At 43.6% G+C, this 144179-nt stretch overlaps 3 protein-coding genes and 1 long non-coding RNA gene across 11 annotated transcripts in view; 3 read left to right on the top strand and 1 right to left on the bottom strand.

Annotated features, from left to right (window-relative positions):
• Nucleotides 1-34808: 34808 nt before the first annotated feature.
• Nucleotides 34809-104850, top strand: LOC132001395 (uncharacterized). 3 transcript variants are annotated; one of them, XM_059375952.1, is made up of 4 exons: nucleotides 34809-35000; nucleotides 98216-98350; nucleotides 100224-100314; nucleotides 104632-104850. In XM_059375952.1, exon 4 carries the CDS (start codon nucleotides 104644-104646, stop codon nucleotides 104848-104850), a length of 207 nt encoding a protein of 68 aa, XP_059231935.1. In that variant the 5' UTR covers nucleotides 34809-35000; nucleotides 98216-98350; nucleotides 100224-100314; nucleotides 104632-104643. The 3 variants fall into 3 exon arrangements, with proteins under 3 accessions (XP_059231935.1, XP_059231937.1, XP_059231934.1); XM_059375954.1 differs by lacking the exon at nucleotides 34809-35000 and adding an exon at nucleotides 94148-94177; XM_059375951.1 differs by lacking the exon at nucleotides 34809-35000 and adding an exon at nucleotides 94458-94655.
• Nucleotides 104851-104859: 9 nt separating this feature from the next.
• On the top strand, nucleotides 104860-118765 carry BCL9 (BCL9 transcription coactivator). Of its 4 annotated transcripts, none has more exons than XM_059375947.1 (7): nucleotides 104860-104944; nucleotides 105930-106246; nucleotides 107486-107675; nucleotides 108559-108658; nucleotides 111554-113795; nucleotides 115021-115281; nucleotides 116384-118765. In XM_059375947.1, exons 1-7 carry the CDS (start codon nucleotides 104892-104894, stop codon nucleotides 117499-117501), a joined length of 4281 nt encoding a protein of 1426 aa, XP_059231930.1. In that variant the 5' UTR covers nucleotides 104860-104891; the 3' UTR covers nucleotides 117502-118765. The 4 variants fall into 4 exon arrangements, with proteins under 4 accessions (XP_059231930.1, XP_059231931.1, XP_059231932.1 ...); XM_059375948.1 differs by having other exon boundaries at nucleotides 116420-118765; XM_059375949.1 differs by having other exon boundaries at nucleotides 105930-106024.
• Nucleotides 118766-121050: 2285 nt separating this feature from the next.
• Nucleotides 121051-132652, top strand: LOC132000716 (uncharacterized). 2 transcript variants are annotated; one of them, XR_009399441.1, is made up of 3 exons: nucleotides 121051-121356; nucleotides 121943-122016; nucleotides 132058-132652. It is a non-coding gene; the product is annotated as an uncharacterized LOC132000716 (long non-coding RNA). The 2 variants fall into 2 exon arrangements; XR_009399442.1 differs by lacking the exon at nucleotides 132058-132652 and adding an exon at nucleotides 124608-125131.
• An 11144-nt stretch (nucleotides 132653-143796) lies between these two features.
• Nucleotides 143797-144179, bottom strand: part of ACP6 (acid phosphatase 6, lysophosphatidic) — a 19100-nt gene continuing 18717 nt past the window's right edge. For both annotated transcript variants that reach the window (XM_059375957.1, XM_059375956.1), the window contains exon 11: nucleotides 143797-143992. In XM_059375957.1, coding sequence (XP_059231940.1) covers nucleotides 143849-143992 — 144 coding nt within the window. In that variant the 3' untranslated portion in view covers nucleotides 143797-143848. The remainder of the gene's footprint in view (nucleotides 143993-144179) is intronic.

The raw sequence follows: 144179 nt of genomic DNA on the forward strand, positions 1-144179 counted from the left end.
AAGTCTCTGAGTTTTAAATTCAACAGAGAAGAAAAGGAGGGGGCTCATGAGGATGAAAAGGGTAGCAGACATATTTTATCACTTTTCAAGATATTAGTTCTGGAGCCTCATTTTTTTCACCCTCCAAAAAAAAAAAAAAAACAAAAAAAAAAAAACCTCCCTGCATAACAACTAGATAGAATGATGAGCAGTGACACCTTGGAAGACAGCCAGTCTAACACTAACAGTATTAGAGAGATAATATAATTTTAGAACTGGAGGGGCCTCGGACCCGATTTAGTCCAATGCTCTCGTGTTGAGATAAGGACAGCAAGGCCCAGGGAGGTGTGTGACTTGCTCAAGGTCGCATAGGGAGTTTGGTCTAGAAACAGCTCTCTGGACAGGCAAGGCCAGTCCATCCAGACTCGGGCAGGGTAAGTAGCAACAGCAGGGTCTGTGCAGAGGGCTAGAGGGAGGCGGTGAAAAAGGAAGTGGGGGAGCAGGGTGCTGGAAGAAGAGAAGCCAGAAGGGTCTCAGGGAAAGATGTTTTAGAAGCACCATTTCAATGGAATGGTCAAGCCCAAGACATCTGGGCATGAGAGGGACCAGATGGGCATGGAATAGGCAGCAATCAGGCACAGGGAAATTCACTGGGAGTCAAAGCCACCGGAAGAAGCCTTCCGAGTCAAAGAGGCTGATTTGCAAACAGCACAGGACTCTGCATACCGCAGCTGCAGCTGCAAACCCAAGGACAGAATTTAGATTTATTGAGTGTGGCTAGGACTTTTGGTCAGCATCAGTCACCTCAGCCCTGTGAATCACAGCCAAATCTAGATGAGTTGTATTATTGACCATGATAATAGTAGGATAAATGGTGGCTGTGATTGCCTGTGCCGCAATCAACCTTTAAGATGGCTAGAAATTTTGATCCAGCGGGCGCTTGGCCCAGATAACGATGTCCAGAGACCCAGCAATTGCCGTGAGCTGAAGCGGCTTCAGAGACAAAGGCCACTGTGCACCGCCCTGTGATGGAGAGGCCTGCTTGGTCATGCGTCAGAGGCCAGGTTAACACAGACCTTGGTTAGGGAGGTGTATGTAGGGGGAGAGGGGAAAGGACAGCAAACACTGGAGAATGGGACGAAGTAGATGGTCTGTTTTCATCTCACGGATTCAGAAGCCATCAGGAGGCAGTTTCCAAATACTAGTGCTACGGGTGCTCAAATGGCAAATGTCTACACAACTTCATTACCGCTATATTCAGAGGATTTTTGTCACAAGTCTCGGCTAAGTCACTTAACTTTTCTATGTGTCAGGCTGAATCAACACAATGCCGGAAAACATCTGGATGAAAATGAAATGCCTCTGTCAGTTGTCTGGGTGTTTTGTCTACCTGACATCAAACAGCTGGATTCCTGTAAACATTTGGATGACGCACTGAATTCTTCATTCTTCATTCAGATCACAAAATCATAAACTCTCCAGCTTGGCAGGACTGTAAAGGTCGCCTAATCCCTGATATTTGGCATTGCCTCCAATGACCTGTTTTGTATTATTGTGCAAATCAAACACTAAGATAGGGGTATGTGTTTTGTCTAATTATATATATTGTATCTTATTTAAACACATGTTTATTTTAACATTTTGTTCTCCTTGGCTGTTTAATTGAATTGTAAATGAATCATTTACAGAGTAAACTAGATTATTATATGTATGAAAATACAATGAAATCCTGTAATTAGCCCAGACTTGATTTAAAAAAAAAAAAAAAGCTGCAGGTGCATAAATGTGCATAAACTTTGATGTCACACTCAGCACGGAGCCAAGATGTTGTGTGCGTTACCTTCCCTCCTGAAGCTACCTGCTTAGCTGGGTAGGGAGAGAGGCTTGCAGAGAAGTTCACTTCCCCTCTTTTTCACTCCCTTACTTATGGCTGCCATTTAATGAGCTCAAACCAGGTGAAGCAGAGTTAGGGCAAAGGACTGTGAATTTCATTAACTCCACACATCTGTTTTAGCATCTGAATTTTCTTCATCCAGCTGGCCAAGGTTGCAAGCCACCCCATTCCCCCTCTGCATTCAGATAATTCCTTTAAAAACATTCACCCGGGGGCACCTGAGTAGCTCAACCAGTTAAGCATCCACTCTTGGTTTGAGCTCAGGTCGTGGTCCTGGGATAGAGCCTGGCATTGGGCTCTGTGCTCGGCAGGGGGTGGGGGAGTCTGCTTGAGAGTCTCCTTCTGCTTCTGCCCCTTCTCCCATCCCCCCATAGCACATGCTTTCACTCTCTCAATAAATAAATAAATAAATCTTTAAAAAAATAAAAAACCAGGGGTGCCTGGGTGGCTCAGTGGGTTAAAGCCTCTGACTTTGGCTCAGTTCATGATCCCAGAGTCCAGGGATCAAGCCCCGCATCAGGCTCTCTGCTTAGCAGGGAACCTGCTTCCTCCTCTCTCTCTCTCTGCCTACTTGTGATTTCCTCTGTCAAATAAATAAATAAAATCTTTTAAAAATAAATAAATAAATAAATAAAATAAGAATAAAAAACCAAAAACAGTCACCCAGATGCAGCCTCACAGAGGTGAGCTAAGGAAGATTTCTCTCCCATAGATTCGGCTTCTGGTCTCAAATATGTATTTTTATTTCCCTGACAGTCTGCATGGAGCTTTTCATTTCTCACAAGTGTTCTTTGAGCCATTGACTCATTTATCCTGGTAGGCTCCATAAAAATGGGTACAATCTAATTAAAATATAGCAGCAAATGGGAAACACATTCCAAAACTAAATAATGTGTGCCCTGAGCTGAAATGATGGTCTAGGGAGAAAAACAAAGTCAGAAGGTCCAGGAAATGGAAGAAAGAGTAAAATGAGATGGTGAGTCAATGAGGCAGGGAGGCGGAGGAAGACTGTTCTGGATGGCAGGAGATGTAGATAAGGAGGTTCTTATATTTGCAGTGATGGAAGCTTATTATGGGATGGAGGGAAGGTGGGAGTATATCAATCAGTCAGCCAGCCAGCAGCGTGTGTGGGTACTCACTGTGCACAGAGCATTCTTGGTGCGAATAACAGTGGAGAGTTAGCCAGGCTGTAAAAGACCTTCCCCAATGAGCTTAAAAACTAGTGGTGGAAACCACCCCAGCAAACAACACTTCTGTGAACTTAAGAGAAAGCAGAACCATATTGAATAATGAAGATTGCTACGATCTAAGCAGGCAGCAATACAACCCCACGCCCAAAAAATAACTCAAGTAATCTAGATATGATAGGTTTAATACATATGTATGTCAGAGTTAACATTTATTGAGTACTTACTATGCAGCCAATATTGTATTAAGCACTTTATTCACATCTTCTATACGGGAAATGTGGACTAGCCTGGGAAATCTAAGCTTCAAGTAATATGCCTGTTCATTTTGGTATGAAATGAAATAAATGAAAGGATATAGGGAAGAGGTGTAGGAGCAGACTTCGGCATTCCAGAATTTGACATAACTCACAGTGACCATCAATGAACTGCCCTTAAAGTACCTGACATGGATTAATGTGTAATGGGCTCAGATAAGAGTAACTTACGCTGGGCAACGGTTCTCTCTAAGCTTTGGGGAGAAAATTTCAGTGCCCACCATTTGTGTCTCATACAACATCAGTATTCTATATATTTCATTGAGTTTATAGTCATTCTTCTGAAAGGGTGTTCTACTGCATTTTATGGGGGAGAGTCTAAACTATTGTTTCAACTGGGAGTGTGAAGACTTGCAAAGCTCTGTGACGTACACTTCATAAAGGCAAAGACAGATGTGGAAGGCCCCTGTTGAGCATGGGTAAATTCTCCAGTGTCTGTCTGTGGTCTAGCTCTAGTGGAGTCACAAGTTCTATGAGAGCTACTGCTGTGACAGCTTTGCCCTTCTTAAGTCTCCTGGAGAGTAACGTCTCAGGATAACTCCAGGTTTGAAAATGGAGAACTGTAAAATCTATTTTGGATTGGCCAATCTTTTCTTCAAAGGATACCTGGCCTTGACCTCCTATTCCCTACTGTGCTGAGGGACAAAGCCCCAGGCTGCTCCTTGAATGAGGGTGGCCGTGTTCTCTACCACATGAGCCTGCTCTCTGCTCTCTGACTGAATGCATAGTCGGCTCCTGATAGAAAGGCAGTAGATCCAGACTTTGTCAAGCAAGCTCAACGGAAGTGACGTTTAAATAGGGCAATAAGGTTCTTGTAGGAATCTGAACTGATAAACTCCAAAATAGAATCAGTCAGTACTATGAGAAGCATCAAGAAGATGAATGTGGAAGAGCAGCTGGAGAGGACAGCCAGGTCATGTTTGTTGTGAACAATATCAGGATGAAGGACCACCTCTGAAATCAGATCCCCCCAATGTCCATAGAACTTTTCACTCACTGAGCGGCTGCTGTTGCCAGATGGCCCTGGGACGTGTCTCTCTCCTATTGCCATAGGTATGCCCCAGTAAGACCCCTGATGGAAGTAGGCCTAGGGGGCATCTGTTTCTGGAAAAAAAAATATCCCAGGACTGCCTACTAATTGGCGATCATCTCACTGGTGCTACTCCAAGTGCAGTTCAAGGGCTGGTGGACTCCACGACCGTTCCAGTGTGTGGGAACCAAACTCAGAAAGTGAGAGTAAGTGTCTGAAACTTTAATAGGAATTTGACTTTGCCCCAACATCCAATTTTATGGCTGTTGAATCTAATAATAAAATTTGGGCCTGCATTTTCTAAATCTGGGGGGTTATTTTCACTGAAATTTCCTAGTAATTTATTTTTATTGTGTTTTACAAAATTATCACCAAATGAAGGGCTGTAAATTGTAAAAGAAAAAACAAAAACAAACCCACAAAACTTAAAAACAAGTCCTCTGCAATAGTTCGAGGAGCACTGATCTAGTCCCTTGTTTTCAAGTTGTAAATCCTTGATCCATGAGTAGATATCAACAGTAACAAATAGTAAAATGGAAAAAATCAGGACATATTGATGCCATAAGGATAAGTACGGTTTTGTGAAGCTTTTGTTTTTTTGAGTGTAAGTGTGCAAACACTCATGTGTATTTGTGTTGTGTGTATATATATATACATACAGCAGGGCAAGGAACATGAAATCCCCATGTTTGTTTGTAAAATGTGCCTCTGCAAGACACCCGAGTGGCTCAGTTAGTTGAGTGTCTGCATCCGGCTCAGGTCATGATCTCAGGGTCCATGGATTCAACCCTGCCTCCTGCCTGAGAGCCGGGAGTTGGGCTCCCTGCTCAGGGAGGAAGTCTGCTTCTTCACCTCCCTCTGCCCCTCCCCCGGCCTATGCTCTCTACCTCACTCTTTGTCTCCCTCTCTTTTTCTCAAATAAATAAAATTTTTTTTAAAATGCGCTTCTGCTCTTATCATAGGTATAGGAAAAACATGCACGTTACTGGAAAACTCGGTTATTATCTGTAGAATACCTTTTGCATTATCTGATTTTGATTCTATGGGATCTACTTTACACCTCTCTAAATTGTAGATAACAGATAACATTGCAAACTAATTCCTGTCTATGGATACGCAAATTCTGTACTTCAGGGAGAGGGTCAGATGACTCCCACACCCCCACGGAAGAAGCCAGTTTTTGCCCCTTTTTGCACAAGAACTAGAAACGGGTCTGTCCTCTTTGGATTCTCTTTGAACCAGCTGTAGCATGTGTCTAGTTCCCTCACTGATTGAATTAAACAAACTCTCTAACAGGGCACCTGGCTAGCTCAGGGGGTAGAATGTGTGACTCTTGATCTCAGGGTCATGATTTTGAGCCACAAGTTGGGTGTAGAGACAACTTTAAAAACAAGAAGCCATAAGGGGCACCCGAGTGCTGCAGTTGGTTGGCGTCGGATTCGTGGTTTCTGCTCAGGTAGTGATCTCTGGGTCCTGAGATGGAGCCCCTTGTTGGGCTCCACACTCAGTACAGAGCCTGCTTGAGACCCCTCTCCCTCCCTCTCTGCCCCTCTCCCCTGCATGCTCTCTGTCTCTCTCTCTCTCTCTCAAATAAAAAAATAAATCTAAAAAGAAAATTAAAATAAAAATCAATAAAAGAAAATGTCTGAGGAAGGCATGCGCATTCTAAATCTGCTTGAGAGTCACGAGACTACCTTTTCTTGAGAATGATCATCTACCAGAGATCATAGTAAAGCTTTTGTGCCCCCATCAGGCTGTGCCTGGGTCCCCAGCAAGGCTGAGGGGCTTCTGCCTGGGTTCACTTGCTACAGCTGCCATTACAGGAACCAAAAGAGGTTTTTTTTTTTTCCCCTTAAGATTTTATTTATTTATTTTAGAGAGAGAGCATGAGGAGGGGAAGGGGCAGAGGGAGAGAGAAGCAGACTCCCCTCTGAGCTGGGAGCTTGATGCAGGGCTGGATCCCAGGTGGGATCCAGACCTGAGCCAAAGACAGACGGTTAACCGACTGAACCGCACAAGCGCCCTCGAAAGTGGTTTTGATCATGAAAGATCTTTGTGAAAGACCAGGAGCTGTCAATGATTTTGATGGCTGCCCCCATAATGTCCCTCCCATGCCTTATTCCTGTGATATTTTAAAATACACATCCCTTTTACCATAGTTCAGAAAATGTCAAGATACAATTGAATGTAGACTAGGGAAATTAAAAGTATAAGGCCCCAGAGAGAGCAAGAAGGAGCACCAGCCTGAGAATCAAACATCTAGATGCCAGCCCAGCTTGATCCCTAATTAGCTGCCTGAAATTAAGCAAGTTACTTAACCTCTCTCTCGGCCTCGGATTCTTTGGTGCTTTGATGTAAGTGAATAGCTTGGGGTTTTGGGGTGGAGGGGAGTAACCACAGTTTTTTCAAAAGAAAGCTTGCACACAGTCCCAATTTGCAAAACAATGACAGACACTCTCTCCAGTTGGGTGTCTGCTTGGTTTCAGCTTCCCACACTATGGCTGGCCCCAATTGCAGGGGCCCCTCAGGACCCCGAGGATTCCATAATAACATGGCCTCAGAGACGTGGAACTCAACTGCACTAAAGTTCTTCCTAATGCTGTGATGTTACAGTTGGTTATTTTGTCTCTGAGTTCAACATATTTAAAAAACCCTTTCCAAGTCGTTGCACCCTTTCCTTCCTACCCCCACCCATTTGGCAATCTCCAGTTTTAGTTCTGACCTTTGGAGTGGTGCTCCCCTCCTCAGTTCCTGCAACCCCTGGGATCCACCCCAGAGCTCTAGTTCAAAACATAGCCATTGTATTCTAAAAATCTGTTTAATTATCTGCTTCCCCCACCAGCCCCTGAGTTCCCTGAGAGGACAAGCCAGGTCTCCTCCACACCTCCACTCTGGGCTGCCTCCGTTCTCAGGATATACTCCTGGGTTCTCTCCTGCACCCCACCAGTGACCTCTCACCCAGAGCTCACTTTGAAACCTCAGGTTCACGCGTGCTGCTACTTGCCGGACAATTCCACTCTGGGTTCCTCATAGGCTACGTTCAAAAGCAACATGTCCAGAACTGGACAGAGCTTCCATTCAGCATCCTCACCCCATCCTAAAGCCCCATCACGATGAGAGTGCTGCAATTGACCTGCCCCCTAACAGAAATCCTAGACACCTCTCTTTATTCATTGCCACATCCAACCAGTTATGTGTCCTTCCAATTCCATCTCCTCCAACTCCTGGCCCCATCTGCCTCTCTCCATTCCCACTGAGGATGCTCTAGTATCCACGACCACAGGATAATAACAGATAATTCTGATAGAGATTTGGGGGTGTAAAGTGTTGTATGTATGTATGCATGCATATATATAAATAAGTGAATTAATTAAGTAAGTAAACCCTCTTCATACCTTAGCTCCTTCAATGTTCTTGCCTACTTGGTAGGTTAGTACTGTTAGCAGACTCATTGCATGGTTAAGGCCATGAGAAGCCCAGAGAGAATAAATAACTTGCCAGAGTTATCCAGAAGTGCTGGAGCTGGAACTTGAACCTGTTTTTCTTTAATGCTATTGACAGGTCCATGAAAACTGAAATATGGACTGGTGGTGTGTCCCTACCACCAGCCTTGCCCTTTTAAGTCCTTTCTCCATTCTTATAGCCCAGGACATTTTTGAAAATAGAAGTCTTATCATGTATTCTCCACTTAAAACCCTTCCCTGTTTTTCCTTTGCCCTGGATGCATACAAACTTGTTACTAGGTCACTGCTCCCTTTACAACCCGGACCACTTTAACCTCTCTGATCTCTTTTCTTGTCGCTGTCACCCTTGGTTTCAGTCACATTTAGTCACTTGCAATTTTGAGGTCAAACCTCATGGTGTCTCCCATCTATACCTCTCTACCTCCTTATTCTTGTGTCTGGCAAATCCTTGGCCCCACCTTTTTCCCCAGCCCGCCCCTAGACACACTCCAGTGCTCATCTCAGAAGTGTGCACTGCCAAGAATCTCTCTGTGACCCACTCTTGTTCCCAGAGCCCCATGGATTTCCTGATGCTATTGCTGTTACTTCTACATTGGAAGTACCTGTTTCTTTGTTAGTATCTGCCACCAAAACAAGCTCCCAAAAGGCGGAGACTGCTTCTCATTTATACAGTGTCATACTTTGCTATAAGTTGGGTTCCTTTGAAGGAGGTGAGGATTCTTGGCAGGTGATTTATTGAGGGAGTGCTTTCTAGTGAAACCCTTAGGAACCAGGGAAACTGAATAGGGCAAGGAGAAATCAGCCCCGGGTTCCACGATGTCCAGCCTCAAGTTGGTCCTAGAGGGGGCTCTGGGTCTTGATGACAGTACGGACTGTCCCACCTCCAGTGAGCAAGAGGGCTAAGCTTTTATCCCCACCCACAACAATTGGCCGTTGGTTGCAGGCAGCCCCCCTCCCAGGGTGAGGGTGAGGGGAGAGAGAGAGAGTGTGTGTGTTTGTGTTGGGGACATAACTTCGGGACCATGCTTCCCCACTACAGGTGGGGAAAAGGGTGCATCTCTGAGTTTTTAGTGGCTAGCAGGTGGGTACACCCTCCAGATAAGAGGATTTACTACATACCCCAGCAGCTGGAATGTAGCCTGCCACCTCACACTCAATAAATATCAGACGAATAAATGACAGAACTTTGTATTCATCTATATTTCTCGTTTATTCCTGGCTTAATGATTTTTCTAGTGAATTAAATCCCCTAATCTTTCCAACCTTGGTTTTATTTAAAGGTCTCCAGTTTTTCTCAACCTTGCCTGAACTCTAACCATTTTACAGGGTTCCCAAACTTGAGTAACTCTAGTTTCTCCATGTGTTTTCTTTCTTTTTTTTTCCTCGATGTGTTTTCTTAAGTACTAACAAAATACGTGCATGACTACTAATATTTCTTCAACTTAATTAGTTGTTAAAGGTCTGACTGGTTGTCATGCTGGCAATTGTGGGGAAATTTGATTCTTGGACTTTTTTTTTTTTTTTTTTTAAGATTTACTTATTTCTTTGAGAGAGAAAGTGAGTCGGGGGATTGGAGGAGAAGGAGTAGAGGGAAAGCAAGAGCGAAACTCAAGTGGACTCCACACTGAGCACAGAGTCCAATGCAGGGCTTAGCCCACAATCCATGAGATCACGACCTGAGCAGAAATAAAGAGTTGGCCACTTAACCAATTGGGCCACCCAGGAGCCCCTAAAAATCTGATTTTTAGACCATTTGTCTAGAATGATTTGCTCAGGAACATCTACATATGTCCTGCTTGGGGGTCTACCCAAATATATCTGTCAATTCTTCACAGTGTGTTTATGTATTATTGGGGATAGGGGCCCCTCCCTAGCAGTTAGCTGCTGCCTGTTCAGATGGCCTAAGATCAACAGCCACCTCCCTGGTTGGGAAGGCCGAAAGGCCCCTGTGGAGGGAAGGAGAGTTATTCCAACAAGAAGGTTCCCTTCTGTTCAAGAGGGCCAGGGCCCTGATTTTGTTCCTCAAAGACATCTTCTCTGTGGGAGAATTCAGCCCTGTCAGACTCAGCCAAAAGTTAAGAACCTTCAAGGTAGAGACTGGGTCTTGTTCATCTTTACATAACACTAGTAATATTTCACACTTAACTATTTAAATGTTCTTTCACATGTAGCATCTCATTTGATCCTCACAAAAATCACAGAAAACAAAGAATTATTGGTACCATTTTACCCGTGAGGAAACTGGGACATCTGACCTAATGACTGACCTAAGATCAGAAAGCTATTAAGTGGCAAAGCCATGATTCAAACCCAGGGTTTCTGATACCAAATGTAATGGTCTTTTTAGGGGACCCCCCAAGTAATGTGAGGCCAGCATGCCATATGCCCTCATTAGCTGTTTGTTAGGTTGAATTACCTATGGCTTCTATTATTCATGTCCAGTGCTCCGTTTTAGTCTAGGTAGCAAGGTATACATGATGGGCTAGTCTGTGTTAATTAAAGCATTGCGCCAATGAGGTTAAGGTCAGCGGTTCAATTCTCAAAAGATCAGTTACTACTGTCCCAAGACAGTAGCAATCTTAGGGGTGCCTGGGTGGCTCAGTCAGTTAAGCATCTGCTTTTGGCTCAGGCCGTGATCCCAGGGTCCTGAAATCAAGCCCCACATCAGGCTCCCTGCCCAGTGGGGAATCTACTTCTCTCTCTCCCTCTGGCCTCCCCACCTACACGTGTTCTCTCTCACTCTCACTCTGTACCTCAAATAAATAAAACCTTTAAAATAAATAAATAAATATATGAACAAATAAAGCAATAAATAAAACCTTTAAAAAAATAAATAAAACCTTTAAATAAATAAATAAAATTATAAATAAAAAAATAAGGAAAGAAAATCACCAGAGTTCCCCATAGAAGCCTCTGGGTCAATATTCAATGACTCGAGTGGATCTGGCCCCAAAATGTTTATGAAGGAAGGGGTGAGCCAGGCTAAAGTGGGAGCAATGGCACAGGAAGAAATGACCAGCTGGGACATCCAGTCCAGCACACATCAGGCCTTCAAAGAGGGAGTCACAGGTACATTTTCTGCTGAAGATAACCTGAAGACTTTGGGAGGTAGGAAAGTAACATGCTTCCACTGGCTAAATTTTAAATCCAGAACCCTAAATAAAATCTTCACCCAAGTTCATATCTTCCATTCCTACAACTTAGCCTATGGTGACAAGAAAGAACAAATGCTTTATAACAAATATTTGAAAACTGTAGAACCTTATTGCTAATAGCATTTATAACCATTAGATTTAATGAACACAATTGAGAGGACTGTTTTACGTCCCCCACTCTACCAGGCCCTATGAGTGGGGATGCATGAAGCCTCTGCCCTTACAGTATCATCCAAGGAGTAAAGCCATTGTAGTGTGTAGTGTGTAGCACAAATCAAGCAAAAAATAAGTGGTGATTGGGTAATGTACTCTAGGAGATTAAAGGGGAAAGTTGGCTGTGACAAGATTCCTTTGGGAAATCTTCATGGCAGAGGACTGAACTTTGAAGGATAGTTATGATCTGATTCTGAAGGCAGAGGGGAGTGGAAAGAGAATTTCTTCTAAATCCGGTGCCCCACCTACATTCTCAGCCTGCTTTGTATTTCAGCCATCACTGCAGTCACCAGCTGCCAGGCAAGCAAAATCTGACAGCACCACACCTTCTGGTGCATTGAGCAGACCTCAGTTTCCCTTCCTGGCTTCCCTGACCTTCCTGCCTGCAGGAACGTGCTCCACTGATCTGATACACGTGCAAACCTGGAAGTATGTGTGGAAGTTGACACCCCAGGAACAGCACTTGATCAACAGAGAGTGAAAGCGCTGGACTGATACTTCCTTCTTCTACCCTGCAGGCTGCTGAGTCTGAGATGCATTAGACAAGCATTCCTCAGAGGAACTAAGACTGAACTCTGGTTGCCCATAGTGATGATCAGATCCATAAAGTATGCACGGATTGGCTTTTCTTTCTTTCTTTCCTGTTTCAATCTTCACAAGACCCCTAAGCCCCCAGTCCTATTCCTTAGAATCACTTCCCCAAATTTACCACCTGTTCATGTGCTTGAAAAGAATCTGGACTAAGCTTAAGAATGAACTTGTTGCTTTTTCTCCACATCCCTGAAAAGTAGCTGTTCCAGACGCAGGAGAAAGTCATGCGACATGACACAGGGAGGGAGGTACTGAATCCTTTTACCGAACCTCCCCGACCCCTGACCTACCTCCTCTTTTGGATTTGTCTTATGGGATTTCATGAGCCAAGGTGTCTTCAGAGAGCTCCCCGAGGCCTGAGCAATGGAGAACCTTACATTTGTTGGTACAGAGGTACTTCACTTAGGGTGAAGCAGCCAAGCCCTGTGCCCTCCCTTCCCCCCAGTTGTCTCTAAAAGCTGAAAGGGCTTCTTGTATTCCCAGGCCCAGAATTGTGGAAGGAGAGAGCTGAACCTCAGCCTGGTTTTAGCACCCTTTGTGGGACTCCTGTGTATACCTTTGTCCCTAGGTCCCCAGGTCTCTGCACTTCCCAGGACCACCAGCCCATCCCCAGATTGGCACTTGCTCAGGCTACAGATAATGAGGCTCCCCAGACCACTCAGCTCCACAGTGTCCTCACCAGAAAGTGTGATAGGAAGGGCCATCAGACTGGCTTACTCTGATCTTGGAAAGAGGACTGACCCTCTCTGAATGTAGACCATGTTGAGTTTTGTGCCTCACAAGTGAAGCATGATAATAAGAACTTGGACAGGACCTCACAGGGATATGAGTTTGAGAAAAAGATCTAGACCAAATGCTGAGAAGAACAGGGTGATTTAACTCAGTGAGAAGCAAGGATGTACAAGGTTCCCATGGTCTCAGTGACTCAAGGAGACTGACCCAGACTAGATAGTGGGACATCACTGGAGAGATTGAGGTTGGACAGAACTTCTCCCTTGTAAGGACCCCAAAGGTCTTGAATTAGGTGGGGAAAGTGGGGGTGGGAAGATTGTCAGGGAGAATAAAGAGGGAAGGATTACCAACTAGGGTTTCTGGTAAGATTACCAAGAGTTAAGCTCATTTAAGGGTGAATAAAGCAATGCCCAGTCGGTGGTGGTCGGGGGGCTTGTTCTCCTCAGCAATCTCTCTGGCCCTGTGTGATGCCATCAGCCTAAATTTTACCCATGTGCACTTGAAGGAGCAGGAGAGTAACATGGAAAGGAGAGGAGAGAGGACAGTGGGAAATGCCTGCTTCTGTGTCACCAGTCATCCTTATGAGGTTTTCCAAGGCCTTTGACTGGAACCTGTTCGGGAAAGCAGTATGGCCTCCGGTTGAGGATCCTGGTCTTGGAGTCAAACCTGACAGTCCCAGTGCTGCTTCCTACAGGCCAGTCAGCCCTCACTCCATATGTAATTCCTATCCACAGTGTCCTCATCCAGAATGGAAACCCGATGAGGACCGGAGCAGAGTCTTACTCATGGTGACATCCTGGAACTGTGTAGGGCACCTGGTAATACATATTTCCTATTGGCTGAATGAATAAAGAAGCCTATGGAATGGGAATAATGTGAGCACTGCTCCATAGGCAATAAAACATCACAATAAAGAATATGGATGCTAGGGCGCCTGGGTGGCTCAATGGGTTAAGCCGCTGCCTTCGGCTCAGGTCATGATCTCAGGGTCCTGGGATCGAGTCCCACATTGGGCTCTCTGCTCAGCAGGGAGCCTGCTTCCCTTCCTCTCTCTCTGCCTGCCTCTCTGCCTACTTGTGATCTCTCTCTGTCAAATAAATAAATAAAAATCTTAAAAAAAAAAAAAAAAAGAATATGGATGCTAGAGCCAGGGCTCCTTTCTTCTGAATCCAGATTCAGCCACTTCCCCCACTGTAACATGTCAGTGAAGGTTACTGAATCTCTCTATGCCTCTCTGTGCCCCAGTTTCCTTATTTGTAAAATGGAGATAATAACTGCATCTACCTCAACTGGTTGTGCTGCTGCTTAAAATAAGTTAATACATGTGAAATGTGTAAAATAGTGTCTGATTATGTATTTGTTAGTTATTGTCATCATTACGAGGGTTAATTGATAATATGCAAAAAAAAAACGCTCTGGCATTTTGTGTTTTGTGCCTCTATGTACTCCTGAATGTTTCAACTCTCTGACAATGAAATGTAATCAGATATTGTTATTAAAAATTTTTTAATATGAAAAATTTTAAGGCAGAGAGTTTGTCATCCACCACATTGCAAGCTCTCCCTACATGTTAGGTCTTAAGATTGTTGCTTTTTGCTCTTGTTATAAGAAAATAATTCTGGAAAAAGGAGCAAGGTAGTGGAGGAATAGGAGACCTAAATATCATCAGGTCCCAGGAGTTCACCTAGATAGCTATGAAACCATTCTGAACACCTACAAACTCAACAAGAGATCAAAGAGAAGAAGAGCAACAATTCTAGGAACAGAAAAGCGACTACTTTCTGGAAGGTAGGACATGTGGAAAAGTGAATCCAAGTCGATATATGGGAAGAGAGACCATGGTGGGGAAGGACCTGCTCACAGCAAGCAGTAGAGCAGCAGAGCACAAAATCAGAACTTTTAAAAGTCTGCTTCACTGAGGGATATCGCTCCAGAGGCTAAGCGGAGTGTGGAGCCCTCACAGGGACAGTGTGGTCTCAGGACATGTGAGGTCACAGAAAGACAAGGGGTGTCTGAGTGTGGCAGAGCTCCCAGGTGTCAGAGTGGGGAAGCCAGCTACAGAGCCAGAGCTGAGGAGTGAGCTCTCAGCTTGAGGTTACCTTAAACCATTATCCAAGGCATAGTCGGGTCACTACTCTTTGAGCAGGGACCCCGCAGGTGGAAGATCCATGGAAGATCCATGGAGACTCACCTTCCTTCTCTGGGAGGAGCAGAACAAGAAGGGAGGAGCTGCTGCAAGAATCAGCTGGGTTTGGACACTCCAAATGGGGTTGTACATCAGACATAGAAATGCTCAGGCTCAGGCTGGATGAGCACAGAGCACAGTCAGAGACCAGGGAAACAGGAAAAGTTGACTGCTTTTCTCTGAGGGTGCACTGAGGTGTGGGACCTTGAGTTCTTGGCTCCTATGGGGCCAAGAGATTGGGAGGCCGCCATTTTCATTCCCATCCTCCAAAGCTATATAGAAAGCGTTCAGGGAACAAAAGCTCCCAAGTGTGAACCTGAGCAGATTACTTAGCCTGGTGCCTGGCAACGGCCATGCAATTCCTCCTTGGGCAAAGACATTTGAGAATCATGGCAACAGGCCCCTCCTCCAGAAGATCAGCAAGAACATCCAGTCAAGACCAAGTTCATCAATCAATGAGAACTGGGGAACTCCAGAGCTAGAGAAAAGCAGCACAGATTTCATCTCTTTTTTCCCATGATCCTTGAGTCTTTTAAAGTAAAATTTTATTTTATTTTATTTTTTAACATTTTCCCCCTTCTTATTTTAACATTTTTAAACTATTTTATCTTATAATACCTTTTTAAAAATCGGTATTAATTTTTATTGTTAATTGTCATATTTTATCCCTTCATTGTATTTAACCTTATTTTTTGTATACATATAGGTTTTTTTTTTCTTTAAAATCTTGGGATAAAATTTCTTCTAATAGATCAAAATATACCCTAAATCTAGTGCATGGCTTTGTTCTAGTCTATAGCCTGATCCCATTCTTTCCTTTTTTCTGTTTTTTCAACCAACTTATCTTATCAGTTCCTTTTTAGAATCTTTTAAAATTTTCATCTTTACAGTCATATTCCATCCCTTCATCATGTTTACCCATATATATATGTTTTCTTTCTTTAAGATTTTGGAAGATAGTTTCTTCTAACAGACCTAAATACACCCAAAATCAAGAGTGTGGCTCTGTTCTATTCACCAGTCAAATATATATGTATTTTTTTTTTCTTTTCTTCCTCCATTCTTCCCACAGTTTCATGTCTCTTCTGATTTGGTTAGTGTATATTTTTCTGGGGTCATTGCTACCCTTTTAGTATTTTGTTCTCTCATTCATCTAGTCTTATTGGGATAAAATGACAAGGCAGAAAAACTTGCCACAAAAAAAAGAACAAGAGGCAGTACCGACGGCTAGGGACTTAATCAATATGGACGTTAGTAAGATGTCAAAACTAGACTTCAGAATGACGATTATCAAGGTGCTAGCTGGGCTCAAAAAAAGCATGGAAGATACTAGAGAATCCTTTTCCGGAGAAATAAAATCCCTTTCTGGAGAAATAAAAGAACTAAAATCTGACCAAGTTGAAAACCAAAAAACTATTAATGAGGTGTAATAAAAAAAAAAATGGAGACTCTTACTGCTAGGATAAAGGAGGCAGAAGAGAGAATTTATGATATAGAAGACTAGATGATGGAGAATAAAGAAGCTGAGCAAAAGAGAGACAAACAACTACCGGACCGCGAGCGAAGAATTCAAGAGATGAGTGATACCATAAGACAAAACAATATTAGGATAATTGGGATCCCAGAAGAAGAAGAAAGAGAGAAGGGGGCAGAAGGTATATTGAAGCAAATTATAGCAAGAGTTTCCCTAATTTGGTGAAGAGAACAAGCATCAAGATCCAGGAGGCACAGAGAACAACCCCCTCAAAATCAATAAAAATAGGTCAACACTCTGGCATCTAATAGTAAAACTTACAAGTCTCAGTGACAAAGAGAAAATCCTGAAAGCAGCTTGGGACAAGAGGTCTGTAACATACAACTGTAGAAATATTAGATTGGTAGCAGACCTATCCACAGAGACCTGGCAGACCAAAAAGGACTGGCATGATATATTCAGAACACTAAATGAGAAAAACATGCAGCCAAGAACACTATATCCAGCTAGATTGTCATTGACAATAAAAGGAGAGATAAGCTTCCAGGATAAACAAAAACTGAAAGAATTTGCAAACACCAAACCAGCCTTATAGGAAATATCGAAAGGGGTCCTCTAAGGAAAGAGAGACCCTAAAAGTAGTAGATCAGAAAGGAACAGAAACAATATACAGTAACAGTCACCTTACAGGCAATACAATGGCACTAAATTCATATCTTTCAGTAGTTACCCTGAATGTAAATGGGCTAAATGCCCCAATCAAAAGACACAGAGTATCAAATGGATTAAAAAAAAAAAAAAAGACCCATCAATATGCTGTCTGCAAGAAACTGAATTTACAATTGCACCCAAAACCATAAGATACCTAGGAATAAACCTAACCAAAGAGGCAAAGAATCTGTACCCAGAAAACTATAAAGTACTCATGAAAGAAATTGAGAAAGACACAAAGAAATGGAAAAACATTCCATGCTCATGGATTGGAAGAACAAATATTATGAAAATGTCTATGCCACCTAAAGCAATCTACACATTTAATGCTAACCCCATCAAAATACCATCAATTTTTTTCAAAGAAAAGGAACAAATAATCCTAAAATTTATATGGAACCAGAAAAGATCCCAAATAGCCAGAACAATGCTGAAAAAGAAAACCAAAGTTGGAGGCATCAAAGCACCAGACTTTAGGCTCTATTACAAAGCTGTAATCATCAAGACAGTATGGTACTGGCACAAAAACAGACACATAGACCAATGGAAGAGAATAGAGAGTCCAGAAATGGACCCTCAACTCTATGGTCAACTAATCTTCAACAAAGCAGGAAAGAATGTCTAATGGAGAAAAGACAGTCTCTTCAACAAATGGTGTTGGGAAAATTGGACAGCCACATGCAAAAGGATGAAACTGGACCATTTCCTTACACCACACACAAAAATAGACTCAAAATGGATGGAAGACCTCATGTGAGATAGGAATCCACCCAAATCCTTGAGGAGAACATAGGCCAGCCTCTTCGACCTCAGCTGCAGCAATTTCTTCCTAGAAACATCATCAAAGACAAGGGAAGCAAGGGTAAAAACGGACTATCGGGACTTCATCAAGATCGAAAGCTTTTGCACAGCAAAAGTAAACAGTCAACAAAACCAAAAGAAAACCAACAGAATGGGAGAAGATATTTGCAAATGACATATCAGATAAAGGGCTAATATCCAAAATCTATAAAGAACTTATCAAACTCAACACCCAAAGAACAAATAATCCAATCAAGCAATGGACAGAAGACATAAACAGACATTTCTGCAAAGAAGACATCCAAATGGCCAACAGACACATGAAAAAGTGCTCATCATTACTCGGCATGAGGGAAAAACAAATCCAAACCACAATGAGATACCACATCACATCAGTCAGAATGGCTAAAATTAACCAGTCAGGAAATGACAGGTGTTGGTGAGGATCCAGAGAAAGGGGAGCCCTCCTACACTGTTGGTGGGAATGCAAGCTATTGCAGCCACTCTGGAAAACAGTATGGAGGTTCCTCAAAAAGTTGAAAATAGAGCTACCCTATGACCCAGAAATTGCACTACTGGGAATTTATCCTAAAGATACAAATGTAGGGATCCAAAGGGGCACGTGTACCTGAATGTTTATAGCAGCAATGGCCACAATAGCTAAACTATGGAAAGAGCCTAGATGTCCATCAACAGATGAATGGATAAAGAAGATGTGAGAATATATATATATATATATATATATATATATATATATATATATTCCAGCCATCAGAAAATGAAATCTTGCCATTTGCAACAAGGTGGATGGAACTAGAGGGTATTACGCCAAGCGAAATAAGAAGTCAATCAGAGAAAGACAATTATCATATGATCTTTCTGATATGAGGAATTTGACAGACAGTGTGGGGCAGTCATAGAGGGTAGGGAGGGAAAAAAATGAAACAAGATGGGATCGGGAGGGAGACAAACCATGAAAGACTCTTAATCTCACAAAACAGAGTTGCTGGGGGGGTAAGAGGGGAGGGATTGGGTGGCTGGGTTATGGACATTGGGGAGGGTATGTGCTATGGTGAGTGCTGTGAAATGTGTAAGCCTGATGATTCACAGACCTGTACCCCTGGGGCAAATAATACATTATATGTTAATTTAAAAAAGAGAGAGAAAATCATTCTGTTCTTACTGAATCTACAGGCCGATGATAAAGCCACAGTTTCATCTTCGGGATCAGTTTGGAATAGGAGCAGGCAATGGCAGTCATTAAAGGAGGAAAGATCCCCAGGAAAACTGCTATTGGCATTGAATAGGATGGAGTAGTGGGAACTGAGCTGGTTGTAATGTTTAGCCGCAGGCTAGAGAAACAGACTTGAACAAGAGCAGAACAGGAGAAAAACAGTGATGCAAAGAAGCACAGACACCGAGTAGAACTTGTTGTAATTCACCAGACCAATTTCTCCTTCTGTACAGTTTGTGACTTCCGTTACTCGTCAGAGAGGCTGGTTCTATTCCTCAAGAAGTATTTACGAAATCCGTACTATTTTTTTTTCCAGCAATGTGATCAGGGTTGCGAGAAATAGAAAAGCAGTATGAGGCAGACTTTGCTCTTGGGCTTACAATCTCTTACAGAAAGAATACAGTAGACAAAAAAAAAACTAAGATCACATATGAATACATCCATAGGTGGACAAAACAGGTACCTGCTACAATATGTTAAGACACAAGAGACACTGATTCATTTGTTCATTCTTGCAAATGCTTATTTGCTGACTCATTGTTTGATAGACATTTACTAAGCAGCCACTGTGCTGAAGAAGATCATAAAAGATAGGGAGCTCAGGAAACCATATGCCTGATTTCAAGGAGCCTATACTTTAAAACTGGTGTCATTCTGTATGAGAACCACTCCGAGACAGGGCAGAACAGGATCATGCTTTACAGGCTTCCTCAGTGTTAACATTAGCAGATGGATCTGAGTAGTTCTGAGTCTCTTTCTGAGGGTGGTGGAATCTGATTTGATTTGAAGCCTTGGTATAGTATAAATGTATGGGGGTAGGGGACGGGATGCCACGGAGGAAACTCGCAGAAGTGGAAATGAACATGGTTTGCATTTTGTTGATTCATTGTTTCATTGAACAGACTTTGTTTTTTGGAAATATCTGTTGTGTGACTTAAAGAGGAATAAGAAATCATCCCTTCTCTCAATGGGTAGTCTAATGGGTAGTCTAATGGGGGAGGCAGACGCTATTTTTTTTTTTTTTTTAAGAAGATTACAGTGTGGTAAGTGTAACAACCAAGGTATAAGTGAAGTAGTAGGCAGAAGGCTGTAATGAGGTGGGGGCTCGGTGGGTGACAAGGGAGTCAGTGCACCACAGGCACAAGGGATAGCAAGTGCAAATTCTCCTTAGGAAGCACACTGCCTAAGCCAGAATATAAGGGCAGATGAAGAGTGATGGGAAATCGGTTAGTTAAGGCAGGTAGAGATCATATCATCAGGGCACTTACCTCCTCCTGCGGAATTTGGGCTTTGTACAGAGGAAAGCGAATCAGTAAATTTTTCAGGGGAAATGACCTACCCAGCTGCATTTTGGAAAGATAATGATAACAGCGTCTTATATTATTTGGGTAGGGCCAGCTGTGGTTTACAAGCCTCAACCTCCCAATAGCCTTTATCACCTCCAGAGAAATATACAGACTTGTCCAGGTTCACTCCAGGAGTAAGGAGTAGAAGCAGCCTTTCTGTCTCACTCCTATACACTGCTACCCCTCTGACTGCAGTGCGGGAGGGATGGGAAGGAAAGAGGCAGAGCTGTAGTCAGAACTCCAGATAATAAGACCAGAACTAAAGCAGTGGGGTGGGAATATAGAGAAAAAGACAGAGTCAAAATTATTTAAGAAGTAGACTCTCCTGAGGATTGTGAGTGGCGAGAAAAGGGGGAAAGGTCTCTGCTTCCACAAATGTGTTTCTTGTGGCACCAGCTCTGGAGGGGAACGATAGCAAGTAAGGGAGGCAGGTACGATGGTAATGGGTGAGGCAGCTGTGGGACACCCAGTGAAGACCCCAGTGGGTGAGATATAGACCCAGGAGCAATCAGGAGCCAGGCAAGGCTGGAGCAAGAGACAAGCAGTCTGTGAGTCTGGCCAGATGGGCAGGGATGAGTAGACTGTAGAGAGCCCTGATGACAGGATAACATATGGATTTGAGTTTGAAGGCAGGAAGGAGTCACTTGAGGCCCTTTGGTTAGGGAAACAACATGGTCAGTAACAGCTTTTTAAATGTCAAGCCTTGAACGAAAATACCCAAGAACCAAAAGAGAACTTATTTCTAGCCTCCATTCCACTCCTTGGTGGGGAGCTCCATGCTCAGAGTGGACACCTAGGGCCCTGGGCCTCAGCAAGCACTGGGGAAGGAGCTGGCGCTCGGGCAGTGTCACCCTCCGCGTGGCACTCCTGAGACGTCATGGTTCCCAGGTCTGTAGGCAGGCTCCTCAAAGCTCCCAGCCTCGTGCAGCTCATAAGGCCTGCAAGGGCCTCCCGGTCTCTCCTGGTGAAAGGCCAGAAGAGTTCCAGCTCCTCTCTTTGTTTGTCTTGTTCCTGGGACAACCTGGTGACTGGAAGGTCAGATGTATAAGTAGAGAAGATGAAAGGAAATGTTGAGTAATGAGATGGAGTGGCGAATACTAATATCTTGAGATAATAACGTGCCACATAATAAAAATCCTATTTTAGGAAAACCGGTTCACAACACTGGGCAGGGTCTAGTGGAGTGAGGAGAGGCTAGAGGAAACAGGGAGAGCACCTGAGGTTCCCCCATGGTCATGAGCTATTGCGTGGGCCATATGTCGTTGCTCTTGAACAAGACAGGTGTGAGCCGCGTGGGTCCGCTTATATGTGATGTGGACAGTACAGAACTAAAATGTATTTTCTTTTCAGTATGATGTTCTAAATAACGTTGTCTTTCCTCTAGCTTCCTTTATTGTAAGAACACAGCGCATAATACATGTAACAAATGAAATATGTATTAATCAACCGTCTGTGGTATTAGGGGTTTCCAGCCAACTGTAGGCTTTTGGAGAAGTCAAAAGTTTTACTTGGATTTTTAACTACAGCAGACGCTTGGTGCTCCTAACTCCCATGTTGTTCAAGGCTCAGCTGTGATTTACACTGGGCTTGACCCTCTCATTGGATCCTCACAGGGACTCTCTTGGTTGACCTTAGGATCCACATTTTATAGATAAGGCCAAGAAGAGACGTTAAACAGTTTGGACAAATCACCTTGCTAGCTTAAAACCTTGGTCTTGTGTTGAAAACCTTCAAGAGAAGGGGCATCCCTTGTGCATTCACACACACACATACCCCCACCAACGCACATCCCACAGCACCAACTTCTCTCTCTGGGAGTATGATGCCTAAACATCAGAGCCTAAAGGCGCCTGTGGAGGTTCTGTCTTGAGAGAACATCCCACTGGGAAACAAGGCCGCAAGCCTGAAGGCATTCCTCTGGGCTTTGGAAGGGACTTCCCACAGAGAGCTGCTTCCAGCCGCGCTGCACAGCCTTCCGCAGGGCCCCAGTGTAACTTGCCTGTTGGGGCCCTGCGTACAGCCGGCGCGGACACCCGGCTGCTAATCCATGCTGAACGAGTCCCGGGTACACGCTCTCAGAATCGAAGAGGCAGGTATGCCCCCCGCCCCCGACGCTTTGAATAGGAACTTGTTCAAATCATGTAGCCTCTCTAGGCACAGTTTTTCCAAAGGAGTGGTTTATAATGTCTCATAGGCAGCAGGAGTGAGGGGGTGGGTTGGGAGAGGAAGGAGGAAGTACTGATGGGGGAGGCAGGGAAAGAGACACCTTCCTGGATCAGAGCAGCAAAGATCAAAGGAGAAGGGGTGATCCTCACTTCTGGAGAGGAGAGGCTGGGAGAGAATGCCCGAGTAGGTAAAGGAGAGAAAGAAATGAAATGTGGCAGGTGGAGCCCTCTCTAGAGAGAACTAGAAGCGGTTTCTATTTCCCCAAAGGAGTCTGGTATTCAGGGCTCGCTCGCCCCGCCCTCCGCAGCCACCTCCACTCCCTGGACGCCGCTGCTTCTGGTCCCCAGCCTCCTTGGCCTTCCCCCCTCCCACAGCACCCTGGCCTCCTTTCCATCTATGGTTTATGCATTCTTACCCCTATACATCCACTCACTGCGGCTGCCCTTCCTGGATGACTCTCTGTCATTGATCAGAATCAAATTTAAATGCTGAGTGGTAAGTCTGACTTGGACCTCTAGCCAGGATTCCACATTACCTACCCCATGCTTCTCTGACTCTAGCTCACATCAGAACTGCCTGGCGGGGCGGGAGGTGCGGGGGTGGGGCTTTTTAAAAACAGAGTGCTGGGATCCCCAGTTCCAAATTCAGCAGGGCTAGGATGGGACCTGAGAATTTACATTGCTAGCAAATTCTTAATTGATGCTGACAGCTGTGGTCTGAGGACCACTAATCTAGATCATTCATGTAGCCTTAATCATGCACTGCCCTGAACGGATACCTTAATCGAGTGTGTATATCCTGCCTCCCAGACGAAACTGAATTGTTCAAAGGCAGTGGTAAGTACTTGACTGTAACCTACCTCCCACCCCACCTCCACCCCCGTAGTACCTAGCTGACATATTCTGAGCAGGTACCCAGACCCACTATAATTTCTTAATTGGTGGGAGAGGTTAGTATTGATTTTAGATAACATTATGAAATAGGTTGTCCACAGGAGCCTCCCGTGTTCCTCTCCTTTCCTTGATTGATTTCTGTGCCACTCACTCTTCCTCCTCCGGGCTGAACCAGACCTCCCAAACCATATGACTGTTCTACAAATCTGGAATTCTATCATGTGTCCCTCAGAGTCTAAGAGCAATTCTTATAAGCAGTCGGGCTGAGGAGAAAAATGAGGCAAAGCAGTAGCCAGAAAGAGTATTGAAGCCCAGGAGGCCTTTTAAAATTTATTTTATTATTTTATTTTATTTTAATTTATTTTACTTTAATCTTATCTTAAGATGAGGGGTACTTGAACTAACATAAATACTGATGGAAAGAAACAGTGGAGGTGCAGGATGATGGTATAGAAAGAATATGATGGACAGAGAGGGGAGGGGAACCCAAAGTAAGAGAAGGATTGGCACAGACAGACAAGGTCTCCTCTCTCACTAGAGATGGAAGAAGGGAAGGAAGGGGTTTAGATGCGGGAACAAGGAGGCTTTGGAGTCTAGGTGACTCTTCATTCTCCCATCTTAGGATTCTATGAAATTAAATCACCGCAAAGTCAGTGGCTTTCTGTGACACCTTTCCTTGACCAAACTTTATTTACTTTTTTAAGATCTTATTTTTTTTTTTAAGATTTTACTTCTTTATTTGACAGACAGAGATCACAAGTAGGCAGAGAGGCAGGCAGAGAGAGAGGAAAGCAGGTTCCCTGCAGAGCGGAGAGCCTGATGTGGGGCTTGATCCCAGGACCCTGGGATCATGATCTGAGCCAAACGCAGAGGCTTTAACCCACTGAGCCACCCAGGTGCCCCTAAGATCTTATTTTTAAGTAATCTCTACCCTGAATGGAGGGCTTGACCTCACAACCCCAAGTTCAAGAGATACACACTCCACTGACTGAGTCAGCCAGGCCCTCCTACTTCTCCTTGGCCAAACTTTAACTCGAAGAAATGGATCTTTCATGAGAGACTCTCAGGCCATGGGAGGCCTGACAGTGGGGCAGTGGGCCCTTCCAGTGGTCTGGAACACCTATTGTCCTGTCCATAAGATGGAACTGGAAAAGTAGGGCAAATATGTCCAATGTGACAACATAAGGTCTAGATTAAGGTTGCAGTGCCAAGTGCATGTTGGAACCAGATTTAGATCTCTCTTCCACCTGATCCCAGGAGCCATCTGCTCCACCTATCTACACTCATTCATTCTCTGACCACCTACCATGGCAAGGAAGTGGGAGAAATATTAAGACAACTTTTCATAGCCCTAAGCGTGGAGACTTGGGATGCCACCTCCATTCCAGATCCACTCAGCCCCAGCACACCTCTGGGAAAAAACTGTTGGCGCAAAGAGTAATATCGGCAATAATAACAAGTTAGCAAATGCCTCCTCAACTTAATTAGCATGCCGATTGCCTGGTACATTGTAGGAAGAGGCCAATAAATGTAAATTGCCACCATCTTCTTCCTCCTTCCTACTCCTCACCACCACCACCACCATCATCGTCCTCACTGTGTGTCCAGGAACCATGTTATGTACTTATGTATTTATTTATTTTTAAAGTATATGTTTTTCCTAATTACAGAAGTAATAGATGGACAGTGTTAAAAAGTTCTAACAAGAAATGCATAACATAAGATGTGCACATGTGCTGTGCTGGGAAGAGTTTAAGCCTGGGCTCATACCGCCTTATTTACATTAGGGTTCTACTGATGCTAGCTGTGTGGTCCCGGACAGGTTCCTTGGGTCTTCTGTGCCTCAGTTTCCTGATTTGTTAAGTGAGGGCAATCATAGTTCTTATGTCATAGAATTCTTAGGAAGTTTTTTTTTTTTTTAGAGAGAGAGTGTATGTGTGAGTGGAAGTGGGAGAGGCAGAGGGAGAGACAGAGAATTCGCAAGCAGACTTCCTGCTGAGCTGGAGCCCAGCTTGGGCCTTGATCCCACAACCCTGAGATTATGACCTGAGCCAAAATCAAGGGTTGTGTGCTCAGCCAAGTGAGCCACCCAATCATCCCAGGAAATTTAAATAAGATGATATATATATATACATAAAGCACTGAGCACTATGCTTGGCACATAGTAAGCAGTCAATATAAGGTGGTTGTTATTGATGTTACTATTGTTGCTGTTCTGTAAAACTTTACAGAGTAAAATAACCAATATCGTAACTAATACTGATAGCTCTTTACATATTTTTAAGGTTTCCTTTCTCTCTCTCTCTCTCTCTCTCTCTGATATGGGGTCCAAAATATGTATACTGTTTCACATCTTTGTTCACATGACAGATATTCTAGATGATTCTCAAAACAGTCCTACAAAGTACATATTGATAACACTATTATAAATGGATATTTGATATACACTCTCTGAAAGTGGCATCATCACATCCCAATGTTCAAAGGAAACCTCTGGAGCCTGGAATATAAGGTAGAGGTCAGCAATCTTTTCCTGCAAAGAAAGCCAGATAGAAATAGTCTGGACTTTGCAGACCATGTGGTTTGTGTTGCAACTACTTAACTTCATGGTTACAGTACGAAAGCAACTGTAGACCGTATATGAAGGAATAAGGCTGATGGTGTCCCTATAAACTTTATTAGTGGAGACCAAAATTTGAACTTCATATAATTTTCGCATGCCGTGAAATATTCTTAAAGACTTTTTATTTTTTATCTGACAGACAGAAATCACAAGTAGGCAGAGAGGCAGGCAGAGAGGGAAGCAGGCTCCCCGCTGAGCAGAGAGCCCGATGTGGGGCTCCATCCCAGAACCCTGGGATCACGACCTGAGCAGAAGGCAGAAGCTTTAACCCCCTGAGCCAGCCAGGCACCCCAAATATTCTTCTTCTTCTGATTTTTTCCAACCATTATTTTTTTTGTTTGTTTTATCTTAAAGATTTTATTTATGTAGTTGTTTTAGAGAGAGAGAGAACAGGAGTCGGCGGTGGGGGTGGACAGAGGGAGAGGGAGAGAGAATCTCAAGCAGACTCTGCACTGAATATGGAGGCCAACACAGGGCTTGATCTCACAATCCTGAGGTCATAACCTGAGCCGAAACCAAGAGTTGGTCGCTTCATAGACTGTGCCACCCAAGCGTCCCCAAGCATTATTTTAAAATGTCAAAACCTTTGTTGGATTGCAGGCTGTACCATACAAAAATGCAACAGGTCGAATATGGCCGGTGGGTCATAGGGGGCACAGTCTCTTGCCTTTCTGGAGCGCGTTTGAAAATCGGAGAGCCAATGAAGTGTAGAAGTCATACCTTAACATGCCCTTCCTGCCTTTTCAGCAGGAAGCATGCTTTCCTCTGATCAAAACGCATTATCCCACCAAATCTGTTAAAATCCTTCTCGAGGTTTATATCACACACTGTATCCTCTGTGAAACCTTCCCAAAATTCTTCTGAAGACATAAATGCTTGTTTCCTCCCCAGATTCTCTTCACACTTCTTTTATAGTACTGCATATGTACTTTTCACCTACCAGCACCCCTACTAGGCCTCAAACTCCTTGTGAGTTCAATTTATCTGATGTGCATCCGGAACGAGTTCCCTGCTTGGCATTTATGAGGGTTGGACTGAGTTAGAGTTTCATCCTCTCTCGGGGGCAAGAAAGAGAAACACATTAGAGCTAGTCTAGTGGGGAGGGAGTGAAGTTGGGGGGTAACTTAGAATCAGGAACATCTTAAGGAACTGAAGTCAGGAAGCCTCCACCAGAGCTGCAGCTGTGGTTTGGAAAGCAGACAACCAAGGACTCTCTCTCTCTCTCTTCCTCTCTTTCTCTTTTTCAGGCCATGTGGACTCTCATCTGCTACTTCTCCAAGTAGGTTGATTTCATTACTTTTTTTTTTTTTTTTAAACCTCAGGAATTCTCTCAATGCTAGGGCTAAGAGAGATCAACTCGCTTCTGTTAAGTCCTAATTAAATTTCTGGGAGAGAGAATGCTGTCCAGGGGAATTGGTTGCATGGTATAAACACAAGTGTCAGAGTTTCTCTGAGCAGGTGGCTGGGCCGTTATTCTCTGTGGGTGGAGGGAATGTGTTGGGCAGGTACCTCAAATGCTTATACTACCTGGGTGCCTGGTTGGCCCTTTCAGCAGAGCATGTGATTCTTGATCTCAGGGTCATGAGTTCAAGCCCCATGTTGGGCTTGCTTAAAAAAAAAATGCCTGTGATCCCTGCTGACTTCCTTTATCTCAGGATGGCTGGTACTGTGGTTCCTTGTAATCATCTCTCTCTTTTCATCTAACTAGATGGCGCACTCCTTTAGAACAGAGACAGTCATACTGGTTTTGGTGGCACAAGTCCAAGCACAGTGTTTTGCACACAACAGGTAATAAGAAATGTTTATTGAATGGAGTTGAAAATACCACCTTCTATTCAGTCTTCACCGCATTTTTCGTCTTTATGAGAGGTACACATTCCATTGCTAGGCAAAAGACATGTGACATAAAAGATAAATTTCCTTTTCCTGGCTTCAGTGGTTTTTTTTTGTTTGTTTGTTTGTTTGTTTTTTGTTTTGTTTTTTATTAAATTGTCTTTAGCTCAGATAATTGCATTATTTCTATTCCAGGTTTTCAGAGGTCAAACAACCTCAGGTCCAGACGTACTACGAATGCAACTGTAATAGTTTCAGAGCAATTATCTCTTTCCAGCTTTGCAGGACAGAACAACTCAAACTCTGGAGCCAGGCTAGTAAGAAATCCTTTTATATGTCCCCCTCTCAGCTGAAAGGGAACTCTCGGCCTCTTGGAGCAGAGCATTATGAAGCTGTAGCTAGTGGCCCAGGAAGCTGCTGCCTGGGCTGCCTTCTAAGCAGGCCTGGAGCAGCTGAGTGCCCCAGATCATACCTGAATCCGTCTGCCCTGAACCAAGGCCAGGGAAGCGCAGCACGTGAGGGCAGTCAGGGGAGGCAGTCAGGGGAGGCAGTCCTTTCCTGGCTGTCTGTGTAACTGCTGGAGAGTTTCCCTCCAGTGTGATTACAGCTCCTCTGATCTGCTCCCTTGGGGAAGAAGTTGGCTCATTGTTTACCAAAACCGTTGCTCCCACTGGTAGTTAGTTCTGCTGCCTCTTTCTGTTCTGATGAGCTGCAAGCTTCGTATAGAAGCAGATCTCAGGGATGGGGCATTACAGATAAAGCCCTTGGCCAAAGCCTGCTGTTCCAGTTTGTGCCTTCCTTGCCTGGGCTAAGCTCAATTCCTCAGACCTTTCCCAGGGCCGTCTAAGCTCCCTTCCACATCCTGCTTAGATGACAGGGAGAAGGGACAAACTGGCTTTTCTGTCCCACTGACATGTCAATTGTATTATTACACATACACTTTGTTCCTAATGGACGTTCTACAACCTGCAGAGTTGGAATGCTTACTAATGCCAGTCTGGGCCCATCTTTCCCCCAGAGGACTGTGCATGAGGGCACTCGCATAGGTGCCTGGTCTCCCCTCGACGAGCACAGGACTTCAAGTTATCATCAGTTCATCCACTTAAATGACAATCATAAACATGAATCAAACACACAGGAACTGACTTTCCTTCATCATTTAATTAGGGTCTGCTGAAAGCATTCAGAGGTCCTTTGTAACATTTAGAGTTTTTCCAGAAATTTGCCTGGGAAAAAAAATAAGATGAAATAAATGTGCTTTGAAAATAGTGTGATAGTGTGTTAAAAAAAAAAGTGGTGTGTTAGGACCTTGGGGCATTGACTCTGGTGGCCGCTTCCAGAATGGTTATCCTCTCAACCTCCCCACATGGAGCCCATTCTTCTGATTTATTATCGCTTAGATTGAAGGAAGAAGCTGTAGTCACTCATTCCATGGGAGAGGGGATTTCTGTTCCTTGCTATGTGATGATCTGTTTCCACCTGCCACCTCTCACTGGAGCTCAGTAATGTGAATCTCTTGTTAATATATATATTCAAACTTAAGTTGGGCTCCCTGGAATATTTTTGGCCTGTAAAATGGAAGTTCTCAATTTTCTGCATGTCTCTTAAAGTCTGGGGAGACTGCCTACGGATTACCTGCGTGCTTTGTTTTTTCTCCCATACTGAACCTTTTGGGCACTTAATGCTCTTCTTTGACCTAAAGCTCAGCTGAGAAGAGACGATGAAATTTAGACTAATAATTTTTAAGTTCCAGAACACGAGTCTGCCGTAATGCTTTTCTGAGATACTTGTACTCCGGATTACTTTGAGGGATCTTTTCAAGGAGTATTTTTAAATAATAACCTCATCTCTCCAAGATGTTCTGTATGGAAAATATATTCATTGAGTGTTTATGTTTACAGACCACAGTTCACGTGGGAAGCTAATAAAGGTAAAGCAAATGATGATGCAATTAGTACGTCCTTTCAATTACCCGTGGTTCAGAAAAATCAATGGCAAGATAGACAATATAGAGCAGTAAAGAGCAGGGGTTTTGGGTCAAACAGAACCACATTCGGACGTCTTGTATTTATGAGCTGCGTGACCTTGGGCAAAGCTCTTAATCTCACCAAGCCTGTGAAATGAAAACAAATATCACATCTAATGTTTGATGATTACTTTCTGTGTGGGCACTGCGCTAATTATGTCATGTGCATTCATCATCTCATTTCATCCTCGAAATAATCCCATGAGGAAGGCACTATTAATATCCTCATTTTGCAAAGGAAGAAACTGAGACTCAGAAAGGTAGAGCAATTTGTCCAAAATCACAGAGTGATTGTAACTCACGGTAACTCAAGACCAGGCCTCTCTGGCTCTAGAGACCAAATACATAAGCACACTGTATTGTGTTGCTGTAGCGGGGACTTGTGACAATTAAATGAGATACTGGACATAAAGAGAATGCCTGACACAGAGTAGTGCTCTTATCGTCACAGATTTTTACCTACCACTGGCTAAAATTTGTATAGCCCTCTCCTCTTTATAAAGCCCATTCACATGGGAACTCATCACTTCATGATACCGTGGGAAGTATCATAAAAACGTGGCTCAAGAAAGATTAAAAGTCTTGACCAAGGTCATTCAGCTTGTAAGTACATCACATTGGGACTCATGTCTTTTCATTCCAGAACCCAGTAACTTCACCCTGTCTTTTTATCATGGGGGCGGAGGGAGGTAGCTATATTTTTATGTAATGTGATATATTTAATTTATTATTAGGAGAAGTGGCTATTTTCAGATCAGGTAAGTTCTAAGCTTGCCTGCTTCTAAATTGTTGCTTTATCTTGCTAAATCTTGAAACTTGGTTCCTGATTTTCTGCTTGATTCTCTCCTTCATGTCAGATAATTCACCTTCCAGAAATGTGGAGGAGAGAGAAACCTCTTTTGTCTGACTCCCACATTTTCCCTCACAATTAAATATGTACAGGTAGATAGATATCAAATTATGAATGGGCTGGGTTTTTTAGCGTTTATTTGTAAGTTGGGTGTTTGGTTGGCTGAACATCTTTCCCTCATGAAAACCATGTTGTAAATGGAACTAAGCCCCATATTGACCCCATAGGAAGTTACTGTGAGCACTTGCCAGATGCAGGGAAAGGGGAATGTGGAGAAAGATGAAGCCAGGGTCCTTCTTCCTTTATTTTTAAATTTTTATTATTTTTTTAAGATTTTATTTTTAAGTTATCTCTATACCCAACATGGGGCTCAAACTTACATCCTTGAGATCAAGAGTTGTGTGCTCCCCCAAGGCAGCCAGCCAGGTGCCTTTATTATGTCCCCATCTTCTAATAGTTTATGCCATCTCCTGGTGCCTGCTTATCTTCTCTTGCTCTAAGCAACCCCCACATCAGACCTGCCTGACACCAAGACTCTTCTCAATTCTAAAACTATCTACTCACTTCCCCCTTTCCACTTCACTCTCTAACCTAAATGGCCGTTCGATATGAATTAGATATTAGGAGGAAAGCAGTCTAACGAAATAATTCACACTAACGTGTGAGTGGCTAATTTTCTTTATCCTCTCTAGAGGCGTTTTCTTTTTAAAAAGATTGTTAATATAGCAAATGACATTGTTGTTGTTGGGAATTCCAGCAGTGAAACAAAATAAAGTGAAAAATAGCTATTATGTAGAATGTATTTTGGAAGAGGCCTGCCATAATTTGGGTAGACCAGTCCAACAAGGGTCTTTCTTGCTCCATCCCTTCGTTTCATGACCCTTTCCGGCACACATACGCATGTGCATACCCAAACATACATCTCATCAGCTCCCTGGGCTTTTTGTCTTTTCCTCATCAACTGGACATTTACCAGGATGACAGTGTTTTAGGGCTGGATAAGGTGCTAGATCTCATGGCATCAGCTCATTTTATAAATGGGAGAAACAAAGCTTGGCCGGAAGAGCCTGGTTCCTATCCCTATGAGTGGTAAAATAGCACTCGAACCAGGTCTGCCCAAGAATTCAGGGCATTTTCTTCCATACTCTGCAGTTAGCATTCAGAAGTCTTGTAAAATAAGCTGAGAAGCACTCGAGCAGTAATCTTGTTCACTTAACTACTTGGATTTCCTTTTCTTCGCTCTTTGGAGTTGGCAGGCGGAAACCATCAGTGCTGGAGGCAAGAGAGTCCGATCTGGTGTTCCTACCAACATGTTCTGACCCAGAGTCTGAGGATGCGCTGTCCTTGCCCAGGTGGGGCTGTGGGGGAATCAGAGAACTGGGTCTGTTTGTGGGCCTGGCACAGGCTTTCTTCTCCATTAGTTCCTCATGGAGATGCCACATGAAAACACTAGCATTGTTGTTGCCCCTCTCTGCTCTCTCTCACCAAGCATTTAGGTTTTCACTTAGAGTGAAAGCGTCAGAAGGGCTCCTCACTTCCTTCGCTACTGCATAGCATGGGCTGGAGGGCATGGGCTCTGGAGAGGCAGGCTGCCTGGGGCCACAGCTCAGTCACACTTTCTGCCTCAGTGAACTTGGCACTTCACCACACCTCTTCTGTGTCTCAGCTTCTCCATCCAGAAAATGGGAGCAATAACTGCTTATACCTTATGGGGTTGTTTAAGAGAGGAAAAAGCTTCATAAATGTCACCTGCTGTCATCATCATCAGCAGCAGCAGCAGCCACACCTTGCGGGTGTTTTTAGTTTGATTTTATTATTATTATTATTTTTTTTTAGGAAAGGAAGACTTTCTGGCCTCAGCTGCCTTTCCCCATTGCCCAGCAAATCTCCAAATCGCGTGGTCATTAAAGGTTAAGTTGACCCTTCGTGCAATTCTTCCCTAAAGGCCTCATTGTGAATAGTGAGTCATCATCGCTTAGAAGTGGACGGTGAGTCAGTAGTCTATTAAGGGGAGGTCAGAAGGTCCCCTGGCTCAAAGCGAGAAACCCAAACCCAACCTTGGGTACAGAAAGAAACAATGCGTTTGTATGGCTGAGTGGGGTGCTATGGAGAACCTGAGCTAGGCGGTCAGAGGACATGAGATGGTGGGTAAATGCTGGGGCTTTGGAATCACACAGGTCTGAGTCTGATCTGAGCTCCACTGCTACGTTGCTGTGTAACCTGAGGGAAGTTATTGAACCTCTTTGTGCTTCATTTTTTAGCATCTGGACATGGAGATGGTCTTAAGAGCAATGACTTCATAGTGTAAATGTTTAGGAATGTGCTAAAAATTAAGTAAATACTCAATCAAAAGTAGTTAATATTCTCACAATCAGCATGAATGAGAGTCAGGGTAGACAGTTGTAGGGATCAGCCGTAATGGAGAAGGAAACTAAGGTGTAAAGTCAGCAGGAACAAGGCTATGTCTTCGATACAGTTACTTTTAGTTAGTGACAAGCCATTTAGCTAGTATTAAGTGTAAAAAGTCATAATTTATTCCTTATTGCACCCCTACGAAGGAGTGAGTGATGCGTGTTCACGTAATTTGCATTTTGTAGAAGACTCTGAGAAACAGACTATAAGCCACCTGCCTGCAAGAATACAGATCTGGTTTAGCTCCCGTTAGGAGCTCAGCTTCTCTGCAGCAACTGCAGGTAGAGGGGCAACTTCCTGGCCTAGGCTGGGGAGACCTTGTCAGGTCTGTGACTCCACAACATGCTAAAAATATGAACGTCACATCATCATCCTGTCGTTCTTCTGGATCTCAATTGGCCTTCCTGATTTCATGCCATCTGCAAATTTGCGCATCCTTTGTGCTCCTTTTCACTCACATTTTCTGCCTTCCTTTGCCATCTCATTTTCCCCCTCGCATGTTTCAATCTCTGGGCTTCCATCTTTCTTCTTCCTTTTTAAATGCAGTGCCCCCCCCCCTTACACCCCCCCCTCCCTTCTCCCTCCTCACCAATCAAATTCCTGCCTCGCTTCATGCCATATTCATTATCCTACCTCATTCCCCCTCATTCCTAGAAAACAGCTCTGAGAGACTCCCCCACCCTTCCCCCGCGACTCGCAGTGCCCACCCTCCATAAATTCCAGCCGCCTGGCAATCAGTAACTTCAGCATCACACTTCACAGCTCTCAGAGTTTACACTACTTGTTACTACTCTCCTTGCTACTGCTCTCTAGGGTTTCTGGGAAAAAAAAAAATCCACTTTAAAAATATCCTGGGTACAAGTTGAACCCACAGTTCAAGTTTACTCGCACATTTACACATTTCATGGTTTTATTTTAACTAGTAGCTCAGGTCTTTGCTCAATTATGCAGGGAAGAAAGACCGGATCCTTCGGGAACCAGTTTTTCTCTACTATAGAAAAGAAAGGCACCTCAACATTCAACAGAAGTCCCGGAGCTGGGTCTACCTACTCTCTTATCTCCCCACTCCCCCAACCTCAAGCTGATGGGACCTTGCTGTTTGGTTTGTGGTGGTTTATTTCACTCTTGCTGGAGCTCAGGCTGCCTCGCAGTGTGTGTCTGTGTGCACACGTGTGTGGCCACTGCTGTTTTTCCAAAGGGCTCACCTCTCTTCTGCCATTTTTACCAGGGCACAGGAGGCTCTCCCGCTCTCCGGCTCCCTCTCTCTTTCTCTCCCTGCCCCCAACTCAGCCTAGGCTTTTTCCTGTCTCTTAACTCCACCAGTGCAGCAACTGGCTGAGCTGCTTGCGTGAGAGGGAGAGAGAGAGAGAGGAGAGTGAGAGAGAGAGAGAGAGAGAGAGAGACAGAGAGAGTGTGTGTGTGTGTGTGTGTCTGCGTGCGCAGCTAGGCCAAGCCTGCGAGCCTGCCTGTCACTGGAGAGTTTTAGTTTGCATTCAGAAGAAAGGAGGAGGGGAGACAAGGGGGGAGGAGGAAAAGGTGGAGGGGGAGGGGGGGGGGGGGGGCACCGAGAAGGGAGGGAGAATGTCTTGTTTGTGGCTTGTCAGCAATTGCTTGAGACAAGCTTCCATGTGTGAAAGCTACTTGGCATGAATGCCTGGGCCGTACCAAGTGTCACCGCAGCAAGAGGGGGAGTCAGAAGAAAAACAGATCAGACCAGAGCAGACAATAGGCCCCTAAAGTGTTCCCCCTAAGTTGCTTTGATGTTGTCCTAGTGTCTTGATACCAGGAGGCCAGGGATTGCAGGAAAAGGGTCTTTTTTGTCTTCATTCACTTTCCCCCCTCAGTTTCTGAAATGATTCTCCAGAATTTCTCCTCATAAAAAAGGTAAGAGCCCTAACAATTCCTTCTTCTGTGGCAGGCTCGTTCGCCCGTGCCTGGAAGTGGGGGTCTCATTCCTGCGCTGCTCAGGAGGAGCGCTGGGGTCCTGCCATTGGAGCTCTCGCCTTGCCCCTGGAAGTCTTGCAAGGCGCGCAGGGCTGGGGATGGCCCCTCTTTCTAGGGAACCCCAGTAACACGATCTGTGCCTCTGGGTTGGTGGGGGAAAAGGGGTGGCTGGAGAGGGGTGGGAGGAGGGTGTGAGGGTGGAGGTGCGAGGGGGAAAAAAATGAGAGAGAGGAAGAGAGAGAAGCCTGAAAGAGGGGGAGAGGAGGGCAGAGCCCTCGTTCAGAGCGGCCCCAGACTGAAGCCCAGGGAGGCCTTGCAAGCTTGGAGCTGTGGTTCTCAAGCTGAGTGAGGGCTGGCTGGGGCTCTGCCGAGTGCCCGCAGAGATTGCATCGAGCTTTGTGTGTGTGAGTGTGTGTGTGTGAGTGTGTGTGTGTGTGTGTGTGGACTTCCCCCACACTGCCCTGGCGCGCCTCTGAAGGGGAGGTACCCCAAACCTTATCACTGGAGCCCAGACTCCCGAGGCAGAGCAGCAAGGCAGGCGAGATGGGAGAGCAAGAGAACTCTGCGGCAAGACAATCCAGAAACTTTTCCAGTCTCAGGGATTTCTCTGGTGGTAGTTACTGTAAAGGAGTTGTGTGAGGGGGATTGGGAGGGGGCGGGAGGGGGGGTGCCTCAGTTTCCCCCATCTATACAATCCAGATAGCTGAATCCTGGGGATGCTGCATATCTGCCTGGGATTTGGTAAAACAGAACAGAGATTTATGTCTGAAAGGCATGGAGAAATCTTCAAGCTAGATTTACCGTGGAATCACCAAGTAGAAGTGTTATCATTATTCTTGGTCATCATCATCATCATCAAACCATCATTAAAGACACCCTGAGACAAAAAACAAAACAAAACAAAACAAGACAAAACCGGGGAACACAGATCAAGTGTCTGAGCATTTCTAAGGAAACAAAAAGCCTTTTTCCACCTGTTGGCTTCTGTCCTTTTCTCTTGTGTCTTTTCGTTAGATTTATTGGCTGATTTGTACAGAGAATGGGGTGGGAGGGGTTGGGTTTCCCCTTTCCTCCTCCCTTGTACATATTTTGTTTAAAAGAAGGTCAGTGTAAGATGCTCGAGAGAGAAAATGTGCCTCCTGTTATAGTAGTTTATTCAAGACCTTGTGTTTCCTGGTGCTGGCAGGCCTTCCAGACACATCTGTAAACTCTACCTTGGAGGTTAAAGATTTTTATTGTGGCTTTTAGAGATTAAATGAGATTTATTTACAATTGCTGTTTATCAGAGAGTAAATATCTTACTGTGTGTGTGTGAGGGTAAGAATGTGAAGGTTGTTTACTCACTGGTGGTTTTGTGGATAAAACCTTTTGCTTTTTTAAGTGTCATCTTGAGAGATGGGAATAGAAGGCAGAAATCAGTGCCTAATACTCATCTTTAAATTTTTTTTTAAGGAAAAAAAAATGTCTGCTTATTTTCTTGAGCCATGGATTTCCTTTCTTCTCTTCTTACACAGCAATTGCTTCAAGGATCTCAGTTGTGGCTCTCTCTGAATTCTCTGGGGGAATTTCACTCTCTTACCTAATTTGAGGTTTTCTGTGACTCTTTCTAGTTTTCCAAAAAAATCTGCAAAAGTCTAGGAGGCTATGCCTCCTTCCATTCTAACTGCAAGTGTTTATCAGACTGACTCTCTGTGATAGAGATTGAAGCAAAGGGCCGGCCCTGGTTGAGAATATTTTCTTCCCTTGGAAGCCTGGAGAACCCGACTTTGGGGTGTGAGAAAGGATGGAGGAAAGATATTAACTGGCCTGGATCTGGCAAGAAGCACCCTCCACACACAAATAAAATGTTTTGTTGGAATAGAACTAAACTTTGTATTTTAAAACTTAATTTATCCCCCACTTTGTAGGCAGAAGATCTTACCATGGTTTGTCTTTGGCAATATTTCAGGTTCTGGATATCTTCCTAAAATGTTAGAATTTCAGAACTACAAGGGACAAAAAAGGTTATTCATCAAGTTTTAAATGAGGACACCGAAGCCCTGGGAAGATCAGCAGTGACCTGAGGGGGGCTCAGTGCAGCCAGGTAGCATCTGGACCCTACCCTGGGGTTCAGAACGCCCAGAAGGCTGTCAAGTCAGCACCCTCACCTGGCCTCCATACTCGATCTTATACAGCCCAGCACTTGGGTCTGCCAGAAAGACAGGCAGCTTTTGGAATCTCTTTGCTGTGCTGGACGATAGCAATGCATTTAGTCCTGCTCAGGGCACATGGAGCAAACATGGCAACTGCGTGTCACGGTGTGAGTTCGCGTGAATTCATTCATGTGCTCACTTGTTGATTCAAGTAATACTCTAGGGGCATTAACTATGTACCGGGCACCTTGCTGGGTGCTGAGGACATAGGAAAGAATAAAGTAGACGCACCCTTGCTCTCAGGGAGCATGTAATCTTTGTGGTGTAATCAACATTAACCACAGGGTTAAATTAGTAATTATGATAATGATAACTTATACTGAACAGCATGCAGATACTCTAATAGGGCAGAACATAGAGTTATATAAGTAACTGTCCTAAATTTGTAACTAGACATAAGCTAGCTGTCCTTTTTTCTTGCCTGAGGTCTTGCCCCAGCCAATTCTCATTCCACTGGAGGCATTCCTACTAGTACAGCATATAGTGGGCCTGTTGTTTCCAAAGACAGTAAAAAGCACCCCCCCAACTTCTTCACACAATGCAACAGAGACCTAAGTAGTATCTATTAACTCTTTACACTTGTGTTAGTAAATAATGCCACACTCCTCGTGAGAGTCATCCCGGCGGGATTCACGTTAGCTCTAGTCTCTGCACACCATGAAACTCTGATGGGCATTGCAAAAGACCTGTGGTTAGTGAGGCTCTTGTCTCATTTCACTTACTCCTTAGTTTCCCCAGTTCATATGAAACACTTACCTGCAGGAAACTCCACTGTTATCACTGTCATCTTGAAATTCCAAAGACAGGGGCACCTGGGTGGTTCAGTGGGTTAAAGCCTCTGCCTTCAGATCAGGTCATGATCCCAGGGTCCTGGGATCGAGCCCCACGTCTGGCTCTCTGCTCAGCAGGGAGCCTGCTTCCCCATCCCTCTCTCTCTGCCTGCCTCTCTGCCTACTTGTGATCTCTGTCAAATAAATAAATAAAATATTTAAAAAAAAAAAAAGAAAAGAAAGAAATTCCAAAGACAATAGTGTAATGAAATGGCTTTTCCCATTCCTCCTAACAAGGGCATATATCTTTAAAGGTGAAAAAAATTTACAGCCTCTTCATCTTACCATAGTCCCATTTCGGTTGGGTTGTTAAAATCTCACTGGTTGAATCTCCCAGAGTAGGAGCATGCCCAATTCCATTTTGGTCTTGGGTGGAGAGAAGGAATGGTGACAATGCCAGTCGTTTCCGTGCAGGCCGACTTGGGGTCTCGCTTGTATCACCATTTTCTACATTGTGTGTTTCTCTAGTACTTAGAGGAATGTTGTCTTCAGTGGTGTCAATCTATTTTTTTTTCCCCCTAGACTAATTTAGTAGTTTAAAAGGAAGGCAGGCATGCCCACCCACACAGAAATCATAGGTTTGGTGCCTGTACTTTGGGAACCTACAGAGGTCGTGTGATGAGCAAAATGAGAGTCATTTCTGTGCCTCCGCCGTTGTTTCACAGTGAAGTACAGGCCTACATGGTAGCTACATTGTAGTCACAGCCCTACCCAGAGCTTGCAGCTATCATCTGCATTTGGCACCTGTGGCCCCTGCCTTCTCCTGTGAGCTGTATGACTTCATTTGCAAGTATTTGATCACTTCTGCCCGCCCCCCAATGTGTTACTCACTGGGGCGCTGCCTCTGGGGGAGGCAATCTGAGTAATCTGAAGAGAGGAGTGAGCCAAGTGGGGAGCTGAGATGTGGTGAAAACAAGGATCTGGTTGAGGAAGAAATTTAACAGAACTGGGGAGCTAGACAGCAGTGATCAGGCCATTCTTAACTCTAGGGGAGTAAAAATGGAGATTGATCGCATTTTAAAAGGTGCATGTGTGGGTTCTGCGTGTAAATAAAAGTGTGAGAGCCCCTAGTCCTGCTGGAGGTTTAAAACCAACACAACATCCGGGACATTCCCCCACACTTCTTGGTTACAAATATTGCTTTTGCCTGTAGCTCAGGTGAAGGGAATTGTGTGTGTGTGTGTGTGTGTGTGTGTGTTTCCCAAGAGACACAAATATAAGATGTAAAATGGAAATTTTCTCCATTTCTTTTAAACCTTGACATTTTAATGCACTTTAAAATATCTGCTCAGTCCTCTCTTATAATAGCCCTGTGAATTAAGTAATACCGTTATCCTTCTGTTATATTTAAGTAAGGTTATGTGACTCACCCAAGGACTCACAGGAAAATAAGGGACAGGATGGCTTGCTGATTAAATCTCCTGGTTAGGCCAAATCTCTACAAGAGAAGAAAAGCAAAGAGGTGAGGCAGTCACCATTGATATCCCAGCCAAATGTACTCCTTTAAAGACTTAAGATTTAGATTGTTGCTCAAAAAAGAAGAGTCCCCCATTCTAACTGAATCATTACATGTTTTTTACAAGTGCATTGGACCAGTTTCTGGATTTGGTTTTGCCATTCTATGACCTAAGACTCCCCACTCTGCTCCTCCAGACTCCTTTTAAGAATGGGGCTGGGCTACATCACTTCTGTTTCCTTCCTGTTATTCCGTATTTCTCTAATTCTGCAAATAGAAAATTCTGTGGATCTGGTCTCTTGGTCACATTTTACAAAGCCCAGTTCTAGACCCGTGGCTCCCAAGGGGGAAATGTTGTGAGTTTTGTGGGTATAATGGGATTCATTCCTATATATCCCAACTATGTTGACATTTTGAAGTGAAAAGCACAATAGGCAAAAGTGGGGTTTTAATTTATGGATTTGAAGAGAATTGGCCAGTCAGCATGTAGGCACATGTGCGAGGACACTAAAGAACGATTTTCAAAAGAATAGGCTGTTTTGAATGCATATCTTCCTGTATAATAAGTATGAATTGAAAATGGATGGGCCCTGCTTACATCTCTTAGCTTCACTGCTCTTACTGCTTTCTCATAGAAATTGTGCTCTTCCTTTTTGTGCTGTGCTTACATATTGTTTTGAGGGTGCAAGGGACCAGATGAAGTGACCGTAGTGTGGATAATACATGCTATGTGTTAAACACCGTGCTTTGGGGGATGATAGGGCTACTGACGATCTTTATGATATGCAACTCCTGAAGGATATTGCTGAAGACTTGCTGATATGATGTGTGCTATATATAAATGTTATATGCCTTCAGGATGTGAGTGATAAACGGCTTCTGAGACATGGCCAAGAGTGAGACAGACAGGTTGGGCAGTGAAGGATGTTTTTATTAATCATGTTTCATATGAGTAATTCCAAGCACTATTCACTTGAAATTGGTTAAATCTTTGGAAAGATATAATTTAAAAATTTCACGTGCTAGCTCTTAATGTAATTTTCAGAATCCAGAATAAGATCTTCTACCATGTTTTACAAATATCCTCTTGCTTGTAGCAAGGGAGACTAGTTCAAGGCTACTTTGAGGATTAGTAAACCACTGACTCTCTTTGAATTGGTCTTATTTCTGTCTGGAAAAAAAAAAGTATGTAAGATATGATTACTTTATAACTGGAGGAAGGAATTTGGAAGACCATATATAACAATTTTTTTTTAAATTTATACTATTCCTTTATTCTCAGTTCCTTAAAATTCCTATCATTGGGTAGCTTGCTTAACTTCATAAAATCCCAAGAAGTAACTACTTAAGAGCAATATGTTATTGACTTTATAGTTGGGAAAACATGAACGGGTTTGTGAAATGATATACCAGCAAGCTTTTTTTGAACATAAGAACATACTCTATAGAAATATGTGAAATGTGGTTATTGATGAGTACCAAACGTACAGGAAAAGAAAAGCATATTTTATATATCATTGTTGCTAATCTAACTTTTAATGGTCTAAGTAGTTATCAAAAATATTTTTATGTTGTGTGCTAACTATACTAGAATTAAAATTAAAGTGAGAAAACTTTTAAAAAAGTATTTTTATGTTATTCACTTAAAGATTCAAAATGACTCTAATTAAAAGCTTTGGAGAGCTTTAGTAATTTCCATGAAAATCATAATCATTCTTTTCCTTGAAAAATAAAGACACAAACTAAAAATTAACAGTAATGGCAGTTGAAAGAAGCCAAGCCATCATTTTTGCTCGAAGAGAAACTTGGGAAATTTGCGGTCCTTCATTTTGTCTAATACTAGATACATTGGATTTTCTGTTATCCCTGTGCCTTGTGTAGTTAGTGTCTGGTTGAGGAAAAAAATTTTACTCAAGGTGTGTGAGTAAGGAAATTTTTGAATGTGGGTCAAAGGCATACTTCTCTTTTCTAAAGATGCTTGGACTGATAGTTTATTGTATAGAAGTCCAGGATATACCAGGGTGTTTAAGTCAACAATAGTCTTTTTTTTTTTTTTAATTTTTAAAAAATTTATTTGACAGAGATCACAAGTAGGCAGAGGCAGGCAGAGAGAGAGGAGGAAGAAGGCTCCCCTCTGAGCAGGGAGCCGATTTGGGGTTTGATCCCAGAAGCCCAGGATCATGACCTGAGCCAAAGGCAGAGGCTTTAATCCTCTGAGCCATCCAGGTGCCCCCACAGTCTTTTTTTTTTTTTTTTTTAATAAAGATTTTATTTTTATTTCTTTATTTGACACACAGAGAAAGAGAGAGATCACAAGGGGGCAGAGCAGCAGGCAGAAGGAGAGGGAGAAGCAGGCTCCCGGCTGAGCAGAGAGCCCGATGCAGGGCTCTATCTCAGGACCTGAGCCAAAGGCAGACACTTAACCAACTGAGCCACCCAGGTGCCCCTAAGTCAACCATAGTCAAAAGAATGCAGGGTTTTAGAATCTGTGCTAATGGCCAGGTTTCTACCTTTGCCTGGACATCTTTTCCAAGCCAGCTCCTACTGTTCCTTCAAGACTTAAATTAAGCTGGACTCTCCTACTGTTCCTTCAAGACTTAAATTAAGCTGGACATTTCTTCTGGGAATCTTCTTAGACCCTATCTCTGTTGCTTATGTGTCCCTTACCACACGGTGCTGCCTATAGGCCACCTCCTGCTCTGGACTGTAGCTTCTTCAAGGTTTGGGACTGTCTTTAGTTTTTGTACCCCCACTGCCCAGCACAGGGTGAGGCACAGCAGCTGGTCAATAACTGCTGTCCAGAGAGTAAACAGTTCACATTGAAATGTAGCTTATTAAGAAATTTAACTAAATACAAAAAAAGAAAGACAGGTAAAAATCTTAAATTATACAACCACATGTTCCACGGTAAAAAAGGAAATTTTTCATATTAAGATATTCACCCTTCTCCTCCTTTGCAAAGAGTAAATTCTACATTCATAACAAAGTATTTTGAATATCTCTGAGTCTCTCCTTTACTTATGCTTGACTTTTCTCCCCTAAAACTTGTAAGCCATGTTTCTCCTTCTTGGGCCTTGTGGTTCCCATTTCTGAGAGTTTATTCTTTATGTTTGAGGATCATGGGTGATAAATGAGTGGTGAAGTTTGAGTTGTTATTTAGGTAGTGGCTGAATAGGAGAGGTTTCTTCCATCTCAGAAACAGGGAAAATAGAGAGACCTTTGAGGAAGTCAGGACAATCGCAAGGTAGGAAGGTGATGCCTGTCTTCCAGGAATCTGCAGCTGCGACCCATCTGATACAAAGGGGACAATGCAATTTAATCTTCATTTCATAAAAAAGGTTTTAAATGCTGAACCCTCCAGAAAAGGCCTTCTGGTTGCAAAGAACTGACTTGTTGTGGTTTCCTCGAGGAAAGCAGCATTCACTGTGAGGATGCTCACAGATGGAACCTGAAATTAGAGCTGTAAGTCTTTCAGGTCCTGAGGTAGCTCTAGGAGCAACCTCTTTGCCTATCTCAAACTCATTCTCTCACTGTGTGTTCTCTCACCTTGAGTTCCTATTGAGTTCCTATTGCTGCATGCTGGTTTGGTCTTCTAGCTCTACTCTGGGTAACCTCTATCCATCTCGTAGCTTTTGCTCATACCTGGTGTCGCTCCTTTGACTTGCCAAGCCTACCGTGTCCAGAACCTACCCTCTCCACCCTCCTCCCTTTGCTTCTTCTTCATGTCTTCTTTCATTTGTAATTTTCCCTGATAATTCCTTCATTCTCTCAGATTTTTCTAATTCAGATATCCAAGAAAGAATCCAGTAACCCCACTCATCTTTTCATTGCCCTTCTTCTAGGTCCCTAACTAGTCTTGCCCAACGGGCAGATGTGCATCTCTAGCCTGGAGGCTGTGGGGCAGGAAGTTGCTACTTGGTATAAAACTGGGGTGCCTTTTAGTAGGAACTATGGAAGAGCCGTCTTCCCTTTCATGTATTTGGTGACAAATGTATTTGACATATCTAATGTAAGTCCATTATGGAAATATAAGAAATTCAGGATAACCACGTTATTAAAAAGTACAATGTTTTAGGGTTGACAGTTAGTACAACAGAGATAAGAAGACTGTGGGAACAAATAGCAAATTTATAACCAGGAAAAAAATTAGGAGAGGGAAAAGTGTTAGATTTAGTTCTTAGATGAGTGACATCATTTCATGCATTTATGAAAAAGCAGGAGTGTGTGAATAGTGAACGTGACAATATATTTTCTCAGGTCCCAGAGGCTGGTTTAAAAAGCAAGCATAATCCCAAAACTGAAGACCAGAATGGGTATAAATAGGAATACTAAACTTCTTAGGGAGTCTCTGCCTAGTCTTCCTGCCTGTATTTTCTTTTTCTGCTTCCTATTCTGTTCTTGACCCCTCTTACTTTAGCAGTTGGAGCAATTTGTCATGAACTAGTGATATGCCCTTGGGCTGGTTATTTATTCTCTCCGAAACTCAGTTTACTCACTTTTAAAATAGGGATAATGATTATTATTTCAATGGTTTATTATAAGAATTAAATTAGATGGCACAATATATTTAAAGTGACTGGTACACATCACCTAGGATGTAATAGGTGCTCAGTTAATTGTAGCAATTATCCTAGCACACAGTGAGGAAGGAAACATTGATTGAACAATGTGTGGGGTAAGACTTTGTTTCTTATATCATTTATTTCATGTAAGAATCCCACAAGGACTTATATTACTATGTCTACTTTACGAACAAGGCTACAGTGTTAGTACTTAATTGAGTATTTGCTATGTCCTAAACACTGAGTGTTGTCTTATTCAAGCGAAGCTAGGTGCTATTTATGTTTTCATCTCATAGTTGAGGAAACTGAGGTCCAGAGAGTTTAACTTGCCCAGAGCCATACAACTAGTAAGGAACAATCAGAACTTGTGTGTCTGTGTGAACTTAGGTCCAGTTGACTCCAAAGTTTTCCAGTCACGTGGTGGATGAATGTGCATATGACTGAATCAAGATTCAGACCTTGTGTAGGACAGTGTTTTTGCAGTTCACCTATCAGAGGCAGGCACTAACTGAATGACAGGTAGTGGTTGGCACACACAGGCTTATGATCAGACAGACAAGGGCAAATTTTGGAAAAGGTACAAAACAAAATATTTTAGTAATTGAAATATGTCAAAATGGGTCTCTCAGACCTGATGAAATGATTTAACGTGCATGTGTTGAATGTCTACTTTTGTCAGCCAGTGAAAAAGGAACTTGGCATTGTGGGAATGCAAGGTTGAATTCCTATCTTTAAGGTGCTTTCATTCTGGTGGAAAGAGATTCTCACACAACTAATAAAGCGTATAGCAATGAAGCAAAGAAGTGGGGTAGTCAAGAAAGAGAACAGTCAATTTGCTGGTGAAGGGACTGGCGGTAAAAGGACCTGGGGAAAGCATACAGGAGATAACATTTGCAATGGTCTTCGAGGGGACAAATACAGAAGAACAAGAATCCTTCTGTAGTTTCCTTCTTCTTCAGACCAGTGGTTTTATTAAGAGGGGTATGAAGTAGCTAATTATTGTGGTAATAGATAGACAGTTAAGAGTGTTTCCAAAGATTAGGTTCTTTGACCAAAAGTAGAGAAATACCTACTCTTATTAATCGTAAGTATATATTCGCATTTCCCGGTCTGCACTTACGTGTGTCTTTATTGAAGGAGCCAGAAAATGGAATCCCGTTTTCTATGCATTCTAGATCCTAGGTTCTAGGATCTATAATTGCCTAGCAACCCAACAAGAACCTACAAGTCCCTCAAGTGGCCCAATGGTACACAAGCATCAGCTTTTGGCCGTATGGTGTGGCGTGAAGTAAGTAGAACTAAAGTACTGGCAAGTGGGTCATTTATCCATTTAAGATCTGGATTGGAGATTTTAGTCCATGGTTGGGAGTTCCCAGTTTTTCTTACAGACAATACCAGGTCTTCTGAAAAAAAGAATTGTTTGTTTTGAGACCGTCCCTAATTTAAAACATTCTGCCTTGTCTTCCTAAGTATATTCATGATTGGTAATCTGTGTGTTCTGATTGTTATTTAAGTTGTTAATTAAATTGAGTTTCCACAGCCTCATCCTGTTTCAAGAGGCCTGTAGACATCTGCAGATTTTGTCCACTTGAATGAGAACGCACATACTCATCTTTGCGGCGTGTGGTAGAAACCTAGCCAAGATCCCTTGTTTTGGTTTTGTTCTTTGCTTATGTCCCCCTTTTTTCCAAACTGTTTTGATGGACCTTATGCTCAACCTCCCTTCAAGGTCTGGCTCAAGTGTCACTTTCCTCACAAAGCCTTTCTTAATTCCTAGAGCCTGATGACTCTCTCCATCCCCATAGCGGCTGTATTATCTGGTTCTTTTCTTGGCATGATTGTAATAGCATGAATGTTCACTATCACAAATCCCTTCATAGGTGGTAAACAACAGGGCAGAGCTTTTGGTTTCATTCACCTGTGGATCCCTCTAAACCCCCAGCGTGGCCTCTGCCCTACAAGTGGTTGGTACTCAGAGATGTTCACTGAACTGAACTGAATTGAATTCTGGGTTTCGTTGGACTGGCTTTGCTTATGGTAACATTGATGTCTGAGCGCTCATTCTATTTAAGAAAAGAAAGGTTGCTTTAAAAAAAACACACTTTTAGTTGATTTTAGGATGAAAGAAACCATGTAGTATAAACAGTAATTGTAATTATTATTAATAAGCATCATTAAAAGAGCATGAACTGATAGAATTACCCTCATGCTTGCTTTTGCTGGCAGAGTGGGTAGGCCTGATAAACTAACTGGTCTTTCCCATCTGTAATATCTATGATTCTTTGAAATTTTATGTAGACAAGTGCAAGCTAATGTACACTGGAAGGAACAATTGAAACAGCTCATACTCACTGATGGGCTCTGAATTACTCTACTTGTAAGTGCTCAGGAAAAAGATCTCGGATTCATTGTGGATTGCTCAATGGAGACATCTGCTTGCTGTGCAGAGGCAGCCAGAAGAATGAATGAGATATAATAGGCTGTATTAACTTTGAGAATGGGATAAAGAATGATGCAGAAAATAATATAGTGCACATAATTTGGCATTGACTATTTCTGTAATTACAATAAAACATTTTAATGATATACATTGATGTTATGACTTCACCTTAGAATCAGAATTCGGCAGTGGGTCCTTTCATTTCAAAGAAAACAAAGCAGAAATACAAAGGATCTAGAGAAAAACAACAGACTGTCTCCAAGACATGCAAGGGATTTGCCTATAATGAGAAACTGAAAAGACAAGGACATTTTAATTTGGATAAAGGGGGAAAATGACATTGTATAAATTTATTTAAAATTAATGAAAGTTTCTGAAAATTGCTAAAGCTAGCTTCAGATTATCCTTGGTAATGGAGGTCAGAGATAGGCAGGATAATTGAAATCCCTGATAATCTCCAGCCCTCATTTTAGCTATTAGTGGCAGCATCCTGTCCTATGAAAAGTTTTAACAAATGAACAAATACAAGACATTGAAACTCAGGATTTGTGAACCAAATGACCCATGAGAAAGGCAGCCAGGGGTGTTGGGAAGCTCAGAGAATTTGGAATTAGGTGACCAGGTTCTAGTCCCTATTCTCTGTCCAACCTTGAGTGATATGTTTGATGTCTATGAGACCCAGTCCCCTCATGTGTAAGATGGAGATAGTAGTAATATTTATTTTATGGGTTTGTTGACAAAACCAAATGGGCTCATTGGGTTTGGTAGGTGAGCTATGATGTTTGATATTGAGTGCTGTTGTTAAGAGTAACTGCTTTCCCATTTGGCTTGCTGGTCTCAAGGGCGGGCATGGCTCCTGGCACCTGGGAGCTTACATCACACCTTCCCTTTTCTTGAACTTTCTATGGCTTTTGTCCATGGCAGGAGATTTTAAAAGAGGCAAGCCACATTTTCTTCATCTCCAAGACCATCCTCAGACCATCCTACTCCCTTGCTCCTAGAAAGCCTAAAGATAGTTTTGCCGTGTTTTTATTAATGCATGATCATTTAAAGGCCACCTTCCATAATTTTCACAACAGCCCTTTGAGGTATAGACTGCAGTTGTCTTCATCTTCTAGAAGAGAACACTGAGGCACAGACAACTTGCTTAAGAACACGTGGTTAAATAGAGTCAGACCTGCATTTTCATGCCTCTGGATGGACTGATAAAGTCTAGAAAACTGACATCTATGACTATACTGATCCCTTCCCTGAGGAGCGACTGGTCTTTCCTTGATTTCCTAGAGACTCCTACTCTACCCTTTGGCACACAATTCAGGACTCATCTCCGCCATGGAGCCCATCATAAGCCCTCTCTTCCCCTAGAAGAAGTCATCTTGCCTGCCTTAGTACCCTGTATTACAGCTTTTAACATTCTTTATGTTAAAGTAGAAATCCTTATACCCTATGCAATTAATAGTTCATGATTCAGTTGAACAAGTTAGTTAAGGCAGGGATCATACAAAATGATGGAATCGTTCCTTAAACTTTTTTATTTCAACTTAAAACATATCTCAAGTTTTTGAGGTAAGCCCAAGGCCTCACTTGCCATTTGAGTTTCAAGCTTCCCATTAGAGCTCTGCGTCTTATTTCTCATATAAGCCACACCTCCAAGGCTTTCGCAATCATTTTGTCTTGGTTTCTTTAAAGCGGAGCAAGATCTTAAAGACATTCTGTGAGGCAATCGGATTTTTCCAGATTTTTAGTGGTGTTTTACAGGCGGCTCTCCCACACATGTATAGACAGCAGGTGTTCTTAGTAACACACCTTGATGTGCCTTCCCCAAACGTTCTCCTTAGATCTTGTCGACACAACTTCTCTCTTCTTTATTCACATTCCTTACTTCAAGTAAGCTTAATTAAATTGTGTAATAACAATGATTATTGTTTTGGGGAACAATCAATGAGTTCTGGGAACAAACATGCTGACTTCCAGTGAGCAGACAACTTGGCTGTGGGAATAGCAGATTGCAGGCGTCCTCGAGGAGCCTCCCACTAGCTATGGTCACCCTGCATCATGGGCCTTATGTCTTTACATTTACAGAGAGAATGGAGGCCATAGAATAATCCATTGTGTCAGTCACTTAAGAGAGCTTCTGCTCAGTGTGGCTTCTGTTTCATGTTTGGCCTAGAAGACGAATGCCTTGAAGGTCTAGCATTTATCTTTCCAGGTAGTCCCAGAAACTAGCAAAGTGATGGGTATATAGTGAGCCCTCAATAAATGTCAACTAATTGGCCAACTAGCCATACCCATAAAAATAAAACTTAACTTTGCCCCTGAACACCTGCTGCTGGGAGTACTAAGCAGCAATCAACCGTCCAGAAGTTAGTTTAGGGAGAGAGAGAGAAGAGCTAGCAAGTGAATTTCTAATATTAATATAAGGTAAGATTATGTGTACCATTAAATAGTTAAACATAAGGCAGCTCTAAAGAATTGGATTTTGTGTAATAGATAATTAACCTGGGTAACTCAATAACACAAAATAACATTGAGACAGGGATGCTTGATAACATTTTAAAAAAGACAAGATAGGTCTTTAGTGGAGAAAAATCCACACTTAAAATCACCACAGTATCTGACTACAAAAAGTCTCTCTGGTGGTCAGGTGCAGGGCCAGCCAGGTCATGAAAAAATTTCCCTTACTGACATATTGGAGCATGTTTTTTTTTTTTTTTTTTTTTAATATGTTTCTTGTGACAATGTAAAGCATCTTGAATTGAGCACCACAAGAGGAAAGAAGGCAGATCTGAAGGCTATTAAAGTTGACAAAGACATTCTGCGGTAGGTGATTGGTTTGGAAGATGGTGGTAGACTGCTGGTGATGACAAAGATGTACTTTTTCCTGAGAGAAAGTAGGCAAAACATTTAGTCTTGTGCTCAATAAATGTTGGGACCAAAATAGACTCAGTAAGCAACGTTGGAAAATTATGGAAAGTTTACATGACCACAGGAAATGGGATGATAAAGAATGTATATATTATATATATGATATCATATACAACATATATAATATATATTTCTAATATATAATATAACATATTTGTATATATCTTAGAAGATATGTGTGTATATATATGTGTGTGTACATACATACATATATATATATAAAAACTATTTGTATAAATTATATAGAGAGAATGTGTATGTGTGTAAAATAGAAATAATGCTCCATAGACCCTCTTACACTGTTGGTGGGAATGCAAGTTGATGCAGCCACTTTGGAAAACAGTGTGGAGATTCCTCAAGAAATTAAAAATAGAGCTTCCCTATGACCCTGCAGTTGCACTACTGGGTATTTACCCCAAAGATACAGATGTCATGAAAAGAAGGGCCATCTGTACCCCAATGTTTATAGCAGCAATGGCCACGGTCACCAAACTGGAAAGAACCAAGATGCCCTTCAATAGAGGAATGGATAAGGAAGATGTGGTCCATATACACTATGGAGTATTATGCCTCCATCAGAAAGGTTGAATACCCAACTTTTGTGGCAACATGGACGGGACTGGAAGAGATTATGCTGAGTGAAATAAGTCAAGCAGAAAGAGTCAATTATCATATGGTTTCACTTATTTGTGGAGCATAACAAATAGCATGGAGGACAAGGGGAGATGGAGAGGAGAAGGGAGTTGAGGGAAATTGGAAGGGGAGGTGAACCAGAGTCCAGACTATGGACTCTGAAAAACAACCTGAGGGTTTGAAGTGGCAGGGGGTGGGAGGTTGGGGGAACCAGGTGGTGGGTATTGGAGAGGGCATGGATTGCATGGAGCACTGGGTGTGGTGCAAAAACAATGAATACTGTTATGCTGAAAAGAAATTTAAAAAAAAAGAAGAAAAGAAAAAGAAATAATGCTCCGTAGGATGCCATGTGAACCTTCTCATTAATTTTCCATTGTGAGAATCTGTAGATCAGTTCCAATTATTAATTCTTGAGGACCTCCCTGTTTCTCAAGAGGCTGTGAAGCCGTTGTCTAGCAAAAGAAGAAGGGAATTAACAAGGCCTTGAGCATTCCTTGTGTGCCAGTCATTATTCTAAGTTTTTAGTATATGTTATCATATTCCTTTGAATATAAGTTGCCCTTGATTTTTGTTAAGACCCATATTACTTCATGTGCTGCTATGAAAGAAAGAAAAAATAACACTCCCAATTGAACTATAGCTCACTACCAATGGTAAAATGCATCTTGATTTCTGAGCTATTAAAATGTGGGTAAAAAAATACCCATCTTATCAATGTGATATGGTATCTCATTTAATCCTCCTAACAACCCTTGAAGTAAGTATTATTAATACTGCCAGATGAAGAAAGTGAGACTCAGAGAAGTCAAGTAATTTGCCTGAAGGCAAATAGCTAGTAAGTGTCAGAGCTGGAATTTGGCCCAAATTAGCATCTCCAAATCCAGTTCCCTTCTCATAGTCTTGTGCTGCGGATTGAAATCAGTGCTTGCCCATAACTCAGATTTTTAAAATAGTTTTTAAAGATTTTATTTATTTGGGGGCACCTGGGTGGCTCAGTCAGCTAAGCATCTACCTTCATTCAACTCAGGTCATGATCGCAGGGTCCTGGGATTGAGTCCCACATCGGGCTCCCTGTTAGGCAGGAAGCCTGCTTCTCCCTTTGCCCCTTCTCCTGCTCATGCACGCTCTCTCTCTTTCTCTCAAATAAATAATAAATCTTTTTTAAAAAAGATTTTTTTGAGAGAGAGAGAGAGCACAAGCAGGGGAGAGGCAAGAGGGAGAGGGAGAAGCAGACTCCCTGCTGAGCTGGGACACCCCTCCCCCGCAACTTCAGGCTCAATTCCAGGACCTGGAGATCCCAATCTGAGCAGAAGGCAGACACCCAACCATCTGAGCTGAGCTGAGCTACCCAGGTACCCTGTGATTTTTTTTTTTTTAATAAAAATAGAAATGCTGTATTTTAAAAGCATTTACCTTTTCACCTAGCTCCTGAAGATGTTTCTTCGGGGGGAAAACTGTGAGGGACACTGGGGTCAATGATGGCCGTGGATTTCTAAGGATAGAAGGAAAATTTGAGTTCCTCTGGCCAGTCTCACATTGGGTGCTTGAACCTCTGATGATAACACTCCCCCAAGGAGCCACACGGTCTCTGAGAATCAGCAGCAGGAAAATCACTTGGTCACTCCATCACTCAGGCAGCTTCTTTCAGTGCACCTGTTATGAGTGCTGCTTTCATCTATTCCCTAGTCCTGGTTCTGTCTGTGGAAATATAGAGTTGACCTCACTGTCTTAACCCCTTGTGGCCCTTCCCATATTTGAAAGAGCTATGAGGATCCCTCTAAGTCGCCTTTTCTCCAAGTTGAACATTCCAAGTTCTTTCTAGGACACAGCCTGGAAATTTTTCTCTTTGGTCACTCTACAGTTTCTCTGTGTTCCTTTGACAGAGAGGCATTAGAACTGATCATTTTGCTTCACAGGAACAGAGAATGATTACATCCCTTGCTTTAGGTACCATACTTCTCTTGGTACAACCTGCAAGTACATCTGATTTTTCCAGCACCTCATCAGAGAAATGTAAGCTCTCCTTGCTCCATGATTTCTCCTTCCTTGCTCTCCTCTCCTCTGCCTTTTTTTTTTTTTTTTTTTTTTTAAACACATGCTGCTGTGTAGGCAACCTGGACTTCAGTGATTTATATGTTGGACTTAAGTTGTTCTGCTTTGATCACTTTGAAAGTTAGTTTTGTTAGAATAGACATTTTGAGGATTTTTTTACTTTGGCTTTCTGTTGGTTTGCATTTAATGGTCATGACTCCTGATTTTGTAACATCCATAAATGAAGCCATTTTTTTAAAAGATTTTATTTATTTATTTGACAGACAGAGATCACAAGTAGGCAGAGAGGGAAGCAGGCTCCCTACTGAGCAGAGAGACTGATGCGGGGCTCGATCCCAGGACCTTGGGATCATGACCTGAGCCAAAGGCAGAGGCTTTAACCCACTGAGCCACCCAGGTGCCCCTAAACAAAACCATTAAAAAATGTTTTCTATGTACAGATTGAGTAGGACAGGGACAGGGACAGAGCTCTTTGGGAAGTCTTGGGTAATGTTTTAGTTGTTGAGTTACCAATCCACCACATTTTTCCATCTTGCCCCCCCCATATGTCTCTACCTTGTCTAGAAGAATATCAGATGCTTCACATACGCCATCCCACATAACATGGATGGATAATACGGCTCCTCTTTTACAGCTGGGTAAACTGACCCTCACTGGGGAGGTAGCTTGCCTGGGATTGCATGTTTGCTAAGGGTGGAACTGTGATTTGCACACAGGTTTTCCCATCCTATCTGCTCTGCGTGGCTGTATCCATTGTGAATTACTTTGCTCGGATCCAGAGATGCAAATATTACCTCATTTTCCTGAGTTATGGGAGAGCACTTCTGATCTCAAAGAGCCACATATAACAGAAATGCATTTTCTTCCTCCTCCTCCTGGAGTACCACAGCCACGAACATGGATACCTCACTCCTCTCTAGAAATAAGATTTACATCCTCACCTTCCTGTGGACCTCTCTTAGAATAGATGTAAAAACAATGTTTGAAAAAAATTTCCTGGACCTTCGGGCAATTTGAGTAATTGAGTCCTGAAGGTGAGGAACTAGGAGCAAAGAAAACAGATTTTAAGATGCTGGTAGAAAGCTGTTTACCTAAACTCTTGGTAATAAAGTCACACACACCCAGGAGTTAGAAAGCCTTGCTTTTCACTCCCTTCCTTAGGACATGCTACAAGGGCTTCATATTTCAGAATAAATTACTACTATGAGGTTTAAAAAGGAAAGAAAAGCAACGTAAACGATACAAGGAACTACTTTTGCTTCTGAAACCACACCTGGTATCCAGCTTGTTGGTAGGCCAGAAGGTGTGCTGGCATGGACCGGATCCACTAGTGGCAGCAGCCCAGGGTAAGGTAAGCCACCTGAGGAAGGATCAGCTGCCACATTTTTGTCTCTCTCTCAGATTTTTGGTGTATCCCTTAATCTTCCAGGAGGAGTCTTGTTAACTAGTAAGAAATAAGGAATACAGGTACCATTGCTTCATGAGAGTTCCATGATTCTCAGCCATAATTAGTAACAGATGGTTCGCAATGAAACAATGTACTAACAATATGTATAACTTAAAAAACAACAAGGATGGGCTTGTGGGTGACTCAGTTGGTTAAGCGTCTGTGTTCCGCTCAGGTCGTGATCCCAGGGGCCTGAGATCGAGTTCAGCATCCGGCTCCCTGCTCAGCGGAGAGTCTGCTTCTCCCCTCTTCTTTCCCTCCGCCTCTCCCCCTGCTTGTGTGCGTGCACACTCTCTCTCTCTCAAATAAAATCTTAAAAAAAAAAAAATCAGGGACATCCAGTTATCTCCTTTTGTAAAGAGAATCAAGTTCAGTGCATGAAACAAAAGATAGTAGTGAAGAAATATTACCTTCTTGCTTCACCAGCAAATATACCCATTTTCTACTTAAATAGAGGCCTTTTCTCTGTAAGGAAGTTCCTTCAGTACCTTTCCTCCAAAGTAGAGTCACTTAAGATAAATGAACTCACAACACAATTGATTGAGGTAAACCTAATTCAGTCTTTCTAGAATGCTAATACTACAGTGAAGAATTAGGGAATTAGATGAAACTTTTATCTTTTTTTCTGCAAAGGAACGGCTCAACTCAAAATTAATTGCTAAGGGAAATAGTTCTACATTATTTCCCATAAGCCTACCTTAGGGACTGAAGGACTGTGGGAAGTGGGGAGCCCCAGACATGGAATCTATGTCCTAGGGCACTGTTAACACAGTGCATAATTTTCAGCAACTCCCAAGTGGCTTTTTCTGACATCCATTCCATGTAAAACAATGGAAACCTATTTCCATGCTTATTTGTGTTTCCCAGGAGCCCTTAGATGCCATAGTGAAGATGAAAGGGCTAGACCCTTTTTCTTATTCTCTCTTATGATTATTCATAATTTTCTAAAATCATTTCATAGAGCAATGCTGCCTAAAGAGGAATTTCAGGTCTATTTTTCTATTGACTTGTTTGTTCATTCATTCATTCAACAAATATTTATTAACCACCTCCTACATGCCATGCTCTCTGCTCGGGATTAACAAGCATAAAAAATGAGAAAGCTTCAGTCATCATGCTCGAGGAACTAATCATTCAGTAGAGGAGTAAGACACGTATGTAGAGAGCTGTATATAAGAACAATATAATACATACTTTAAAAAGGTTCAGACAAAATCCTGTGGGAGGTTCCCATCTAGTCAGAAGGAACAGGGAAAGCGTCATGGAGATGCTATCATTCGACTCCAGGGATAGAGCAGTATAGGATCTCAACAGATGCAACTGGAGGAAACATCCGTTCAGACCCAGGAAACCGCGTAAATAAAAGTAAGGCATGTTCCGAGAAAAGCAAGACCAGTTTGGCCAAAGCATATGCACAGTTCAGAATCTATGTTGGAAGATCTCGAACACTTCAAGAATTACCATTTAGTTTCCTGGGCAGTGGGGAGCCATTGAAAGTTCCCAGTCAGAGAAGTGATGTAAGCAGGTCTTTAGTTGGGGAAGATTTATTTGCTGTGGTACGTGGGGTGGGTGGCAGAAGGGAGAGATGAAGAGTCTGGAAGACCAGTGAGAGCCCTACTGAGGTATTTTTGGTGCCAAGGGCTGAGGACTGGAACTGGGGTGATGGCAGTGGAAATGCAGAGAGAGGCTGAGCTTCAGAAACATTAGGGACAGTTTGGCAACAGATTGAAGTGGGGCAAGGAGAGACTCACACACGACAGATAGCTGGCAAATGGCGAGGCTCCTAAGAGAATCTGGGTGTGTGCGTTTGCGCTGACGTGTGTGGGCAAAGGGATGGTGGGATTAGGAGTAATCTTTTTAAAAGGCAAATCAGATCTCATTGCTCCCCTGCTGAATAATATCCCAATGGCCTTCCACTGCATTTAGAATAAAATCCAACCTCCTTACCATGGCCCAGTGTAAACGCCACATAAGCTGGCTCCTGATGGACTCCAACCTTCTCTCTTAGCAATCTCCTCGGCGTCAACGTTAATCCTGTTGGCCACCTTGCAGTCCCTCAGAGGCGCCTCGTTCGTTTCTGCCTCAGGGCCTTTGCGTTTACTGTACCCTCTGCCCACAACACTGCCCTCAGATCCTCACCTGACTGGCCCTCTCTTGTCAGTCAGGTTTCAGCTTAAATGTCATCTCCTCAGAGAGGTCTTTCCTTCCCAATCAATTACCATGCCCTTTGCCTACAGCCACTCTTTATCACATCATCCTGCTTTTTATTCTTCACAGCACTTACGATAATCTGAAATGATCTTATTTATTTGTTTCTTTTGTGTGTGTGTCTTCCCCCCTACCAAAAGCAAGCTCTAAGAGTATGACTTGTTCAGAGCTGTGGTCTGTTAGAACCATGTCTGGCACATACGAGGGGCTTCATGAGTCATTGTCAAGGGAATGAATGGATGAATGTGAATCCATTTTGGGTGGGGGGAATGTTGGCTTTTTATGCAGCTGTCACACTCAGATAGACATGGGCAGCAAGGACTTGGGTATGTGGGGTTAGAAGGCAAGAGAGGGCCATGTGTGACATTTGTCTTACAGGAGATGAAAAGTCAGGACAGGTCAGCTCCTGGACCATTTTGAGCAAAGGCATCTCTTCACTGCTTCTGCCTCAGTCACCGACCCCAAATTTAAAGTCTTCAGCTTAACCCACAGTGTCCCAGTGAGTGTGTTTTGTCCTCCAGAGATGGTCTACTCGGTAGACTTTAGCCAGAATGCCACCTCATCTGAAATAGTTTTTGAAATTCCTGTCTCAGAATTGCTCACAGAAGCTGCAGCCCCTTAATAATATTGTAAAATATTAATAACTACTATTCATGAAGCACTTGTGCTAAGCACTATACTAAGTATTTTCAGAAACTGTCTCACTAAATCCACCTCAAAACCTTGTACAGCAAGTAAAAAGATTTCCCAGTTTGTGTTGAGGAAACTGAGACCCGGAAATATTAAATTCCATGAGCAATGTCCGATCTGAGGTTCAGATGGAGTCTGAGTGACTCCAGAGTCTGCATGCCTAACAGCTGATCGGTGTCTTCTGTGGTGAGGTATGTGCGGAGACAGTGTTCTGGAAGCATGGGAAGGGGGTGCGAATCTTTCTCTTTCTTGAACATGAATGTGGCTTTTGGAAACAGCCGGAAGCTGCAGAACAGGATCCTGGTTATACTATTCAATAGGTGTGTGATCTTGTGGGGAACTTTCTCAGTAATAAAATGCTGCTGAGAAGGCTCCTCCTAGAATTGTTCTGTCAACTATCATCTATAAAATGCCTGGCACATAGGAGGAGTTCATTTTGCACTCCTTTCTTTTGTTTATAAGAGACACAACTAACTCTTGATTCTTTCAGGGATGGATTATCTAGTTGGTAGAAGATCGAGTCCCTTGCTTTTCCTCAACATTCTTATTCTTATCCTGTTTATATCATTTGTTTCCACTTCTGTGGTGAAGTTAGGCAAGAGGAAGGATTGGAAGTTGAACTGTCTGAGAAAGGAACTGGAGGAAATGTAGTCTGAAGTGATTGTTTCAGATTTCTACTTCATTTTTGTTTTAAGCCTGTGATCTTGGGCAAGCATCCGGGTCTCAATTTCCTCATCTGTAAAACGAGATAATACTACTTGTCTTTTACATCACAGAGTTGTTGTGAGGATGAAATTATAGCCTGAAAGGACTTTGGAGAACATAAAGTTGTATACAGTTGTAAGATACTGTTATCATTGCCATCATTACAAAATGAGAGTCTATCCTTCTTCTTCTTCTTTTTTTTTTTTTTTTTTTTTAAGATTTTATTTATGTATTTGACACAGAAACACAGCAAGAGAGGAACACCAGGAGTAGGAGTACTCCTACTCCTGGTACAGGAGTACAGGAGTACACCAGGAGTACTCCTACCAGGAGTAGGAGAGGGAGAAGCAGGCTTCCCGCTGAGCAGGGATCCTGATTCGGGGCTCAATCCCAGGACCCTGGGATTATGACCTGAGCCGAAGGCAGACGCCTAACCAACTGAGCCACCCAGGCACCCCTGAGTTCACCCTTTTTTTGAGAGGGTCTAAAACAATAATAGTGCTCTGTTTATAGTTCTTCAATTGAAACAATTCCCAAAGTACTCCCTTAATCTTTTATCTTTATACTTAAAGTTTTAGCTTAAAATGAAGTCAATATCTGTCCTATCCAATATGGTAGTTAATATCTTCGTGCAGTCATTCACGTTCAAATTAATTAAAATTAAATGAAATTAAAATTTAAAATTTAAAATTCAGTTCTTCAAGGGCACCTGGGTCATGATCCCAGGTCTGCTTCTCTTTTTGCCCCTGCCCCTCTCCCTGCTTGTGTTCTCTTGAGCTCTCTGACTCTCTCTAAATAAGTAAATAAAGTCTTTAAACTAAATAAATAAAAATAGAATAAAATAAAATTCTGTTTTTCAATCACACTGGCCTCATTTCAAGTACTCAGTAGTTACATGTAGCTAATGGCCACCATATTGGACAGTGCAAATAGAGAATGTTTCCATCTTTGCTGGAAGTTCTGTTCCATGGCACCATTCCTGATTTTCCCGAGTTCCACTTTTCCATGCTTCCTCTTGCTCTGTAGCCATGATAACACCAAGCTAGTCATTCTTCAGATGAGAAAATTAAAACCTAATGCACTTGCCAATGCCTATATGCTAGAATATCAAGAATCGTAAGAATGTTTGCCATCATCAGTTCCAACTTCCTAATTTTACACATGAGAACGTTTAAGCCCAAAGAGCTGAGATCACTTGCTTGAGCCCATACAACTCTTCAGTGGATTTCCACTGCTCTTTTCGCAGGGAAACTGTGGACACATGAGTAATAGAGTAAGCTGATACCCCTTTTGCAAGTCTGCTAATACCATCCATCTCAGAAGAAAATACGACTGAGAGAGAATTTACAAGTAGCTTGTTGTTGTCATTTGGCATCTTTCTCCTGCCTGGCCAAGGACTGCTTGGTGAGCCCCCCATCTTAGGGAGGGTGTGCTGAAAGCTGGAGAACATGCCCTTCCATGCTGCCTCTAAGTTCCAAGTGTCCTAGAAAATGGCTGCTTTGAGAACCAGAGCATTCCATGATTCATAATTTGAATAAATTCCCCAGGCCAGCTCACTTTCCGTGAGTTGGCTTCACTTCATCTTTGCACTTATTTAAATCATGAAATATTGATCTTTAAGTAAACTGCTAGGGAATTTAGAATGGAGATTGTTATACCCCAGGGTTTTGTGCAGTATGGATGTTAAATGCCAAATAGCCCTTGGTGCATAGTAGGTGACCAACAGATGTTTAATTCTGTCCCTCCAGCTCCGCCCATTTCCATCCCCACCCCCTCACCCACTGCCAGCCCTTTCCTGGACAACCAAAACAACACTTGCAATTCCCAAGTTGCTGGAACCCCAAACAACAGTTTTTGTGTGTTTTTTTTTTTTTTCAATCTTATCCCTTTAATTAATCTTCAGTGAGAGCCTACAATCAAAGGCCCAGTGTATCAACAGTTTGTAAAGGTCTGGGGAGGGAAGCACATATTTTTAAAATTTATCATCAAGACAAAGGATCTTGGTTTCAAGATTTGTTTGCAGACCAAATGGTTGGTCTCAAGCATTTCTAGAGACAACAGGGTACATTTGAAGTAGGAAGTGTGCCAGAAATTTTGCAATTTTGCACTATGTGGTTGCTTTGTCCTTCCATATATGTATGTGAATTAAGCATTATCATCAGTAAGTTTAGGAAGAGAAGTCTACTCTAGCCTGCTTTTCACAGTCATAGATAGCTTATTTTCAAAATATTCTAACTGCGTTGACATTTCACACATACTTGGTATATGCCTGAGGGAAATCTAGAAGGGAAAAAACAAAATGGAACCCATTCATTTACTTTCCAGTCAAGCAAAAGCAAAGGGAAAATACTTCATTTTAAAAAACCAGATACGCTCAACAATTAATGGTACAAAAATCAATATTTTCTTAAAGCATCAAACTTGGAGTGTAACCGACCCTTGGTGGGGAATAAAGCCTAACTCTGAGGAAAATATGGGTGGAAATAATGAGACCATAAGAAGTGAAAGCAAGTAGTGTTCCTGCATAATGGAGCCTAAATCTGTCTTCGGACCCCGACCCCCAACCCGATCTCAGGAGCCAATCTCTCCTTCCTCCTAATGCAGACATTTCTTTATCTACGTTGAAGGTGGCATTGCTAGTGACCCAGCAGGTCTGACTGCCTTTCCACTCTGCTACTGGCAATCTATTTCAAATTGTGTTACGTTTCAGCTCTAATAATTGCACTTGCAAATTGCAAGCAAACTGCTCAGCACCTCACTTGCACACACAAATGCTAGCCAACCCCTTACATGCTCTGTGACAAAGCAAGCGGCATCCCCTTAAGAATGGGAGCCCCTGCATGTGAAGCATCAGATGTGCCAAAACTCCCAATGCCTTGTCCTTTTAGATGTCCAAGCTGCCCTCTCGTCCCAAGAAAGTTCTAGTCGTGTTGCTTTTCCCCATTTAGGCTCTGTCACAGGATTGAAGGGTTTTAGGGCCAAACCGTGGTAGAACGATCTCGTAAGAGATGTAACTCCACAGCTTTGAGAGGCTTTAAAACCTGACAGAGAAAATTCGTTGTACTAAATGCCCATTGACCCATACCACACAGAATGCTGGGTGTTGGGGCATTGCAAAGTTTTGGACTCATGAGGAGCCACAAGATATCTTCTAACAATGCTTAAATCCCTTCTCTCATGAAATTTCATACTTGGGCATTGCTGAACCAGAAAGATTGTTGGGGAAAAAACAAACAAACAAAACCAAACAAGTTTCTTAGTCATTTCACATGGATCCAAACAGAACAAATACTAATAGTTTGCTATTTCTTAAACCCCTAGCTATCTGAGGGGGAGGATTGTACTTCTTTTTCAAATATAGAAAGCGATCAGATGAAAAAGGAGGGCAAAGTCAGGCAAGTTGTTAGCAATCATCTCTTACCTTCTCCCCTCTTTCCCACAGATCTTCCTAAAAGACATGATAAATGAAATAATTAGACTTGAGCTCATCTTTGGAGAAAGGCCTCCTTCTGTCTAAGCCCAGAGCAGAGGGCAGTCCAAGAGAAGAGGCATCTCTTTATTGGTATTGTGGAGTGTGTATTTACATTTTCCCCATGGCTTGCTTTTTTTATTTTTAATTTTTTTCCCTTCCTTTCTTCCTTCCTTCCTTCCAAAAAGATTTTATTTATCCATTTGACAGAGAGCACAAGCAGGGGGAGCAGGAGGCAGAGGGAGAGGCAGACTCCCCACTAAATTGGAAGCCCGATAGGGAGCTCCATCCCAGGACCCCAGGATCATGACCTGAGCCGAAGGTAGACGCTTGAGCTGGGTGGCTTGGGAGCCACGCAGACACCCCTCTTTATTTACTTTTAAGTAATCTCTACACCCCTCGTGGGGCTTGAACTCACAAACCCAAGATGAAGAGTGTCATGCTCTACTGATTTGGCCAGCCAGGTGCCGCACCTACCCCGTGGCTTTCTTCTTCAACTGTCCTTCCTCACCATTTTCATCATTCATTTACTTATCCAGTTGTTTCCTGAGTACCTACCACTGTGTCAGGTGCTAAGGATCCCCCTCCTAGAAATCATAAAATAAATGCCTTCATTACAGTCTGGTAGAAAGTGACAAAATCATTAACAGGAGCCTAGAGGAGGGAAGGTGACCACTGGGAAGCTGGGGGCAAGGGAAGGAGAAAATTCTCAGATGGAGTGTTAAAGGTCTAAAAGAGTCTTCTGGGTGAGCAATCAGGGAAGAGAGGCAAGCTGAGGAAGGGCACCTGGTAGGAGGGAACAGAAAGTGCAAAATCATGAAGCCCTTTGAGAACCAAGTCTTCTTAGTGAATAATTATTTTCTTGAAAAGGATTGTTTTTGGAGAAAGTAGAAGGGCATGAGCAAGGGTGTAGTGGAAGAAAGGTCTGTCCCATGACAAGGAATTTGAACTTCACCCTGTAGGATCATTCTGATGGTACTTCGGAATAGGGCAAGACTGGGGGCAGTAGACTGTTGCAGGGAAGCAGGAAAGAGGTGGTGAGGGCTCCTGGCAGGGAGAATGAAAAGAAAGGGACATATTTAAGACTTTGGAGATGGAGTCTACAGGCTATTTTGGGAGTAAGGAGTGGAAAGAGTCTAGGATGACACTATGACACTGGTGTCCATTTAGGAGCTTGGGTATTAAAGGTGCCACTTTATGAACAAAAAGAAAAAATAGAATTTAAAAAAGGAGGATCAGCCACAGGAAATGAGCTCTGTTTCTCCTGAATCTGAAGACTATGGGACATCCTGATGGCAATACCTAATGGAGCTTGTGGTGGAAAAAGACTGGCTAGAGCTCAGCTCATTTCAGCAAATGTTTATCGTGTGCTTTCTGCATGCCCACTGTGGTGTGTTCCTCAGGATGCCTGGGCTAGAGATGTTGGTCTGAGGGCCATCTGTTCGTAAGTGGCAATCGAAGTTACAGACAATCACTCAGGAAGAGCACATTGAATAAAAAAATAGGTCTTGGGATGAAGCTCTGGGGAATCCCCGATTCTTAAGGAAAAGGAAGAGGAAAAGCTGGGGAAAAGGAGGGAGTGAGAGAAGTAGAGAGGTGGTGTCACAGATGCCACAGTGAGGGAAGGAACCAGAAGGACACGAAAGAGTCCGCAGTGCAAATCCCGAAGTCAGGCCAGGTGCAGGCTGGCAGATGCTTTCTTCTTTTGACAATCTGAAGCCCTTTATGACCTAGGTGGGAGCAGTTTCTCCATAGTGGGACAGGTTCCAGGAGATTGGCATCATCATCTTCTTTGGGCACAGGTTGTATACAAATTCTTACATATCTATACTCTCCACATTTTGTTCCTCTTCATCATCCTATCCCTTTGCCCCCCCTTCCTCCTTCCTGCAACATTACTGGCCAATTTCTGTCCTGAATTCATTTTCAACTACCCATAGACACCTCAACCTTGATTTTCCACCTTGAGTAAAACAGAAGACTGTCACTTTCATCTAAAAAGCCGGAGTCTCCTCCCATATCCCTTTTCCTAGTTAAATAATACCTTTCATCCAGTGCCTTCAGCTAGAAGCCTTGGACTCATTGAGTTCTTTCCCTCCCTCACCTTCTACATGAGGATCTATTGACTCCACCTCAAAAAAAGTCTCCAATTTCAGCATTTTCTTTCTCCACCTGGCATCGTGTATGTACTTCTTTTAGGACTTACTTCATTCCATAATGATTTTGTGGACGTTCATGTTCCCTCCTTTAAATCCTGAGATCCTTCAGAGCAAGGTTCATGTGACCCCATCCGTACCACAGTGCCTGGCACCTGGGAGATGCTCAGCACATATGAGCATCACCAAATGAATGAACGAACATGATCTTTCCATATGTGACATTTGCCTTCCTGTCTAGAAGCTTATGGAACTGTTTCTGTGCCTGCAGTTCTGACCTCTCTGCTCTCTGGTCTGCCTGCCAACCTACCTCCTTCACGTTAGCTCTGGTTGGGTGACATGTGACTTTTGTTTGAGGATGATCAGATGCATTAAACCAACCAGTTATAAATTTGCCCCTCTCTACTCCTCCAACAGAGGAAACCATTTCTCAGATAAGAAAAATAATAGATAATCCAGGCTTCAGGGGCAGAGATGTGGGCAGTCATCACAGTAATTACTCTTTCATGAGCCATTGTCTGGTTCAGAATAGGAACCAGTAAGTGCCAGCTGAACAAATGAATAAGTCAAAAGCTTGAATGCAGAGGAGAAGTTGAATCAGACCTCTACATTTTTTTTGAAGATTGATTGATTGATTTTTAGAGAGAGAGAGAGAATGGTGGGGAGGGGCAGAGGAAGAGGGAGAGTCTCAAGCAGATTCCCCACAGAGCAGGGAGTCCAACATGAGACTCGATCTCATAATCCTGCAATCATGACCTAAGCTGAAATCAAGAGTCAGTTGCTTAACTGCCTAAGCCCCACACTTCCAACTTTAAAGAAGAACACCTTTCATGTCTCCAGGAAAAATAAGCTTTAAGGAAGACCCGTTTTAAATTTGAGCATTATGGTGAGATTCTTGCTAGGGACATTCTAGCCCTTTAGCTCCCTAAATGTGCCATCATGTTCCTTTATTTTATTTTATTTTATTGTATTTTATGACTTTATTTGTCAGAGAGAAAGAATACACTAGCAGGGGGAGCAGCAGACAGAGGGAAGAGGAGAAGCAGGCTTCCTTCCGAGCAAGGAGTCGGAGTGAAACTTGATCCCAGGACCCTGAGATCATGACCTGAGCCAAATGCAGTCTCTTATCTGACACTGCCACCCAGGTGCCCCCATCATATTTTTTTTAACAGATACTTGATTGACATGATGGTGGATAATAGTTTCAGGACAGGCATATTCCTTAAAGTGAACTGGGTGGACATACACAGTCCTAAAGAAATTGGCCCCATCTGGAGCTTATCCTGGTCAGATGAAGTACAGGGACAGACAGGACATGGCCTCCCTGACAACTCTGCCTCAGGTGACTTCCTGGTACCCCTGTCCTTTGCAGGAGTCAGTCTTGGATTTCTCAGTCTCATCTTCACTGGGCTACTTCTGATGGCCATAAATGGGAGGCCTTGTTTTCTGGCAACTTCGTTGACTTTTTCCTCCTAAAGCAACCAATGTAAAATGTTTTTGGGTTTTTTTTTTTCCCACCTCAGAGAAGGAAAGCTGGTATATTTTCTCAGGCAAATATCCCAGCATGCTGTCTCCAGAGGGGCACAGTTGTGTGGACTTGGGCACATCATATAACCTTCCTGTGCCACCATTTTCTCATCTGTCACATGAAGGGATGGTTTGACATACCCACATTGTCCCTTAGAACTGCTATGCTGTGATTTGGGGTTTAGAATATTTCCCTCACCACCCTCACCTCTCTGGCTGGCTTGCATGTCCTGGTAGCCCAGGAAGCTGAGTTATCTCAGTTCTATTAAGGAAACAAAAGTGATATATTGAAACTCTGTATTAACATAAAAGACAAAATGAGAATCAGGAGAATGACACGATGATCCTTCTTATAAGATCTTTCTTCATTTTGTGAAAATTTATTTATTCATTAATATATGCATTCATTTTTCATCCTCTTAATCACTTCAGCATTTTATTTTTATTTTTATTTATTTATTCATTTTTTAATGTAAGCGCCACACCCAAAGTGAGGCTCAAACTCATGACCCTGAGATCAACAGTCACACGCTCCATCGACTCAGCCTGCCAGGTGCCCCATTCACCTGTTAGTTTTCAAGGCCTGTGCTAAGAGGCAGGTTCCTGTTCTGTTTCAGGATTCCTCAGAAGTGTGCTCTTGTCCTTTGTCACACTGGGGTTCTCTGGGACCAAGGGCCTTTCCCTGAGTCCCTCACTTGTCAGGTCTCCCCATGCTCTTAGCCAATTGGATCACAAGGAACCAATCCTTGTGATCCATAGCAAATGAGGAAGGAATCCTTACCTCCTGTAGTTCTTCATCTGTGTAAATCCATCTCCAGCAAAGTAAGAGATGGAGGCCGGGAATACCACATGTGTGTTATTTGCTGCTTAGGTCCAAAGCTCTCGAGCCATCCTGCCCAGTGAGCAGCCAGAACCAATCCCTGGCAGAGAGAGACTGGTACTCAGTCTCAGGGAAGCTGCCTGCGCATCTCCCATCCACCATGCTGTAGGCACGGGGCCCACCCAGGGGCCCCTGGGTCACAGACATTCTGAAGCCTATCCCACCACCAGTAGAGACAATTAGTGGGGAGAGTAATAACTCACTGTTGTATGACATTTGCAGGGTGTAATCAGTTGCGGCGCTCGTTATTTCTTCTGGTCCGTACCACCCTGGGGGGAACAGGATTGTTCTTATTATCCCCAGTTTACATAGGAATAAAGTAAGATCTGAGACCAGAGATCCATTATTCCTTCTTTGTCCTTGTGCTTTCTGATCAGCCGTCACTGACGTTTCCACCCTGCAAGCAAGGGGCCAACTTGACACCATCCCCAGGCGGAGTATTTCCAGCAGGCAAGGGTTGGTTCAGGATTTGTTGGTCTCCTAAGAGTTAGCTGCAGACAGAGACCCTCTTTTCCATCAAAGGCAGGCCTCCAGGTTGGAGCTCAGTGATCTGGGCACAGGGGTAGGGTTTACCACCGGCCCCCCTGCCCTAGGGGACATTGAGGTCCCTTGTTCCTCCTTAGTGGGCAAAAAGCACCCTTTTCCGTGCATCCTACTCCCATTTTCCTCCACAGAAAGACCCCGGAGTGATGGGAATCAGACCCAGGGACTGCCTTGCCCACAGGTTAACGTGTGAGAACCTTCTAGAAAGAGGAGTGGAAGAACAGCCCAAACTGCTGTAGGTTATCTTCTGAGGACATGCCACAGAGGGAACGCTCTAAAGGCAAGAGACCTTGACATGTCTAAAGAGGCGTATAAGCTTCCTTAGTTTTGCCCCCAAGCACCTGCATTGGAACCCAGGCTCTATTCGTTGGCTCCCCATACATTTACTGAACATCTACTCTATGTTAGGCCCAGCTCTGAGGACTAGAGATGAAACCATACAAGACAATTCTGTCCTCCTAGAGTTTACACTCCAATGGGACATGGGTCAGAGGCCAGGTTGAGATCAGACTTTTGTTGCAAAGGCTCCTAAGGGTCAGGGGACTGATGTGTTTCCATAGAAATCACTTCCTGGATAAGCTGCCGCTCAGGTGACTCAGGAAATTCTTGACTTGAGCTGACCACCGATGACTAGCCCGTATTGCATTCTGATCCTATTAACACCTCTCTAGAAGGAAAGGCCCACAGGTTCAAGGTTTCTATCCTCTGTAATACTTCAGAACAGAGGTTTGAGCTTTGTTTTTTGGTTTTTGTTTTCCCCTGATACAGCATTCCAGCAAAGAATAACTGTGTGTATGTGTGCCCACATATTTGTGGAGTCTTTTATTAGACTCTGAAGATGAGAGAACAGGAGAATCCCTAGAATTTTTTTCTCAGATGAAAGAAAAATAGTAAAACCCAGGTGCTAGAGCCCAGAGAAGTTAGTGTAAGGATTTTCCACAAATAGGTGGAAGTTAGTTCTGTTGTTGTGGAAAGAGTTACAATATGTAATTCTGATAGGGACAAATGTTGAGGAATTCTAAGACAGGTAGTCTAATGAATATAAATTTGTCAGGGTGTTTGTGTTACAGAGGCATCTTATTTCCCCTAGGATGGAGCATGGATTAGACATGAAATAGGGGGTGCCTGACTGGCTCATTTGGCAAAACATGCAACTCTTGGTTTCAGGGTCATGAGTTCAAGACCTGCCTTGGGTGTGGGGCCTACTTAAAAAAAAAAAAAAGAAGAAGAAGAAGATGACTCTTTGTAGGGGCACCTGGCTGGCTCAATCGGTAGAGCATGCGACTCTTGATCCCCCAGGGTTGTAAGTTCAAGCCCCACATTGGGTGTGGAGATTACTTAAAAAAATAAAAAAGACTCCTTAGTTGAGGGTTGCTAGCTAAGAACAAGGTAGGCTATGGAATGAGTCCTGGGTTCAATTTCTGACCTTGTCCTTTAATAGCAGTGAGAGTTTTATTGTTTTGTTGTTTGTTTCTGTTTTCGAATATTATTTATTTAGGTCTCAGTTTCCTCATCTCTAAAATGGGGGAGTACCACTTAAGGGCTAAGTCCGAAAATTCATGCAACCTGGCTCACTACATACAGTGAATGTCATTTTCCAGGAAGAAGAAGGGACTCGCTCAAGTCACACAGCTAATTAGAGACAAATTGGAAAATAACTGAGATCCCTTAACTTTTCGTCATGTGCTTTTTCCCCACTACCAACAAGGAAGCACAAAAGAGAAGCAGGGCAAGTGAAATGTAGGCTTAGTTCAGAAGTATTATGGTGCCTTGAAGGAAAAAAAAAAATCCCTATTACTTATTGAGGACAGCTGTGTGCCAAGTATCAGCTTACATTCCACATGTGTTATCTTACTAATCTTCACAGACACTACATGGCATTATTATCCCTATGCTAGAGATGGGGCACTGAAGCTTAGGTGAACTAGATAATCTACCCAAACCCAGATCTGTCTGACTGACCTCGAAACCCATACCTTACTCGGAGCTGTGAATACTGTGGTAAGAATACTGGGAGGCACGAAACATAAAGTCAAGGCAAGCGAGCTCTGCAAGGCTGCTCACCGAACCCCCCTCTACCACTGTCCCTGCTTCTTGGGGCTGCCCTTCATGAGACTGTGCTCCTCATTTGTGGAAGGACAGTGGATTTGAGTGGACGCTGCTTTTATATTATTCGTTTGACTGTAGGAGAACCTGTGAGGAACAAATGAAGATCCTACTGCCATTTGGGACCGGAATTCCAGGAGAACTAGCTAGTTGTGCACCTTGATGGCAGGGGATGGCGTTTTATTTCCAGTGTGAAATGCCAAATAGTCCAGGAATGATAAAATCACCCTCGTTTTTCTTATGAACTCCTAGAAGTCATCTTTGTTGGTATAAATGAGATCATTTAGCCTAATTAGTTCCAAGCTTAATTAGCAGTAATTATCCCAACATGGGAGTAATATCCAAGCAGGAAGTGCCGAGTCCTCGATTAGATAGATCTCTAATTGGTGTTACAATATTGTAATTAAAGCGTGTTTGTACGCCTCTGCCGCAGCACGCGATTTGTTTCATGTCTGATTAAACAGGGAGACCCAGCAGCCTTTGAGGGGGCTGGGACTTTAGATCTGACTCATAGAACATGTTAACCCCGTGACAAAAAGTATGGAGGGTGGGGGTGCTGCCCTCACGGTCCTGTGATTATAAGCCGTGAGCCTTTCTGCCCAGACGCTGTGCGTGGGGTCTAGTCACCCCCGCCTCTTCCAGGCAGTGTGTGTGGGAGAACGTGAGCATTTAGCGGAAGGGCCGTTGTGTAAGTTTTATACTTTTGAGGGCTGCCTGATCTGTAACCCAGAGGAGACTCTCCGAAAAAAACAATAATAGCTATCATTTATTGAGCATTTACTATGGGCTAGATATGGCGCTAGATGCTTTAAATATCAAAACATTAAATCTTCCGAGAAAAACCTCTGAGATAACTACGGTTGCCCATGTTTTACATAAAAAATAAAACTTGAAGGGGAGAGAGTTGCTTCAGCCAGATAACTCCAAGGCCACCCCCTCAGGTCTCATGTGTTTTGGTGAGGGATCAGAGAGTAGGTTTTCTTTCTTTCTTTCTGTTTCTTTCTTTCTTTCTTTCTTTCAGATTTTACTTATTTATTTGGGTGGGGGGAGCGGCAGAGGGAGAGGGAGAAGCAGGCTCCCTGCTGAGCTAGGAACTGGTGGTGGGGCTTGATCTCAGGACCCCAAGATTATGACCTGAGCCGAAGTCAGACACTTAACTGACTGAGCCATCCAGGTGCCCTAAGAATAGATTTTCCTGACTCTCATTTCAAAATGCTGTATTATAATTTTGTAATAGATCCCTTAACCATTCACCATATTTATCTGTTTAATGCTTCAACTTATGTTACAATGTAGAGATTTTTGTCCATACTCAATCTATGATTTGATCTAGTAAGTACAAGAGAATTTGAGTAAACCAGATAGAATGTGCACTTATATATCATTGGATCCTGCCAATTTTTTAAAAATGTGACTAGCATTCTTAGAATCTGTATTTCAGTGATTCCCAACCTCGGTTTTGGCACACTCCAAGACTGTCCGGTTCTTTCAAACAGTGACACAAAATTCTCAGAAATTATTTAATTGCATTATAATTAACATACAGTGTTACGTTAGTTTCAGTATAGTGATTCAACAATTCTGTACATTACTCCGTGCTCTTTGTTACAAACGTCCTTCTTACTCCCCATCATCTATTTCACCCATGGCCTACCTATAACCCCTCTGTTAACCATGAGTTTGTTCTCCGTAGTTAAGTCTGCTTTTTTATTGGTCTCTTTTCTTTATTCATTTGTTTTGGTTCTTAAATTCCACGTATGAGTAAATCATATGGTATTTGGTTTTTTCTGACTGACTTTTCTCACTTAGCCTCATATCATCTAGATCCCTCCATGTCATTGCAAATGGCAAGAGTTTATTCTTTTTTATGACTGGGTAATATTCCATTGTTTACCACATCTTCTTTATCCATTCATCTATCGATGGACACTTGGGTTGTTTCTTCCATATCCTGACTATTATAAATAATACTTCCATATCCTGACTATTATAAATAATAATAAATATAATAGACATATATCTTTTTGAATTAGTGTTTTCATATTCTTTGGGTGAATACCCAGTAGTGGAATTACTGGATCATATGGTAATTCTATTTTTTTTAATTTCTGAGGAATCTCCATACCATTTTCTACTGTGACTTCAGTCTCTATTCCCACCAACAGTACATGAGTGTTCCTTTTTCTCCACCTCTTCATCAACACTTGTTGTTTCTTGTGTGTTTGTGTGTGTGTGTGTTGTTATTTTAGCCATTCTGACAGGTGTGAGTTGATATCTCATTTGATTTGCATTTCTCAAAATTCTCAGGAATTTTAAAAAAAATTAATTTTGCCGCTGGGGTGTCTGGCTGGCTTAGTTGTGAGAGCATGCAACTATTGATCTCTCAGGATCATGAGTTCAAGCCCCATGTTGTGGGCACAGAGTTTACTATAAATAAATAAATAAATAAATAAATAAATAAATAAAATAGATCATGAGTTCAAGCCCCATGTTGTGGGCACAGAGTTTACTATAAATAAATAAATAAATAAACAAATAAATAAATAAAATAGACCCTAATGTACAACTTTTGAAAAAATGAACTCTGCCAGATATTTTAAAGAAAATGTGACACATGATGCATTGTGGAGGAATAAGAAGCAGGTTGGATCAGAATGGAGCCAACAAGTTGGAAATCAACTGCTATTTATCTTTTGTCACTGCTGAAGCATATTTAGGGATTAAGAAGCTCAACAAGAATATTTATTTATTTTTTAAACTTCTGGTTTCTTCTTTTTTTGAAAGAGAGAGTAGGAGCAGGGTGAGGGGGTGGGGATAGGGGCAGAGGGAGAGGGAGGGAATCTCATGCAGGCTTCCTGCTGAGTGGGCAGCCCACTGCCAGGCTCAATCCCAGAACCCTGACATCATGATGTGTGCTGAAATCAAGAGTCAGTGGCTTAACACTGGCACCCCCAAAATATTTGTCCATTCATTAAAAAATTTTTAAACATATTTTTTTGCAAATGAGTAGATGATACACAAAGTATAAAATTCACAAAGTGTGTAAATCCCATCCCTCAGCCATTTCAGAGGCAACCAGTTTTGCATATACATTTCTGGAGATATTCTATGCATATGCAAATAAATATATTTTGAAAGACATTATTTCTTGACCAAGTACCATAGCCCACACTGAATCATTTCAGTGAATCAGCTCACTTCCCAGTCTAGGCAAAGACAGGAAGTGAGAATGAGACATTCAATACATAGAAACCCAAAGTGCAAAGCTCTGTGAGTCTATTTTTTAACAAAGCTATTACTAAACATGGTGGAGATTTATGGAAATTTGAATGGTACTAAAGGTACTGGTACTAATGGATGAGAAATGCTGTTTGACTTAATGACAACAATGACATCATCAAGTGTGAGTCCTGAATTTTTCTGGCTTTTTCTGTTCTGACCAACTCTTCGGATGATGTTTCCACAGGGCTATTTAGTAGCAGCATAATGAGGCAGAGGTGATGGGTTCCAGTCACTGTGAGGAACTTAACTTACTGCTGCTCCCTGTCACTAAAGGAGTTAGATGACAAAGTAAGAATGAATTCCTGCAAATCTAGTACCACCAAAAGAGAAAAGTCTCTTTATATAAAGGACATAATTATATTATTTTGTGTGGACAGGGCTTGGTGTATGCATATCTTGGATGACTATTTTAGTACCAGAATAATCCACAAAGCTTCCTGAAGTATTGCACTAATATTTGAGTTTTTTTGTTTGTTTGTTTGTTTGTTTGTTTTTGGCTCTGGAATTGCCAGAAATGATCTAACCATTATATTAAAATAATTGGATTTGCATTTATGGAAGTAACAGATAAACCAAGTTAAAATTATCTCAATTTGAGTATCTTATGATACCCAAAGAGTACACTAGCCAAGGTCATCATCAGCTTACTATAGTTTGTATTTAGAATCTATTGAGCCTTATACATGCTAGGCTTTGAGGAAACCTGGTTTCCTGGGAACTGATGGTCTTAGGTTATTTATCATCTCATTTTGTTTATCAAAATCTTGCCTAGAGTCCCCATGGCTTTTCTTTTCACCAAGGGCTCAAATGGAGATGGACTCTGATGCTTCTTTTATGGCTGTGGAAGGTTCTCTTGACTCTGAGTAGACTATGTTCTTTTCTAAAAACATGCCTTCGGCAAACAAAAGGACCAGCGTGGTGAAATGTTCTGGAAGCATCATCTAGGACCACACTAACCTCTTTATTTATTTTAAATATTCTGCTTTATTATGCCTATGAATGCACTTGTATTCTGTGTCCCAATTTTTGGCTTAGAAATTATAACCACTAGAGCTGGAACAAAGTGGCTCTAGTTTGAGCCTGACCCTTTTTGCCTTCCTTAGTGGAAAGGTAAGTTTTTGCTTTGTTTTTCTGGATCTTGATCTTTTCATTTGTGATGAGATGTTGGACCAGTCTTCAAGGCACTTTTTGTCTTTGGGATTTGACCATTATGAGCTTTGGAACAGTGCTTCCAAAGTTTTTTTGCGAACGCACGCGTGTGTGTGTGTGTGTGCACGCGCATGTGGGTGTGTATGTGTTTAATGTTTTCATGATATCAAGCTCTTAGTGAATCTGGCTATAAACAATATGACAGATTAATACAGTGTAAGGACAAATTCCAAATACTTTGGGGGGGTAGAAGTTAATGGATTGTTTCCCTTTTACCCAGATTAAATCTAGAAAACCTTCCTTCTCTGTGACGCTTCAAACTATTTTGAATTCTCCCTCTCAGAGTATATCCCCTCTTCGTTCCTGGCCAGTTTTTCTCTGCCTTCACAATATTTTCACGAGTCTGCCTCTCTCCTCCTGCTAGCTAGTCACTGTGTGACTTCCTTTAGTTGTTTCCCTTCTGCCATTAATAAAGTTGATAGTACTGCTACCTTTCAGGGCACAGACCATGTGATAGTCATCTTATTAGGCTTCCTCCTCTCTGTGTCAAGTGCTTTGTACATATTAGTTATTCAGAAATGGTTGTTGGTATAACTGAGTTTCTGACAATTCCTACCCAGTCACCTCATTAAGAACTTCCTCCAAAGAAACCTTTCTGGACTAACTCAATTCCGACTTTGCATTCCCTTTATTTGCATGCCATAACACTTTTCTGGACATGTGGCTTGTGTCATATTAACTTTTGTACAGCTATTTGTTCTAGCTCTTCCTTTTGAGCTGTAAGTGAAGTCTGAGAGAAAGGCCCTCAGTGTTGGAGCTGGAAAAGTTGGGTTCTGTCTCTGCGAATTTACTAGGTGTGTGACCAAGGACAGTCACTCAGCCTCCCCAGGTTTCTGTGTTGCTGTTGTTGTTGTTTAACCTAAAAGAGGGAGGGAGGGAAAAAGTGAGGATGGATCTAATGATTCTCATCTTAGAATCCTGATTTTTGGCATCCTGGTTCCCTAAGAAGGTGATAAACTTCTCAAGGTCAAAGAATTTCCTTTTTCTACAATTTGGGAGAGCTTACACTGCTTGAAATAGATGGTACTTAGTAAATTCTTCCTTAGAAAATAACTGTTTTTCTACCCCTTTGGTCAAGAAAGTTAAACCTGAGAGTGCCCCTTTTGCATCACAGCCCGTGACCCGAAGTGGCTCTTGGAGCCACTCTAGGAAATGCTATTCTGGACTCGGACATCAGCAGCTAAGACCAGCACACCTTGTTAGTCCGGAAGTTGAGGGGTATACCTAACAGCTTTGCCTTTTTAAGTAAATGTGTTTATGGTTTGTGCTGCTTTCCTCAGTAAGATCATTTCCTTATAAGTAATGAGAGCTGTGTGTGATATGGTTGAAATCCTGTCCCTCGGCTGAGATGGAGAACTCACGTGATGCTGAGTGGGGCCCATTATCCCAACGGCACTCACAGGAATGCTAAGTCTGGCAAATATTAACTCAGGAACCACAGCAGCAGTGAGGAGACAGCTGTCTGCCCACCTTCCTGAACCTACCACATTGGGGGGATTTTCTGATTCTCCTTTCTTGGGCTTGAGCATTGCATTTATTTCCCCTTTCATTCATTCTTTCTCCTCTCAAACAAAAAAAAAAAAGAAAAAAAAGAAAAAAAAAGGGAAAAAATATAAAGGCTAAATCAAAACCAGAACATTGCATTTCCTCCATTTGTCTCCAACTGGAAACCCTGATGTTCTCCTTCATTTTGGAGCAGGAAGATTTTCCCCTTTTGCCTAAATGATGTACGGTATACTTACTCATCTTCTCTGCCTCCAACACAAGACTGGGCATTGGAAGAACTCCAGAGCCTTCCCAAGGTCTCGGGAAACAGACTCCCGTGCAGGCAGCAATTGAATGGATGGGTTGTGTTAGCAGCTCAGAACCAGTTTTGTGTGCTGGAGACGCTTTCCTCGGAGGAAGCATATGATAGTTATCCATATGGCAGAGAGGGGAGTGACATATTAGGTGGGAGAAAGCTAACACGCATCTGAATGGATGTAAAGAAACGACTTATAGCGAAAAGGGAGGAGTTGTGGTTTAGGTTAAAACCACAAAGGAAGTGAAGGACCTTACCACCTTCCTCTTTGTGGGTAGAAAATTCTCCTTTGGCTCATCTCAGGGGCTCTGTGAGACTGAGTCTTCCTACAGGAATATGTTTATTGCTCTTTGCTCTTCTAGGAAAGCACTGTGTGCAGTGGTTTGTGGTCTTAGAGAGTTTAGACACGATTTTTAAAGCATAAACATGCCCCATTGCCAAACCTGTTGTCCCAGGCATGCTTCCCTTATCTTAAATAGAAAAGCAAAGAATTAAAGATCTCTGGGAAATGAAGGGAAGAAAAAATATATACATAGTTATGTTCTCTTCCTAGCAACCATTTATTGAGGACTTACTATGTGCTAGGTATTTTCCTTATATTATCCCTGAACTTCCAAAAGTTCTGAGAGATAGGTTTTATTACCTCCTTTTATAGGTGAGAAAGCTGAGGTCAAGAAAAATCAATGCATGCTATGATCTTGAACCCAGAACTCTGGTATGTTTGATGGTAACACCTGTGCTCTATCCTGCCTCTTCTTCAAATCCGGTTTCAGTATTTCAGCCACTGATACTGAAAACGTGGAAGTAAGATTTGAAACCTGCCTTTGCTCCTTATTACCTAATGACCCTGGGCAAATTATTTGACCCCTCCAGGGCTTATGGGTATGTCTTGACTGGTATGACAATTGCTCAATGTTGGGAAAAGTCCTCCTTATTGGCTTCTTTTTAGAAGTAACTGATGCAACCAATATAAAGGTGTAGCATGTCAACTAGCATACAGTAAACTCCCCAGAGGATAGCCATGCACTAATTGTCCACGGGTCAGGTTCTAGACCAAACTGTGAAACGGTTAAAGTGTGCTTGAGGGAAACTTCCATCTCCTTAAGCTGCTCTAACTCCCCTCTCTCTCTAGCAAAAGATGCATCCAGGTGGAAATGGCTAAGTAACACTTGGAAGAGAGAAACCATACCTCTTCCATACTAAAACAAAAGAAGCAAGCCTTGGTTGTAGAATTCTTATTCCATCCTTCTAAAGCTTGAGACAAGAGCTGTTTTCTGGTTTATTATTTGGGGGAAGGTGGAGGTGATGAGGGGTAGGAATAAGAAGCCATCTGCGTCCCCATCTCCAGCCCCACTGGTGCACAAGGACCCAAGGCAGCCTTTTCATCTCCTGCTTCTTTTTCTGGCTGTGTTTAGTGTAGGGGCAGTTGTGGATTCCAGGTCTCAGCTGCTTTTGATCAGAACATGAATTTTAGAACCTGGCGACTTTGGGTTGCCTGGGTCTGGTTTTCATTGCAGATTTTGTCAAGATTTTACATTTAGATTGTATTTGAAAGAGTTTTCTTTTTTCTTCTCTCACTATTTTGTGTGAACTTAAGCTTCCAGACTTTTCCTCCAGTTTATTTTATTTTAAATATAATATTAGGGTGCTTTCTTTTTCTGAAGACTTTATTTTTAAATAATCTCCGCACCCAACACGGGGCTTGAACTCACAACCTGGAGATCAAGAGTCGCGTGCTCCACAGACCAAGCCAGGCAGGCACCCCAGTGTATTCTCTTAATTATAAAAGTCATAACTATTCACTATAGAATTAGAACAAAAGAATAAAGAAAAATCTAATCACCCACAAATCCAGCATCCATGACTCTATTCACATTTTAATTCATTTCCTTCATTCTTTCCTCTATATGTATACATGTTTCTATATAAATTGTATCACAAATGTTTTTGCAAAAATAGGATATATACATTTTACATTCTGTTTTTTTCACGTACCTTTTATGTGAGATTTTTCGAATGTCATACGTGTTTTTTCAAAAGATTTATGGCTGCCTAATATTTCATTGTATGAAAGTCCCAGAAGTACTTAACCATCCCCATTCTGCTCGATGTTGAAATGCTTCTTTGTCTGAATTTCCGAGTTTCTACATTTCCTTTTTCCAAATAAATAATTCCTAGAAAGGGAATTATTAGGACAATCAGGGAAAGGAGTATATGCTTTTAATTTTTTATTTTAAAAAAGTATGTGTACCTGATTATTGTAATACTGACGAATCTGTGTAAGGCCTTTTCAAAGCCTCTTGATATCAAATTGATTTCGTAAATGTTGCTCTAGGACAGGGCAAACCCATCCCATGAACTGTTTTTGTGCAGACCATGAGCTAGCAATGATATTTAAACATTTAAGGGGCTGGGAAAAAAAATCAAAAGAACAATATCTTATGACATGTTAAAATTATATAGAATTCACATATAAGTTTGCATGAAGAATATGTTTTTGGGACCCAGTCATGTTCTTGCAGTTACAGAGTGTCAGTGGCTGATTTCACTCTATAGTTGCAGAGCTGAATAGTTGCAACAGAGATTTCATGGCTCACAAACCTGAAAATATTTACTGTCTGCCCTTTACGGAAATAGTTGGCGGAAACAGTTTGCCGAGCCCTTCCTATGTAATCGTACAAATTGCTGATGGGATTTTCTTACTCTTTGTTAATCTGAACAAGTCAACAAATATTTACACCCTGAGATAGGCCAACATAGAAAATACAATTGATTTACTGTTTCTTCCATTTCTAGTTAGAATGAATGTTTTCATGAATTCAAGTGATTTTTTTTCCTATTAATTTTCTGCATTTGTGTTAAATGGTAAATTTTGAAATGTTAAAAATTGTAATGTCAAATTTCAACTTGGGTATTTTTTTCATACTGCTTTGTATGAGCTCTTTCTATATTAATACAATTATTTTCAGTCATAGTTGTTAAAATCCTATTTGTTGGAAATACTTTGCTTCCATTAGGTTGCTGGCTTTCTAGTTTTATGATTTTTCTTTTTACATACAGAACTTTACATTTTTATTTCATAAAATCTATCAATTTATTTATTTATTTATTTATTTTTCCTTTGATTTTATTCTAAGAACATCTTTCCCTGTCCCCAAAGTCAGATAAATATTCATCTATATTTTCTCGTCATTTTCTTTTAAATTGATTTATTTTTATATCTATCTCTTTAATTCCTCTGGAATTTATTATGCGATGTGAGATGAGGATCTTAAATTTTTTTTCCAAACAGTAGAATAATTATGTCAGTGGCATTTCTTGAGTAATCCTCCCTATACCTACTTATCTGTGATGTCACCTTTACTAAATTCTTATGTATCCTGGGATGTGTTCCTGGCCCACATTCCAGTTCTGTGTGTGTGTGTGGTCGTTGTTGATTTGTAACTGACCTCCACTTTGTTGTTCTTGATTAGGTCTGCACAGTACACAGCTCCTAGTTGGATTTGGGCATTATATTTTTTTCTTCCTCTGGTGTATTACTCCTTTACAATGGTAAATTTCAGTAGCATCACCCTGTCTCATGGTCAATTTGTCAGCAATGCAGTATGAGCTTATCTCCTAAAAGTACACAAATGGTAAGGAACCTTCCTACCAAGCAAGAGGTAAAGGCCAAGGCCAGGCCTCACACATATGTGACCCGTGAACCATAGCACTCATTCATAACCACTCCAGGTGACAAGGGCTTTAGCTTTTGTGACCTAGGAGGTTGGAGGTTTTCTGGCTGAATAGTATCAACTGGCATAAAAAGAGCAAATCTCTAGAAGGGGTTCCCAGAAGAGCTGTTACATGAGGCACAGCCCCTAACCTTCTGTTAACAGCTCACCCCAACCCGACCTTGGTTCGCAGTGGAGTTATTTCATTTACCAGGTGTGAAAATTGGATTTTACCACAGAGGAGGGGAGTTATTACCTATCGGGTCTGCTCTTTAGGGGAGCAGAGACTGGTATGGGATTTATTAAGAGATGGGCTCTGCATGGAACATACCATTAGAGATGTGTTCCTTTAACGTGGATTTGCAATCTTTGTCATTTGAGGAGCGCTGTTGTTGGTTTTTTTTTTTTTTCTTTTCCTTTTTCTGTCTGACAGCCTTCTTTCCCTTGTAGATGGTGCACATCTTACCTAGGATCTGAATATTTTATACGGCACCATTCTGCCAAGACAGGGACCTCAGGGGTGTGACAAAGAGTGTGGCTTAGGGGGGATGGTGGGGACTGCCTGCAGTTTGGATGCTGATATTAGTCACACATGGATACTTAGAATGGAAGGTGGGATGATAAAATAATTTTTGTGTTGACTAACTGCAGTCTGGCCCAGGCCCTCCATTTGATGGAGGTATTAGGGACACTTAGACTCTCTCATGAGGGAATTCTTGAAAATTGAGAGTTTAGATTTACTTACCTCTTGTTAGAAGCTGTAGACAGCCTCAGAATTAGTATCTTTTTTTTTTTTTTAAAGATTTTATTTATTTATTTGTCAGAGAGAGAGCGAGTGAGAGCGAGCACAGGCAGACAGAGTGGCAGGCAGAGTCAGAGGGAGAAGCAGGCTCCCTGCAGAACAAGGAGCCCGATGTGGGACTCGATCCCATGACGCTGGGATGATGACCTGAGCTGAAGGCAGCTGTTTAACCAACTGAGCCACCCAGGCGTCCCCAGAATTAGTATCTTGTTGGCCACATCTGTTTCTGAAAAAAGACACCTTGTTTACTATCATGGCGGAGGAGGAGGTGGCTGAATTTATTATTGTTTAGCATTTCTAGCACACTTTGTTCTTGCTGAGTGCCTTAAACTTATTTATGTATGTATATTGGTTGCTCTCCAGCACTCCCATGAGATGAGTGGGTGATAAGTTTTATTATCACCTGCTTTTCCAAAGAGGAAACCGGAGCTCCTGAGAAGGGAAGGGACTGGCCTAGGTTTACAGCTCACAGCTCCTGTCCCTCAACAAAATGGTGATAAAGGCAGGCCCTGCAGCCCTCTTTTGCCTCCTCCCAATCCCCATAGCCACCCATGCCTCCTGCTGGATCCCACTACCCACGGTGTGTCCTCCCTCAATGTAAAAATCAACAGTATTCTGACTGTGCCAATGCTTTACATCTAACCACACAGCCTTCCTCACAAAGGCGCCTTACTCCCCTGCTTTTCTTGTGATGGTCCTGCTGGTTTTCTCCTTGCCTAGCTCGGATCCCTGGAGTCAAGTGTGACTCAGCCCCTCCACCCACTTCAGTTGCCCAGTGAGCCATGTAAATTCGTCTTTGCATCTGTCCTCTTCCCTCTGCCACTGCCATTGCATGATTCAGGCCCTCCTGACTCCCTACCTGGACCCCTGTAATAGCCCTTTATGGGGTCCCCACACTTTCCTTCCTAAACTCTTCTGCCCCTTACATCTTTCCTAAGCACTCTGGGCTCGACCAATACCATTCCCCCTCTGGGTCCATTCTCAGCAGCTCCCCACCACCTTCCAGCTGAAGTGCAGATCCTTCGCCAGCACTCAAAGCCCACCTTCCTTCTTGGCCTTTTCTTCATACTCAGCCCCTAAACGATTTTCTTGGGCCTCAAGATCACCTCGGGCCTTTGGTAAACAGGCTCCAGCCCTAGAGGTTCTGACCTGGGGCGAGAAACCTGAGCGGTAACCCAGCCGCCCTGCTCCCCCCAGCTCCCAACCCCCTGCAGCCAGGTGTGCGCGGTCCGGCCCTCTCCCCCGGGTGCACCGCTCGCCCCCACCCAGGACGCTGGGGCCTGGCCGCGCCGTTCTCACCAAGCCGTGCGCTTTCAGACCCTCCTGGCTCTCCAGCTTCCGTGGCCAGAAACACTCCCCGCCTGCCCCATCTCCACCTGTTGAAATTTTTCTAATGCTTTAATGGCCCAGCTCAAATATGAAGGCCTTACTTCATGAAGACCCTCCTGATTGTTCCAAAGAGATGGGGTATAAATTCCTCCGTGTTAAAATTTGAGATCCTTTCTCAGTACAGCTCTGTTTTACAATTCCAGGCCCACCTCTTGCCTGGATCCTCCACTGTCCCTAAACTCTCACTTTAAATGCATCCCCAGAAAAGGCCCTCTGCGCAGAACTCGTCGAGGAATGCGGTGCCCCTCCCCCCACCCTTCCCCCATCCCCTCTCTCTTTTTAAACTTATCCTACTAGGCTCAGCTCAAGTATCACTTCCTCCTTGCCACATTCATCACGCTCAACAGTCTTTCTAGGTTCTCCCCTGCCCCCACCCACACTAAGTCACTCCCTCCTCTGTGCTTCGAAGCCCCTTTTTACCTCACAGCGCTCTGCCACCGTAGCTGACTTCGTGCTTTACCTATTGAACAACCCTGGGCAGTGAACTTGGCCAACGTTGTATTCCGAGGTCCATACTCAGTCCATCCTGGAATGTGGGCTTGAAGGAGTCTCTTTCCTCGGAGCCATCCCTTCCCCAGGACGCGCCTTGCTCCTTCCAATTCTCCCTACCATTTCTCATCTGTCTTTTCTGCACTTGCTTTATTCCATCTGTTAGATCACAGGCACCCTTGAGAGGAGAAACCTTGCAGGATTTCCCTCTCTATCCCCCAGCCTTGTTCCTTAGCCGTGGCAGGAGCTCAATAAATGTTTGTTTAATTGAATTGTAGGGTGTTGTGCTCAACTAGCTGCGGAACAGCCCTATTTAAGGGGTTAACAAATAACACTGGGAGAAGTTCCTCTCCTTTGGGGGTATTTGCATTTTAATGGGAATCTTTAAAACCCGAAGGAAATGTTCTCTGATGGTGGGATTGCCTGCTTTGTAGGGAGGCTCATTTTTTGTGGTGCTGAATGGGGACTGGGGTAAGTTTTTCCAGTCCTGGAATTCTTCAACTTTTTTGTGACATGGATGCACCTTGGTTCTCCTGGTGAAGCCCATGGATGGAATTATGACTTTAAACACCTAGGATAATATATTGAGCGTTACAAAAAGAGTTATATTGAAATATGATCAAAATATCAAAAGCTTTAGGGCGCCTCGGTGGCTCAGTGGTTTAAGCCTCCACTCAGGTCATGGTCTTGGGGTTCTGGGATCAAGGCCCGAATTGGGCTCTCTGCTCAGCGGGGAGTCTGCTTCCCCCTCTCTCTCTGCCTGCCTCTCTGCGTACTTGTGACCTCTCTCTCTCTGTCAAATAAATAAATAAAATCTTTAAAAAAAAAGATATCTGGTATACTAATATATGCGCTTCTTTATTAGAACATTAATAAAAAGGTCTAGTGGCAGATTTAATAGCTACAGTAATTGCGTCATCAGCAATGAGTATAAGCGATATTTGGAATATCTGCCACAACCTTAAGGTGATATAAAAATATCTGTGATTCTGTCAGTGAAAAAGTCATGGATGGCTCATACCACCCATGTTTATATTCGAAGGCAATGGTAAATTGGAGTTAGAAGTTAGTGAAAGTAAATGTATATTTTTCCTCAATCCGAAATCCAGCCTTGGTCTCCAGATGAACCTGGGATTAAGAGACCCTGCTTAGCTGCCCCTCACCGTGTGATGTGGGCGATGGGTAGTCCTGAAGCCAGGGTCAGTGTTTCCCACCTTGGGTGGCTTCTTCTATACCCTGCCGCTTCCATCCTGACCTCCCAGATTCTTCCCCCGCACCCCCCCCCACCTTTATTTCACAACCAAGGACAGTAGGCTAAATTTGCTTCATTTTCACTGGAGATGAGAAAGGAAAAACAAAAAAAGGATTATCAGGCCTTGGGGGAAGGAGGGGATCTTCAGTCCCTAGCCTGGGAGGATCCCTCTCCCCAGAGTTCTAAGCCTGGGATGGGGACTGGAGGAAGAGGGGTCGCTGTGAAGTGGGAAAGCAGGTGCAGAGTTTATAGGAGAATGTGTGCTGGCTCCTTCTAAATTCAGAAGTCGATGTGGATGCCAAAGAGCCCGATTCCAGCGCTGGTGCAGGCCCACCCTTCCCAAGAAGGTTGGTTGTTGGTCAGCAACTAAGTGAAATATCACAGCTCTGGAAACACCGTACTCCCTAATGCTGATGTTCTTTCTAATTTGGGTGAACGTGTTTATGCAGTTCTCTTTTTAGCATCAAAACGCAGAATATATTCAGTCCATTCCTACTTATCCTTGTGTATTTTTGTCACTTAGAGGCAATTTTCCCCCACGTAGACTGACCCTGTTGGTTGCCAAGCCATGGGGCATGTACCTCTGTGCTCAGTGGGTGCAGGCTTGGAGAATATAAGGACATTTTAATATTAATAGGACTTGTCGCTACCAGGTGAACACCGCATAGGCCAAGGCAGACCAGCGTCCCTGCCCCGATGGTAGTGACACCAAAGGTTTTGTCCTTGATGTCTTCCTTTTCTCTTGTTTGCCTTTTTCTTTGGTGAACCCATTCATTTGTATTGCTTCAGCTCTTACCTCCGCATCTTCAGCCTGCCCTCTCCCCTGGCAGGACCTCTCCTCTTCAGGGTCCAGTGGTCGCCTATGATTCCAAAACTGGTCTTTGTTGCTTCACAAGCCAGCTTCACTTTTCTTTTCTTTTCTTTTTTAAAAGACTTTATTTATTTATTTGAGAGATAGAGAGAGCATGAGAGCAGGGAGGGCCAGAGGAAGAAGCAGACTCGCTGCTGAGCAGGGAGCCCCCCCCCCCATGTGGTACTCGATCCTGGAATCCCAGGATCGTGACCTGAGCCGAAGCCAGTCACTTAACCAACTGAGCCACCCCAGAGCCCCAGCTTCACTGTTCTTAAAAAAAGAAGCTTTAGGGGCACCTGGGTGGCTCAGTGGGTTAAAGCCTCTGCCTTCGGCTCAGGTCATGGGATCGAGCCCCACATCCGGCTCTCTGCTCAGCAGGGAGCCTGCTTCCTCCTTTCTCTCTCTCTCTCTGCCTGCCTCTCTGCCTACTTGTGATCTCTCTCTGTCAAATAAATTAATAAAAATCTTTAAAAAAAAAAAGAAGCTTTATTGAGATATAATTTACATACCATATTTACATACCCATTTTAAGTGCAAGATTCAATGATTTTTTTTTTTGTAAATTCAGTGTTGTGCAATCACCACCCAAGTCCAGTTTTCCAACATTTGCTTCACCCCACAAAGATACCCATTTGCTGTTGTTCCCTCCTCCCAACCCCCTAAACTGCTTTCTGTCTCTATGGATTTGTCTTTTCCGGACATTGTGTGTACATGAAATGATGGCATACGCGGTCTTGTGCATCTGGCTTCTTTCACTTCACGTATTGATTTTGAGGTGCGTACATGCTACAGTGGGTATCAGTCCTTCTTTCCTATTGCTGAGGAACACCCCACATTTCATTTATCCATTCAGCAGATGATAGACATTTGGATTATTCTCACTCGTTGTCCTCGAGGAATAATGCTGTGGTAGAACATTTGCATACAAGTCTGTGTGGGTCCGTTTTTATTTCTCTCCGATAGACACCCAGGAATGGAATTGCTGGGTCATATGGTAAACTTATGCTTAACTTTTTAGGAAACTACTCAGCTGTTCTCAAAGGCAGCTGTACCATTTTACATTTCCACCCGCAGCCCTCGAGGTCATCTGTCTTCTCTATCACGGCTGTCCTGAGTTGGCATGTGGTATGTCTCACTGTGGACCAGCATCATTTTTGAACCACTCTTGGTTCTGATCACAATGCCCCATCACTACTTCTACCCATTTTAGGCTAGAAACCAAACTGAAGCTTTTCTTCCTTCCTTTTCTGGTCACGTGCTTCAGAAGTGAGCCACTATAGCCTTCCTCAGATGGCGCCTGGTTGTGCAGTGTCTTCAGTCTCCCTCATATTAGCCCATCTGGGGCTGCCTCACCTCACCCCTAAACTTCTGTAGCCTTCCAGCTCCTCTCCCTGCCTGCTCTAGTTCTGTGGAAGTGCGGGACCTGTGTTCTCGTCCAGGGATCACACTCATTGTCATAGGACCTTGAGTGAGTGCTTGCAACTTATCTGAGCCCAGCCTCCTTCATTAAGTCATTTTACCTCTCTGAGCCCCAGTGTCTTCATGTGCAAGTTAAGAATGATAACAGGAAAAAAAAAAAAAAAAAAGGAATGATAACAGAGTCTATCTTACAGGATTGCTGTAAGTCAAACATACAATCCATGTAAAGCCCTCAGCACAGAGCCAGGTATAGGGGGAACACTCAGTGCTGCCTAAGATTATTATTTTAATGATTATTCTGACTGTTATTATTATTCATCATGATGGATGAGGGAGATCTCTTCCAAACTTATCCCAGGGTTATCGTAAGGATCTGATGCGGCTGTGAATCTGAAAGTGCTTTGAAGAACACCGCAGATTGCACCGGTGTTATTTTTACCAAGTTTTTCCCTGGATCAAGGAGAGAGGCAGCGTGGAATAGCAGCAGGAACACAGGCTTTGCTGTCAGCCCAGTGTTCAAATCTGGGCTGGGCTATTTAACAGCTGTGGGGCTTGGCCAAGTCATTCAACCTCTCCATCTTGATTTTCTCATCTGTAAAATGGGTATAACTCTAAATCACACTCTGGATTACCCTGTGAAGAAGGTATGCCTGTTCCGTAAGCAGCTTTTGGTAAACTGCGGGTTTTGTTTCTGGTTTTGTTTTTTAACCTTATGGTATATCATTCTTGCATGCTTTATTTAAATTATATTCTATGGAATGAATTCCTACCCTATTTATTCAATTGTATTTGCTGCTGCATCCTACCACCTGCACTAAGAGAGACTGTACTCTGGAGAGCTAAGAGCTTTCACCCCAGAATGACTTGGCCTTTAATCATTTAAATCATTTAGCTACATGATTTTAGGGCAGTGACTTATCTCTCAAAGTATCTGGCCCCTCAACTGTAAAATGGGAACTATAGTTCATACTTTGTGGGGCCATTGTGGGTCCTAAATGAGACGATATGAACATAGTCAGAATATTGCTTGGCACATGCATATACCAAATACTCAGTAAAGGGCAGCTGTTATGATGGCTTGTTTTCATCATTACTATTATCGTTTTCTGCCCACACATGCTGTTCTTCTTTCGGTCTCTTGCTTGCCTCCTTGCCTTTCCCTCCTGGGTCACTGTCTCATCCTGGAACTGTTCAAATCCTATCCTTTAAGGCCCAGTTCAACTTCCAATGCTGCAAATGATTGCTCAAGATTCTACTCATTGCTTTTTTTTTTTTTTTTAACCCCCAGAAGTCCAGAGTTTGTTTCATGTCTGTTATACTTGCAATACAATTGAGGAATTAATTGTGATTAAACTTTTTGTGTTTTCTCTATTGGACTAGACTGTAAGATTCATGACAAAGACTATTTTTGTTCACCTTTTAAAAAAGGATTTATTTATTTACTTGAGAGAAAGAGACACTTGCAAGCACAAGTTGGGGGAGAGTCAGAGGGAGAAAGTCTCAAGCAGACTCCCCACTGTGCACAGAGCCTAGAGCCCCAGATGCAATGCTCACCTTAGGACCCTGAGATCATGACCTGAGTCTGAATCAAGAGTTGGACGGTTAAGCTTAACCAACTGAGCCACTCAGGCTCCCCTGTTTTTTCACCTTCTAATGAAATTTTCACTCAACTGAACTTGCCACTAAGACATATATTAAGTGCTTATTAATTTTTTATTACAAATAATAACTAAGAAATAAAACATGTAAAAGTCATTATGAAATCTTAAAACCAGGGGTTTCTTTTTTTTTTTTTTTAAGATTTTATTTATTTATTTGACAGACAGAGATCACAAGTAGGCAGAGAGGCAGGCAGAGAGAGAGAGAGAGGGAAGCAGGCTTCCTGCAGAGCAGAGAGCCCAATGCGGGGCTAGATACCAGGACCCTGAGATCATGACCCGAGCCGAAGGCAGCAGCCCAAACCACTGAGCCACCCAGGCGCCCCAAAACCAGGGGTTTCTTGATCACCTGCATAGTCTCCTTCATTGAAATGATTCAGCATTTATCCCAAGTGAAATTATTTATCCTGAAACACAGACCAGAGTAGAGAAAGGGGCAGTGGATGGAGAGTCCCCTAAATCAAGGTCAGCACTGTTTGTTAAGTTAGTAAAGCATGTCTTTACTGACATAAATGACCTTGTTTTTGTATTTCTCATTACTTCTTGGCATCTCTTTCTAGTCCTTCCCTTCTTTCAATCCCAGAGGACCTATTGCCCTCAGAAAACCCTCTGAGCATCTCCTGGCTTCAGTTTCTGGGGAAGGTTCTCCATGCTTTAGAATTAGCCCTTCCTTTCTTCCCCACAATATTCCCTCAGTACAGTTAATAGTTAAGGAGAATAGAGATCTGGCCAGACAGATTATTAAAATAAAAAAGGCTTACCCCTTTGTTGTGTTACCCTTCCCAAAGTCTTTTGGGGAAGTGACATCTTGAATCCAAAGGTATGAATTTCTAATGGCAGAATTTAAAGGAATGTGTTAGGAGAATGGAAGACATACGAGTGAGTGAGATGTAAGCATGGGAATAAGTGAAGTGTTGAGGAGATAACCTCAGGGCTCCTAAAATCTTCCCCTAAGGCCAATTCTGTTATGAGAAAATGAATAACCAACATTTATTGGGCACTTACTGTGCAAGGCCTATCCTACATGTCTGCATGTAGTCGCTCATTTATTCCTCACACTATCCTTTGAGGAAAATACTATCATTGCTCCACTTTATGAAAGAGAAGACTAAACCCTAGAGAGTTTCAGTAATCTTTCTAAGATCACAAAGCCATCTGATGGTGGAGCTGGGATTCAAAGCCAGGCGAGCCTGATCGAGGGCTCCTCCACCTGAAAGTGGTTCTGTTGAATCTTGAGTCTCCCTGTATAAGCATTCTAGGAAATCAGAAGAACCAACTTCATGAGAAAAGCCAAGATGTCGTCATCATTGTCATCATCATGGCAACAGACAAGGTGTTGTGCCGTTGTGCACAGGGTGCTGTGTAGAACACTGAGAAGACAAGAAGTCATCTGGCCCCACTATGGGCCTGATCAACCTGACCCCTGACCCCTTCATGTTGCCTCAAATGCCTCCACTTCCATGAAGCAGTTTCTGCTCATGTCCCCCAGCCCCCATATATAATGTATCTCCTCTGATTGCCATTTTACTTTTGTCTCTGCTCTGCCACTTATTTATTACTTTCTATCTTGTATTGTGGTTATTTATATAAACTTGTCACACAGCTTAGTCTTTGCACATTGCTGAGTCCTTTGCCTGACTCCTACGCATTCTTTGAGATTCCCCTCAGATCTTGTTGCATTCCCTGACTCTCGTGTCTGAATTAGATGCCTCTCTTCTGTGTGCCCCCAAACACCTGGTATTTATCCATTTCATAGCATTTATTATAATTGATTATAAGTGTTCACTTGTCAGTATTTTTAACTAGATTGATCCCAGGTCCCAGCATGAGAGGACTTATCTTACATTTACTTGAATCTTTGGTACCTTGCATGATGCCTGGCACTTACTGAACTACCCCCCTACAACCCTCCCCCTTTTTTAAATGAATGACTCCCTTGTATAAGTCTGATTAGACTTTAAGGACAAAATTTGATACACTGAATACCCGATTCATTTTTTGTACCTCCCCCAAGATGCCCTACACTTAGTAGATGCTCACTTAATATGGCAACTACTAAATGATTGCAAAACACAAAGAAGTGTACGATTTTGTTCTCAAGATGCAGGTCAAGACTAGGAACTATCTTAAAAGGTAGAGGATATTAAATGTTTGTGTACCCAGGTTATGTTCTAAAATGGGTGATCTAAACGCTTTACTTCTATAAAGAATAAGAAAGAAAAGAACATTTTTTCTTCTTTCTGAAGTTACTTGGCTAGTAAATTGCCATCCAATATTCAATCAAACCCAGGTCCAGGTGATTCTCAAGCTGATATTATTCCTGTTATGCCACACTGTTGATCTTAGGGCAGAGGGGCCCTATAGTATATAATAAATGGGTCTTTTAGGAAGATCTATCGGGAAGAAGCATGGAGAATTGGCTGAGGAGGGCAGGAATGACTACTTGGAGGCTATTACAACAGACCCAAGTTGGGAGCAGAAAACAAGAAATTGATTTAAGGGGAGATTTGTGGATACCGGTGACTAAGAAGAAATAAATAGATGGAGATTTTGAGTCAGAATGAATGCCAAGGTTTCGAAGCTAAGTTAAAGGTGATGAATACAGAGGTGAGACTTAATTTTGAAAGACGGTGAATTTGTTTTTTTGACCTGTAAAGTTGACTCTAGAAGACCAAACTGATTAGGTAGAAATACAGGATTGAAGTTCAAGAGACCTAGGATGTGTTGGTCATCTCCAAAGGGGCAACGGCTGAAGTTAGAAGAATGAGAAAGATGTTGTAGGGAGATTTGAAGAGAGGAAAGATGAAAGAACAAAAGGCTTTAAGGAACATTCACAATTAGAAGACAAAAAGAGGAATTTAAATCAATGAAGAAACAGACATCTAGGTATATATCTGAAGGAAATGAAATCACTATCTCAAGAGACATCTGCATGCCCATGTTCATTGCAGCTTTATTTACAATAGCCAAGACATGGAAACGATCTAGGTCTGACCATCACAGATGAATGGATTGAAAAAAAATGTGGTGTATATGCACAGTGGCATATTCTTCGGCTGTAAAAGAGAAGGAAATCCTGCCATTTACAATAACACATATGAAACTTGAGGATATTATGCTCACTGAAATAAGTCAGAGAAAGACAAATACAGTATGATCTCATTTATAAGCAGAATGTAAAAAACCCCAAACTTACAAGAACAGAAGAGATCGGTGGTTACCAGAGACAGGGAGTAGAGGGTGGGGCAAAATGGTGAAGGTGTTCAAAAGGTAGCAGTCTTCAGTTATAAGATAAACAGGTTCAGGGATGTAATGTACAACATGGTGACTATAGTCAACGATACTGTATTACATATTTAAAGTTGCCAAGAGAGGAGATCTTTAAGGTTCTCATTACACACACAAAAAATTGTAACTGTGTGCATGGAGGGAAGTTAACTGAACTTACCAGGGTGATCATTTCACAATATATACATACATCAAATCATTATATTGTATACCGTAACTTATACAATGTTATATGTCAAAAATATCTCAATAAAACTGGGTGTGGGGGGGGGACACAAAACCAGAATTTATTTTATCTTGGAGTTCAAACTATAAGAAGGGAGAGGTTATTCATTGGATGTTTTGGGTGATTAAGTTTGACCATGTTGAAGAGAGAATTCTGGTAGAATGGTTGGTTGGGTTAATACCCAGGAGGAAAAGGAATTATGAGAATATAGATTACCCTTTGGATAAATTGAGAATGAAAAGGAAGAGGGAAAAAGAGTATTGGAGTACGAAAGATCTTACTGAGATACTAAAGCAAGGGGGTAAGTAAATGGAAGACAGAAAACCGAGCAAGAAGCCTCTTTAGTGGTGGGGTGAGATGACAAGGTAGGTCTTACAATGTAGGAGAGGTAGCAGATAAAATTTGGAATAATTGTTGTGGGAAATGATATAGGAGATTATAAAGATACATGAAGGAGTTGTCAAGTAAATAGAAAGTTCAGTTGAAGTTTCATTGCCCCAAATTTGGTTTTGTGGGTTTTCTTGTTTTCTAGTAATGTCTGGAAACAAAAATGTGGGTACACCTCAGCATTAAGACTTTCCACTACTGGAATGATGGGTGGCCAAGGATTCCAAAAAGGCACTGCGGCAAATGAGAGCAACCTGGATGCAAACCATGGTGGTAGAGTCAAGCAGCAGTGGTTGGGCAGCAGCTCCCGAGAAGCTGGGGAGAGGATGACTGTGGGAAGTGGGAGGCTTCCAGGATGGAAGGTAGAACCCAGGAAAAGTCAAATAGGTGTATCTGAAGGTCAACATTCTGAGAGAAATGCCTGGGAGAAGAAAATGAAATGAAATAGTAGAAATATTTACCCAGAATTATTGTTGGGAAAGAGGTGAAGAAGAAAATGAAATAGTAAATTAGTGGAATTTAAAGAACAAAAGGGATGTGGGACAATAATGACAGATGTGAAGAACTGGCATGAAGATGAAGAGATTTGGGGAGAAGTTGTTGGAGCACATGGAGTACCCCGGTTGTTTCTGGTTCAGCCATCATGGGCTGTGTGAAATTGGAAACCTGGGGAAGAGGATCAGCATTGATGTATCAATCATTTAGGGCTCAGAAAATAGCAGGCTGGAAGTCACAAAGTTTGACTTTAAGAACGCAGACAGTGAGGGCAGGAGACAAAACCATACAGGTTTGAGGTGATGGCACCTTTTTAAGAAATCTGAGTGTCCTATCACAGATCTGTCTGAGCATTCATAGAGAGGGTGCCTCTAATACCCAGACTGTGGACAGCAGATTTGTGGTGACATAGGAGACCCACACTCACATCAAAGTGCCAATGGTCCTAGGAGGAGCTCCTGGGAAGGAAGGGGGTGGGAATATTGATTTCTTCCTCACAAAAGAGAGACTTAGCCCTAAATTTTCCCAGTACGGATGAATCTCTAAGACTCCCCATTGATTTAAATGAACTCATGAAAGCTGGGATAGGGAGATTTGTTTCTTTTTCATGGGCAACCTAACAAAGACATTGTTTGCGGGCTCTTTTCTTACAGCATAGGGGAGGAGCACTGTGAAAGTCAAGACACCATTCCCTCCTAACCCTTCATTTGCAGTCACAAATGACTCTCTTAGTGGTATTCCTTTGGGTTGCCCGTTTTGGTCTGGACAATGAGGTAGATGAATTGGTAAAAAACAGTATAAGAAGTAGGAAATTGTGGACAAACCAAGGGCTTTGACCAAGGCAAGAATTTGGTAGGGCCTCTTACAGCCTTAGCACCAGCTGGCTGAGTGGGCTCAACCTTTCTGAGTCTTACTTTCATCATCCCGAGGGTAGAACGTCATGTTCTCTTCTACAATGATAAATATTAGTGGGAATGAACAACCCGCGGGAGTAAGAACAGTGCTGAAGAGTGTTGGACTTAAATTCTACTCCCTAAAAATGGGCATAATCTTGGCAAGTCATTAAACGACTGCGTCTTAGAATTCTCCTCCATAAAATAGGAGGGGGTTCCTTCCAACCCCAAAATTTCGGGGTAAGTTTATCAAGAGCTGAGGGAACAGAAGCATTTTGAAAGCAGAATTTGCGGTAGAGAAGGTTGGAGGAAAACTGAAATAAAAGATACGGTGATTAGTTGGAGAACTAAGAAGCCAAATTTATGCTATCCATGTTTGCATCACAGTGAGTGCTTCTTGTCAGTGTGAGAAGCAAATTTCAAAACGGAAAAAAAAAAAAAAAAATCAAACCCAGGTCTCTTTCACGTCAAAAGCCGTTATTTTTTACCAATGTTACCATTTGGATTAAAAATGATTTCTCTTAGAATTTCTAGAGTAGCAGAAACAGTTTGAAGTGTTTATTTATAGGATGCTTTTAAAAATGATTTCATCATTATCCATTAGTATTTATGTATAGACAGCCTGCAAGATCTTTATATAGCCAAATAGAATTCATTCTCAAGTGAGATGGCAATGAATGGAAATTAGAAAATTCAGAAGACAAAAATTCTAGTAAAATAAACTATGATAGAATAAATACTATTTTAAAACGCAGTTCTATCCCACGTGCAAATGTAGCTAAGTTAACATTGCTATGGAGACTCTAACCTGTAGATTTCATGACTTGTAACACACGTTCTTCTTAATATTATTCCTCCTTCACCCTGGAGTTGCACATTTAGTATTCATTTACATTTTTCTTCTGGTTCAGTAAATAATTTTGACTTTTGACACATAGAGTGGAGGGTGTAATGCCTAGTAAAATGGTTAAGACTTTTTTGTACGTGTATTGTTAGAATGAGCTTGTCTTTGAGCTTTGTAAGTAGAAGTGACCTGGGCTGGAACACTCCACTCAGGAGCTTATTTTAGCAGTGGTTTTCGCTTATAGGTCCACTCTGTAAATCCCTTTTTTCCATCTACTTCTGCAATCCCAAATGATTCTTGCATATTCCTGGGTTTAGCTGTCTTTCCCTACATGTGTACCTTAATTTTTCCTCCTGTCTTCTTTTACAGAGGTTCTCACCTATTGCCAAAACATGACAAAAAAGTATTTAAAGTTTTTTTAATCTTTTTAAAAAAAGATTTTATTTATTTATTTGACAGAGAGAGAGAATATAAACAGGGGGAGCAGTAGGGGCAGAGGGAGAGAGAGAAAAACGGGCTTCCCATTGAGCAGGGAGCCCACCTTGGGGCTCATCCCAGGAGCCTGGAATCATGACCTGAGCTGAAGGCAGATGCTTAACCATCTAAGCCACCCAGGCGCCCCCGACAAAGAAGGATTTTAATTATTTCCCATTTGGAATCCTTCAATTGATCTTAGATTTATATTGTTTATATGTACAATCGTGTTTTTTCTTTATATCCTCAGTCATAATGGGAGACAAAGGGGAAACATCTGGCTGAGAAAAAAACAGTTTTCCGTAGCATCTAGGCTGGAGACACATGGTATAGAAACTTACATGGTCACCCAAGAATTTTAAGTGGTTTGGAAAGCTTTATCATTCAGGGTTCTCCTGCAACATCCTTCACAACCAGCACCATTAGTTAAAAGATTGCCCCCAAGGAAGTTTTCCTATTTTATAAGCAGGGAAATTGACACAGAATTAATTATCCTGGTTAAAACTATGGGTGGTAGAAGCAAAAGCAAGGAAAATTTATTTACTTCTCTTGGCCATGTTGCCTCTGTCTTTAGGGAGAATACGCAGTACGTTATAACATAGGCAGTCTTGACTGAACTGATTGAGAAAGGCAGTGGGGCCAGTGCTCGTAGTTGCAGAAACAAATAAGATCAAGACTCTACAAAGCACATACACAGAGATGGAACAGCAGTGTGTTCTGGGGAGGACTGTGAGTAGACAGGTCTGTATAATAATAGTTGGTCACGGCAGCAACAAGGGCCACAAAGATAAAACAGGAGTAGCCGGAATCTGCGCTTTATTCAGCAACGTGCGTCGTCATTTTCCTTCTGAGAAAAAGTGCAGCCTAATGGGTTATCCTCTCACTTCACAGGGGACGGTGCCGGGATGCCTGGGCTTCGAGCTCTGCAAAGCGCAGGCCTCCCGAAAAATCAGGGGAGCGATACTCCGATTAAAAAAAGCGGTCGTGAAGCCGTTCGAGGATCTGAGCAGAAGGTCCTCTAGGGCACTAGCTAGGTAGCGATGCGTGAGCGGGGCTGGGCTGGGCCCGACGTGGAAGGAGAGACCCTGCAACAGCCACCGCGTTCGCAGGACCCTGGCAAGAATCGGCTTTGGAGAGGGTGGAGAAGAGTGCAACCCGAGAGGGGCCTGCTCTCTTGGGAGGGGAGAAAGCCGGCAACCGCCAGCACCGTGCACTGATTGACGGGTGAAGACCGGGGACCGGAGAGCGGATGGGGTAGGGTGGTGGCATCCCGGAGGCGTGAGGGGGGTTGCCTTGAAGGAGGAGGAGTAGGCTGGGACCAGCGCAGCAGGAAAGTGTGAGGGAAAGACCCCTTCCTTTGGCAGCTTCCTATTCGTTTCTGTCAAAGATGGCCAAATTTCCCCGCTGCCCTGCCCCCCTCCGCGCTTTCTGCTGGTCCCCTCGGGTTGCTCCCCAGTGCTGCGGCAGGCGGTGGGGAGGTCCGGGTGAGTGTGCGCACCGGGAGGACGGTGCGGGAAAGAAGAAACGCTCCTTGGCCGCACCTCCCACCCCACCGGCCCTTTGGGAGGCTTTTTTAGTTGAGAAAGAGGACTCTGCCTCTTTAAGGTGGGGAGTAGGCGTCACCTCTGGCCGGGTGACGAACTGGGGCGGGGACCGGTGGGCGTGTCCATGCAAAGCAGGAGGTGGTGCTGGCCGTGGGCGGTTCCATAGTAAAATGTTAGAAGGAGGGGCGGGGTCAAGGAGGCGAGGCCACTCGGTGGGCGGGGCTCCGGAGGCGGTGCCTCTCCGGGAAGGCCTGGGAAGGGGAGGAGGAAGCGGCCGGGTTAGTACCATTGCGCGCGTTCCGGGAGGGGGACGAATGACATTCCCTTGGAGGGGGGCGGGCCCTTCCCGGCGGCAGGCCTTGAGCCGAGGCGGGGAGGGGCAGTCCCCATTCCCCCGCCGGGCGGGACGCCGGGGCAGGGGGAGGGGGCACTTCGCAGCTCGCGTCCGAGGCGGGGCCGGCGGTACCTTTCGTGGCGCGGTGCGGCTGGGGGAGGGCCGAGGGGAGGGGGAAGGGGCGGGACCGGGAGGGGGGAGCCGGAAAGGGGGAGGCGCCGGCGGACAATGGAGCCTATGTGTGCCTGCGGGAGTGGGACGGCGCCGCCGCCGCCGCTGCCGCCGCCGGGGGGAGACGCTGCGCCGCCGCTGCCGCTGGCCCCGGCCCCGGCCCCGGCCCCCCGGGGCTGAAAGCCGCCCCGGACCGAAGCCCCCTCCCCTACTCCGCTCCTTCTCTCCCCTCCTCCACTCCCGCCTCGGGGGTAAGTGGCACCTGGGGGGGGGGGAGGGGAGGACCGGAGCCGGGGGGTTGGTGGGCCGGGTTCGCGTCCGCGTGTTTTGAGCGGGTTTGGGGGCAGGGGGAGCCACCGCCGCGGAGAGCGGTGGGATTGGGGGGAGGGAGAAAAGGGGCGGGGGTCGAGGTTGCGGATGTAGTGAGTTGAGTCTGGAAACCTGTGGGGGAGGAGGGGGGGGGCTTTTGCCCACCGCTCTGTGAGCGGGGGGAAAGAGACCTCGGCATCTCTCGATTTTTTTAGAGGTTGTGTCCCAAGCAGCGCTGGGAGAGGCTAAGTGAGGAGATGGGATGGTCCCAGGGTCCTGGGATGAAGGGGCTTTGGAGGGGCGAGATGGAGAGCTAAATAAGGGAATTCAGGTTGAGTTTGGTGGGGTCTGTAAGACCCCGGAGGTGGATAGAGAGGTAAAGGGGACTTTGCAGGCCAGTGACTTGTTGAAGGATGAAGGGAAGTGAAAGCTAAAAAGCATGTATGAGTAGTAAAGGGCTCTAGTAGGTGAGGTGGTGATGTGTAGGTCACTGAGTCATTGTGGGGGTCGTGGACACACCAGTGATTTCCAAAGTGGAACCCTGGTCATTGACCTTTGAAAGTTGCAAAGGCTATTAAGATGTCACTGGTTAGTGTTGGGTGAGCCTGGTGAAATGGAGATATCCTAAGGAACACAACATCAGGGTTGGTTATTATGTTCAGAGGGACGGGCAGAGGCCTGTAATATTGTCGCTGGGGGCCTTACCTGAAGGTTCCCAGGCCTGAAGGAGGAGGCCTCAAATCTGTCCTCCAGGGACCCTGGTCTGTGCTAGAGAGGAGGGACTTAGAGTTTAAATTGCAGTCCAGTTGGGGACTGAAAAAGTTAGTAGACAAGGCAAAGAAATGGACATAAAGTATCTATCACTTGGCGGAGAGACTAAGATGGGATGGAATTGGTGTGAAGTTAGGCTTTGAGGTAGACTGGCAGTGACTGCAATGGGAAAGTGATTTCGTGGCTGTGTAAAGAGATTCATTTGGGTCAGTGATGCGTAGTGGGTTACTAGCATTTGAAATATACAAGATGTAAGTGTTCATTCTTAGATCAGAGATTTGGACTCTTGTGCACAGAGCACAAAATAATGAATTGGAAGTAGCAGGTAGGAAGGATGAATGGTAAAATAGTTGAGAGATGGGGGTTGGGAGGGCAAAAAGATATGGGTGGGTAACAGTCATGTGTGGGTTAAGAACCTTTGATTGTTCGTGGAGATTCTGCAACATGATCGCTCTATTGATTTTGTTTTTTGTCTTGATACTAGTGATTTGGGAAGTTTAGCAAGGAATTAATGTTACTGTGAGTAATGTTTTGGTCCTAAGTACAAATTTAAGAAAGACATCCTTATTAACTATTGAAAAAAGACTCAAACTGTTGAAGACAGAGATGAGTTAATAAAAGGAGAAGTTAGTTAGATGATGTAAGGATGCTTTGAAGATGAGGATTCCACTAATTAGTTGTTTAAATAAGAAGAGAAAATTTAAGGCAGAATTGGGGCAGGGGTAACATTTCACAGCTTTAGGACTGAGGATCTAATGGTATTGAACCATTATAATATTATTTTGTAATAACAGTGTTGAAAGTAAGGTGATAATAGTTCCACAAGATATGGTAGGTAGATAAGGAGCTCATTGACTAAAAGATGAAGGAACAATTCCACACTGTTCTCTTCTCAGAAGGCAACTTGTATGTAACTTAGCTTTTGAGCTCAGGATCCCTGACTTGGATTTTTAGATGACGAGCATTGGTGAAAAAGTACTTATGTACATTGGAATTTATTCTATGAGATATTTGCTTTTGTGAATCAAAAGAAGATGCTTTCTGGCTTATAGGGGTTAAAAAAAAAAAAAAGAGGAAGAGGTGTCCCAAGCATTATAATCAACTAAATATTTGCTCATGATGATTTGGTATAATGGGTAGAGCCTTGAACTTGGAATCAGGAAACTGGCTCTCCCATTGACTTTTAGGACTTTGAACCAATCTTTTGTATTTATCGTCCAGTTTTCCCGTTTATGAAGTGGTGAGACCACTGCCCTAACTACTCATAACCCATTGCGGCACTTAACAAGTGAATGCCTATCTGCAAAGTGCTTTGAACGTGTCTGAGAATGAGACATGATGTAGCCCAACTTTTTTCTCCCTTCTAAAAGATTACTCTGTCTCAAGAACAGACCAGATTCAGCCTTTGTAACAATTACGGCAGTATAGTTGATCAAAGAGTGAAAAGGAGTACCTTATACATCCATCTTGTTCTATCGTTTGGGTTTTGATTTTCTACTAATATTGAAAGATGATACCTCTTCCCCATTTAGTAGGAAGTTAGTTGTAGTGATGACAATTGTGGAATGTAAGAAAAAGTCCCCATGGAAGAGTAGGAATATACGTACTGTGAATGCTCACCTAGGCAGATGCCCATCCTAAATTTTAGTGACTTTGGACATGTTACTTGGCTTCGTGGTGCCATAATTTTTTTCCAGCTATGAAGTAATGTTGGTGGAATAACTTACTTGTCTGTCTGCCCTGGTGATTATGATATTAGAATCTGTAGGAACTTTGTTTTAGAACAACTTTATTTGTTCTTAGCCTCCTATGTCCTACATACCCCTTTGGCAACCTAATGAAGTGTAAGACCTCTTTCAAGACTTGGGTTTTTTTAATGCATAAAATGGAACACAATAGTCTTATAAGTGAATGGTAACAGTTAACAAAATATTAAACAATTATGATACAGTAATTTATATGCTTCTTTCTAACCTATTAAATAACAGAACGTAGCTGTACTGTAATTTTGAAGTAGGGATGAGTATAAACATTTTGTTGGGATATCAGCAACAAGTATAATGCCACGTGGAAGTGTCCTGTGGTGCGTCTTGGTGACAGTCACAGGATTGCTAATACTGCCTACCACCGATTGTTCCCTCCCTTCACAATTGAAGGCAGTACAGACTTTTGCTAGAGGTGAATGACTGCGGGTAAAGATGGAAGTTTTCCCCAGTAAGTTCACAGCTACCACAAAGTTTCTCCATAGACCCCATGAGAGCCAGACCCCACATCAAGAACTCCTGCTCTAGACCCAACAGATTTTTGAAAGTTAAAGTATCTTCTGGCCACTTGAATTTTAGGCTTTTGCAATATTTTTTCAGCATCTCCATCATGTTGAACACAAGGACATAAAGAAGATAGGAAGTAAAAGTTCATTTTGCCACCTGTTGGTGACTGTTCTTGGTTGTGGAGAAAGTTCAAAGCAATGATTAGCAGGAGGCTTTTGTGTCTAGTGGTTTTGCTTTTCTAATAAACAACCCTGGCTTCAATGGGATGGATTTGGGCTGTACTGCTCCATCTTGCATTTTGAGTTTTAGTGGTTTTGCCTTCCTTCCCCATTTTTGACCTAATTATTTTCTCACTGCTCCTTCCAAATACTGTTTTGGCCACAGAGCACTGGGGAATGGGTGGTTTTCTTTGCAGTCGGTGAATTGGGGTATGAACTTCTCTATTCTTCTCACTCCCGTAGGACTGAATGTGGGGCTAGCTGGTGTCACTCCACTTTGACCTAAAAATTCCCTTCAGTTTGGGAGGCAGAGCTCATTCTTGGAAAGTTCTTCTGTGTCCCAATGTAGAAGAGAGAGCAGATTGGACATCTTGAAAGGTAAGGAACCTGATGGTGAACATAAGACTTCTGTGATTCACCTGAGTATTTTGGAATTTTTGCTTGTTTCTGTAGGGTCTCTTGTAAGTTAAAACTACATTTATTCGTTATTTTAGCAGTTCCCAGGGCAAAGATCATGAAGTTAAATGCAAGTCAAAAGTGTAAGCATAGTTACCTTCCATTTTTCTGTGACCTTCTGCACTAGTTCATCTCATGGGAAAGGCAGGTGGTGGGAAGTGAGACAGGTATTTTAGCATGTCTTCATTGATTTGTGTAACTGCAAGGCAAGGGTAGCAAAACTTAAGCTCCACATTCATTATAATCCCTGAATCACCCAGTATTTATTGAGTTTCTTTTGGGTGTTGGGTGCTAAGATAATGACCCTTTCCTCAGGGAGCTCTCTGTCTACACATAACAGAGATACAGTGTTTCGAGTGTTAGGGCCCCAGAGGACTTTCCTAGGGACAGTTGGGAATCAAGGAGGATTTCACAAAGAAGGGACATTTGGGCTGAAATTTTACTTTGGGTGGCCATTATTCTAAATGATAGAAATTCATTTTTGAACCCTTAACTTTTGTCAAGACTCTTTAGTTTGATACAAGTTACATGCCTGCTTCAGGTTTGTTAGCTTGAAGGACAATAGAGGCATTCCAACTCCTCGAAGATGAAAACACGCATTAGTATTTTGTATGGACCAGGGTTTTCTGTGCATGCATATATGCATTGTATAGATTTTTCCTCCACATGTTGGGGATGATCGTTCTTCCCATTGTGTACTTTTGCTGAGAGGAAGCTGTTAGAAGTTGACATGCCAGAAGTTAAGAATGAACTCAGAATGGAATCCTGCGGCCTTTTAGTTCCACATTCTAAGTTTGATACTCTGCCTTTTATGGAGTAGTGGTCATAGCATAGAAAATGAACTTCATTAAACACGACACAGTTGTAATAAACTTGACTTCTTAGAGCAGGAAAGTGGGAAAGGATCATCGGAAGAATGAAATTGGAATTGTAGAGGTGATTCTGAGCTTGGTCAGATTAATCTGTGAATTTATTTACCACTTTATGGCAACCTTATAGAGTCTCCTTTGAAAGATTCCAAAATAATTTGGCCTTAGGACAATCTGGAACTTGGTTCTTTCTTGGAATTTCAGAACTATAAAATCTGGGCAGAGGAGGAGACTCACAGTTATAATTCTATTTTACGAGGACTAATGTTAAAAATTGTCCTGCTTGACCAGTAGCTTGTTTTCTTACTCATCTAGCCCCGTTCAGTATAGCATTTTGCACACAGTAGGCACTCAGTCACAGGAAATCATCTGGCCAGGCTGTTCAGCCCCACATTCTCACAAAAGCATGTGAAAATACCTTTCCTTGCTGAGTGCTTGTTGTGCAGAGTGAGGGTTCAGAGGAGGGAGGGCTGCAACTGAGTTCACTCCGTGAATTCAACAGCATGTCTGCAGGTTTGTCTCTTTCTCCTTCCCCATTAGCTCCAGTTCCCTGCACTAACAAGGAGTCGGCAGAAGCAAAAATTGTGAGGTGTTTTTTTGTTTTTTTTAATCCCTACTCAATGCCCAGAAATCTGGAAAGTAGAAACATTGATTTTATTTGCCCTTAGTATTTCCCAGTCTCTGAAAATAAAATGTGCATTTAGGGAGGAGGGAAAGTCTCAGGGGCCTTGAGATGTCTACAGATTGGCTAATAAACTCTTAAAAAATTGGAAGCTGATTCCCTTTACATGGGAGACAACAACTGTCTCTTAATCACACATTCTAGAATACATAGGAAATCTGCTCTTAAGATATTCAGTAGCAAGATGTATAGTTGATTTTCTTTTAAAGCCATTTAGAGATTTTTCTTCTTTATCCTCATCCAGGTGAGGGGACCTTTGAGAAGGGGGTTCCTGGATTCCTCTACCTCCTCACCTCCAGGATGAGCACTGCAGTATCGTGACCCTTGGGGTTTTGGTGAGTAGTCTGATGATGGATTGTAGCACTAGAGAGCTTTGCTGGCTTAGAAAGATGAGCTTGGGGAAAAGCTTCCAACTTTTATTCAAGAGATATTTTTTGAGCGAGTACCACATGCCAGGTGCTATAGGAAGTGCTGGGAATATAGGTACGGACAAATCACTCTTGGTCTCTGCCTTCCCTTTCTGAAGATGAAATTCTGAAGCCATGATTTCATCCACTTGGCAAAAATATTCAGACTCAAGATGGAGGCTTGAGGTGAGGGAAAGGCTTGTCGGGAATGATGCCCGTTTTTGTGGCATGAGCAGCTGGGTACCATTTACCACGGTGTGGAAGAAGGAAAGACAAACACTTTGGGGAGGCAGGCTATCTGGAGATGAATTCCTTGCCCATCTTGTTGAGTCTGACATCTAGGGAGATGCCCAGGTGGCATTTGTGGGTTCAGGCCCACAGGGCAGAAGCTGAGCTGGGGACGGGAAACGGAGTGGTTGGCATGGAGAAAGCTTACCGAACAAGAGGCGGAGAGATCCCAGGGTGGAGTCCCAAGGACCTCAGAGTTCTAGACATCGCATAGAGAAGGGGCCAGCACAGGGGGCACACAGAGAGTGACTGGAGAGGCGGGAGGAGATCTAGGGAAGTGGGGTACCGTGGAAACCGAAAGAAGAGAGTTTCAAGAGGGAAGCGATCAGCTGGCAGTCTACAAGATGGAGTAAGATGAGGTTAGAGCAGTGGCCAGGGGTGACCTGAACCAAAATAGTGGTTTCTGTGATCCAGATAGGGGTAGAGGGGGGAAGTTGGTTTAAAAATGGTGAAAGGGTGGGGCACCTGGGTGGCTCAGTGGTTTAAGCCTCTGCTTTCGGCTCGGGTCATGATCTCAGGGTCCTGGGATGGAGCCCCACATGGGGCTCTCTGCTCAGTGGGGAGCCTGCTTCCCCCCTCTCTCTGCCTGCCTCTCTGCCTACTTGTGATCTCTCTCTCTCTCTCTCTCTCTCTCTCTGTCTGTCAAAAAAAAAAAAAAAAAATTGGCGAAAGGGTAAATGGCAAGTAAGGAAGTAAAGACTGTGCGCTTGTCAACCCTGGGGAGACTTGGCTCTGGAAGGGAACAATAACATGCTAGAGCTGGGCTTTGTTTTCCTGTAATTTTTTTGTTTTTTTCTCAATGCTGGAAGAGACTATTCCATGTCCAAGCAGTGGTTGGAAATATCCTGGAGATGGCAGGGAAGGCTAAAAGAGAGAGAGAGAGAGCTCTCAGAAAGCTAGAAGGGATGGGGCCTTTACCACCCATGGTGGGACTGACATCTGGGGAAAAGGGGGCTGTTTTGTCTGTTTCAATAATAGTGAAGAAGGAGAGGGCTAGGTACTAGGAAAATGGGTTTGCAGATTTGGTGCTGAGCATGTCATGTCCGACGTGGTGACTTCTTTTCTTGTTAAGCCAGGGCAAGCCATGCACTGACAGAAGGGAGGGCGGGAAGGAAGGGGACAGTTGGAGATAACAAGATATGAAATGACAGTGGGCAGGATAAACAAGTGAGCTAGAGAATGGTAGTCATCCCAGCAGTAGTTCACCCACACGCTGGTACTGTGCTGCTGAGCATTTGATTCTGCACACTGGCTCCCCTTGTCCCCAGAGTCCCTATCTTGACGCACTGGAGTGATAAAGAGCACAGCCAGGGTGCACGGCCCTGTGCCAGCTCTCTCACGCACTGGGGTCTGGCTAACTCGGAGATGACCCACCTTGCTCGGGTAGACAGCTGAACATTTCAGAGGCTCAGTTTCCTTATCTCTGAGATAGGGAGAATAGGGGTACCTGCCTCCTGGTGCTGTGGTCAGTGAGCTTAGTATGAAGGGACTTAAAAGAGTGCCTGACCCCTAGTTAGGAAGAATTTTATATAGCTTCTCAGAAGGAAAGGGAGTTGAATAAATAGATCTTAAAGTTAGGAGGTTTCTTTGTAGCAGAGGACAAAATCTGTGTGTTTCTCTAATGAAGGTCTCTTCGGTGGAAGAGCTTTTCCAGTTCTTAAAGTAAAACAGTTGAGCCTACCCTGTAAATGTAGGGTCTTTGGAACTATATCATAAGACACCAGGAGGATTTTTTTTTTTTTTGCTCGGCTTAGGCCAAGGCTAGGGTAACTTCCTCCAACAACTCCCTAGATCAAGGGTTGAAACCCTAGATTTTGTTGCCCATCTCTCAGTGAGTCCACATGCTTGTTTCAGCCTTCTGCACAGTCTCCACCCATAAAGTCATGGTAAGGAGATGGCCTTGAGGAAGAGCAGGGTTGGGGCAAACCTGGGAGAGGCCCTGCCTTCCGCTCATGTGCGCTCTGGCCACTCATCTGTGCAGGCCTGTTGATCAAGCTTGAGCAACTTGCGAGAACAAGAGACGGGTTGTAGGAGTACTTTGAAATTAAAGAGTGGTATGCTCACAGTATCATTAGAAATCATCGTTGCTATTGGCTCATTAGAAATGCCTGGCAGATGGAGGCAATTCGATAGTTGTAATATGTTCAGAGTTCCTTTGGAAAAAGAGTACAACACAAATGCCAGGTATTTCTTTTCTGGGAGAAGCTGGGTAAATCACGGAGGGTCCAACCACATCTTAGTACATCACGCTGACGATTATAGACAAGCCAAAGAACTTTAAAACAAGATTCCTGTCTTCAAAGAACAAAGTCTAAAGTCTACGTAGGGAGATGAAACATACACATAGGACTATTCAGTATGACATGTGATTGAGTGCTAGAATGTGTGATGCAGACAGAAAGTACCAGAAGTTACAGAAGGGGACTATCTAGGTGGTGACTGCTTTTCTGTTCCTGAGGTAAATGTTTTCTGATGGCTTTGTCCATGCAAGATTCATTTGCTACTTCTGTTTTTCCAGTGATTCCTGATGTTTAGTGAGAGGTTATGAAATGGTTTATAATCACATATGTCAAACTTGACAACCACGGTCAATTTTATAGTTTAAACTGAAAAAGAAAAAGGAAAAAGCTGAAGGGGGGGGTGGGGAATAAAAATACAACCTTAAGTATAATCGAGACAAAAATTGTGTTTTAGGATGTTTTCTCCTAAGGTTGGCATAGGAACATTCCATAACATTTTATTCTAGTTCTTTTTCCTGACTTCTTCACTTAAAAAGAAAAAAATGTAATCTGGTGCACTGACAACTTCCGTATTCCTGTTGCAAATTTCCAAATGAAGAAAGAGACATTTAGCACTTGACAGTGATCCTTCTCGGTGCCAAAACCTGGAGTAGAGCTCCCAGAACTTAGTCCAGTTCTGGAGTCTCTCAAAGGGTATGTAAGCTGAACCTGAACCTGAGTTCCTGCTAACTCCCTTTGGTCCTTCAGCCAAGAATCCTACATCTTGTCTCCTCCTTTGGTCCCATACCCCAGCAGCAAGATAGCAGAAGGTGGGGAGGGAGCTGAGGGGGACAGTGGTTACCAGAAAGCCATGTTGGACCTACCCTGGAAGGAGAAGGGACTGAAAGTGTATCTAGTCTAGGCGTCCTTAAGTAAAGGGTTTTCTCATTTGTTCTCTGGCTAGGTTTGGGAATATTTTCTTGACCTTTATGCTTCAAATTAGCCTTGCAGATTGGCTCAGAAAACATCTTAGCTTTCAGAGATGTTCTTTTACTTTCAGCATTACGGATCATTCCCATGCTTCCCCATGCCTAGGGTCCCCCTCATTAAACAGTGAGAATGCAAGACACATCCTTGGCATAATTTAATAGAAAGATCATGGAAGTCATGGGGCAGAACTGATTGTACTTGGTGTTGGCTCAACAGCTGATTTCAGAAGTAACTCCTCCAGTGTCCCACCACAAGGCCCTGAGAATAGAAACATAGATTCATTTGTTTCGTGGTTTGAATTAGGATGGGTTTGTTACATTTCAGTGCCTTGTTGGCCATTTGAGGTGAAGGACCAGATAGTAGCTTTGGATTTGGAGTACCCTGCAGTTTCAAGGCATGGTTTTGAGAAAAGAAAAACCCAGGTGTTTGACTGGTTTGTATTTGGAAGTAGAGAGATGGAAGGGAGAATATGTGGCTGAAGACAAAATGTTTCTCTCACCTGCTTATAAACACCGGGTCCACGCTACAAGGCAGGAGGCTTGTGTGCCTGGCAGAAAGTCTTGTCACTCTCCCAGGGCCTTAGTGTCAGAGCACGGACACCATTGCTCCTTGAACGCCGCTGAAGCCGAGGAGCAACCCAGAGGCTGCACTGTCCAGCTGGCTAGCACCTTACCTTCGATCCTGTAAGGCTGTTTTATATCTTTTGTGTTTTTGATCCCAACTCTTTTTGGGTGGCCTTTTCCCATAGTGTGCCCTGGAGATGCGAGATTTCCCTTTGGCAGCAGGAGGCACACCCCCAGAGAATGCTGGAGCTGCAAGGGGAAAGGACCCACTTCCACAGCAGAGAAAAACAAAGAGGAAAAAGGTATACAGGTGGCCAGCGATAAGGGACGCCCCCAGCGAGCAGCGGGCTGCCGCCACTGCCCTCAGCAGCTCTTTCTGCTGCTGCCCGAGAGGAACTCGGTGAGCGCATCCCTGTCTGTGACTGCAAGCTCAGGATTTCAATCAATGCATTCCAGTAACCCTAAAGTGAGGAATTCTCCGTCAGGAAACACACAGAGGTAAGGGCTGCGGCCTGCCCAGCTGCCCCTGGCGGGGGGTGGGGGGTAGTGTCGGAGGTGGACCTTGAACACTCATTGAGGGCACAGTGTGTTGAAGTGGAAGAAATGGGGAAAGGAAGAGAAAACAGACGAGTCAACAGGCTACAGTGCAGTCAGACTTTCTGGCAGCGCTTTGCCCGTTATTCCCTGACTGTGCCCCTTTGCCATCCCTCCCCCCTCACCAAAGCACAACGGAAGGCACCTTAGAATCCACCCGGTACAGTGGGTGTACTAACCCTGGCATGTGAGGAAACCGAGGCCTAGGATGGTGAGGAGGCCCAAGGTCCTAGGATGTCCCCACTGGCCCCCAGCCCCCCAACGTGAAGCTTTCTCCTGCATTCCGCAGTACTGAAATTGATGTTTTTCAAAGAACTTTTTCCTCCTCCCTTGGGGCACCCGTGAGCACATGTGCCCTGGTGTGTGGTACTGCTTGTTGGAGGGATTCATATCTGGGAGGGTTTCCCTAACCTGCCACTCACCAGCAGGTTTCCTCTCCTGCTCTCTGGGCCCTGCTGTATTTTCCAGCAGGGAAGCTAGGCTCTCGTTACAGCTGCTCCTTGTTGTCAGCCAGGGGGTGGATAGTATTTTGATCTTAACGATGCCTGTTTGTTTACTCTGAGCTAGTCTTAGTATGAGAGTCACTTCTCTATGTACATAGAAACCATTGTCCTTTATTGACAGAAGCCCTAGAGATGGGTCCCCATGTGACTCTAGGGTTCCAGAGACCTGGCAGGCCACTCTGCCTGAGCCTCCTCTGGGTTAGTTAGCACCTAGCGCTGAGAAGAGAGCAGGGTTGGAGGGAGCGGGGAAGGAACTGAGGTGAAAGGTAGGGTGGGTACTCAGTCCTCTGTGTCTCCTTGACCTACTCTAAAAATTGCTTCTCCCTGATTTGGGCTGACCGGCTACATCCGGCATCTGATCTCCCTTTATTATTTGTCTCTTTTAGTAGCCCTAAGTCAAAGCAGGAGGTGATGGTCCGTCCCCCTACAGTGATGTCCCCATCTGGAAACCCCCAGCTGGATTCCAAATTCTCCAATCAGGGTAAACAGGGGGGCTCAGCCAGCCAATCCCAGCCATCCCCCTGTGACTCCAAGAGTGGGGGCCATACACCTAAAGCACTCCCTGGCCCAGGTGGGAGCATGGGGCTGAAGAATGGGGCTGGAAATGGTGCCAAGGGCAAGGGGAAAAGGGAGCGAAGTATTTCCGCCGACTCCTTTGATCAGAGAGATCCTGGGACTCCAAACGATGACTCTGACATTAAAGGTATGTCTATAAGATCTTTGAGACTCAGAGGGAAGTAGGCGTTCCCGAGGGAAGGCCCCTGACGTTGGTGGGTGCCGGAGAGCCTAAGAGCAGCCAAGTGGGGAGAGTAGGTATCAGATTCAGGAGCTCACCTCACTGCTTATTAAGATGGGACTGTTCCTTCTCGTTTTCCTACTGACTGAAGAGCAGTTGGAAACCACCCTGTCGAGGAGTCCTTGCTCTTGAGGACGCACATGAGTCGGGGATTATGGGCAGACGTTCCACGGTCCTCACCACGTTCTTAAGGGTATTTCTGGCCTCCCTGTTATTTCTTCTTCACTATCAAGCCCCAGTTTGTGTCTGCCAGGGGCCCACACTGGAGCAGTTCTCCGGGCCTCTCCTCCTCTTCTCTGTTGGATTCGCCCTCTAAGACTTGGGGTCTGTACTCTTTAGCCACCACTCTGCCAGAGCTGTAGTGACAAGAGGAAGCGCTGGCACCCATGGGGTTTGTCACAGCTGATTCCCGTGTGGCTGGACTGGGTGGCTACATGTGCTAGAAACAAGGGAGGCAGCAAAACCTGGCCAGTGGGGAAGAAGGCGGGGCCAGCAGCTATGACTTCTGTTGTTTTTTCTCCTACTATAAAACCAAAAATCTTAACTATAGGCCAGAGCATGAAGTTGCATTCCAGGAGTGGAAGTGGGACACCCTTCCCACCAGTCCAAATTAGAAACGGAAATCTGAGCAATTGCTCCCTGTCTTTCCTCTCCACCCCCCCCCCCCAGTATTAGTGGGAGGCCTGTGGGAGTGCCTGCACGTGCTGGGCGTGGGGGGCATGGTCAGCACCGTTCAGTTGCTGGCTGTAAGAATCTGAGGGCACCCGCATAGCGGCTCATTAAACAATTACAATAAATGTGATAAATGCTGAAATCAGGGGATCTGGGGGCTGTGGGTTCAACTCACAGGGGCATCCAGTCCAAGAAGTTCCAAAAGGGTTTCCAGGAAGGAGGGACCTTTGTGCTAATGTCTGAAGGGTGCGTAATAGAGAAGGAAGGAGGTGGTGAGGTTAGGGGTGGTGGGGGACAGTGCTTTGTAATTGGTCATTTCAGGAGAAGCGTTCTGGAATTTTTATGAGCTGGAGAGGTTTCCTCTTAGCAGGGTACTTCCTCTTTGACATTCTCAAGGTGGGTTTGTGTTGTGGTGCTATGAATGCTGGCATAAGTTTTCTTCTTTCTATGACACGAGTCTTTTCATTCTTTTAGAATGTAATTCTGCTGACCACATAAAGTCCCAGGATTCCCAGCACACGCCACACTCGATGACCCCATCCAATGCTGCAGCCCCCAGGTCGTCCACCCCCTCCCATGGCCAGACTACTGCCCCGGAGCCCACACCTGCTCAGAAGACTCCCGCCAAAGTGGTGTATGTGTTTTCTACTGAGATGGCCAATAAGTAAGTTAATAGCTATGTCTCGCTGTTGACGTGGCTTGTGCGTTTGGACACTGAAGTTCTTATTCCCACTGAAGAGTGATCCTTGTTTCCCTCACCGGTGATATTCTCACTTAGAGTTAATAGTATGGAAAGGGGTAAAAGAAAAGAAAATATGAAACCTCCCCAGAGGCGAACATTGATGATACTTCTTTGGCTTTCCTGCCAGGAAGTTTTTATGCTTATAATATACATAGAGATCTTTTTTAAACATAAAAGAGATTGATTACACAATATACACTTTCTTATAGTTTAGTATTCTTTTTTAAATAACACAAGTAATACGTGTCTATCTCAGAATAATTAGAAAATATAACTTAAGAGAAGAATATGTCTGGAATTCATAGAGATAAGTACTGTGAATGTTTGGGTACCTATGTTTCTGGTGGGTGGATCAGCAGATTTTTTTAGCCACTTACTTAATTTATAGAAAACGTGAATTACCCTACATACATACAGAGTGAGTTTCCACAGCCTTAAATTATCATTAGGTGTTGTGAGATTTCATGTTTGCCTTTCATGGTTGGGGTTTTGGAACCAAGATTCTATAAAACACCTACCACAGTGTATTGGTTTAAAGGAGAAAATCTTGGTGTTTTTTTCTAGTGTCTCTTTTGAGATTTGCTAATGGCTCTCATTAGATTTCTTTCCTAGTAACTGGTGGTAAATGATAGACACGAATAATGAAAACCTGTGTTTCTTGATTCTTACTCAACACTTCTGGTGGCTCTCCACACAGACCCGCCCTCCTTCTCTCACAAGTTCAATCAGGGGTTAAAGTGCTTTGGCATTACAGGTGGTGGAACAGAAGCAAGTCCTAGTGTGTGCCTCTCTTTCGTCTTTGCAGAGCTGCAGAAGCTGTGTTGAAGGGCCAGGTTGAAACTATCGTCTCTTTCCACATCCAGAACATCTCTAACAGCAAGACAGAGCGAAGCACAGCCCCTCTGGTAGGCCATTTTGAAAGTGGTGTGTGGTTTAAAGGCACTCCGGTAGCTCTAAAGGTGGGAGCTGGGGAATGCTGTTGACAGGGAGATAGTCTTGATGGTCTAAGCTGTGCTTCAGGCATCTCTTGCACCCCTTCTCGAGACATTGCATGGTTTCAGGCAGATGACACTGTACTGGCCTTTGCTTTTGCAGGCTGGTATACTGATGGGTTACTAGGAAAGAAAGACCCAGAATCAAAAAGGAGCTATATGGAGCACTTCAATTTCTTTTCTCCTGCCATCTCTGGGAAAATCTGAACTCAGACCCTGTGCACAGGGCAGGGTTTTTTTTGTTGTTGTTGTTTTTTAAGATTTTATTTGACAGGGATCACAAGTAGACAAAGAGGCAGGAGGGGCGGGGTGGGGGGGAAGCGGGCTTCCTGCTGAGCAGAGAGCCTGATGTAGGGCTTCATCCCAAGACCCTGAGATCATGACCTAAGCCGAAGGCAGAGGCTTAATCCACTGAGCCACCCAGGCGCCCCCACAGGGCAGGTTTTTAAAAACTAACAAATGCTCTTGAGTTGGTTGCAGAACAGAAAAGGAATAAGTAAACCCCCAGTACTGGGGTCTATGCTGATAACACCCCAATTAGAGTCTCAGTGACTTTCAGAATGAATCTTAACTTACTTCAAAGTGAGAGGACCATCGAGTGCTTTTAATTGCTTGATATTTCCAAAATTATAAGAAATGTTAGTCTGTCTCTTCTCTGGAACTTAATTACCTGCCATGAACCACGTTAGAAAAGGCACGCAATGGTTGTTTGAATACACAGAGCATTCCACGTGGAACCAAAAGCTGTTTCTGTGACTTGCATTGTCAAGGCATCCTCATCCCAATGTTATGGGGACATTAAGAGGTTCAAGACACAGTCCCTGCTTTCAGGAAACATAAAATCTAGTACTCAGCAGATTCTTCAACATGGGAAAAGTCAAGTGGCAATAAATGAGTCAAATGACAGTTCAAGATAAAATAGGTGACCTTTCTGTCTGTGTTGTGTATCAGTGGAGTCCCTCTTCATTGACACAGCAGAGCTTGGCTTTCCTAGACTTAGAGAAAGCCATTTCACATTCCTCCTACATCTGTGCTATTCAAGAAGGGTAGAAGATGGATGAACAAAACATTTAAAATGTTTGTATATTTTAATTTATACTTAAACATTTTATACATATGTATATGTAAAATTTAAAATTTAAATTATCCTGGAATGTACAGGGACTAGCATAGCGCAAACCAGTATTTGATTGACTTAGCAACAGACCTTAACTCTAGTTCTCACCTTTACCTTCTTCGGTACTGAACTGAGTCAGAAAAGGAATTAAGGATATAATTGGGAATAATCAAATCACCACCACTCCCAGTCTAGAATCAAAAGGATGGCACTAGACTGCAGCTTCTCTCCTGGTCACATGACACAAAGTCCGGGCCTGTCCCCAGCAAACAAACAAAAGCTGGCCAACAAATGCAAACTTAAAATGGCACCGGAGGGAAATTTAAGTTGACACCGACACTACAGCGAGGGAGTCAGGGATGCAGGAGACCCAAGAGCATGTGGAGTCATGCATGCTCAGCCAGCCCTCCCTGCCACTGTCTCTGTATGCAGACATCGGGGCGTGGCTACCTGCACGGGAAACATTTATATACGTACCCACAGAGTGTGCCCACTCGAAGACAGGCTTTGTGTTTAAGCAACACAGACTGTTCAATGCAGAGGTACACATAACGATTTGTGTACAAGTTTGTACACAGGGAAACATTCCAGAGAGCAAGTGGGGAGGTAAGGAGGAGCCTTAGGGGTTTGAAAGTAGACTGGATTAAGTGAACAAGTCGAAACAAATGAGCATCAAAGAAGGGGCCATGAGGCTCGCCGCAGGCTGGTGAAAGAGCCCTCCCATGAAGGTCTGTTCTTCCTCAGGACCCTCCCTCCAGCACTGTCAGCGGTGCCAAGGTTTAGCCCCAGCACAAGTACATCCCTCTTCTGGACACCAGCGGCACCTGTGTCACTGGCCGCAGGGGAGGTGCTTTCACCCCAGGACCTAGTGTAGTGTCGGTACTTAATAAATAATAACGAGGCTCTCCTCCACCCTAGAGAAGGGCAGTCGGCTGCCTATTGGAAAGAACAGATCAAAAGACACCGTGAGCTAGATAGCCTCAGATTTCGCCACAGACGCTTCCTGCCTGCGGATTCTCTTACTACAGTTAATGTACGAATTCTTATCGAATATGGAATCAGTGATCACAAACCGAAAACAGAAACCAGAGCTGTCAGGCCCCCTGGAAACTCCAGGAGAGGAGTCCTTTGGCAGTTGCCATGCCAGAGGGGACGCTGAAACAGAGCAGCCCTCCCTGCTTCCACTGGCTGGTGGCGTACAGAGCCGGGAGCGACAAGTACTTTCTCTTTCCATTGAGAACAGCAGACCTCTTGATTGACAATGAGAAGCCTACAGACCCAGTTGTACTTTCGGGGAAAAGAAAAAGGTGTTAGGTACAGCCTCCCACATACCAAGAAACTAATCTCTCTTTGAATCAGAAACACACAGTAGACATGTGATCTCAAACCTGTTCCTCGAAATAGATACTCAGATGTATTCACTTTGGCAGAGTGGCTCTCTTCTGGCATGCTTATAAAGTTATTGAAACCTAATCCTTAGCAAGGGAAAGAGGATGCCATTTGACAGGAAAATGGAAGAAAAAAAATCAGAACATCCCCATGTCCAGAGTGGGGTTGGCCATGGGCACTTTCTATGGCAAATGTCAGAGTAGATTTATGGGCCTGGGACAGATCCTTGTAATGTGTCTTGCTTTTTTAATTGCCTTTCTGTACAATCTACCAATGATTTTTAAAATCTTGTTTGTCTTCAGAACACACAGTTATCTGCCATTCGGAACGATCCGAAACCCCTCCCACAACAGCCCCCAGCTCCAGCCAACCAGGACCAGAATTCTTCCCAGAACACCAGACTGCAGCCGACTCCACCCATCCCGGCACCAGCACCCAAGCCTGCTGCACCCCCACGTCCCCTGGACCGGGATAGTCCTGGTGTAGACAACAAACTGATTCCTTCCGTAGGCAGTCCTGCCAGTTCCACTCCACTGCCCCCAGACGGTAGCGGGCCAAACTCGACACCCAATAACCGAGCGGTGACCCCTGTCTCCCAGGGGAGCAATAGCTCTTCAGCAGATCCCAAAGCCCCTCCACCTCCACCGGTGTCCAGTGGAGAGCCCCCTACACTGGGAGAGAACCCCGATGGACTGTCTCAGGAGCAGCTGGAGCACCGGGAGCGTTCCTTACAAACGCTCCGAGACATCCAACGTATGCTTTTCCCCGACGAGAAAGAATTCACAGGAGGACAAAGCGGGGGACCCCAGCAGAACCCTGGGGTACTAGATGGACCTCAGAAGAAACCAGAAGGGCCGATACAGGCCATGATGGCTCAATCCCAAAGCCTAGGAAAGGGCCCCGGGCCCCGGACGGATGTGGGAGCTCCATTTGGCCCTCAAGGACATAGAGATGTGCCCTTCTCTCCAGATGAAATGGTTCCACCTTCCATGAACTCCCAGTCTGGGCCCATGGGACCCGAGCATCTGGACCACATGACCCCCGAGCAGATAGCATGGCTGAAACTGCAGCAGGAGTTCTACGAGGAGAAGAGGAGGAAGCAGGAGCAGGTGGTGGTGCAGCAGTGCTCCCTCCAGGACATGATGGTCCATCAGCATGGGCCTCGGGGTGTGGTCCGGGGGCCTCCCCCTCCGTACCAGATGGCGCCCAGCGAAGGCTGGGGGCCTGGTGGGGCCGAGCCCTTCGCCGATGGGCTCAACATGCCCCACTCTCTGCCCCCGAGGGGCATGGCTCCCCACCCCAACATGCCGGGGAGCCAGATGCGCCTGCCCGGATTTGCAGGAATGATCAACTCAGAAATGGAGGGGCCGAATGTCCCCAACCCGGCCTCTAGACCAGGTCTTTCTGGAGTCAGTTGGCCAGACGATGTGCCAAAAATCGCAGATGGTCGGAACTTCCCACCTGGCCAAGGTGTCTTCAGTGGCCCCGGCCGAGGGGAACGCTTCCCAAACCCCCAGGGGTTGTCCGAAGAGATGTTCCAACAGCAGCTGGCGGAGAAGCAGCTGGCTCTACCCCCGGGGATGAGCATGGAGACCATTAGGCCCAGCATGGAGATGAACAGGATGATCCCAGGTGCCCAGCGACACATGGAGCCTGGGAATAATCCCATTTTCCCTCGAATACCCGTCGAGGGCCCTCTGAGTCCCTCCAGGGGCGACTTTCCTAAAGGAATGCCCCCCCAGATGGGCCCAGGTCGGGAACTTGAGTTTGGGATGGTTCCTAGTGGGATGAAGGGAGATGTCAGTCTAAACGTCAACATGGGATCCAACCCTCAGATGATACCTCAGAAGATGAGAGAGGCTGGGGCGGGCCCTGAGGAGATGATGAAATTACGCCCGGGGGGCGCAGACATGCTGCCGGCTCAGCAGAAGATGGTGCCCCTGCCCTTTGGTGAGCACCCCCAGCAGGAGTACGGCATGGGCCCCAGGCCATTCCTTCCCATGTCTCAGGGTCCAGGCGGCAACAGTGGCTTGCGGAATCTCAGAGAACCCATTGGGCCCGACCAAAGGACTAACAGCCGGCTCAGTCACATGCCACCACTACCTCTCAACCCTTCCAGTAACCCCGCTAGCCTCAACACAGCTCCTCCAGTCCAGCGTGGCCTGGGGCGGAAGCCCTTGGATATATCTGTGGCAGGCAGCCAGGTACATTCCCCAGGCATTAACCCTCTGAAATCTCCCACGATGCGCCAAGTCCAGTCACCAATGCTGGGCTCACCCTCGGGGAACCTCAAGTCCCCCCAGACTCCATCGCAGCTGGCAGGCATGCTGGCGGGCCCAGCTGCTGCTGCTTCCATTAAGTCCCCCCCTGTCTTGGGGTCTGCTGCTGCTTCGCCTGTTCACCTCAAGTCTCCATCACTTCCTGCCCCGTCACCTGGATGGACCTCCTCTCCAAAACCTCCCCTCCAGAGTCCCGGGATCCCTCCAAACCATAAAGCACCCCTCACCATGGCCTCCCCAGCCATGCTGGGCAGTGTAGAGTCAGGTCAGTATGCTCGCGTGTTCCCCGTTGTGCCCTGTAGCCGGAGATTGCAAAAGCCTGATTGATGTACTTTAAGAAAAATTGCTGTCCTAGCATGATTCTGCAGTTGGAGGAGGTGGCCCGTGGCAGGTGGATGCATTCGCAGCCAGGTGCATGATCAGTGCTCCCACGGGGTTCTGCACAAGCGTCGGGTCCTGATAGAGACATGGGGCTCTTATTAGCACAGGATACGGTTGTCAGATAGTATCGTTCCGAGGAGGAGGGAGAAGTAGAAGCATGTGTCGTTTCATGGAATAATTCACAGTGAACACACGGTGAAATAAAACACCTTGTCATTGGGTAAATGTGGCTTCTGTAAGTAGTAGACCCGCCCACTGGACACCCGAAGGGACTGCCCTCACGTCCACGGGCTCTGAGTGTAATCCGAAGCAGAGTGGTTCTCGTAAGTGTGTGTTGACCACAGAGGTGGTTACCAAAACCTTCTTTGGTAGACTGCTGTTCTCAGATCGGTGGCAATTTGTCAGTATTTTCTTCCTAGGAGAAGCTCTTGCTGATGATGGTGGTTTTGTGACTAGGACCAGAGGTGGTCCGTGGAAGATGAGCACTGAGGTGTAAATACTAGGTCTGTGTTGTCTCGGCTGGAGGAAAACTACACTCAGAATAAGATAGGAGAGGGATCCTGCCCAGCTCAAGAGTCCCCTTCTCCGTTGGGTAGCAGTTCACAAAAGCAGTACCAAGGAACGGCTGCCTCAGAACCTTTTTGTTCAGCCCTCTTGCTCATGAAAATTAATGGAGCACATGTGCAGGGTGACACAATTCGCACCTGGTTTCCCATCACTGGTCTAGCTCCACGGCGGACCAGACACCTGAGTGGAATTCAGAATTGTGATGGGCAAGGGAGAGAGCCGTTTATTTCACATTCTTTTCAGGGAAAATAGTTGTCCCTAAACCATGCTTTTCCCAAGCTTGAAGTTCTCTTTCTGACGCATCCTTGGTGTGTTTGTCTTCACCTCTGCGGACCCGTCACCTCCATATTGCACTGCGGTCGCCCCTCTGCACACACACACGGAGCTTGACCAGAAGATTGATGGTTCGTGTCCTGGGTCTAATAACACTGTCCTGTTCATTTGTCTCATTCGTGGCCTTGCTAGTTCATAACTATATAGGCCCAACTGCCTTTAAGAGGAGTCTAATTCCTGGCCCGTTGTTTTATTTTGCTTTCTTCTAGGTGGCCCGCCACCTCCTACAGCCAGCCAGTCTGCCTCTGTGAATATCCCTGGAAGTCTTCCCTCTAGTACACCTTACACCATGCCTCCAGAGCCGACCCTTTCCCAGAACCCGCTGTCTATTATGATGTCTCGAATGTCCAAGTTCGCAATGCCCAGTTCTACCCCTTTATACCACGACGCCATCAAGACTGTGGCCAGCTCCGATGACGACTCCCCTCCAGCTCGTTCTCCCAACTTGCCATCGATGAATAATATGCCAGGTAAGAAATCAGGAAGCTAGGAATATGGAGCCAGTGTTAGACGGAAGAGAGACTTCTCGCATGCCTTTTCTCGACAGCGGCAGACCTCAACGGATGGAAATGGAATGAGTTGAGAAAGAGTACCGTTAGTAGAAATAGTGTCTTGGCCAGAGGAAGAAAACAAAAGCAAGTTTGTATTCGTTTGATTCAGTGTGTTTGTCAGAAAGCAGGTTTGCTTAGAGTGCTTACAATTCCGTAACAGAAGTTCTAATGTTTCTGTGTACCGGGATGGGTTCTTTTTTCCCTTTTGAGGGGGTGGGAGGGGGGTGGGGAATCCTCCTGGAGCAAATACTGAAAGCCGTTTCTTTTTAACATGCTGATCAGAATGTCTTTATTTCTCAAGTGTTTTTCTGGAAGAGCAGCCTCCAACCACAAGCAGCCACAGGATTTCAGACAGGGGAAAGCCCCTGTTTCCTAGCAAGCACCATTCTCAATATACTCAGTGGTAATTCTACAGAGACACCAAATACTTAAATGCCCCAGAGACTACAATAGAGCCAGCATGCTTTCCTTTTCTGTTACAAGTTATCATTTCTTTAGCGTTTCATATAACCTAGAGTTTGAAACACACTCTTTGCAAGGCAGTATAAAAAAGTGCCAAATGTCAATTGGTAAAGGACTGTTTGGTTTCCTTGCTATATCTGATTCTTGGACTTGCAGGACTGATTAACCCTCTTTCTCCAAGAGGACCTTACCTAAGTCGTTCAGACAAGTTCACTTCTATATTAAATAATGTCTCTGATGAAGAAGGCTAAATTGGTGTACATATTAATTTGTAACTTTTCACACCGGTGACTTTTTTCCTAGTTGTTTTCTACATATCCTTATGTCATACAGTTTAACATTCAAAATATATCCTCTTGTAGAGCTCTTGGCTTATAGGCTCCAAAATGTATTTTAATCTCGTTGAAGGGCAGGGATTTCGTGTTGTATGTTTTCCCAGCAGAGTCCCTTGCACATGTGATACGTGTGGATTTTATTATTGTTGTTGTTAATTGAATTTCTTAGTTTTTCTAAGTTGCTCTTGGTTAAGGTGATTCTTTTGATATCTTTATTTTTCTAGGAATGGGCATTAATACACAGAATCCTCGAATTTCAGGTCCAAACCCCGTGGTTCCGATGCCAACCCTCAGCCCAATGGGAATGACCCAGCCACTTTCTCACTCCAATCAGATGCCCTCTCCGAATGCCATGGGACCCAACATACCTCCTCATGGGGTCCCAATGGGGCCCGGCTTGATGTCACACAATCCTATTATGGGGCATGGGTCCCAGGAGCCTCCGATGGTACCTCAAGGACGGATGGGTTTCCCCCAGGGCTTCCCTCCAGTACAGTCTCCTCCACAGCAGGTTCCATTCCCTCACAATGGCCCCAGTGGGGGGCAGGGCAACTTCCCAGGAGGTATGGGTTTCCCAGGAGAAGGCCCCCTCGGCCGCCCCAGCACCCTGCCTCAGAGTTCAGCAGATGCAGCACTTTGCAAGCCTGGAGGCCCCGGGGGTCCCGACTCCTTCGCTGTCCTGGGGAACAGCATGCCTTCAGTGTTTACAGACCCAGATCTGCAGGAGGTCATCCGACCTGGAGCCACCGGAATACCGGAGTTCGATCTGTCTCGCATTATTCCATCCGAGAAGCCTAGCCAGACACTGCAATATTTCCCTCGAGGGGAAGTCCCAGGCCGTAAACAGCCCCAAGGTCCTGGACCTGGGTTTTCGCACATGCAGGGGATGATGGGTGAACAAGCCCCCAGAATGGGACTAGCATTACCTGGCATGGGAGGCCCAGGGCCAGTGGGAACTCCGGACATCCCTCTTGGTACAGCCCCATCCATGCCGGGCCACAACCCAATGAGACCACCAGCCTTTCTCCAGCAAGGCATGATGGGACCTCACCATCGGATGATGTCACCAGCACAGTCTACCATGCCCGGCCAGCCTACCCTGATGAGCAATCCAGCTGCTGCCGTGGGCATGATTCCTGGCAAGGATCGGGGGCCTGCTGGGCTCTACACCCACCCTGGGCCTGTGGGTTCTCCAGGCATGATGATGTCCATGCAGGGCATGATGGGACCCCAACAAAACATCATGATCCCTCCACAGATGAGGCCTCGGGGCATGGCCGCCGACGTGGGCATGGGTGGATTTAGCCAAGGACCTGGCAACCCAGGAAACATGATGTTTTAAGCTGCTAAGATTGGATGTGCCGATCCTTGTCAAGATGAGATTCCAGGTCCTGAGAGCTGCTTTGAGGGAGTTCCAGGAGTACTGTTGGTCATGCAATAGGAGAACAGAGACCCGAGGGCTGCTTTGGGGGAGGGGGGAACTCGAGAATGTATGGATTTACCTGAAAACAAATGATTCATTTAATCAACAGGTGTGTTTTTTTTAAGATTTATTTTTTAAAAATTATTTTTGTGGACTTGGGTATCCCATGATGGCACCTACTTTTGGGAATCTGTAGCTGTGCTTTGAGAATTGCCATCGGTCATGTGTTGCACCGTTCTCTGTATGTTTACGTCCTTTGGACTGGCTTCTCCCAGGATTCTTTTCTGGTTTGTTTTTTGCTTTGGGCTTTATTTTTTTTGTGTACTGTACTATATTGTAAAAGGGATTTTAGCAGAGACTTTAGTCTTTGGGACAAGAGGAGAACAGGAATGCTGGGCTGTTTACTTTAGGTGGAGAATCCATCTTCAGACCTTTGGACTATTTTCTTTCAACTCCAGTGTATAGAAAAAAACCAAACTACGACCTCAGAGCAGAGTATTAATGAAAAGCACAAAAAAAGGAACTAAGTTCAGCGAGGGGTGGGGGGAGGGGGGAGATTTTTCTTTTTAAAAATAATGAAGCTTAGGACGTTTGTTTTTCAGTTCGAGTGCTCTCCGGCACTTGTCTGTCTCTCCCAGTCTACAAACCCACCTTCACGTTTTTCTCTCAGTTTCCCTCCCTTCTCCCTCTCCATCTCCTTGGTTAAGTGTGTTTCCTTCCCCCGTGGCATGCTCCGCCATGGATGACCCCTTCTTTCCTCCTTTTACCCTTTGGCAGCTGCAATACACGGTGTTACTTGGGGGAAGTAAATCTAAGGAAGAAGCCTCGCCTTCCAGGCCGAGTGTCGTCGGGGCTCTGGCTCCGGGAGGGAAAGGCCTGTGCTTGGGATGCTCGATGGTCTTCTTTCCCTGTTCTCTTCCCCAACATGCCCTTCCCTGCCCACCTTGTTTTCTGTTCTCCTTTTATTAGGAATTCCCAAGTGAAATTTATCAGTGTGGGAGTGGAACAGATGCTAAAAGCTATCCAGGATTTTGTTTTCATTTTTGTTTTTAATTTTGTGGTTCCTTCCCTTCCCTCCTCCTCCCATGCGTAAAACGTTCTGTGTAACCTCCATTAAATTTGGTACAAACCACTCACCAGAGCTGTGGTGTCAGAAAAATAAAATATATTGTTTCTTACAAAATGGAATTGCCTTTCTTTGTTCACTTGGATTCCTGTTTGCTCAGTGCTGGGCACGGTAGCTGCCACATGCCCCAAGAGGCATAGCAGCTTGGCATCGGAGTTGGTTGATGAAGGTTAGGGGAAGTCGACAGAAGTGCCTACCCAGGTGAAGCATGTTCCCTGTGGATGAGGAACAACCACTTGGAGATCTGTCCCACACACCTGTCCTTGCTCCGTCACCAAGGCCTAGCTGTAAGCGGAAGAGCAGCCCCGGCCCCCAGTGTGGAAATTTACCTCTGGAGGTAATTAGTGGTCGTTCGCAGGAATTTCTGTGAGAGCCAATTTAATGGTGTGAAGTAATTAAGGCTAAAGGTATATTTTCAGTCATTTGCACAAGCCCTGAAATGTCCCTGGGTCTTGCTAAGGTAAAACATTACTACTGTACCTGCAGATCGTGGTTTCCTGCACTTTCTGTCTCCTTTCCACCCGGCATCCGCTCTGGGGCTCTGCTCCTTCTGGGCATGGCTTACCTCCCACCAAACTCCTTCAGCGCTGCAGTGGTCCCTGTCTGAGGGACTAGCTGTTTGTGTTTCTGTGCACTGGGGCTTGTTCTGGTGTGGGTATTTTCTTTGAGTCGTGGGCATTTTTAGCTGGGTGTGTGGGTGTCTGTGTGCGTGTTTGTTCACACGTGAAAGCAGAAGGTAGGAGCAGCAGGTGCCCAATCATCTGCAGACAGACTCATACAAATTGGGCTCTGCTGGTGTTCTACAGGAGTTCTTCTTGTGACTTTCTCTAGAAGTGTGTTTGAGAGCTTCTTTTTCTTCCACGGCTGGTGGCCCTGTCAGCTCAGTAACACAAGAGCCCCAGGCAAAAAAGTGAGAGGACTGTTGCAGCTCCTCCCCCACCAGTCACCTCCCTGTGTGGATCTTTGAGGGGTCTAAGAAGTAGGTGGTAATCATTGCCTTTGCAGATGAGAAAGCGGAGCTCAAGTTTAAGAGTTCTGGCACAATCAGATCTATTCACATGGTCCTGCATGGTGACAACTCTATGTGAGGAGACTAAAATGAGCGTTCTGTTTCATTAATTTGCCATATTCCTCAGTTCTCTGGCTTTCAGGTATATGGAAGAGAGCAGGGAAACGGCGTGAGAGGCGAGCCCTCACCAAGGAAGGCATTTGTCCCACTGGACTGGCTTGTGGGGTGGCTCACTCCCTGCTCCACCTAATAGTGTTGTGCTCACTGGTAGTGCATGGTGCCCTTCCTACTGTCCCTGGGAGGAAGCAGAGGGTGCACAGGAGTGGGGTGGCCCCAGAAGCTGGGGATGTGGCACTGCTTACTCGGCCCCCTGCTGGAGAACTGCAGCAGTGCAAATGAGCTCCCCTACCTCTGAGTAGTTGAGTTTTGAAAAGACCCCTTCATAAATCTTCATTCATTTACACTGTCAGCAGATACCAACAACATTTCATCACAATGATATCTGATAAACTAAGTTCATTTGGGGTTTAAATGGAACAATTTCTAATTTACTAAGAATGCTGTGAAATAAAATCACATTGGAGAGACTGGATGTTATTGCATGGAGAATTAATTTTTACAAATTAGCAAAAGGTTGATAAAGATATTTCATGTTGACATAATCCTGGGAAAGCCCAGTAGATCTCCCCCAAATTGGGGGACGGAATGGAGGAAATACAATTATGATGTGTTACTTCATTTCAGGGCTTACGTGGTGGGGTATGGATCATAGCATTACTTCTTAAGGACTAACCAGAGTATGCAGTATTTTTTGTAAAACAATGTGGACTAAAACATTTTGAAAGAATCTGTATTTCCAAATGAAAAATAATTGTAGGGGTCTTATGAGGGGTGAGACATGAGAAAATAGAAATTCTAAAACAAATTTACAGATTTTAAAGCTACTCTTTGAAAAAATTGATCCAAAATTTCTCCTAGTCTCCCTTACTTTCCTGCTGTCAACAGGGCCAGCTTTCACTCTGTGAGACCTGTGCAGCTGCCCTGGGCCGGGGCTGGGTCTACTGAAATTCTCAATAATCTTTGGATAGGTGACCCCACATTTCCATGTTGCACTGGGCCCCTCAGATTATGTAGCCGGTCCTGACTGTTGTAGAAAAATCACAGCACTTCCCCAGACGCACTGGGCTCTTGGCCTCAGTCCTTCTTCCTCTCACCCAGTGGCAGGGGCATATCCCTGGCAGGGTGGTGGTTGTGTTCCGTTTAAACGGCCTACACTTTAGTCATTTCCTTTTCCTTTTCTGAGAACTTTCAAAGTACTGAGAGGACAGGGAAACTGTATTTAACACAAGGACTCATTTCCTCAGCAACCACCATCTAGAGCGCACCTACAGTGTGTCCCAAATTGTGCTGAGGCTCGGACGAGGAAATAGGTGCATAAATTGATCATTAGACTACAATAAGCTGGTTACTGTGGGGATTGCGCAGAGTGCAGCAAGCCAGAGAGGAATGTACCATCAAGCCTCAACGGGAAGGTGATTTTTCCTTGGGTGGAAGGTGCTGGCTGGCATTTCAACAGAGGAAGTGGGCGCAGCAACAACCTGCCTCTTGAAACTGGATGGGTATTATAAAGGAGGTGCAGGTAAGAAATGAGGTGAGCGGGAGAGGTCACAGGGAGCCCGGTGTGGCCCACTGAGGAGCCTGAACTTCATTAACGTTTTAAGCAAGGGACTAGGTGATCATCTTGGCCCCTCAAGAGAAGTGTGCTGTGTTGTGGGAAACAAGCTGGGGATGGTGTGGAAGAACACAGGAAGGTCACTTGCAAAGACTTGCTTATTCTGCAAAATCCTTCAGCTCACAAACTCATCTCTTTTGCTTTAAAAAACATTAAATTGTATTTTCTGTGCTGTTTAAAGAACTTGAGCCTTATTGCCACTTTCTTTTCTCTCACCTAGAGCAGTAATTGTTTTTCAAACTCACAAGCCCTTGTATTTAAGAAAAGTCATGGCATCTTAATCTGGTGATAAAATTCTAATGACACATCTAAAGCAAATAGTTTGCAAAGCACACAAAATAGTTTATGGCTAAACATTTTATATTGGAGGGAGTTAATAATAAACGGGGTTAAAAAGAAGGTATGCTATGAGGGTTGTAGAAGCAAAAATTGTCTTCAACATGGCTCTTTAGCTGGTTTACTATAATAGATGCGATTTCTTTTTTGCCTACAGGTGACCACACTCCAACTGTTAACTTTCTGGCTCAGTGCTTAGTTGTGTTTGGCAGCCCATACTGCTAGAAGAAGGTGAGTCTATGATCACAGAGAAGACTAAGAGAAGTTCAGAACTGATTTCCTCACAATATTTAAAGCGCAGAAAATGCAGCTGTTTTACCAAACACACAAGAACTCAGTCTTCCCTTGCAAAATAGCCCCTCAAAGCCCACAGCAATTATGAAGGACCCTGGGATTCCAAAGAACAGGTTGAAAAAGTCCGGCCCAAGCGAAGTGCAGGTCTCCACTGTGGCAGGGAGACAGGGACAGGACTGGGATGACTCTCAGCTCTGAGTGGTTCTTCATACCACACAACGTGTGCACAGCTCTATGCTAGCCACGCTCTTCTTTTCTCCAGTGTTTGCAGCTAGAGTTCAGGGCAGAAGAAATTTGTAAGTCTTGGTGTTAGTCGGTGTCCAATTAGTGTTCAGGATGGACTGTAGTTTTCAAGATTCTTTTCTTTTTTTTTTTCCCCCTGCAGCCCAAGTTCTTTCTGTTAAAGACTCCTAGGAGCCTGTGTTTATTTCTACTCTTTACCAAGCTTCTAGGAACTTTCATTTTCCTCCCTTCCCACACAGAAACCCTCTATGAGCTTCTTTACCGGGGACTCCTGCCCATCCCTGCATATCAATCTGATCCAAGCACTCACGTTCAGCTCTCAGTGATGCTACAGGAGCTCTATACACAGGCTTTTTGGCTCTTGGTTCCCAGCGTCAGATGTAGCCGAGCCAGGCCCTAACCTTGCTAGAGACTGAAACATCACCACTACGTTCAATCCAAACAGCTCAGTACTTAGTTGTGCTTGGCAAACAATACTGCTAGAGGAAGAAGGTGAGTCTATGATCACGGACAGAGATTAAGAGAAGGTTCAGAACTGATTTTCTCACAATATTTAAAGAATGGGAAAATGCACCTATTTCACCAAACACATAAGAACTCAGTCTTCCCTTGCAAAATAGCCCCTCAAAGCCCACAGCAATTATGAAGGACCCTGGGATTCCAAAGAACAGGTTGAAAAAAATCCAGTTTGGTTACAGGGAATCATGGATTACTGTTATTTATTTTGTTCCCCAACTGCAAAAGTTCTCCCAGGCTTTGAAGTTCTTTATCCTAGCTGTTGGTAGTTGTGCTATTAAAAATTTTTACACACACACAGAGATTTATTTATACACATGTATATGTACCTTTAATATACTAAGGTATGTAAATAATTAAATGCCAGTTTTGAAATGTCAACACACTACCATGAAGATTAGTTTGTTTTTTCCTTGTCAATGAAGCTGGAGAATCCCTAGAATTCTCTTCATTCCTGTCATTCTTAGTTTCTATTAATTTCTTTTTTTTTTTTAAGTTTTTATTTATTCATTTAAGTCATCTCTACACCCAATGTGGGACTTGAACTCATAACCTGAGATCAAGAGTTGAAGTCTCTTCTGACTGAGTCAGCCAGGTGCCTCTACATTCATTTCTTCTTCTTCTTCTTCTTCTTTTTTATTTGGTTTTTGTTCTTGTTTTTATTTTTATATTTTTTACTTTTTTTTTTTTACATTCATTTCTTCTTCTTCTTTTTCTTTTTTTTAATTTTGACTTCTACTCTTGCTGCTCTTCAGATTACTCTCCACATAGTAGCCAGACAGATCTTAGAATGTTTAGCTTATATACATCAATCCCTTCCTTAAAAATCTTTAATGGCTTCCCAGTGCAATTCATATAAAATCCAAGATCTTTCATATGGCTTATCTGGCCCCAGGCACCTCTTCAGTTTCACTTCATGCCCTTCTACCCTTACTCACTATGCTCCAACCAAACCATTCTAAGTCCAGTGTCTCCAGTGTGCCAACCGCTTCTTGCTTCTGGCTCACACACTGGTTCCTTGGACTGGCATGTGCTTGACTCTAGCCCCTCCCACTGGCTGATACCTTTACCTCCTTAGGTCCCAGCCTATTTGTTACCTCCTTAGAAAGGTCTTTTCTGATTACCCACCCATCCCAAACACACACACACACACACACACACACCATTTTGTATCACAACATCACACTTGTGCTCCTTATAGCAATTGTTTAGTCTATCTCACCTGCTCCATGAAGTCAAGAGATGCATTTTTCTTATGGATTCACCAGCATCTAGCACAGTGCTTACATTCTAAGAGGAATCTGTAAATACTTTTCAGATGGATGAGAGAAATGAAGGATCCATGTGACTGTTGGTGGTCAGGAAAAATGTCATAGTGGTTGCAGTACATGAGGTGGTCCCTATAATAAAGCTGGGGGTGGAGGACACACAGAGGGACAACACAGATGAGGGAACAGAAGTGGGAATGAACAGGGGAAGGTGATCAGACCAGCTGACATTGAAGGGAACAGCTTCACTACAACAGTCATTTGAGTAATAGAATGAAATAGAAAAGAAAGGGAAAGAAGAATGGTCCCAAAAGCCAAGAAAGGAAATCTCATTTTGATATGGGAAACAGTAGAAACAACTTTTCAGTCTTGATTAGGGGAAATGCATGATAAGATAAGTACTGTATAAAATGGGTCTGGCAGGGGCCTGCAGAATGGCTTAAAGCAAGGGGCAGCCCCAAAGCTGGGAAATCTGACTGGCAGTGTGCACAAATCCTCCAGGGTTGAGGAGGCAAGGCTGCTGGTGATGGAGAGTGAAGCGTCAGTCCAAGAGAGTCCAAGTGAGGGAAGAACCCCCAAGATTTCATCAGATACTGGGGGAAAGAAGAGGGAAGAGTCAAGATGCCAAGATTTTGAGACCAAGAAACTGAAAGAATCATGGAAAGAACCAAGCTCCTGCCCTGCACTCATCCTGGCAGGTGGCCATCCAGTAACAGGAGACCACACTATTAAATGTCATCAGATCTAATATTCAGAAAATTCTCCACACAATGACTCAGGCTTCTTCTAGCTTTTTGTCCATCCCAATTTTGCCCTTATGTGTAAATACAGAATAAGGACAGCCCTTATTTCACATGGCAGCCTCTCAGATATCTGAAAACAGTTATTAGATCTCTCTTAATTTTCTTCTTCCCAGGCTAAATCCTGGGAAGAAGACCCATGAGGTCTAGTTTTGAGTACCCTAACAGCTCCCATAGTTTTATCCTGCTTTATTAGAGTTTACAACCTTCTTGAAAGTATACTGCTAAGAACAAAAGACATTATTTGGTGCCCTCGTATCATCTGATCAGCGCAGAGCACAAGGAGACTGTTGTCTCCTTTTATCAAAACACAATTCTTCTAATAGACCAAAGTTTACCTCTCCTCCTCTTACTATGGGGTTATTTGGAATTTTAGGAAATGAAAACCCCAAGATCTTTCACATGTAAAACAAATCATTGCTCCTAATTCCATAATTTTTTTGCTTATTCCTTATCTTGAATTCAGAATTGTACAATTATTCCTCTTTAATTTCAATACCCATTTTTGATCTATTATTCCAGAATCCTTAGAATCCCTTAGAAATCCAGAATTCTTTAGAAACATCCTTTGCATTGGTTTTCTCTGATTTTTGTACCAAAAGCAAAAGATGTTAAGATTTTCATCCAAGTGATAAAAGGGCCTGGAATAAAATCCTGAAGCTCACAATTAGAGCTACATTTTTAAAACCTATTTGTTTTATTATGGTTAAAAAGATACACAACAAAATTTATAATTTTAATGATTTCAAGTGTATAGTTCTACAGCATTAAGTACATCATTGTCGTGCAACCATCACCACCATCCATCTCCAGGACCCTCTTCATCTTGCAAAACTGAAACTCTATAACCAATAAGCGGTAACTCCCCACTTTCCCCTTCATCCAGCCCTGGCCACCACCATTCTATTCTTTGTCTCCATGAATTTGACTACTCTAAGTACCTCATATAGATGGTAACATATGGTATTTGTCCTTTTACTAGCGGCTTATTTCACTTAACATGATGTCCTCAGGGTTCATCCCTGTGGTAGCACATGTCAGATTCCCTTCCTTTTTCAGGCTTCATAATAGTCCATTGCATGTATTGTATAGCATGCTCTGTTTATCCATTCTGTCTATGGACACTCAGGTTACATCTACTTTCTACTATGGTGAATCATGCTGCTATAAACACAGGTGTACAAATATCTATTTGAATCCCTGCCTTCACTTCTTTTCTAACTTCTTTCCCTTAAATTTCTTATCACCTGTTTAACTTCTTTTCTCTTTTGAATTCCACAGAGGTGGAATTGCTGGATCATTCGGCAATTCTAAGTTTAAATTTTCCCACAGTGGCTGGACCATTATATACTTCCCCTAGCAATGTACAAGGGTTCTACATTGTCCACATCCTTGTCAATACTTGTTATTTTCTGGGTTTTTAATTTTTTAAAAGATTTTATTTTTAAGTAATCTCTATACCCAACATGGGGCTCAAACTTACAACCTCGAGATCAAGAGTCACATGCTCTACTAACTGAGCCAGCCAAGTGCTCCCTGGGTTTTTTTAAATAGCCATCCTTATGGCTGTGAAGTGGTATCTCATCTTGGTTTTGATTTGCATTTCCCTGATGACTAGTGACAGTAAGCATCTTTTCATGTGCTTATGGGCCATTTCTATATCTTCTTTAGAGAAATGTCTGTTTAAGTCCTTTGCCAAATTTTGAATTGCCCATTTTGTTTGTGTGTACATGTGTTTGTGCATTGAATTGTAGGCACTCTTTATATATTCTGGATAGCAATCCCTTACCAGAAATATGATTTGTAAACATTTTTGCCCATTCCATGGGCTGCCTTTTTACTGTCGATAGTATCTTTCAATACACAAAAGTTTAAATTTTCATGAAGTTTAACTAGTATATTTTGTCTTTTATTTCCTCTGCTTTTGGTGTTGTATCCAAGAAATCATTGCCAAATCCAATGTCATGAAGCTTTTTTCTTTTTTTTCCTTTAAATTCAGTTGGCCAACATATAATACATCATTACTTTCAAATGTAGAGTTCAGTAGGTCATCAGTTGCATAACACCCAATGCTCATCACATCACATACCCTCCTTAATGTCTGTCACCCAGTTACCCCATCCCCCACTTACCTCTCCTGCAGCTTCTTTCCCATAGTGGAGTGTCATGCTGTCTCCCTCTCTGATTTCTTCCCATTCCATTTTTCCCTTCCTTCCCCAATGATCCTTTGTGCTGTTTCTTATATTCCTCATTTGAGTGAAATCATATGATAATTGTCTTTCTCTGATTGACTTATTTTGCTCAGCCTAATACCCTCCAGTTCCATCCATGTCGAAGTAAATGGTAAGATTTCATCCTGATGGTAATATTCCATTTTATGTATGTATGTATGTATGTATGTATGTATGTATGTGTATACACACACCGTGCGCGCACACCACATCTTTATCCATTCATCCATCATTGGACATTTTGGCTCTTTCTATTGTTTGGTTACTATGGGCATTGCTGCTATAAACATTAGGGTGCAGGTGCCCCTTTGGATCACTACATTTGTATCTTTGGAGTAAATACCTAGTAGTTCAATTGCTGGGTCTTAATATAGCTCTATTTTTAGCTTCTTGAGGAACCTCTATACTGTTTTCGAGTGGCTGTACTACCTTGTATTCTCACCAACAGTGTAAGAATGTTCCCTTTTCTCTACATCCTCACCAACACTTGTTTCCTGACTTTTTAATTTTAGCCATTCTGACTGGTATGAGGAGGTATCTCATTGTGGTTTTGATTTTTATTTCCCTGATGCTGAGTAATGTTGAGCATTTTTTCATGTGTTTGTTAGCCATTTGGATGTCTTCTTTGCAGAAATGTCTGTTCATGTCTTTTGCCCATTTCTTGACTGGATTATTTGGTTTTGGGGGTGTTGAGTTTGATAAATTCTTTGTAGATCTTGGATACTAGTCCTTTATCTGATATGTCATTTGCAAATATCTCCTCCCATTCCATAGGTTGCCTTTTAATCTTGTTGACTGTTTCCTTTGCTGTGCAAATCTTTTTATCTTGATGAAGTCCTAACAGTTCATTTTTGCCCTTGCTTCCCTTGCCTTTGGTGATGTTTCTAGAAAGGAGTTGCTGTGGCTGAGGTCAAAGAGGCTGCTGCCTGTGTTCTCCTCAAGGATTTTGATGGATTCCTGTCTCACATTGAGGTCTTTCAACTATTTTGAGTCTATTTTTTTTTTTAAAGATTTTATTTATTTATCAGAGAGAGAGGGGGGCAGAGAGCAAGCACAGGCAGACAGAATGGCAGGTAGAGGCAGAGGGAGAAGCAGGCTCCCTGCCGAGCAAGGAGCTCGATGTGGGACTCGATCCCAGGACGCTGGGATCATAACCTGAGCCGAAGGCAGCTGCTTAACCAACTGAGCCACCCAGGCGTCCCATTGAGTCTATTTTTTGTGTGTGGTATAAGGAAATGGTCCAGTTTCTGCATGTGGCTGTCCAATTTTCCCAAAACCATTTGTTGAAGAGATTGTCTTTTCTCCATTGGACATTCTTTCTTGCTTTGTTAAAGATTAGTTGACCATAGAGTTGAGAGTCCATTTCTGGGCGCTCTATTCTGTTCCATTGATCTATGTGTCTGTTTTTGTGCCAGCACCAGACTGTCTTGATGACTACGGCTTTGTAATAGAGCTTGAAGTCTGGTGCTGTGATGCCACCAACTTTTGTTTTCTTTTTCAACTTTGTTCTATTCAGGGTCTTTTCTGGTTCCATGTAAAATTTAGGATTATTCGTTTCATTTCTTTGAAAAAAAATTGATGGTATTTTGATAGGGATAGCATTAAATGCATAGATTACTTCAGGCAGCATAGACATTTTCACAGTATTTGTTCTTCCAATCCATGAGCATGGAATGCTTTTCCATTTCTTTGTGTCTTCCTCAATTTCTTTCATGAGTACTTTATAGTTTTCTGAGTACAGATTCTTTGCCTCTTTGGATAGATTTATTCCTAGGCATCTTAATGGTTTTGGGCGCAGTTGGAAATGTGATCGATTCCTTAATTTCCTCTTTCTTCTGTCTCATTGTTAGTGTGCAGAAATGCAACTGATTTATGCATGTTGATTTTATATCCTGCCATGTTGCTAAATTCCTGTAGGAGTTCTAGCAATTTTGGGGTGGTATCTTGGGTTTTCCACATGAAGTATCATATCATCTGCAAAGAGTGAGAGTTTGACTTCTTTGCCAATTTGGATGCTTTTTATTTCTTTTTGTTGTCTGATTGCTGATGCTGGGATTTCTAGTACTACGTCGAGCAACAGTGGTGAGAGTGAGCATGCCTGTCATGTTACTGACCTTAAGGAAAAAGCTCTCAGTTTTCTGAAAATATCTGGGGGTCAATGATGTCTCAGTTGGTTAAGTACTGCCTTTGGTTCTGGTCATTATCCCAAAGTCCTGGGATTGAGCCCTGCATTGGGAGCCTCAGCAGAAGCCTGCTTCTCCCTCTCCTGCTTCCCCTGCTTGTGCTCCGTCAGATAAATAAAATATTTTTTAAAAGGGGAATAATAGTCGCTGTGGGCTTTTCATACTTGGCTTTTATGATATTGAGGTATATTCCCTCTATCCCTATGCTGAGCAGAGTTTTAATCAAGAAAGGATGCTATATTTTGTCAAATGCATTTTCTGCATCAATTGAGAGGATCATATGGGTCTTGTCCTTTTATGTGACATATCATGTTGATTGATTTGTGAATATTGAACCACCCTTGCAGCCCAGGGATAAATCCCACTTAGTCATGATGAATAATCTTTTTAATGTACTGTTGGATCCCACTGGCTAGTATCTTGGGGAGAATTTTCACATCCATGTTCATCAGAAATATTGGTTGGTCTGTAATTCTCCTTTTTGGTGGGGTCTTTGCTTTTGGGCCAAGGTAATGCTGGCTTCACAGAATGAGTTTGGAAGTCTTCCTTCCATTTCTATTTTTTTGAAACAGCTTCAGAAGTATAGATATTAGTTCTTTAAATGTTTGGTAGAGTTCCCCTGGGAAGCCATCTGGCCCTGGGCTCTTGTTTGTTGGGAGATTTTTGATGACTGCTTCAATTTCCTTGCTGGTTATGGGTCTGTTCAGGTTTTCTACTTCTTCCTGAAGTAGAATATATATATAGAAATATGAATATGTTCTTCATATTTTTAGGAATGCACCCATTTCCATTTCTACCTAACTTGTTGGCATATACTTGCTGATAATATTCTGTTATAATTGTATTTCCTTGGTGTTGGTCATGATCTCTCCTCTTTCATTCATAATTTTATTAATGTGGATCCTTTCTCTTTTCTTTTTGATAAGTCTAGCTAGTGGGTTATCTAATTCTTTCAAAGAACTAGCTCTTAATTTCATTGATCTGTTCTACTGTTCTTTTGGTTTCTATTTAATTGATTTCTGCCCTGATCTTTTATTTCCCAACTCCTGCTTGGTTTACACTTTACACTTTATTTCCTGTTGTTTCTCCAGCTCCTATAGGTGTAAGGTTCAGTTGTGTATTTGAGACCTTTCTTGTTTCTTGAAAGGCTTGTTACATATTTCCCTCTCAGGGCTGCTTTTGCTGCATCCCAAAGGTTTTGAAGAGTTGTTTTCATTTGTTTCTATGAATTTTTAAAATTCCTTAATTTCCTGGTTGACCCATCCATTCTTTTTTTAAGTTTTTTTTTTTTTTTTTTTTGAGAGAGAGATCACAAGTAGGCAGAGAGGCAGGAAGAGAGAGGGGGGAAGCAGGCTCCGTGCTGAGCAGAGAGCCCAATGCAGGGCTCAATCCCAGGACCCTGAGATCATGACCGGAGCCAAAGGCAGAGGCTTAACGCACTGAGCCACCCAGGCACCCCGACCCATTCATTCTTTAGCAGGATGCTCTTTAACCTCCAAGTATTTGAGTTCCTTCCAAATTTCCTCTTGTGACTGAATTCAAATTTCAAAGCACTGTGGTCTCAAAATATGCAGGGAATAATCCCTATCTTTTGGTATGAGTTGAGACCTGATTTGTGACACAGTATGTGATCGATTATGGAAAATGTTCCATGTGCAATATTTTTATTGATTTTGAGGGAGGGTTCTCTGTGCCTCCTGGACTTGAATGCTTGTCCCCTTCCCCAGATTAGGGAAGTTCTCAGCTATGATTTGCTCAAATATAACTTCATCCCTCTCTCTCTCTCTCTCTTTCCTTTTCCTCTGGGACCCCAATTATTTTAATATTGTTTTGCTTTATAGTAGCACTGATCTCTCAAAGCCTCCCCTCATGACCCAGTAGTTGTTTTTCTCTCAATCACTTTTGTGTGAGCCAAACTCTGCAGACTCCTGCAGTTTGCACCCGTGTGGATCCTCTGAAGGGAAGGAGGGGAGTCATTGCAGCTCTGCTGCTTGCTGCCCAACCCCCACCCCTACCCCCCCACCCCGTCACCCAATCATTCTGGGATTCAGTTTCTGGCAAGAGCCCATTCCCAGGCTCACGGATTATAGCCAGTTTCCCCACTCCAATATTTGGGGACTCTGCTGCACTTAGGCACCCCTGTTCTTTCTGTGATCCTGGAGATCCTGAACCCACACTGTCCCACCTAGGATTCTGGTCCACCTCACCATCTGAGCACCTTTCAAGCAGGGAGGTCCCTCATTGGAGCAGACTTTTAAAAGTTCTGATTTTGTGCTCCACTCCTCTATCACTTTCCAGTAGGCAGGCTTATGGAGGCTCCCTCCCCCTGTGGTTTATCTTCCTATATATCCCCTCAGATCCATGCCTCCATACTTCCTACCCAGCAAAAAAATGGGTCGCTTTTCTATTTGTAGAATCGAAGCAATTCTTTTCTTAGATCTCAGGTTGAATTCACAGGTGTTCAGAATTATTTGATAGATAACTAGCTGAATTCAAGGGACCAGATGAAATACAAGTCACCTATTCTTATGCTATCTTCCCTCCTCTCCATTAAGCTTTTCTTCATGTTTTTGTCTAAGAGTTTTATAGTTAGAGCTAATCTTTAGATTGACATCAATTCAATAATTTATCAATTTTGAAATGCACTTTTGCAATCATTTATATGTTTATTATCACCCGGTTCACATTTTACATCTATGTATTAAGTAACTAATTCTTTTATTTATTTTTTTGTCAGAATGTACAAAGCCAGGAATTATGGGTATAGCAGCAAACTGGTCAGGCATGGTTGCATCCTGTTCTCACCAGTTCATAGTCTACTAAAGAAGTCAGACACTGAACAAGTGATTACAAAGAAAGGCATGATACGACTAAAGGAAAAGAATTTGCCAACATGAAGACTGAGAAACATAAACTAACTGGAATGACTTTTATCAAATTTCTTGGGAATATTTGATCCATTGGTCTATTAACCTAAACAGAAAAGAGATAGTTTCACTAACTGTTGATTCCTAATGCTGGCTACAGCTTTCCTTCCTAAGTGCTCACAGACTTTACTTATTTAAGAGTCCACTCTAGATGCTACTGGGAAAAAGAGCTCTCGGTATTCAGAATTTGGAGTCTCTCATTTTATGGTTTTTAAAACACTAGGACCACATATGCCTTTGTATTTTGGCTCTCTGACACTAAAAATCCCAAAACATCTTAACTTCTACACTATTCTCTGAAGTAACATGTAGAGCTTCTTTCTCTACCTCAAGGCGTTATGTATGTGTACATGAAGATCTGACCTCATGAACAGCAACCAGGAGCTATGTGCTCATCTGTCTAAGGTTTTCAGCCATCTCAACAGTGTTTGGTCTTTTTTGACTTGAAGACTGGTTCCCTTCTTAGGAAAGACTTATTAGGGAAGAGAGAAGGATCTAGACTTAAATGGTTTCATTTTGTTGCTCTTAAGTCCTTTTCCCCAGACACTGGGCCTGTTTCTTTCTTCTTATATTCTCAGAATGTAGCTCAGAGGCCCTTTTCCTCTGCTGCACCTCATCCAAGCCTCTGGTATAATGGGGAAAACACTGGGGAAGTTGGGAAGCCAGTGCTCATCGGAGCTGAGGAAGTGCTAACTATGAAGGGATGATGTAGCATCTATGTGCAGAGAGCTGGACATAAGGGCAGGGGAGTGAGAGTTTTGGAATAGCTATGGAAATGTGAATTCCTCTACCTGCAGACAAGTATGGATTACCTCTCCATGGAAGTGAGAGAAGAGAGAACTAAGTGGAGAGATGGAACTAAGTCATGAAGGACTGGCACAGTCCGAAGGGGTGGAAGAAGTTCCAACAAAAGAAACTGAAATTCATAGCATGCGAAGAAACCTTAGAAATGACCCTAGCCCACCTCTCTCATGTAACTGTTGGGTAACTGGTTGTCCAGATAAAGAATCAGTCACTGGGGTAGTTACAGAAGTATAGAGTCACACAAATCCTGAGGGGGTGGGAGAATGGCTTTCAAGAAATAGGAGGTGGTCCACAGGGTCAAATGCTACTGAGAAATCAAGGATGGTGAGGACACTAACAATGGTTCTCAAAATTGATCAATGGCTCTTTGGTCTCCTGGGGGCCATTTTTGGTAAAGAAATAGAAGGCAGATTGCCAGGGGAAAGGATCCGGGTATGAAAAAGACAAGGAGACACTGAATTAAACTCACTCAGTAGGTCTGACAGTACTCGGCAAGAGAAAGGATGACAGTTAAAAGGAAAACAAAGTTTGAAATAATGGAAATAGTATTATTTTAGGACCAGAAGAAAGAAACCAACTGAATGGGAGGGATTGAGGATACAAGAGAACTCATGCCATCCTTGGCAGCAAGATAATAAGAAGCAGGTAAAGAACCAGAGCACAGGTGGAGGTAGCTTTGGAGAAAGGAAGATACCAAAAGGAAGGAGGTACCACATACGCTGAAGGAGACAAAGCAAAGGGAAAGCAACATCCCAGAGGACAGATGTGAGGACCTGGGAAGAAAAGCTGACCCGAAGGTCAAAGGTGGATTGAGTCCTGCCTCTGCCTCTTGCTGGATCATTGACTTTGATCTCTCTGTAAAGAGATGTAAAGCCAGCTGCTTTACATTTCAGTGTCACAGAGTTTCTGTGAGACCGATATCAGATAACATATGTGCATACACCCAGTACAACCTGAGTTATCAGAGCATTTTTGAGATTTACCCGATGGCTTGCAATGCAGAGATCTGAAATGGCTGTTCTAGAGAGTAAATTCCAAAGCTTCACAGATGTGCTGACTGGGCAGTAAGAAGGTTCTAGCTGCAGCTGGAAACTGTTCGTTCTTTCAGAAGGGAGACTCAGGGAGCCCTCTCACTTCTCTCCTGAGCATTGAAAGGTAGCACAAGAAAACCTTAGAGAAAACTGCACCAGAATGGAATTGTAAAATGGGATGATGGTAGCAGCCCCAAGAAGCTGTTTTCAAGAGCTGCTACTACTCCCTGGCGCCTTCAAGCGTGGTGGACTTTATGGCCCAACATGGTGGACTTTAAAGGGTAATAGTGAGGTCACCAGATTCCCAGGCACTTCCCTCTTCCTTCTTTAAAGTTCGGAATCATTAAATTAGAGGACCAAACCTCATCCCTGACCACATGAAAAGAAAAATGAGGCCTGCCTCTGACTGTTCACAGGGAATGAAAGATGCTATGGAATCACAGAGCCGTAGATTCTCAGGGTGGGGAGAGATTTTAAAAGCCATTAATTCCAGACCCCCGGATAGTGTCTGAACCTTTACAATACTCTAGCTAAATGCCAGTGTAAGCTCAAAATGCTTCCACGACAGGAATCTTCTGAGGGAAGCCCAAATCCATGGCCAGCTCAGATTCTTTCACAGATTTTCCTTATATTGACCTAAAGTCTCTACGTCCCCGTAGCCTACATACTGGTCTGAGTGCAGTCCTCAGAGCCCACATAAATAAAATATCTGATATGGTCTCAGCCCCTTTGATCCCTCCCCCTTGATGGTCCTTCTCCAGCTGGCACGTTTAGTTCTGATCACAAGTCTGGCTCCCAGATCTGAGCAGAGTTCTCTGAGCTGTTGCAGAATGGAACCGGACCATCACCTCCTTCATTTCAGGTACCACAGCACATTTAGAATTGAGGAACACATCATACTGTTGATTCACACTGAACGAATTGCTCACAACAACCCTTATCCAGTTGTGGGCAACTGATTTTGAGATCAAGAACTTTGTATTTATTCCCAGTAAGTTTTGTCTCATATTTGACCAGGATTAAAAAAAAAAATACTAGCATGGACATATTGAATAGACGTATCATTTATTCACTCATTCATTTAGTCACTTAATAAGCTATGCCTCCTGGTTTTATGTCTTTAGTAAGTATATCCAGCCTGTACTCTCTGGTTATTCTGTTGTATTTTTCCTCAAACTACTGAAAAACATCCAAATGGGGAGAGGTCTACCATACAACACAAAACACTTCCCTGAAACACGACTACTGAATTAGTTACTTTATTAATTCAGCAAATACATTCAATAAATCGGTACTGAGACTCTACTATGTGCCAAGTCATGATCTACACGCTGGAGAAATGTCCAGCAGTGAACAAACCAGACAAGGTTCTTGCTGATTACAGAGGGAGAAACACAGGATATGAAAAACAAAAACAAAAAATAGTAATAGCTGACATTAACTATGTGCCAGCCTTTGTTCAAAACATGTACATGTTTGCTCTTCACAAATTCTTGTGAGGTAAAACTATTATTCCCATTTTCTAAATTAAGTATACTGAGACACAGAGGAGTTAAGCCACTTGCTCAAGATCACACAGATCCCAAAAGATGGAACATCAACCTAAGCAGTCTGGCTGCAGAGCCTGTGTGTGAACTATCAGGCTTCTGTTGTGTCTCTACAAAAGTAAACGCTAAATTAAACATATACATAAACACTAACGAAATATCCACATGACAGACACTCACATTTAAGGTAAAGTCTGAATGACAAGCAGGAGTCAATGTCTCAAGATCTGAGGGGGTAACAAGAGGCAGGGGATGAGGTTGGAGGGGTGGACAGGGGTCCTGTCATGTAGGACCTTGTAGATTAGGTAATACTAAAGAGCTGGGCTTTAGGAATTCAACCAGTTATGAATACATCTTGTTTCAGTATCCAACCTACACATACCCATCTTAACCACAAATGTACTGTGAATGATACCCTTTCCCTACTGCCTGATACAGGACTCCCTCTTCATACTCTGAGGAGGTCCCTTCCAGCTGTCACCATCACCGTGGCACCACAAGACACACTCTGGATGCACAATCGGGACTCAAAATCCCGTACAGCTCCTCCATGCTATAAGACCTTGGCCGAGTCACAGCCTCTCGGCTCTTTCAGTTTCCAGGGATTTTTCCCATTGCTCTCTAATGTTACCTCACTCCCAGAACAGAACCACTAAGGTCTTAGAGCATCTGGGGACACTCTGGCTTAGGGAGCACTCACTCAACCTTTCTCCTCCCTGAGCTCTTCCATCCTCATCTCCACAAGGCCCAGATAAGCCATATCTAACTTTATGCATCTGGCTTGAGTTACTAACAGCCCCAGGGACTGCTCTCTCATCTCCCAGAAGCCCTGTTGGTTTGACCCCATCAAGTTCTACTTACCCAAGTGTTATACAACCCTCCCCTTAATTACACACTCAATCAGTTCCTTCCAAGCTCAGCAATTTGTGGTTTCTGGACATCCCCCGGCTGTTTCTCTGGAGCTAGCTCCCAGACTGGACCTTGGCAAGCCTCTGAAGCACCAACTGGGTTTCTAAGGCCACAGTGCCCAGACTTGAAAGCCTTGCTGCTATTTCACACTCTATTTCCTTCCAAATTAATTCTCTGATGAATACTGTCCTTTGCCGTGATTCAGTGCAGGCCATTTCCTTACATCTCTCCTTTACCTTTGAGACTTTTAATCTCTCTCAAATCCAGATTTTCCTCTGCGGAAAGCCTGCTTCAGAGAAAAATGTCCTGCTTTCCCAGCCGGTATAAACAGCCCCACCAGCACTGGCCCCAGCCTCAGGGCATTTGTCCTTTCCTGGCTCACCTAGGTCGTCCCTTTGATTTCAAAGCACATGCCTGCCTTCTCTAAACATCTCAGCACCACACATTGTGACATAAACTTCCAGGCATATAGTGAGCCATGAATTCTAGTTTCTTTAAGGCCCAAACACATGAAGATGCAGATTCAAAGTTGGAAGCTGGAAGCTCATATTTCAAAAGCCAGGTAGAAAAAAAGGAGTCCTGGGAAGACCCGCTGTTTATTGAGAATAGTGCATTTTAGTTCTCTTTCCACCAACCCATAGACAGGAACCAGGTTCCTAGAGGCTGGCAGGATGGACTGGGAGGGTCAGGACTGTGAGGCCACTCCCCTGGGCCACTAGAGGGCAGGGTCTGAACAGAGCACACAGCCCTCTTCCTGAAGTACTCCCCAGCCAGGCAGAGGGACTCCCACTTTCTCTAGCAGCCCCAGGGTACCCAGGGAACCACAGCTTTAGTGCCAGGGTTGAAGAATGACACTTCCCTGGCATACAGTGAACAAAATAGTTGCTCTTAACTCCTCCCAGCCTCCTCTACAGATAGATGGGCAGCGCCCTGGAGGATTCCAGCTGAGGAGGAGTGTCAGGTACCACTTGCAAAGACCTGAGCTGCTTATAATAAATACAAACAGGTCAGCATGCTAGGTCCTGGTGCTCTGAGGACTAGGGGTAGGACGGTACGAGGACTCTTTCTCTTCCTTCTTCTCTGTAGGTGGGCCCTTCAGAGTTTTGAACACCTAGCTGTCGTTTGAACCATCTACATGAAACTATTAAAGGGGACTCATACATAACAGTGACTGGCCTTGTCTAAAGACAGTTATTTCATTCCAGTGCCTGCCAGAGCCAAGAGCTTTGTAAGTAAGAGAATGCATGTGGCCCTCGGGAGGATCTGTCAGGTAAATTCCCGCTGAAGTAAATCTACCCAAGCAAGCCCCGGTATGTGGGAGAAGAGTGACCCCTTTACTCTATCTTGGGAGCCCCTAACTTTGGCCATCCCAGGAGAGACCCACTCTACAAATCCTTTTAATCTTAATAGCACAGTACTCATTTTAAAAACATTACGAGAAAGGAGTCAAGGCCAAAGCCAATGAAGCACTTTTCAGACCCATCCTCAGGACAGATTGTCAAGTAGACAAATATTAACATCCCTGTGTAAAAGCTGGGAAAACAGAAGTTCAGAGAAGTTAAGTGGCTTGCCCACAGCCACATTACTGGTGAGCCCAAGGGAGCCAAGGTTCCGCTGTACACACAGGCACACTCGCCCTGGTGAGGGGTAAGAGAGGAGGCAGTCTGCAGAGAAGAAAGCTGGAAAGTGCTCTCCCAAAGTTCCCCACCAGGTGAGGAAACCTGTCACAGCTCCATCTACTCGGCAGAGATAGCAAAAGGGCACAAAAGACTCTTTGAAGTCCCTTACATTTACTCGATTATTTCTCACAACACCCCTAATTAATAGGTATAATCATCTCCATTTTACATGAGAGGAAAAACAGGCTCAGAAAACCCTGTCGGGGTTTCTGCACAAAGTAGTGCCAGAATTGGAACCCAGCAGAAGCCTGCGAGTTTTCCTTTACTCCATGCTTCCCCCTGGTGGTAAGTGGGGAAGAGTGCACACGAGCCACCTTTGGGCCAGGCAAAGGGAGCTCAGAAACCATTCAATAAATCTTTTCGGAAGCCCACTTTGTACCATGTCTTATACTTGGCTCTAGGAACACAAGAATAAACCAGACAGACAGCTCTCTACTGAGAGACCAGCAGAAAAACGAGAAGCATCTAGATGAGCAGGGATTAGATAGGCAAAGGCAGTGTGTCAGGGGTTGGAGGAATGGAACAATATGCACCAGAAGCCAGAGGAGCGGGACTGGCTTTTCCTAAAACAGTTCAGTCTGGCCAGGGTGTGAGGGATGAGGTTGGAGAGGTAAGCAGGGGCCAGGTCTAACAGAGAAACAAAAGGCAAGAAAGGATATGACTTATTAGGAAGCCACCAAGTAACCCAGGAGGATGATTATGGGCCCCAGGATAGTCGTGAAAGAGGGGATTATTCATTTATTCCACAAATGTTTTTTGAGTGCTAGCATGTGCTAGGCACTATTGATGCTGCAGGCACATCTTTACAAGGTGAAGTCTGTCTTTTAAGGAGCTTGCATTCTAGTCATGAAGATAAATACATAGATGTGTAATATCAAGTACTGATAAATACCATCAGAGGAAAAAAACCAACAGAACAAGGCGTATTGGTTGATTAGGGCTGCCATAACAAAATACTACAAATCAGGTGGCTTAAACCACAGAAATGTATTTCCTCACAGTTCTGAAGGCTAAACATGTGAGATTATGGTGTCAACAGAGTGGGTCTCTTCTGAGGCCTCTCTCCTTTGCTTATGGAAAGCCACCTTCTCCCTGTGTCTTCTCGTGGTCTTCCCTCTGTGTCGGTGTCCTAATTTTCCCTCATGAGGATTCTCCTAAGTCACTGGATTGGGGCCCACACATATGATTTCTTCTTACCTTAATTACCTCTTTAAAAGCCCTATCTCCACACATAGTCACATTGAGGTACTGGGAGTTAGGACTTTAACATATCAGTTTTGAGAGGACATAATTCAGCCTGCAACACAAGGTGACAGAGTATAACTAAGGCTGCAGGTAGAGGGAAGACAAGGGTCTGGAATATTTTACATAGGATAATATGTAAGGATTGTATGGGATAGGATAGGATAGGATAGGATAATATGGGAGGGCCTCTCTGAGATGGCACTGAGCTGAGCTATGAATGAAGAGAGAAAGCTAAGGTCTAGGAGAGCATTCCAAGGAGAAGGAACAGCTTGTGCAAAAGTCCTGAGCTGAGGTGAGGACATGACGCATGGCTATGTGGCATACAAGAACAGCAAGATGGCTAGTGCAGCTGGAGGACAGAAGACCTAGAAGAGGATGTCATAAGGCCTTGACAACTGGCTCTTTCTTTGAGATAGGAAGCCAGGGGTGAATTCTGAGCAGGAGAGTGACATGATCTGACAGCACTTTAGAAGTACCTATGCTGAGAATAAGTTGGGGAAGAAGGGAAGGGCAGAAATAGTGAGACTTTGAAAAGGAGAGAGATGACACTGAGACTAAGTAGCAATGGAAGTCTCAAGGCAAGGGTAATTCCCAAGTTCTTAGCCCAAGCAACTGTATGAAAGACAGTCCCATTTACCTAGCTGGGGAAGCCTGTGGGACAAAGTAGGTTTGTAGAGGCAGGAGAATTAAGAGGTTATTGTGGACAGTGGCAAGTTTAAAATGAAATTATCTTAACTACCCATGTAGAGATGTTGAGTAGACAGTTGAAATAAGACTAGAATTCAAGAGAAAAGTCCAGACGGAAGGTAAAAATTTAGGAGCTATTGTGTAAAAATATTTTAAACTATGGAACAACTTGAAAAAATACCCGAGGGGAAAAAAGGCAGTATCTGCAACATGCAGCAAAATAAAACTGGACCACCTTCTTACACACCATACACAAAAATGAATAAAAAATGAATAAAGACCGAAATGTGAGACAGGAAACTGTTAAAATCTTAGAAGAAAACACAGACAGAAACCTCTCTGACCTCAGCCATAGCAATTCTAACTAGACACGTCACCGGAGGCAAGGCAAAATGAACTGTTGGGACTTCATCAAGATAAAAAACTTCTACACAAATAATTTTTTTTTTTTTTAAAGAAAAAGTTTATACACAGTGAAGGAAACAATCAACAAAACTAAAAGGCTGCCTACAGAATGGGAAAAGATACTTGCAAGTGACATATCTGATAAAGGGTTAGTATCCCAAATCTATAAAGAACTTATCAAACAACACCCAAAAAACAAGTAATCCCATTAAGAAATGGTCAGACAATATGAATAGACACCTTTCCAAAGACATTCAGATAGCTAACAGACAAAGAGATGCTCAAAATCACTCATCATAAGGGAAATACAAATCAAAACCACGAGATACCACCTCAAACCTGTCACAATGGCTAAAATTAACAACACAGAAAACAACAGGGGTTGGCAAGGATACAAAGGGGAACCCTCATGCACTGTTGGTGGGAACGCTAACTGGTGCAGCCATCCTAGAGAACGGTATGGAGGTTCCTCAAAGAGTTAAAAATAGAACTACTCTACCACCCAGCAATTGCACTACTAGGAGTTTACCCAAAGGACATAAATACAGATTCGAAGGGGTACATGCACCCCGATCTTTATAGCAGCGTTATTAACAATAGCCAAACTATAGAGAGAGCCCAACTGTTCACTGTTGAAAGGATAAAGAAGATGTGGTATGTATATACAATAGAATATTACCCGCTATCAAAAAAAAAAAGAAATCTTGTCATTTGCAATGACATGGATAGCGCTAGAAAGTATTATACTAAGTGAAGTAAGTCATTCAGACAATGACAAATACATGTGATCACGCATACATAAAATTCAAGAAAAAACATGAACACAGAGGAAAAAAAAAAAGGAGAGAAGGGAAAGAAACTATAAGATACTCTTAACAATAGAGAGAACAAACTGAGGGTTGATGAAGGGAGGTGGGTGGGGGATGGGCTAAAAGGGTGATGGGCATTAAGAAAGGGTACCGTGATGAGCACCGAGTATTGTATGTAAGTGATAAATCCCTGAATTCTACTCTAGAAACCAATAGTGCGCTGCATGCTCACTAACTCAAAATTCACATATAAAAACAATAAAAACAAATGAACAAATAAAAAGCAGAATCAGACCCTTTAAAAAAATGAACTATGGAACTGCTTGAGACGACAGTACAGAAGAAAAGGTAGAGAAAAGATCCAAGGACTGAGCCCTGAGATACTCCTACATTCAGAGATAAGGAAAAGGCAGATTCAGCAAAAATTAAGAAGTTGAGAATTTGGAAGAAAACCACGAAAGTATTTGTCATGGAAGCCAAATGAAGAAAATACTCCATGACTGCTGATGAGAAGCTGAGTAAGACTGGAAATTGGCTATTGGATTTAGCACTCAGAGGTCGCTGATGATGTTGACAAAAGCTGTTTCCATGGAGTGGTAGGGTGAATACTTAATCACAGCTGGTTCTAAAGAGAAAGGGAAGGGAATCGAAGATGGCAAGTATAAACGACTCTTCTGGTAAGTTTTGCTGTGAAGGGGAAAGAAAGTAGCAAAGAGTTCAAAGATGTGGGAAAAAGTGTTAAGACAAGAGATTTTTACTGTATATATGTATGCTAATGGGAATAATTAGGGTAGGAAGATTAAAGTAACTGCAGAAAAAAAGATAATTGTAGGAGTCAGTGCAAAGCTGAAGGTTGGTCTTAGGTGGGAGTAGGGATGGTTCATTCTTAGTAACAGGAAGGAGGGTCTTATGGGTTAAGAGATTTGGTAGTCAGGAGTGAGGAGATACGGGATCTTCTGATTGCTTTCACTTTCTTAGTGAAATAAGAAACAATAGTAATTAGAGTGAGGATGGGGGAGAGGACAACAGTGCTCAAAGATGGAAAGATGCGGAGACTGAAACAGTAAACAGGAGAGACTTCTAGAACTTAACTGATTAGACACAGGAAAATGTGAGAAGAAAAACACAAGGATGGGTTTCTGGTTTAGCAACTGAGCAGATGGTGGAGGTGTCTCTCATTCAGATTGGAGGAGCAGGTCTGAGAGGAAAGAGGGGTTTGATTCTGATGGGGAAAATTTGGTGTCTCTGGGACATTCAAGTGGTCATAAGGTCATGAAGCTCAGATGAGAAAACATCAGCTAGAGAAGAAGGTCTGGGAGTCATCAACATGAAGATAGTTGGAAGTGGAAAGGTTTTTTGATTGCTCTTTTCCCTAAGAGACTGGTGATCTGAGATCAGAGCAAGTCTGAAAGAGCTTCTGGGGAAGAACGACAAAACTGATAAGGATCAGGAAATAGCGGGGCTCATCAGGAACCTTAGGAGGCCCAGTGAAATGTGTGGAGTACTTATTTTGAGAGTGGTTCCAGCCCACCACCGCGGAGGCCTCATCCTCACTCCAGACAGCCATGAGAAGCCAAATTGTCTGCCGTATCTTCCAGCTGGGTCCTCACTGCAGAGCTCATCTCACTGACCAGCAATGCCCCCTAACCTTCAAGCTCACCTTCTACCTATACACAACACCCTATCCTTGCTTACCTGGTTAACTCCTACTCACCTTTCCTACTCAGATCAGGATGGAATTTCCCTAGAAGACTTTTTTTTTTTAAATGATTTTATTTATTTATTTGGGAGAGAGAGAGAGCATGAGAGGAGAGAGGTCAGCAGGAGAAGCAGACTCCCTGCCGAGCAGGGAGTCTGATGTGGGACTCGATCCCAGGACTCCAGGATCATAATCCGAGCGGAAGGCAGTCGCCCAACCAACTGAGCCACCCAGGCGCACCCCTAGAAGCCTTTCTAAACTGCTCCCCCCTACCTCACACTGGCTCCTGCCGGCTGGGGCTGGGGGGTAATCTCTGTACCCAAATAACCCCTGATGCACCTTATCACAGAATAAAACATACTGCAACTGCATTGTCATCACTGACTTATCTGCCTCTCCCACAAGGCTGAAACAGCTTGGCAGAACCTTTTCATTTTTATAATGTCCACTACTTAGTAGGTGCTCAACATATGTTTGTGAAATGAAGACAGGAAAAAAAGAACTTAAGTCCCAGAAGCAACACAATTCTGCAAGGTCCTGATGGCCCCAGCCTGCAGCACAGCAGAGGCTTCCGGGCATGGAAATCAAGCCACAAAATAGGAAATGTCCCTTTGGTCTCAGCACCTCTCTTCCTCTCAAGAAGAGACCTTGGTATAACCACAGCAAGGAAATACAACCCTTGTTAAAATACATTAACCCTTGTTCCTGTCTTCCCCAAACATGACAGCCAGAAGCAGTGTGTAAAGGCATTTATTGAAAAACTAACATCCTGTTTGTAGAAATCAGTCACTTTCCATTTCCAAGTTCCATCACCTGGACTTTAGAACAGAGAGTGTGGTATTTTTCTGGGCTCAAGGTATAAACTGAAATGGTGTTTAAGAACTTGTCCAGAGGACAGAGCCGGTCAGGGCAACCTTTTGGCACCTGCTCCTGTGGAAGAGACAAAACTCAGCCAGGCCCCTAAGGACCCCAGCCCACTATCTTCCCCTGTGCCCAGAGGTCTGAAAGGTTTGACCCAATGGAGTGCATATGCACACACAGAGCAGCTGAGAAGGCCCCACCACCTGGTCAGCTTCCAGAGTAGGAACACCATGCCCTGCTTATTGTTACTCAAGAA

This window comes from Mustela nigripes, chromosome 14 (genome assembly GCF_022355385.1).
Source record: "Mustela nigripes isolate SB6536 chromosome 14, MUSNIG.SB6536, whole genome shotgun sequence".
Lineage (NCBI taxonomy): Eukaryota > Metazoa > Chordata > Mammalia > Carnivora > Mustelidae > Mustela > Mustela nigripes.

Coding starts and splice junctions, on each gene's coding strand:
- LOC132001395 (XM_059375952.1), top strand. CDS start 104,644: ATGCGAGATTTCCCTTTGGCAGCAGGAGGCACACCCCCAGAGAATGCT.
- BCL9 (XM_059375947.1), top strand. CDS start 104,892: ATGCATTCCAGTAACCCTAAAGTGAGGAATTCTCCGTCAGGAAACACA. Junction 107,676..108,558: donor TCTACTGAGATGGCCAATAA/GTAAGTTAATAG, acceptor TCGTCTTTGCAG/AGCTGCAGAAGCTGTGTTGA. Junction 113,796..115,020: donor GCTGGGCAGTGTAGAGTCAG/GTCAGTATGCTC, acceptor GCTTTCTTCTAG/GTGGCCCGCCACCTCCTACA.